The following is a 122,156-nucleotide window of genomic DNA, read 5'->3' as shown; positions in this document are numbered from 1 at the left end:
TTGTCATTAGTGATGCCCACACTGACACTGTGCCCTCCATAAAGCTTTTCACTTCTCCTTTCCACCTCGCCAATGATCATTTCCACTTCACACTGAGTGAAGTTACATTTCTTCATTGTTCTCTCAGTGTTTGCCATGATTTCGCAATCGATGAATATTCATTTGTGGGCGTTCCACAGACCATATATGGGCAGCTATGGGCGTGACATGAAGCCGCGCTGCATTTAGAAGTGATTGTGATTTATTAAGGGAAAACTGCGTAGGACGTGCGTGCGCACGGTTTTATAACTGAATATTTCTGTGCGTACGCACGTCCTACGTTTCATCCGTACGCCACTTCTGGCGCAAATCCTACGCAAGGTTTTATAAATGAGGCCCCTGGTCTGACGCATGCGCCCACTCGCAGAGTGCGACCCCCCCGCGGGACTTTTTAGGAATAGCAGCTACTTTAATAGAAATCAAATTTACTTACAAGGTCATCCGGCCGTATGCTTGACACCCCTGCTTTAAACCACCAACCGTTTTTTGTTGAAGTTGCTAAACACTAGTTTGACATTTAACAATTAATTTATTTTCAATGGTAAGTTAAACCTCCCGTTAGCATGCTAACATGCTAATGGGGCACCTGCCAAAACAAAAGCGTGTTTTACCGAGAAAGCACATACCAGATTTATAAATCTAGAAAAAACAGTCACTACTTTCATTGGTCATTATTTATTCATAATTGTTGAAAATAAATACAAAACATTTCTCGTAAAGTGACAAAGACCTGCTTCAGTCAAGTTCTGCTCGTCAGAAGAAAAAAATGATTTCTCTACTCTCCAAAGTTTAACTGCGGGTGTGTTCGAGCAAATTTCAGTCTCCTCCGGTATAATCTTAACTCATAATTAAGAAGTACCTTCAGCTCTTAACCGGAGTGTAAAACTGCCCAGATCCGTCGGGCTGGAGGGGCAATTTGTGACATGAACAAATATAAAATCATGGCACAATGTTATACGGATGACTCATGGAACGCCGTAAAAGAAAGAAAAAAATACAATGTCTGGAATGCCTAATTGACCAGTTATAATTTCCTGTGGATATTCCAGTTCAATTTTAGCAATGAGTAGATTTGACACCAGATTAGCAGCATTAGCATCTGCTATGGCAACCACGGCCAGCTAGAAGCAGTCTACTTAACTACATCAGTACCACATTCTGGACCACATGGATGAACAGGAAGGGGGTTAATCGTGTCCTCTGATTACCTGCGCAGGTTAATTAGCTGGGAAACTGCACCTTTCTGGATCAATACAATAAAAACAGGTTTGTATGTCTGAGAAGTGAAGGCCTGTGTGTTTGGAGCGTGTCAGGTAGAAGGCACTGTTTCTAATGCAGTTAGTAAGAAAGACAATTTACTGCCAGGGAGCAGGGGGGGGCTTCAATGCTAACAAATGTTACATTATGATGGACATTAATTTGTGAGGAGAGAACATTTTAAAGAAGAGGACAGTAAAAAGAAGAGACTGAGGTGTGTGTTTAGTTTGTCATGAGCAGAGGGAGACAGGCAGCCGTCCTGTGAGGGCAAAGGTCTGTGTGTCTGCTTTCAATCTTATATGTTGATGGAGGGTTCTGATTTTTTTTTTTTTAAGTAAGATTATATGAGGTGTGTCGGTCGGTTTGGAGAGACACACCGTGGTCCCAGTACAGAATTAAAGCAATGCTCTGCTGTGGCCGGGGGCAAGAATCAGTCAGTTGGGGTGTACAATAGTCTCACCTCTTGACTCCTTCAGCATCTACGCTCTGTTCACCATAAGCATGGCCGTGGCTTTGAAGACCGCGTAGTTAGCGGCTTCAGTTTGGTCAGAAATTAATTTGGCGGTAAATGTGATCTGAATAGAGCGTAAACGTTTTGTATTCAAGCACATACATTTTAGGATCGTAGCATCCACTTTACTGCCCCCCTCACAGCAGTGCATCGCTTTCCTACTCACGTCTGTTGGAGTGCCACGTGCAACCTCACAAAAAAACTCTCCAATAAAATCTAAAGTAACCCTTTAAGCTGCACTCGGGCTTTGTGTTTATGTTCATCATACGAGCAGGACATGGATATATTTTCATTATGCGTGTGTAGCGATTTCAGTGTTAGACATTCACCTCTATGTTTGTAAAAGAAACATAAGGCAAATAGTGTTTGAGAGTGTGTGTCTGTGTCTGTGTGTGTGTGCGTGCGTGGCGCTCAGTCGTCCATGCCGATGTTGCGGAACAGGTAGGACATGGACTCTCCGTTGTGGATGCGGCGGATGGCCTCCGACAGGATCATGCTGATGTCCACCGTCTTGATCTTCGGACACTGGAGCTTCTGGAGCTCGTGAGGAATCGTGTTGGTCACCACCACCTGGAGGAAGGCGACGATGATGAGGATGAAGGCAGATATGTTAATTGAAGGGGGTGGGCGGGGGAATCGAGCAGTACGAGGGTCAGAGTTCACACTTACCTCGTCGATGGCCGACTCTTCTATGAACCTGGGGGCATCCAAGGAGAGGATGCCGTGCGTTGCCATGACGAAGATCTTGTAGGCGCCCCGTTCCTTCAGCGTCTCCGCTGCCGCCACAAAACTGTCAACGTCGTCGATGATGTCGTCCTGTGGGACAAACGGACCCGTCTCAAACACGCCCTTCAGTGAAAAACTCTAAAAACATCCTCAGACTGTTTTTAATGTCGTTGATACAAACTGAACAAGCCTCTGAGCCTTAATAGCCATCAATTAAATGAACAGAGAGACAAACGCTTAATGCTTTGATTGTAAGAAAGAAACTGGTGGATATTAAATCAACCAGCCGGCCATGAGGGCAATCCAGATGTTTTCACTGCAGTGCCTTTATCCCTGCAGGAACAGGCTTTAGGAAAAGAAAAAGGGGAATCCTGAATGATGCGACTGCAGGCCAGAGTAGAACGGCAACCCCTGAATATTTTAAGTGCTAACGCCTAAATGCATTGAATAGAGCTGAAGGAGAACTTTAATTGGATCTCATGTTCTACATCAGCGATTCCCAAAGTGTGGGCCCCGGCTCCCTGGTGGGCCGCGAGAGGTCATTTACAATAAATAAATAAAGTTTAAGTTTCAATTTTTAAAAGTTTGAAATTAATATAAAATTATTTATGATGCGGCACATTAGTTATGTGCAACATTAATTGATGAAGCACAAACAATTTAAACGAACAGATTAATAAAACAATAAGGCTCGCGCTCAAAACGGCTGCTCTTGTCCGCCTGTCGTTCAACAACGGGGCGCCGTCTTGTAGTATTTAAGTAAATATACCGCATTTTCCGCACTCCAAGGCACACTTAAAAGGCTTTAACTTCCTCAAAAAACGACAGTGCCTTATAATCCGGAGCGCCTTATATATATGGATCAATTGGTTAATCCATACTGGTTGTACACGGCGCTCAAGGCGCTCTGCCAAACATGCCAAAGCTCGGTCTACGACGGCGAGATGCTGAGCGGAGCTCAAGCGCGTGAGATATGAGCTTGTTTCAGGGCGCGTCGGAGAAACAAAGCTGTCGTTCTTGCCGAGCACTTCATGAGATTAAAGAGCGAGAGACGGCGCCCTTTTCTCTACAGTAGCTGAACCGTCTTAACGGGGAAAATAAGTTATTCTAAAAGCAGCCGAAGATTTAAGGCGTGGATGGCGAGGGGGGGCGGTTCACGTTTCGCAAGCGAGCAAATACCTCGCGAGACGGACTTTTACTCGCGGATGTTTGATTTTGGTTAAATTCTAAAAGGTCATTTAATTATTATGTTTTGATCAGAGTTGTGATTAAAGGTTCGGGTGGGCCGCGAAAGATTTTCATATTTCAAATTGGGCCGCGGCATTCCTGAGTTTGGGAACTGCTGCTCTACATCAATAATGAAAAAACAAACTTAATGAATAACTTAATCTCTATCGTTTGGTCCAGCCGTGTGTAATGCAATAACAAATAGTGTAAAGATTTGTGCCCTCAGCTCCTCTTTCCCAGAGTTCACTGCGTCTCCTTCCGGAGAGTCTCGTATCCAAAGCAAAAGCGGGTGGCCTCACCACTATGATGGCGATGCGTCCTCCGACGTCTCCTACCACGGTGATGGGCGGCTTCTCTTTGGGGATCAACACTGGAAATGAAGCCCCACCCCCCCAAAAAAAGAGAATCAAAAGCCTGTTCCGTCACACGGCGGTTACAGGATTTGTGGTGGCGGCGGCGTGCGTTACGTGGGATCTCCATGCTGGGGTGAATGGCTCCGGTGGTCTTGACGGTGGGCGGCGAGTGACGCCCGTCCACCTGGTCCGACTCGGCGTCCTGGGCCTCGCCGTGGATCACCGCGAGGCCCAGACGCAGCCGCTCGGCAAACGACTGAGCCCTGATGCAGCCACACCGGGGAGGACAGTTCAGAAACCACGGCAACAGAAAACGAGACACATGCGTAGATACAAAGCACAGCGTCCCGCCACAAATGTGTAAACTTGCAGCTTTGCGTCCATGGTTCAAGCGCAAAGGAACATAACTTCCTCCGGGAAGGTTCATGAATAACTCAATAATGAAATGATTCAAAGCCGTAAAGGGAGTTTATAACCAGCGAGTGAGGGGGGGGGGGGGGGGGGGGTTGACTGTACCTTTTGGCAGAGGCTGGGGATTTGGCCACGATCACAGCATTTCTATAGTCGGGGATCTGGAGGGAAAGGACAATACGACGTTTAATGTCAGATTAGAATACGATGGACGGTGTCTCTCTGCATACGTCTTCCCCACAGGTGAGGATGCCGATTGTGATGGAAGATTTGACCAGACAATCGGGAATAAAGAATGCTGTCTCCGAAACAAAGTGGTCTTTCTCTGTTTATTTCTTGCACGGGAAAGAAGATAAATGATGTTTTACCACTATGATCACATGCCAGAGGGGAAGCCGGCTCGTCTAAAAGCCAGGACCTTTGGTTAAAACCATGTGATGGCCAATCTCCCACCGTTGTTCAGGGGGATGAGGATTTGCAGGCACAACAGGAAGTTAGCGTCTTTGCTACCACCTTTTTGAAAAGGTCAGATAAAGGCTTCAAATTTCACACGAGGTATTTACTGACTCACTATATGTCAATAACTAAACGCTTGGGTTAACCACAGGATTTATTTCAGCTCTAGTGATTATTGTCCTCTTGACCGATGCAGGGTTAAAAAAAGCCTTTCAAACCTGTGGTTATGAAAAATAAAGCCAATGCAAAAGGGACTTCAATTAGCATCCTCGCTAATGTCCATCCGCGGCGGTTTAGTTTGTTAGAAGTCTCTGAGAAAATGACAGATTCCAACTTGCTTCATTTCCTCAGAAACATGAGTTAATGTTCTCGATCTTTAGTTTCAAGTCCTCTTCAAAACAGCACGAGTTCCATTTAGTAAACTACAAACTGTAAACAGACCGCAGAGCAGAGTTTGCGTTACCTCTTCCTGTATGTACTGCAGCAGGAAGGGGGACGCTCTCAGATTGTCCACTGGGATGTTGAAGAAGCCTTGGATCTCTTTCTGATGGAGGTCCATGGTGATCAGGTGGGTGAGACCTACACAACACAGTCAGCTCCGCGCTGTCAATGCTAAAATTTTAACCACCTACGGTATTCGGAGTTCAAAATAGCGAAGATTGCCACGAAGCGTCATGCTTGCAGGTGTGTTTAACAACCACGTTTAGAAAAGATGGACGCAGGTCAGCAGCCTCGTGAGCAAGTTCTACTTCACCCTGGTTTCTCTTCCCCACCCCCTCACCCCCACCTACCAGCTTTACACATCATGGAGGCGATGAGTTTGGAGACGATGGAGCCCCTCTTCCTCATCTTGCACTGCTTGCTGTAGGGGAAGTAGGGGAGGACGCCTGTGATGCTCCTGGCGCAGGACGTCCTGCAGGCGTACACCAGGATCAGCATCTCCATGATGGTGGTGTTCACATCCCTGAGGGCGGAGGGGAGAGAAGGGGCAGGGGGGGGGGTCAGGGTGGGGGACACGGTAGTGTCAGGGACACGTTTCAGAGGTCCTCCCTTACTTGGACACCGTTTGGATCACGAAGACATCTTTGCCTCGCACCGACTCTTGGACCTGCACCCGCGTTTCTATGGAAACAACAAAAGACAAGGAGCGTGAGAACGGCGGGAGCAGCGAGAGCGAAACCCACCTCACATGAGAGCCCCCCCCCCCCCCCCCCCCCGGTGCCTCCCATGCGCCCCGGGCTGTAAATACAAGCATTCCAGAAATGTGCCTCCCAGGGAACGAGATTAGGAAACAATCCTAATAAAAATAAAAGCTTACGTCCAGTTTGTGAAGAAGAAAAAAGAAGTGAAAGTCTCTTAATGTCTCTTTTGACAGATAACATCTGGCACAATAACAGGCTCTCTTAATAGAATGAGAACAATAGTAATAATAATCACCTCTGTTAGACTCCTGGTACACCTGCACCTTGCCAAGCTCCACCCCCAACCGCCTGGAGTAAAGAGGAGGAGGAGTCAAGAGGACGCTTGTATGTTTACATTGTGCAGAGCGAAGGAATGCTGGGAGAAAGCAGGCGTCGATTATCTACGATGGAAAACACACGTTTGCTGCTACAGCCGGTTAGCTGCTCACACGGAATGTCAGTGTCCCCGTCAGTGCCCCCGACTGTTGGGGAATGTTCCGGTTACACATAAACGCCATGAAACACAGCCGCTGTTGCAACTCGCTACGAGACGCTGGGTGTCGTTTCCCGTTGAACAGAAGGAGAGAAAGCGCTGCTGTACTCGGGGTTTGGGTCATTTTTGGCTCGAGGACTTAATCGCTCTTCGGCATTTACAAATTAAAACCGCTTGGGGTTCTTCTGGAACTGCTCATGTAGAGTTACTTGACCCCTGAACTCCATTAGTAAATTAGCTAGTTTCATGTCTGGTTAGAGTACTATATAGTATTTAATATCTAAGTACTTTCTTATAGCATTGTTATTGTTATTTAAAGCATTTAACGTGTTATTTATTTAACACACACACACACACACACACACACACACGACTTTAACTTCTACTATTGAGTCGATACAATCCCAAATAGAATTTAAATAAAAACTACTAATAGCATGGTGGGAATTTGCTAAATTAAATCAAACTGCTGACAGATGCTGACGGTGGAAATAGCGTCGCTTTGGTAGATTACTTGTAGCAGAAACAATGAAATTCCCTCTGACTCACTCGGAGATCCTCTTGCCCATCTCGCGGCTGGAGGGGTGCGAGTTGGCGGTGAAGATGACCAGGCCGCCCTTGGTGTGGTTCATGTCGACGGGGTCTTGGATGCTGATCTCCCCGCACTCAGGCAGTGGATCCCTGGGCACCCACGCTGCGCTGAGCTCGTCCTGCAGCCGAGGAACGGGACCTTTAGTTAGTCCCCGAAGCACTTTCTTATACATAAAAGCAGGGTTTTTTTCCAGATGAAAGCATAATTACTACTTAAATACCTCCGTATTCTCACACCGCATCTTGGGATCTTTGGCTGTGTTGGAGTTACAAACAAACACAAACTGAGGCACAACGTTCTTGTTCACGTAAAATACATCAGAATGTGATTAATGGGACTTTCTTCATGAACTTCCGGTTCACGGCCAGGCGGCATCCTCCAGCTGGATAGAGTCACAGCATCGTCTCCACAAACATTGCTGCAGCTGTATCTTCTCGTTTTGAATGAAACAGAGCGGGATAACATCCCAATCTTTGAAGAAGCTTTTCAAAATCAAGAGTTATGGAGTTCAACATTTCCCTCCCTAACAGAGCGCGTGCCTTGTCCTAATCCTGTAGAGGACCAGATAAAATACTCTACAGTCACTCAATAGTCTTTCAAAACGCGTTATTAGTTTATTACATTGATTCAATATCAGACAAAAAAAATAATTTATTAAGGATTGTTCTCCCACGACTATTGAGGCAGTCCATCCATCCTATCCACCTTCCTACCTTCCCTCCTACCTGCGCGCACGCTGCCGGTGCGCTCATTGCGCGTCCCCGCGGTCTGCGTGGAGCCGGGAGCGAGCGGTCACTGTGCACGTTGCCGCTACATTTGGCGACTCTCTCCGCTACAGCAGAAGAACTTAACCTTCTGAGGTAGCTTCTCTCGTTGGAATTGCTTCAAGCGGCTCTAACTAGAGTTCTAAATCTAGTCTCTTCATTTTAAAAGCGTTCACAAACTTTTTAGAGCACTCCATTTTAAAAACGTCTTATTCATTACTTAAGATGTTAATATACAGGCTACTTTAGAAGGGCAACAGGTTTTAGTGCTGTACACTTAATAATAAGAGGGTTAGTGGAACAAACAAAAGGCAGATGTCATGCAGCAATGTGCAACCACAATATATAGGCGATAACTGGACGGGTAATCAATAAATTAGCCTTACTATACTGTATTAAACATGTCTCGTAGAAGTGTGAGGTGTCATTCAGGGGTCAATGGCATTTAATGGGCTCACTCGTGATCTGAACAGGAGGAACGCATCGTTCCTTCCTACTATCAACAGTCGCCACATTAGCTTCCTCGTGTTGCTAAGCTAGCTGAATAACCTCGGGTTTGACCCGTTACCGTTGCTAAGGGCCGTTCCGCAACCACCGCGTCAGCGTTGTATCCGAGCAGACTACTTTTGGGGATAAAGTAACGTCAGCTAATGTCCCACGTTGGGTTGTAACACCACGAGATAACGTTAGCTAACGGTAACACGCAAGTACTAACGCGATAGCTCGCGGGGAATAATCTTGCCGTGCAAAGCTCTTGAATGCGCGCATTGATTTGTCATGCATCAGAAAGCAAGGCGGTCATATTACAAAAATCTAATAACGACTATTTACAAAAACAAAACGCGGTAATACTCACCAGTTTGCGTGTTATGTCGGGTTACAATCTGCAACCGATAGTATTTGAATATACGAGGCTCCTGCCCTTTTCAACCCCTCAGTCCGACTGCGTGCGACCCCGTGATGGATGTGCGGCTCGGCCAATCAGAGACGGGGACGCGGAGAAGGGGCGACTCTGTGGTGCATTTACGTGCTCTGTAGAAACCCGTAAATACATGATGGACCGTGGTCCGTGTACGTTTTGATAGTCCCTTTTACCGTAAAAACGAGAAAACGAAAACACTCGTTTTAAATCCAAAACGGTAAAACGGAAGTGGACAGTCGTTTTCTCGTTTTTCGTTCAGAACCAAAAAACGACACAAAGTCACAACTTTTTACTCCGTTAATCCCTTTTGCGGTTTTGCCCATAAAACGAAAATACGAACCGGAGCCACTAAACCGGAAGTACGTCGATTTTCACAGTAAGAGTCAACGCAATGGAACCTGTGTATGCTAGAAATCCGTCTGCGATGCCAGCGGTTAAAAGTTAATCAATGGATATAAATAAATAGTCCTGGACCGACGGGATGTGTTAGCACCAGTAGTTGACAACACGCACACTCGTTGCTCTTGGATCAGATATTTATCTTCCTCGCATTGTGTCAGTGAAGGCAGCGCAGAGACAGTTCAAGGAGACGCACAGTAAACGTGCGAACATGTATTTAAACCATAGATTTACTTATATTTAACTGTGTTTGCGTTATTTATGAAGGTTATTACAGATGTATTTAATGTTGGACTTTTGGTTTCTTTAAATATCATCATTATTTGTCACACTTCAATACTGAATGTAACCCGTAGAGGTCAAAGGATGAGAATATCTAATGTTGGTCTGTGTCACAATTACAATTACTTCAGTTTTATTGCCGTCAGATTTGCCTTAAGTTATCACTGATTGTGTCCATGTTAGTTCCACCTCAAAGCCAGATTTTAGGGCAGCTTCTCGATTGCACAGAGACATTTTATTTCCAAGAGAAAATTATTGTTAAACATTCAATTCTTATTTATGTGGCATCAGTCTGGCCGCCTGATGGGACATTCTTGTGGTTCTCAGCAGCGTCTGAGGTTCCTGGAGACTCGTCATCTGTCCCACTCAGGTCAGACACCAGCCTGTCTCTGAAAGTGGTTCTCTGATGAATTTCCGATTCATCTTTACTGTAAAACTTTTGATCATTTTTGCGGCATGATTAATCATTTGGTTGAGTCTTGTGGGTGGAGCAATGTAAACGAAAAACGAGAAAACGAGTGTTTTCGTTTACTGTTTTTTTACGGTAAAAGGGACTATCAAAACGTACACGGACCGAACAAGCCACTTGGTGGCAGTGTGTAGCTCTGGATGCCTCAAGCTGCATCATCTCAGCTCATCATCAGCTCATCTCAACTCTTGTTAGAAAGAGGGACTCTCAAGTTTGAAATGAACGTGGTTTCAGGTGTATTGTTACTACTATTTCCTTTCACTGCACACACTAATTATTAAAACTCCTTATCAATTACATACCAACATGCAATCAGGACCAATCACTCCAGAAAGAGTTGCTTTTGATGGGAAACGGAAAGAGGTGTTATTGATCAATCTTAATGAAGTATGACAATGTTACATACAATGTGTCTATTAAAGCATTTTCATAGTTGTGCATTTGCACTCGTCATTTAAAGCGTTGCAGGTTGGCTTTATCTCAAAAGATCTCAGCCTTGTTGCCTGTTTGTTTGATCAGGTGGAAATGTTGTATGTGTGCACGTGAACATGGCGTGCACCTTTTTCTCTCGAACCCTCAGAACGTACAATTTTGGTTGAGATTTTTACAGGCGAGTGAGCTTCTTTTGCTTTAACAGAGGGACATATTTATAAATACGCTCTCACTACCATATGAGCTACTCCTCAGTATTCTTACATAAGGCACTGGATATGTGGAGGAGGCAGAGAGCGGCATGCAAGCACTGCTCGCTGCCCACACGTACATGCACAAACACACGCACACAAACATACAAACACAATGGAGAGGAGAGCCGTGGTTTTACAGAGAAAGAAGACCGGCTGGATAAAAGTTGAGGTCAAAAACACTGTTTTGTGCTCTTCCTTCTCTACTTGTCTGGGATATGCAAACTATACACGTTTGTAGAGGGACTCGATTGTAAAAATAAAATAGACATTAAATATGAAATATAATCTGATATGTTATGTAGAAATCTAATCTTAAATTCTTTCATTCGCTCAGGTTGAGCAGATTGGTAGCAGATGTTGAAGTGTCACTTTAAATACAATAATTACATAATTACGACAGGTGACAAGCAACAGAACTAATCACCGAAAGACATTCAAATGTGTAAAGACTACCATTTTATTTTAGGACTACGGCGGAATCCTTTTTCAGCACAAAAGTTTAAAAGTAGCTTGATGTAGGCTCATGTAAGACATCCACCAATCAGGCTGCCAAACAATATCGGCTTTGTGTCATTTGTTGAGCACCTCTTTGTTGGCTGATGTTCTTTTCTTCCAAGTTTGAGACATGAAGGCCGAGGCTCAGTCTCTTCCAGGAGGTCCGTTGCCCGGTGGTGGGGGACCGCTGAAAAGACAAGGAAGCAGAGCATGCTTCAGGACCGCGATGCTGTGATTGACAGGTCTACCAAAGCCGCATCTAACGTCGGTCTCCTCTATTCCCAATATTGTAACTTCTGTCCATTGGTTGCAAAAAACAAAGACGGCAACGGCCCGTATAAGATGGCAAAGGCCAAAACTCTGAACTCAAGGCTTGAAAACAGCAGTCCACAAATCAATGGGTGACAACACGATGACTCCGTCCACGTCTTATACAGTCTATAATATGACGTTAGCATTCATTCTATAGCTGTAAACAAAGCATAGCACTTATAACCACTCAGACATGCAAATTTCAGTTCTTCGAAACCTTTTTATTCAAAAACCTGCACAGCCAATGACATTCCCACGAATCTCACTTTGTGTATTAATTGCTAATTATCAAATGCTAGCATGATTGACGTGCGTATGCAAGGGCGTAACCACGGTGTAGACATTGGGGGGTCCAAATGAATACCCTTCCTCATCATTTTTTTTGTTTAGTGCATTGCCTACAATTCTATATTTGTAAATGAAAATTCGCAAATTTAGAACATAGTTTTGAGGACTACATTGACCATCTGTATTCACATCTAAAGGAATAGTGTAGTTTCTCAGGGGCGGTGACTGCTCGTCCACTTTGTTTAGGTGAGTTCGGCGTGTCTGTCCCTCTCCTTGTCTCTGTAACCACATGTCATTTTATCAGAACGACTGACCTTCATGATCTATCATTTAATATTCTGCTTTTACGAGGCTACTATTTGCTTACACATTTATTTCGGTATCAAGTTACTTTCGGTTACTATCATTACTCTACCTCCTCTCCAACAAGTTAACTAACGTTACTTTCTTTGCTCTCAACTGACTGACAAAAAAGTGATAGGTAACCATGACAACGCAGAACGACGCGAGTTGGTTTCAAACTAAATCACACAAGTGTACAATTAGGATTCACACTCTTGTGTTTTTCTTAACAAAGGAAGTAAATTGAAAATAAATAAGATATAACAATACACCGATCCATTGAGAGGGTTCATAAAAGGAGAACATATATTTTACATATTTTAGGCTGTATATTGGGGGGGGACAGAAAAGGGAGGCGAGAGAAAAGGAGGCGAAATAATGGGCCATAGGAACAATAACAAGGAGATGAGGAAAGGAGGCGAGAGAAAGGGCCATAGGAACAATAACAAGGAGATGAGGAAAGGAGGCGAGAGAAAGGGTAATAGGAACAATAACAAGGAGATGAGGAAAGGAGGCGAAATAATGGGCCATAGGAACAATAACAAGGAGATGAGGAAAGGAGGCGAGAGAAAGGGCCATAGGAACAAAAACAAGGAGATGAGGAAAGGAGGCAAAATAATGGGCCATAGGAACAATAACAAGGAGATGAGGAAAGGAGGTGAGAGAAAGGGCCATAGGAACAATAACAAGGAGATGAGGAAAGGAGGCGAGAGAAAGGGCCATAGGAACAATAATAAGGAGATGAGGAAAGGAGGCGAGAAAAAGGGCCACAGGAACAATAACAAGGAGATGAGGAAAGGAGGCGGGACAGCCCCGCGCTCCTGGTCCGCCCCCAAGTTGCAGCATGAGCCTTTTAGCGGTGTGAGCCGAGCCAGCTGTAGAGCGCGCGGGTGCGCGTACGAGCCCCCCTCCTCCCCTCTCTCACCCCCCTCCCGCCCGTCCCCCGCCCCACGCGGAGAAAACCAAATACAGAGCCCGAGTGCACGCGGAGGGATGGCAGCGGCCGTGGACTGTGTTTACGACGCAGAGCGCACGTGAGCGGCGTCACCTCGGAAGACGGACGCCGCGCGCACCCGTGTCCTAAACGCACGCGCACGATCCGCTATCATCTGCTCGCGAGCCCGCTCACATCTGTCCGCTTCTTTTTACGTTCGGCTGTTCGTTGTGTTTTTCCGGGGGGGGGAGCGGGGGGGATGGCGCAGATGCAAGGAAGACCGTTTAGCGGACGAGGAGCGCGAGCGGACCGTGGAACCGGGGAGCCTCTCATCCGTACCCTTTAAATTCGACGCACGCGACGCCTGCGCGCTGATACGGGGATCTCGAGCGGCCCGGTAGCCCCCGGTAGCCCCCCGGTAGCCCCCCCCCCGGTCCAGTCGCCAAACCGGCGGCGGTGCACTTGCCAGGGGCGGGAGAACCCGAGAGCATCCCTCCATTCCCGCCCAGTCTTTCCTCCCCTCGCTCTCTCGCCCCCGGCGCATGCCGGAGCTCTAGCGGGGTCTCGTCTGAAGTCAGGGACCAGGGGGGGGGGGGAGGGGGAGAGGGGGGAGGAGGACGGAGGCTGTCCGGCAGCGTGCGGAGGCAGTGTTTCGGAGGATGCTGCGGGAGTAGAGAGCGGCCTCCGAGCGGAAGATGGGGAAGGACCAGGAACTGCTGCAGGCGGTGAAGACCGAGGACCTGCTCACCGTGCAGAAGCTGCTGCAGAGGCCTCGGCCCGGGAAAGCAAGTAAGACATGGAATCCTCCTCATAGGAAAGAAATATATAAAAACCTGCCCCAGATGGTTCACAGGTAGTAACATGCTTCTTACATATCGTTGCCTCTTAGCTTGCAGTATTAGGCCTAATATGATGATGAAGTGTGTAACTGTGTGTGTGTGTGTGTGTGTGTGTGTGTGTGTGTGATAGAGTGAGAAGTAGAGAGGAGGGGTCGTATGCGACGGTGTGTATCAGGGAGGATTAGTGGTGTGATTGGGGGCTGACAGCCCATAGAGACCCCTGTCCGAGCACTGCAGCAGAGAAGAGAGTGGGAGGGATCCAGAGCCTGGTGGGGGTTTTTTGGGGGGGGGGGGGGGGGGGTTTAACGGTTCTCTCCAGTGAGAAACGATGCCAGTGGCCTCGCTTTCGGCAGGGTTCAACGTCACGTGCAATGGCGGGGCACAGATTACACCATCGCCTGCGCGTGTTTGCGTGCGGCAATCGTCCATCAGTGCTCCACTCTGCTGTGCTTCAGAGTGGGCAGCAGAGTGAGGGGGTGGGGGCTATCACCCCGACGCCCCCCCCCCACTCGCTGGTTGGTCATGAGCTAGGCGGCCATGTTGACATGAAGATGAAGGTAGAGCAGGTGATGCGAGCGCGATAGCGGTTCTGTCGGCGGTTCCAGGGGGTCCGGCTCCACAGCGGCGGAGCAGGCGGGACTCGTTTGAATGAAGCGATTTGAATGAGCTGTCCGGGGGTCGAGGAGGACGTCTGATGGCCCAGAATCGTGGTTTTGTTGCGTGCAGTGAAAGCGAAAAGAAGAACGCTGACAACGCTGCTCTTTGACCTTTAAAGGCCCGGCTTCCTCTCACTGAAATGTGTTGGATGATGTTTTGGATGGTCCTGGCTAATGAGACCCCTGACACACCTGTGAAGGACCTATAACTTCACGCATAATCTCTTCTCCTTTTTCTTCTCTTTGTATGTCAAAGACACATAAATTAGTGCGGTCGGTTCATATTGGTCATGAAATCATACACACACATGCACATCTTCTCAACGGCATCCACATAGGTGGACTATATTGTGCTGAGCTTGAAGGCCTGTGTGTAGGCGGGTGGGTGGGCGGGCAGGTTGGTAAAGAGAGAGAAAGCGTGCTTCTGTGCTCCATCGTGCAGCAGCAGCGCCCCTAGTGGACACCAGTGAAGTAGCACGTGTAGAATGACAAACCCGAGGACTCGATGTGGTGGAAAACAGATACACGTACAATTGTGAAGGCACGGCTCCCACTTGATTCATGTGCATGTCGTATTGTTGTTGCTGTTTCGTTTATGTATTCGTTTTGGTGTTTGAGACTGCCGGTGTGTAGAAGTTCGGTATTCTTTTTGAGGGTAACACAGAGGGTGTAACCCACCTAAGCTGAATGATCATCATTGTCTTTGCTGCATCGCTGTGGTTTCAAATGTCCCTGAGCTGTTTATTTGAGCTGCCATTATCCCCCCAATGAGCGCTCTCTCTTCAGCGAGCGTCCTCACCGCCGACGGCCGTCCCATAACTGAAGGTGTTCAAACACAAGACCAAAGGTCTCCCCTCGCTTCGCTCTGTTTGCAGCGCCTCCCTCCCTCTCTCTCCCTATCAGTTCCTGTCAGTCAACTACAAAGACCCGCCTTCATCACCGATGAAGAGCCGCGTGCCGTACAAAACTGTTTAACGTGCTCTGTGAAATTTCATTAGTGGACGTGAAATGCAAATGAAGCCATGTGGTCCTTAAAAGCTAACGTGTTGTGTGTGAGGTGGGTGAGGGGGGGAGGGGGAGGGTTACGTCTACAGGACACTTCTTTTAATACGTGAGGCGGATTGAGGGTCGTTCTATTCAGCAAGAAACAACAAAAAAGCAAGCGGGGGGCGATCGAAGAAGCCAGCGAGGCGGCAATGACGGGGGAGGAGAGGAGAGAGGGTTACTCACACCTGTTTGTCATCTAGCACTCGGCGCTATGTACCTAACGGAGAAGGTACAATAGGGGGGGGAGGGGGGGGGGCCTCCCTGCTGCAACTCCTCTTCTCCTCATCACGCCAGACATACAGTTTACTCTGCACACATTCCCCACACAGACACATCTGGCACCATCTGGAGAGTCAACGTCGCTTTGCTGTCGCTCGGCGCCCCCCCCCCCCCGCACATGGCACCGGTGTGTGTGTGTGTGTGTGTGTGTGAGAGCACGGAGCAGACCACGAGTGTGACCTGAGGTCGGTGTTTGTTGACGGGGCCCTTTCTCGGTGTGTGCGTGTAATCTCTACCTAGTTAGTTTATTGTGTGCTGTTTGTGTGCTGTTTGTGTGTGTTTGTTTGTGTGTGTGTGTGTGTGTGTGTGTGTTACATCAACAAAACGACTTGGGATCCGACCTCCGGCGCGACATTTGCGACGCCGCCAGAGAGCGGGACTCTCCTCCTTCCCTTTCTCTCTTGTTTTTTGATCCCCCCCAGAGAGAAGCAGAGCTACTGACGTCCACAGAGCATTCTGCATTCCCTCCCCCTCCCTCCCTCACCCTCACCCTCCCCCTCCCCCCTGCGCGGATGCGCGAGGCTGGCACAGGAGTGGAGCAGATGATTGCATCCGAGCCAGTGCACATTCACAAAGGAGCAGGGAGGAAGTCTTCGTGTTGGCTAACTGGGCCGTCCCAACCGCACGGAGACGCGCCGCGTCTCTTAGTGGCCGGGTGCCTGTACTATTTAGTGCACGCACTATTGCATTGTGGGAGATAACGTCTGCGCGATTCGTTGTGGTTTTGATGGAATTGCCTTCAAATCTACTCGTGTAATGTGTTTTTATTTCGGAATAACAGATAATCCATAATCCGACCCATGATAGTTCTATTATGTTGATTGGACCCACTGTGATGCTTCATTGGTAGATATGTGAGAGAAAGAGAGAGAGGGAGAGAGAGGGAGAGAGAGGATGTGGCATAATTGTCTTAACTCTTCCCCCAGTTCACTGATGTAATTCACTATTTTCCTTACACCCTCCCCCCTTTAGACACATTACTGAGAATTTTCATTTAAACCAATCATATTTCTTAATATTCCGTGAAAGCACCGACATGGGGGTGTATTCGATTCTCTCCATCTCGCCCAGCCTGAGGCCGGGTGGTGCAGGTGGAGGAGGGGCGGCAGAAAGAAGGAGGCGATGGAACAAGGCAATCGAGTCGTTTCCACCTCTGCTTTATTCCACGCTGCGCTCACATCAAGACCCCCCTCCTCCCTCCCCGCACAATGCACTGCACCAAAAACAAAAACCACACAGTTCAACGGGTCAGTGGCAAGTTCAGAATGAGGGAGAGGAGAGCAAAGAAAAGATGAAGGAAGGGAAAAGGACGGCAAAGAGGGAAAGGGACAGAAAAGGAAGGATACAGAGGAAAGGATTAGATGGGAACGCGTTGATATGAAAGGAAAAGAAATAAGACACAATTTGAAGAAAGGACACAACTAGACAGAAACAAAAAACATCTTCCGGTCATATTAATATAGAATGAAGTACAGTTGACGTATTGACTAGTACTGGTAGTGGTACTGGCATCAGCACAGGGGAAGCAGCAGTGGAGCATAAACGGTACGACGTGTCGTATGAGGCGAAAGCCGCACATCTGTTCCATTCTTTTCTACTGCAGCTGGAGAGCAGATTAAGAGGATGAGAGGGGAGGTGCTTTAGTCTGGATATGAAGACCACCCGCAAAATGAGAAGGGCAGCGGGGCGGGACCCCCGGCGCTCCATCAGCACCGATTCTAGAGGTGCCATTAACCACCTACTGTACCGGCTTATGCACACGCACACACACACACACACAAGCAACTCCTCCACAACTGAAGACCGGCACAGAGAGGTACAGACTGTGTTGGAATTCCTGTTATCCGTGTGTGTGTGTGTGTGTGTGTGTGTGTGTGTGTGTGTGTGTGTGTGGGTGTGTGTGGGTGTGTGGGTGTGTGCGTATGAAGGTTGAAATTAAGCATTGTAGACATGGCACAAAAGTTGTCATGCAACCCACAGACACACACAGACACACACACACACACACACACACACACACATGCACACACCAACAACATCCTCTTCTGACACAAGCTCTGATTCTCAAAGATGTGAGAAAAGAAACAGACAGCTGAGTTTTGTCACACGAGTTTCTTTACGTAACGCACGTAGCTGGAGGCGTGTGTAGGTGTGTGTTAGCTTGCAGAGGTGTGTGTGTGTGTGCGTGTGTGTGTCCTCAGCAGCTGCTGCAGAGTGCCACTGTGCCTGGCGGGATCTTTCCACTCACGCCCTGAATTCATAACCTCCAGCGTATTCGTACCGCCTCAAATGAAAGTTTGGAGCAGCTAATAAAGGCAGGAAATGATACTTTTTTCCCCTTTAGATTTGTTTAACTTACTCCTAAACGTACGCTAACAGGGTCGGGACAAGGTGGCACTGTGCTCGGCATTAGAAATGCTCCGCCCTGCTCCCACAGTGAATACATTCAGCACCGCCCGGGGACTTTGTGAATGAATGTCGGTGCTTCGCCAGGGGCCACTAAAAAAAAAAGAAAAAAGCAGACCAAACATTGGTGTGGATGCCAATTGTTGAACCACGACGGAGGCCGAAATGTGTCCTGCACTTGGTAAGGATTATTTTTAGCTGCAGCCGGTCGCTGGAAAATGCTCTTTTTGCTACCGAAGCAGCTGTTGATCACTTGCAGCTGGTTAGAGCGAGCGAGTCACATGACCCGTCAGTGTGCAAGATTATGTGTGGACAGACGCACACATGAAGAACGCACGATGGCCCGGCACAGCTCATGTTGTTCAATTACTTGTGTTTGTCCAGAGAAAATGTCTCCTACATTACCAGCAAAAAACGTCCTCACTGACCGCTGTATTTGGCTAACGCCATCGTGGGCGACATTCCTGGCGGCTAGAGAGTGTAAGCCCCTCCCACTCTGATAGCGGGCTGCTGCTACTGACGGAGGCACGGAACGACGGGCGTGATGCTCGTGTGGATGCGGGGCAGCAAGCTAGGTTTACACGCCAATGATGAGCAGCTGACTTCTGTGTGTGTGTGTGTGTGTGTGTGTGTGTGTGTGTGTGACCCCAATCCCGCTCTTACCAGACCACTTATGAAAGGCCATTAAGCCCAATTCTTCCCCAGATATGATTTTTGGGTTCACTGTTTTGAAGATTTTCCAGTAATAATGACTTTCTAGTCTCTGGCTCGAACCGTCTTGCCTTCAGCGTGCAGCATCGTTGCAGCGGGTGTGTTTGTAGCGACAGCTGTTCCTGCTACTGATCCTTCTAAACGGACCCTGCAAGGAATTTCAGTTAATTCTCTATTAAGCATTTTTTCATTATCCACAATCAGCCCTCATCTAGAGAAACATTTTGTTCCCCAGGAAAAAAAACCCAAGTCTGGCAGACAGCTTTTGCTGCTGTTTTTTGTTGCTTGGCTGCGGTTATAAATAAATGAAAAGGGGGGAAGCCGGTGGGGGGTCGTGTCCTTGTTGCTTCACCGCGGGCTCCAACAGGTTTGCTGTGAGTCCATAAAGGTGTGAAGGAAAGGCTGATTCAATCCAATAGTGGATAGACAAATAGTTTATTCAAGGAAATGATGCAAAATGAAAACCATTTCATTTTTACTTGATTATGACCGTAAATGTATTTAAGCATTGGACTATTGGTTTGATAAAACATGTGATAAAGATTCTTAATTTCATTATTGTTCATGACAGTAGTCATCGTTAAGGCCGTGGGCATGAAGGGATGCTTTACAACTAGCTCATAAATATTTCACACTTTCCTCCTGTACTCTTTTCGGCGCCTCCCCTGCCGCTTTGGAGGCAGATATCTGGGTCAGATTTATTTTCCAGGAAGCTTAAAGTCTTCCAAAATATGTGAGGACCGACGGTTGAAGATGATCAGTCAACTTTTGACCGGAGGACTTTCAGACCGCCTGAAAACCGATCCTCCTCGGAGCAGCCGGGAAAGCTTGAGTGAGAGTGAAGCCTCCGTCCTCCCAAAGGAAAAGAAGGAACTAAACGATGGAGAGAAAAGGGAACCTTTTATTCAGAGCGAATCCGGCCCCTGGTGTTTCTTAGCGGGTCCGTTTCTGTGTCTTTAAACTGAAACATCTCTGTTTGTCACCACAAACCTCATGCTGAGCCACGTGATCCATCACACACACACACACTAGCAAATGTTAGCATAGCAACACGCTAAGATTGTTACGCGTAAGCATCAGCGTTTTTTGGTTTTGTCCTGAATAAGGAAGTTTACTTTGAAAAGACAACATTAGAAATCATCCTTGTTGCTGGACTTTTGAACTGGACTTTCAAATGATGAGCGACTTTTTTATAGTATATAATAGTTCATACAAACATATCCTCATATGAAAAGGTCTTTATATGAGGATATGTTGCCTCCCTCCATTGCCCCCAGTGCCCCAATGCCCCATTAAAACCCCATGCTTTTGTTCTAGTGAGTTCTTGTGAGATTCTGATTAAATAATGACAAACAATAGCGGGTCAAAAGGACAAGCTTGAAAAAGACATTTGGTGTCCCGTATGTGGCAGATGAGCAGAAATCCCTCAAGGGTCTATCATTTTCCATCTTCTTCTCTCTGTACGTCTCTGTTTCATCCTCTCTCCAGCTCACACCCCCCCAAACCCCCCGGCCCCCGTTTGTCTGTCCCCGCCTAATGAATCAGTCTGGAGCCGGTGAGACTGATTAGTTACGTCGAACTGGGCGAAGACCCTCACGGCCCCAAGCTGACAACAGGAAAAGAGATTCTGGATGCTTCCACTTAAGCTTCAGCTGCCTCCTTCACTTTAAAACAGCGGAAATAAAGCATAAGGGAGAGAGGTCGAACACGGAAAAAGTGTAACTTGATTCCATTAGAGGACACCAGCCATCCAGATGAGCCACCACGATGGTCCAACATCTGTCCTTCAATCACGGTCCATACTGTGTTGACTGTAAGTCCAAATGGTCTACCGGGTCTTTGCATGATGTCTGACCTCCTCCCATCATTTCTACGGCCAAGCTGCCTGATTAGACGTAGGACGAAGTGGACATAGTCATGGCGACGTCTCTGCCATGTGATGTCTCGACTTCGACGCCATTTTGGGGGGTTTTCTTCAACCAGAAGTGACACGAGAGGGAGGATCTGGGTACAAATGAATGGCGACTCACAAATGTTAACATGTAAGAACACTAAGTTGGTGAAAGCATGAATCCGGGGTCTGAGCAAAGTCAACAACGCGGCCTGCAGGGGGAGGAGAGTTACGACCTTTCTCACAAACAAGTCCCTCAAGGGGCACGAGGGGCACGTATGTGGTTATGCACACACCAACCTCCACGTTTGACTTACCCTTTGATGTGTTACTTCAGGCCGGGCGGAGAAACAGCGCCCCCCACCCCCCCCACGCCTCACCCCCACCTCCCTCCCACGAGCCAATTAGCATCTTTGTTTTTGTGTGCTTGCTAATTGTCCGGTCGTATGCAGCTGTTCAACACATGTGGAACATGTGTTTTCCATATGATTGTGTGTGTCTGTTTGGCTGGTTCCTGGTTCCACGGTTCTAGTCTTTAGTGTTTTATCCCTCCTTCCATCTTTCCTGCTCTCTCTCTCTCTCTCTCTCTCCCTTCTTTTTCCCATTGCCATAGCAACAAGCACACACTACCAGGAAATTTCTGGATCCGCGATTCATATTTTGATTCAGCCCCGCTGGGTCCAGTCCGAGGCCTAAAACCCGCTCTGTGTGTGTGTGTGTGTGTGTGTGTGTGATCATGGGATTACACTGTAATCAGGATACAGATTGTCCGCTGGCCGTCATACATCTCTTTGATAAAAACTGTCATCTTCATCATCACCATCTTTCTCCTCGTGCTTTTTTTTCATCTTCTTCACCAGCGTCTTTCATCCCGCTTTTGGTCTCCGTCTCGTCCCATCCTTTCCTCCCTTCCTCCTCTCATCTTTTGTTCATCCAGATCTCTCGCTTCTCCCTCAAGGCGATCGGAAAGGAGACGTTCCTTTTTTTTACACCCTTTTATTTCCCCTCCCTTTTCTTGTCTCAATCACTTTTGATCTCAATGCTTTGGTCGTCTGTCAGCATCATCTCTTCTCCATCTCTTTCTTCTCCCCCCCCCCCCGGTCATCCCGCAGTGGGGGGGCCCCAGGCCTCCCTGCTGCACGCTGCTACGGTTGCAGGGCTGGATGCCAACATGTTGTTCATCTCTTTTGGGGACAGTTCACAGCAGTGGTTCATTCTGTCATTCTTCGGCTCCTTTGGCAGCGCAGCAGCTTCGCAGATGAATGGAATCATTACGCACAGGAATTCGTTAATTAACACTAGAGAGGATTGCCAAGATAATCAGTCCATTCATTTAAGTTATTAACCAAATGAATAATATGAATCTATTTAGGTAACTGATCGATTAATAGTTTGGATCCTCAGATGTAAGGATCTGCATTTTTAAAGCATTATTCATGTTTGGGAAGTTGAAGTGGTCCAATCGAGTTATAGACTGATTAGGCAACTTAAAATAATTGAACCATGAATCCACAGTGAAAACGTTACCTCTGATATGCTGTAGGAAGTGTCATTTTCAACCCTCTTATAGAGGCTTCGGCTTCTGATCTTCACTGTATGAAGCTATTTAAACGTAGGTGGAAACTAATAAACTAAAGAACAATGGACGGTGGCTGTGTTGGGCCGCGGAGCCGGTCGAGGCGAAGCTGGGTCAGACTCACACTGCCACCTCCCGCTGCAGGTGTTAACTCTTTTTTAGGTGAGGTGGGAGACGGTGTCCAGGGTGGAGGGGGGGGCTTTATGGGTGCCCTGCAGGAAGACCATGTCTACGTCGGTACTTGGATGAATGGATAGACCAAACACATAGACATAAATGCCCTCAATAGAGTGCAGGTGTCTCCCTCTACCCCTCCGAAACTCAATTACAGTCAACGTGGGGGGCAAAGACAATGAACACAGCGATTTGTTCTTCTCACATCCTGACTGAACCTTAACTTATCATCCACAGCGAATGCCCAAATGTATCGTTTTAGGTCATTATCTTTTGCTGAAGCGATGTCGATCACTGTGAATGACGAGTCAGCAGTCAGCGACGGAATAAATCCGCCAATAATAAAACAGCTTTTAGAATAATCGTGAATCACCCCGACCACGAAAGTCTCTGAGCATGCAGAACTAAATGAGTATCAGGCTAATGGGTCCAGCAGTATGTGGGATAAGTGGAGGACAGACGGACAGATGCTCCCATACACACACAGAACGCATGATCTCCCCCCTCAGGTGGAGAAGGATACAACTCATGGTTGTTCGTGAAAACCCACCAAAGGAAGAAAATATCTCGTCTCAAATGTTGAAAACGATGTGTGCTGGAGAGAATGGGGCAGACTGCAGAAACAGGTACAATGCGCCCATTGTTCTCTGTGCAGCTCCACCACATGCACACGGCTGCAATCCTCAAAGCCTCTCTTCATGTCTCACTCACACACACACACACACACACACACACAGGCAGACCAATCTGATTTGCCAAACTATTAAAATCACGTACTGCACTCTCACACTCACACTGACTTCCTTTACTCTCCACAAGCCAACATTCTAACGAGAAAGCCAACGATTTGTCTTCTGTAATAGCTGTTTCTGTGAAACCTCTATTTAAAAAGGCATGATGATATTTTATTTATGGCTTATTTGCTGCAACCGGAATGTTTCTTATCGCAAAGACACCGAGAGAGAGCTCTGCAAATGTGAGTCACTCTGAGAGGGTTAAACTACAGTAGTAAATTCGGGGGCCGTGCTGACTCTGCATGGCCGTTGCATGAGCGAGAGGGAGAGAGGGGGAGAGAGAGGGGGAGAGGGGCTCAGGCCAGGGCGGTTCGGTGTCTGTGGGATTGGCTTCCTGTGATTGTAAATCTATCCCTTTGCTCGGTGGTTGATGTGTGCGGGGAGAGAGAGGGAGAGAGAGGGAGAGAGAGGGAGAGAGAGGGAGAACTGAGGGTGTGTCGTTAAAACATTTCAGAGAAGCACATCAAACTCTTGACCTGTTTGTCTTCTCTCTCATGTCTTATTACCTCCCGCTCCCCGCTTTGTTTTATCAGCTTTTTAAATTATTTTCCTTGAAGACGTCTTCCTGCGTTCTCATCTGCTTCCCTTTGAATTTGCAGATGCTGTTATTGCAGATTCAACAGTAAATCCCTATATGTGTACCTGCTGTACATACAGACACGAGTCCTCGTCACTTTGGTTTCATCCGTCTAGTGGAGGCGTATTGATACTGATATCCGATACAATGTGGGCTTTCATCAACGGCAATGAAAAGTACAGCTGAGAAGCAACTAAAGCTTTAAACAATATTACATGACTGTTTTGATGTAGTGATTAATGCAGAGTACTCGCACTTTATGCTAAGCCAGGGGGGCTGGCTTAGCATAACCCCCCCCCCCCCCCACCCGCTTGCACAGTTCGCCCCAATTAATAATAATTAAATAATTATGTAACCAAACGGAACAACAGCACAAACACAACGAGCCTCTCGCGTGGTGACCTGGCGTGACTCTTTTCTTCAATGGCAGGTGATGTGGAGTCTGACGCACGCGTACACTCAGAGTGCAACCCCCCCCCCCCCCCCCCCCCCCACCCCCAGTGGACTCTTTGGGAACAGCAGCTACTTTTATAGAAATGCAATTTATGTCTTTCTGTAATTCTCACAATAGCAAAGTCATCCTTGGGCCTTGAGTTTGACACCTGTGTGCCAAGCGAACGCCGTTTCAACTGCATCGGTGAATTAAATGAAAATGGCTGCTTGCGCCTTAATAACATGCTGTTCATTGGCACCTCTTTCTTAATGGATTGTCTCATGAAATTGGCCGTACACACGATCAACTTCTAGTCTTGGACAGCCGCAAAAAAAGATCCATGTTTTGCATCGTCACTGCTGGTGTTGCTAACAAAGGCTAACCGTGCCGGAGTAAACGCCATTACGTCTTCCTGCTTTCAGAAGCCGTGTGTCATTGGTCTCCAAACACAAACAGAGCTGCCGGCATGAAAGCAGACGCCTTTTCTCCTGAGAAGTCCCAGTATGTCCCCAATTAAACCTCCCTGATGTCCTCAACTCTCCTGCTCTCTCTTCCTCCCCCCATCACTCTTCATGTCCCGCCCTAAACGTCTGCCCATCCCTCCCTTCGAAACCAGCTCCTTCTCTTTGAGACTTTGGCCAAATTTGGGCTTTCTGTTTTTAGGTCTTCATGTTTTGAGAGGGAGACGTCATATCGGGACAGAGCGGCTTTTAAACATCGCCGCCAGACGCAATGCCCGAGTTAGTCATTTATATTTGCTGTGATTAAAATAGTCCCAAAGACGTCAACTTACTGAGTGCAGCAAGAAGCTTCAGTAGCGTCAAAATCGAGCCAACTCTCATCAGGAACATTTACTGCCAAAGTATGTTAGATATACATTTGACATGGTGGGTGGTGCATCGCATTGGATAATAAGACAATGAGACATTGGACAACAAGACAAATAACACAGCTTTTCTTCTCATTTACTGTCCTTTCTTGCCTTGATTCTTCCGTGTCCTCCTCCATCCCGTCTTCCCTCCTCCTTTTTTCCCAACAGTTGGACAGAAATAGACCTCCTGAGTGTGTGTGTGTGTGTGTGAGTGTGTGTGTGCGTGTGTGAGTGTGTGTGTGTTCTCCGTTAGGATCCGTGACCTTTACACATCAAAGCTCTCCTAAGTTCACCTCCTGCTGCTCTCTCCTTCTCTCTCCGGCTCGCCGTCGTTTTCTGCTCATTCTAACGTGCAAACATATTGTATCTATTTTCAGGCCTTTTTTCCAGCCTAAAAGGTTATTTTCGTATTCAAATATCTGGGTCGACTGTTGTTCTTTGATTCCTTGGTGTTATTTTGCTGTTACATAATCGCCTCTTGTCTCCTCACAGCGGTTAATGAGAAAAGAAAACAAACCTGAGGGGTCGGACGGGTTCACTGGGCAGCAATGAAATGTTTGTATTTATCTATAACAAAGATGATTCCATTAGGTGATAACAACAACTCTTCTCAAAGAATATATCCCCCAATCCATGTGAGCCAATGGGAACTTGTCATAGTTCTCACCTCGATTCAATCACATCGATTGTCCGACCGCAGCTCAGCGACTGTCGACATTCGCATTTTGTAGCGAGCTGAAACAGAACCGGTCATGAAGGAGACTTTCACACGTGTTGGAGAGAGAAAACCCAAAACACAAGATCCGTTTCTCTGCTTAAACAAATGCAACAGTCAGCATTTCCAGAGTGGTACCCTGTCTCTGTAAGACAATGTACTGCCTGTATTAGTGTTAGTCTCCATCCTGAAAGCCCTTTCTCTTGTTGTCAAGTCAAACTTCATTCATTAGGTAGAGCAACACTTTAAACAGGATTAACTAGAATGAAATACACAAACATGATGAAACGGACGGTCATCTGCGAATTGGTAGCTCGTATGTGACACGGTTACGTAGCGCTACATCGGAAAGCGTAGCATCAGTAGCTAAGAGGGATGGCCTTTGCACAAGTCCCCACATTTTTGTAAACATCAGTCAGTGCTTGTTTGAATTGTTTTGTGTGTGTGTGTGTGTGTGTGCGTGTGTGTGTGTGTGTGTGTGTGTGCCAACGTTCGGCCTGAAAGTGTGAGATAACACAGCACTGCTCGGAAGGGGAGTAAGAGGATGACAAAGAGGGGGAGGCGATAATGCAACCGAGAGATGGGAGTTTACAGGCCAACAGGGATGGCGGGTAAGATTCTGTTTGAGAGGGGGGGTCAGGAGAAGCAGGGAGGGGGGTGATGTAGGAAAGATAGCGGTAGAGAAGAAGAGGGTGTGATAAAAGAGCTGCATGTAGGACAGGAGGAGGCGGAGGGGGGGGGGGTCATTATGAGTCATGCCCAGGGAGGGCGAGTGCCGCTGGGGAAACAGCTCACTGACGGTCCCAGGCTTCTAGAGGCCTTCTGGAGCTCCTCATCATGTGTGTGGTGTCATCGGGGAGCCGAGGGACGGGTAGAGGTCAAAGTAAAACTGGGACACAACCGTTCTCCCCCCCCATCCCTCCCCTTTTATTGCGAAGGGGCAGTTTTACTGCAGCCATACGAAGCCAGAGAAATCACTGCACGCACACACACACACACACACACACACCTTGTTCCGCTTCATTAACGGCCCGAGGCCAACTGAGCTCTACGTTAAAGGTCCTACATCTTCTTCTTGTCTTTCTTTTGCTCTCTCAGTGCGTCTGCATCTTCCTCTCTGCGCCGCCTCCCCGTGTCTCTCCGTTTCACCTCCCCCTCTCCTCCTCGCAACAGTCTAAATGCGGCGAGCGGATTGCAGTATTCCGCAATAGGCCGAGCCCACGCTGTCGAAATGCAACGCAGGGCCGGGGAGCGTAAGGGAGGAGAAAGAGGATCGGGGTAGAAGCGGTGTATTGAAATGATATATATATATATACTGATGGATATACGGAAGGAAATGGATGATGTGGGGGTGAGAGGTGGGGGGGGGGGTCGAGTGAGGGTGAGTTGTGTTGTTGTTGTTGTTGTCGTCGTGCAAACACCCTCGGAGCTGGCTCATTCCTGGCCCATCATCACTGCCACATGTGTGATGAATTTGTCACCCCCCCCCCCCCCTCACCCCGCTTTCTTATTTTCACGCCACTCCGCAGCTTTTCTTTTCCATCTCATCATCTTCGCTCTTTTGGTCGCTCTCTACTCGTCGCACCGACTGCTTTTCTGCGCTGTTGACGTTTGTTCTCTTTTCCTTTTCATCTTCTTCCACCCTGAGACTCCCTCACTGGAACGATGACGCCATTGATTCACAAACACGCCGTTCAGCGTTTTTAAACAACAAAATCACAGAAACAGAAAAGTGCATGAAGATTTTGTGAAATACGCTGATGGTAAAACGAGTGGAATAGCGTCCTGCTGGCTTAGCTCAGCTTAGCTTAGCTTAGCTGGAAACAACAAGCGTGGCTGACTTGAAAGGCAATAACATTATTCGACCAGCTTCTTTAAAGCTTGATGATTAAACACGCACATTTTTCTAGTTATCGCCCGGCGTGCTTGTTTCAGGGTCCAGGCGTTGATTCGAGACGTCGTTGTTCAGCTTGTAGGTCTTGTTTTCCTTCATTCGACTGCGTGTACTTTACCTCTCCTCTTCCTCCTCTTCCTCCTCTTCACCCCAATGACAAACATATGGCTCCTGAGATGAAGGAGGCCAGCGAGGGGCACACACAATGTGCAGTGATTTAAATGTGTGTGTGTGTGTTTACTACCTCATTTGTAGAGTACATTTATGGAGATGTTAATGTGTGTGTGTGTGTGTGATCAGCCTGTTAATTACAGTTATTTGGATGCTTTTGGGGGATCAAAGTGGAAACTGAACTCTGATGGTGGGTTAGCCTCATGTCTGAATCATGTGTGTGTGTGTGTGTGTGTGTGTGTGTGTGATGACATCGTCGTCTGTTCGGTGTAGTCGCGGGGTAATTGACACATGGAGCTAAATGACCCGGCTGTGTTTCTTCTGGCCTGACCACACCCTCCTCCCGTCTAAAATGAACACTTTAAAGGCTCTTTATCAGATTCTTTACGAGATGCAACTCTTCACATCTCCACCAACCAGAGCCTTATTAAAAAAGAAAACATGGCCCTTCTGAAGCTGGTGGGCCTGTTGCTCGCATGGATCCGTCTGCCTTAGCTTGGTAAGAACACGAGGGGGAAAAGGGTTTTCATCCATCCATCCATCTGCAAACCGCTCATCCTGCTCACAAGGTCGCCAGCCAATCGCAGGGCTACACAGAGACAACCATCCACACACCTACGGGCAATTTAGTCACCAGTCAACCTGATCCCCAGAGCACGTCTTTGGACTGTGGGAGGAAGCCGGAGAACCCGGAGAGAACCCACGCAGACACGGGGAGAACATGCAGACTCCAAAAGACTTTCCACTCAAACTAAATTATGAATCCTGCGTTAAATGGATGCCAAATGAATCAGAGCACCCGGAGCCTAACTACCGATAAGGGACCATATGACCGATTAGCAATGTAGGATTTAGAAAGCCATTTTTTTTCTGGTGCGGTGCTCACTGCGCATAAAACAAAGCAGATTACATGCAGCATTGGCAATCTGTTTAAACCACATATTCTCCCGTTCAGCTCAGCCATAAAAAAACCCCCCAAAACCCAGAATCGGTCACCTTCAACTCCTTATGAGCCTCCTCTGCACCGTTTGTTTGAATATCAAAAAGAGGCTCTGTGGAATATGAGAGCAGAGCACGGTCATGATCTACGGAGTACTGAGGACACCTGAGACATTCAGCCAGGTTGGTCCTCTATCTTTCCTTACTCCTCGCCGTATTAACGGGACCGTCTTCAATGTGCCTGAAATGAGCAGAGGGAGATTTTCAAATTTTGGTCAAAAGCGTTTTCTCCTTTTTAAGTTCCACTAATTCATATCTTCAAACGTCTGTGCGTGCACGAAGCTTTGCGTCACACGTATGCATCTGCATATGACTTTTTGTGGCCCTTGACGCTGCGAATATTATTAAGATCAACACCACGTAACCCTCTGCTCACATACACAGCAGGAGGTTCATCGCTCTGCTCTTCCCTCTGCGGGGAGAAACCAGGGGCAGCATTTGACCCCTTGTTGGTTCGGGTTAAGAACACGTCCCTGGTAGTTTTATGGCCGCTGATGTTAAACAGCGCAGGCAGTAAAGAGAAAAGAGGGAATCACATGTTTCCTCCGCCGGCAACTTTCCAGTTTACATTCAAACACAGAGAAATTCGGAGAATCCCTGCAATTAGATACCACCATATTTGTTAGTGTTTGACACCCGTCTCCTAACGTCCTCGGTGAGTTTAGTTTTGTGTTATTTCACGCTCAGAAATGCTAAACAACAACATCACTTCCTGACTCATTATGTTCCACTAAAACATGAATTTGATCTTGGAAGAGATATTCCTCTGTGTGCCCCTCTAAACCGCATCAAACTCCAAAGGCAACTGATTTAATTCTGCATTAAGCTATTTTCATCCACGCTACTTTGGTCCGTACTAAAATATCTAATTTTGCCATCAAATTTGGAATACAGGTCCATGTCCCGCTGGGGCTGAATGGCAGTGACTGTTGCCTTCAGGACCATCGTCTGCTGACCGGCGCTGCCGCTAGCGGGGCTTCAGCATCGCACTCCACCCGTTAGATAACGCGACTATTTGCTAACGAGCATTGCCAGCAGTGATTTCGGTTAGCCTTGAATTTATCCCGTTTGCTGATACGTGAGCCCTTGCAAGGCAGCGTTTGTGTTTTCAACCACCAGCTTACGCCTGTGATGGCTTTTACCCGAGCAGCAGACGAGTGTTGCGGGTCAGGCATCACGCTCCGTGAGCGCCGTGGGTGACAATAGCTGTGTTGCACAGCGGCCCCAAAGGCCTTTCTATTCTTAGAGCTGGACGCCGTGGCTTTCTTAGGGTGTCGATACATTCCACTCTCACGCGGGTCTTTTCCTTTTGTTCGTCAGAACCAGATGCAGAAGTCATTGAACACATCATGGCGGACCAATGAAAAAGCAGCCGAAACAAAGCTTAGAAGTATTTTATTGTCTCAGTTCCAACAAACGCAGATAGGACAGGAGAGGCTGTATGTCGAGCTTGTAGAAATATTTTATTAAAGCACCGAGGTACGAGAGGCTGTTTATCCTCCAATAATGTAACAGGTCGGGCGTTGTAAGGCCCGACATGCGGAAACCCTCCAACTGTTACATTATTGAAGCTAAAGTACTGCCTCAAGTACCTTATTGCTTTTATAATACGGTAACAGCGAAATTATAAATAGTAAGTAAATAGCTGCCTTTCAGCCCAAAATAGTTGGAGCGACCAAACGTTGTGTATCTCATTTCAGTGGTCCAGAGAAAAAACAGCCCCTGTACGAGCACGTAAACAGCGTCCAGTCCCGCAGCATCTCATTCATTCACATCGCTCATGACGTCCACCTTAATTGTCCGGTTGTGAAAGCTCGCACTGCCTGAAGTCGATCATTTGTGGGATTTCCGTTTTTTTTCGGCGATCGCCACCGAGCTAAGAGCTAAAATGTCGCGCAACATCTAACTTGTTACTATGAGTGCAGAGTGATATGGAACGCTCGGGTTAATGTGAACAGGTACTGGACATTATCGCCCAATAATGTACCCTCGTGACTCACTCTCAACCAATCAGAACGCTGGATTTCATCGACCCGTATTATAATATTCCTTACAGGTGAGCACGAAAAGTCTTGGATATATACATTAAATTGTTTTCCATTTTGATTTATCAAAAAAATTAAACTTTTGTTTTATCTTTGTGTATGATTTATGTTGTTATCGCATTTTGACTTCTAGCCGTGTCTGTGTTTCCACAGAGAGGCAGGACATCTACATTACAGCTAATATCTAGGACGGCGAGCGTAAAATGCTACAGGAGCAAAAAGAACAACGAGTACACTAGTACTGATCACCTGATCAGTACCTACGGTAGTACTCCATTGTGTCGGTGTCGCTTTAAGTCTGGTATTGTTAGTAACATCAGTACTTTTTCAATCCAGCTGTAAAAATATAGAAAACCTTTCTAAAAGGAACATTCAAATACTTTGCCGTTCCATGGAGATTAAGAAATAGAGGCTTCACAGGCTCGTAGACCCGAGATATGGACCACGATATATCAGGTGTCTGAGAACAGGAGTCCTGTCTTAGCAGAAAGACTCTCATCTCATGAATGAATTCAAGAATGCAGGATCAGCAATCCTTTTCTGGCCGGGTTGGAACCCACTGGCCCAGATCTACTCTCAATTATGCAACTATCTTACACACAAAGTTTGGATTTGGGGTTAGAGAAACCCTCCCCCATCCCTACCTCTGCTAATGCCCAGAATTAAGAGGCTGGCATACATTTGGTTCTCATTTCAAGTATCATCCAACACTAGTTGTGATTCTAATGCTGAGATGATTCGGTTGAATCGAGGTCAGTGTTCGTGTACATATCAGATTAGTAATTAAGTGTTTTATGTTTTGTAAAATCACACCGGGGGGCCAAAGATTGTTCATGGACGTTCGGATTTGCCCAACGAAAAGTTGGCAAGTAGGAGCCATTCAAAGACAACCAAGTTGGGTTGAAAAGATAATGAGACAAAATAATGAAGACAGCGAGACTGTTGGAGGATCGGGGAGCGCTGGAAACGCTGAGGGATCCTTTTACAGCAGACACATGGCCTCTATTGATTACCCACCCATGTGACTCTCCAGGGTCTATCACGGTCTTCTGGAAGTCTCTTTTTTTCCCGCCTGTCTGCGCGGTCGCCGCCTCGATGTCACCGCACGTTACGCGAACGGGGATTGGAAGTGGCGTCCGCGTCTTGGACGTCGTTGTGTTAAGCGTTGCTCCGGGCGAACAAGCTCAGATGTCAAAAGGCAATGAGACTGGAATGTTGGGGGGGGGGGCAAGGGGGCGGAAAAAGACTAAACTAAGCCCTTGTTTTTGTCTTCCGTTTCCCAGGTGGAAAGTGTAATACGTTTTTGACGCTTTAACACGGCGCCGGGGTTGGGCGCCATCAAGGCTTTTTGCAACCAAACATTGCCACAGTAAAAATGACGTCCAGCTGTACCAATGCTCATATAAATGTTTAACGTGAGGGAAAATAATAATCTTTGACGTAGTGATGCCGCACGGCTCCAGAAGAAGCTGCTGTCAATCACAGTAGGCCCGCCTCCAAGCATCCCCTGATTGATGGTCTGTTTGACTCTAAAGCGTGTCAAACAGACCATGTCAAACTCATTTTACGTAGTTATACTGTCCACTTTGATGTCACGCGGGCCGGACCAGTAAAAACATCGGTGATGTTCTGGTCGACGGGGTTGTGCATCATTTTTTCGAGTGGGCGCTGCTGCCTGGAGGAACGATCCCGATGTTCTCACTCACAGAATGCGACCCCCAGTGGACCTTTTAGGAATAGCAGCTACTTTTATAGAAAGGCTATTGATGTCTTTCTGTAATTTTTACACTTAGCAAAGTCATCCAGCGGGCCGCACTGGACCCCCCCTGGCGGGCCGGATTCGGCCCGCGGGCCATCTGTTTGACACCCCTGCTCTCAAGGGACCATCATTTGCTAAATGAAAATCACGTTGTATTCAAGAAGACTTGAAACTAGCGATTGAGACCATAAAAACATGGTTACTGAGGGAATAAATCCAGTGAGAAGTAGAGTGAATCTTCTCATAGACTTCTACAGAGGTGACCCCTGATGGTTGGTAGGGACAATGTAAGCAAAAGTGCACAGAAGCAAAAAATAAAACTAGATGGCACCAGTTCTGGACCAACAACTTGAGTCTGGTGTCATGTAAATGAGAGGAAACACTATTTGTAAATCAAGTCATTTAATGTAAATTTGTATTCACATTAGATTATTGTCTCTTGTAACCTGTGTCTAGATATTGTATTTAGGTCGATCGCATATATTTTATGCTCATAATAAGGATTGGTAACGAGAAGCAGAACAGATGCTCGAACGTGCATCACATTCAAACCTGCGTGTGTGTGTGTCTGTGTGCGTCTCTGACAAACGTGTGAGCCATCAGGGAGATAACCTTGATAGCGAATGAGGAGGCTGTTGCTAGGCAACCATAGAGTGCCTGTGTACCTCTGACTGTGGCAGTCGTAATGCTCCCGGTGCCCCCCCCTTATGACCAGTGATGATCAATACATACAACACATTTCTTTGTATATTCTTCCATATAGTTTGGTGCTCGCTTGAGGAGACTGTCCCTCAATCATGTGCTGTAGACAAGTCAACCTGCCCTGTGGAAGAGCTTGATACAGATTGTGTTGATGAAGCAGTATAATATCAGCCGGGAACAGATGGGAGTCTTAAGGGCTTTAGATGTGCTTGATGCTCAGCTCCACTAATAGAAATCCTGATGAGAGGGACATGGCCCCGGTGTCCTTTTGTGCGTGCGGGACATCTCATCACGCTGATTGTTCCGGTGACGGCAACACGGTTGTTTAGAAAAACGCCGAATGCTGTGTGATCGAGAAAACGTGAAATCACAGAGATAACATTAGCACATCATAGCTTTTGCACGGAACGCTAGTTTAGGAAGATACAGTGAATGGATCCAAACTCTACTCCCCACCAGCTTTACAGGAACAGGGTTTTTCTACTTTTCGCCATCTTCTGTCTGGATCGCAGGGTGACTCGGTGGTTCACCTTAAAGCTGTAGCCTCAGCTGCTGTCTTTATCTTTTTAACCTGTTTTCACTGCGGAATCCGTTTGACATGGTTTGACCGGGCAGCTGAGTACTGCGGTACGCCAGCCTGTGTGCTTTGAATGCCAGGAGACTCTTAGCTTTCGTTACAGAATAAACAAGGAGTTGATGTTTGTTACACTCCATGGAAGCTCTGAGAGCTCGACGTGGCAGCAAAGGGTCAATTATAAGTTACATAAGAAAGTAAAAAAGCGACCAGAATGTACACAATCAGAGGCGTGAATATACTGAGGACAACACAATCCTTTAGAAGATCTTCAATGGACAAAATCTATCAATAATGTTTGTTCCCAGTAGCTGTGGCTTAGTCCCAACACAGCGAGGTCAACGAGAGGCCAGGTTTGACCTCTCAGGCAGCTGGTCTCTGCTGGTCTCTGTGTCCCGGAGGGAGAGACCGGGGGGGCGTTGCCCACCCTGATCGCACGGGGGCCGTCCTTTTTCAGAAAAAAAACAATGTTGGTTAGATAACGAGCGTTGTTTCAGCGGAAGTTCAATCATGGACCACTCTTGTATCCATGGAGACAGCCTCCTTTGGTAAACGGAGTGTGTGTGAGTGAGTGTGCGCTCAAAGCAGGGGTTAGAGTTTCACCGTGTGTATAAATAGCGGCGTATAATGGAAATAAACTGAGAGTCCTGGTAAGAGCCCAAAGTGTTGCACTACACACCGCTCCTCATACCACATGCTTCACCGGCTGACATCGGAGAGCGCAAGAACACGCAATATAAACGAATGTCTAAACAAAGTGCGATGAAATACTGTGTGGTATAATGTTCCTGACCGGGACCATGCGAGTTAAGTACACACGCGATACGTATTGCGATACGAGGCCAAACTAGGACGTGTTCTTGTAATTCTCAAATAAGAAGTGAAATGAAATAATAACATGGTTTAAATACTAGATGGGAAGGTATATTAAATGAGATTAGAACACATAAACAATTATAGATTTAAAAATGTAACTGTGTTGAACCTTCTGTAAAAAGATTATATCTTGTTTATTATAGTTATAGTTATTATTAAGTGATTTTCAAACCTATGACATAAAATAACATTATACTTCACTGTAAAACTTGTCATTAAATCAGCTCGACGGTGCACAACATGTGTTTGTTTTACCTTCCAGTGGAGATTATCCGATGCTTTGGCAGCGTAACGATGTCTGAGCACTGTACACTTCAGAGATCCGAGGCTTAACAGACCCGCGGTGCCTCATTACAGCTGCTAAACTACGATTAGACAATCACTGGTCGGGCGAGAGGTTTAGCAAACCGCCAATTAGCAATCATAGATTAAAAGCCCCGCCCCCTCAAAGTCTCCCTTTTGGTTTATTACATTTAGGTTTATTGGCACATCGTCATTTACCAGCGTACGGACACAATGTCTGATAGGGCGCTACGATATACCGATGAATGCATTAAGAAAAGACTAATGACATCTTTTGCATTGTGTATTCATCATAAGTGGGCTCATAATATTGTTAAAGAGGGATGGTACTGATGGCCGCTCGCATCGATCACGTCCTGTATCTGCACTTCCTGTCCCCATCTTGTTTTTTCACTTTGCCTCTCTCTCAGTCTCTGTCCTCTCTCACGTGGACATGCATCCGTTTGGACCGTCTCTCCTCACTAATTCAATCACCCCACTTCCTGTTTACCTGCCAGCGCCGTGTGTGTGTGTGTGTGTGTGTGTGTGCAGCTGAGCAAATATGGATCGGAACTAATCATCACTTGTCATCCGGTCCTGTGCACTTTGCCAACCCTTGTACACACAAACAGAAACACACTTGTGCACATTCATACTGATCCTGCAGACTGTCTCACCAGAAAACGGAGCAGAAAAGTTCTGCTGTGACTTGAAAGCAACAGACTGCAGCACAAACGTGACCAGGCTCACTGGAAAAATTGTCAAACATCTCCGCTCATCGTGTGTGATGATGATCCGCACCGGGTCAAATGGGTCATGGGTCAAACACAGTTTTTTATCTAAAGAGAGTGAAAGAGAGTGAAAGCTCTGCCGAACACAAGCTGTATGTTTCCTGTAAACTCCCAAACTGAGGCTAACGGGACACATGTGGCAATACAAGTAGTTCAATGCCTCTTCCTCAGCTTTTGAAGGCCAATGAGGGGAGAAAGAGGGGAAAGGTCTGCAGGGAGCAGAGGATGAGGAGGGAAATCCAAGCGAAAAGATGGTCCATGTTGAAGGGGAAGCCAGTTGTTGAGGTAAAAGGAACGTTTGGGCAGCTGTTTGTTTCATGGGGGAGTCTGTCACACACACACACACACACGCACACACACACACACACACACACACACACACACACACACACACACACACACTCCTCTTCCCTCCTCGGGCAAAGGCTCCAGAAACAGATGCTCCAGTATCACAAGTATGTGCTTAAGGGTGAAGTGTGTGTGTGTGTGTGTGTGTGTTTGGAGAGTTAGCACGGATATGACGTGTATGTGTGTATTTATAGTAAATGAATTCAGCAGCGCCGGGTAACGTGTGTGTGTTAATGCACGTTGTTCCAAGCATTCAGGGCTGCATCAGGCGTCTCTGTGTGCGTGCGCCGCGTGACGCCGTCCGGTGTGCGACCGTTGGCTGTTGCTCGCTCCTGTAGTGCAGCTGTCAACGAATCAATGAAAGCGTCTCGCGGCGATGGTCCAGGGGGTCAATTAGGCAGCGAGGGAGAGAGAGAGAGATTATGCATCAGTCTGATCTATTTTAGTCTAATCGAGTTCTAATATCTGTCGTTCAATCGTTAAGAAAGAGCTGCACTGAAACGTGTACTTCAGGGGTCTACGTGGAGGAAGGACTGATCTTTGTCCCCCGCAAAGGCCACAGTCCATTTGAACTGTATCACATGAATTACTTCAAACGTGTGATGCTTTGTTTCATATAGTAGTGTACGCAGGGCTGCGTTATTAGCTCATCACTGGGGGTCTTCGGTGCTGCGTCACTTAACGACAACTAGTCCTCAAAGAGGTAGAACCCAAACCTCAATCAAGGACCACTTGTTCCCCACATCCTGCTCCACGCCGCTGGCATCGTACCTCGGCCGCTTCCAACGTGGAAGCTGCTGTTTATCCGCAGCGTGGGAGGCTTTTTTCTGACCGCGCTTCTAGCTGCACTGCGCCCCTTCTGTTTTAATGGCTCCCTTTTGGCTTTGCTTTGATTCACACAATTAGTGCGTTTGCCACCCGCATCCCACACGAGGCGACGGCGAGGAGTGACAGAGCGAGCCTGTACTTACAGTAATTAATGAGTTAACTGTGGTAATGAGCCGTAGCTACTTTGCTGCATGGGGCTGAATGTCTGAGCAGAGGAGTCTCCGTCTCACTCCGTCTGGAAATACACTCACGCTGTCACCGCGCTCATTACGCCAACGAGAACGTCTGTGTGTGTGTGTGTGTGTGTGTGTGTGTGTGTGTGTGTGCGTGATTCTGAATCATGTGAAGAACACGTCTTCATGTATGGACGGAGCCAGAGGATGCTTGTTGCCTGGCAACCGCCTCTGTGCAGCCCAGTGCTCCGTAGCCGCGTGTAGGCGGGGAATCGGTTCGGCTGCAGGCTGAGGGGTTGCAGCAACATGATGAAATCAGTATTTTCCCAGAGTCCTGCTGCGGCATCCATCGGTGTGTGATTCTGTGTGTGTGTGTGTGTGTGTGTATGTGTGTGGCATCTGCAGGCAGAGCACATAAGACACTATTACTGTATATAGACCATAATATCATTATCATTTTACTGTATCTCATGCCGATGTTGCACACACAGCCATCGTGGACCCACGCAGCAGATATCTTCACACGGCTGCGTGGGCGTGTAAATGCTGGGCCTGACGAGGGCGGGACAAATGACCCCATAATCAATCTTATTGACGAGTTCAAGCTATAAGTTCAATATACACAATATAAACTCACAAAATGTCTGTGCGAGTGATTACACTTCTCCTTACGTTTAAAACTAAGACGGTTCCAGCAGGTGTAGTTTGGCCAAATAAATAAACCCTTAGTTTCAGATGTGAGATTCCGCTTTGTTTTAGCCAGATGCTCCTACTCATTCTGCTGAGGCAGACGAGTGAAGCCCAGTGGGTTCCAGCGACACCAGTGGCGTGTTTTCACTAAAGCATGAAGTCAGTCCTATCATACCTCCATGTTATGCTGAGAACATACGTGTGCTGAGCATAATGACCCGTTTCAATCTGAGCATCCATTTCTGGATGGAAAAACAGCAGCAGATGTGGAACAAACACGCAAACTCAGCACCGATCAGCTCCTGTGGCTGCGTGTGTGTGTGTGTGTGTGTGTGTGTGTGCGCTTGTGTGTGTGAGCGAATTCCGTGTGTGTGTGTGAACGGTGAGCGAATGGTGTGTGTGTGCGCGTGTGCGTGTGTGTGTGCGTGTGAGTGTGTGCGCGTGTGTGTGTGTGAGCGAATTCCGTGTGTGTGTGTGAACGGTGAGCGAATGGTGTGCATGTGTGTGTGCGTGTGTGTGTGTGTGTGTGTGTGAGTGTGTGTGTGAGCGGTGAGCGAATGGCGTGTGTGTGTGTGCGTGTGTGTGTGTGTGTGTGTGTGTGTCTGTGTGTGTGAGCGGTGAGCGAATGGCGTGTGTGTGTGCGTGTGTGTGTGTGTGTCTGTGTGTGTGAGCGGTGAGCGAATGGCGTGTGCGTGTGCGTGTGTGTGTGTGCGTGTGTGTGTGTGAGCGGTGAGCGAATGGCGTGTGTGTGTGCGTGTGTGTGTGTGCGTGTGCGTGTGTGTGTGTGTGTGTGCGTGTGTGTGTGAGCGGTGAGCCAATGGCGTGTGTGTGTGTGTGTGTGTGTGTGTGTGCGGTGTTCTACCTGCTGGAAAAAGGAAGCAGGGAGGGTCAACGAGGATCAAAGAGCTCCACGGTTACCATGCCGACACACTCACACACACACACACACACACACACACACACACACACACACACACACACACACACACCAATCAGCAGTGATTATTTATACTGGGACATCAGAGTTATGTGCTTCACAAATAACAGCAGTGCTTGTGTATTTGCTTTGGCTGTCACGTGTGTGTCCATGTCCATGATACAGCACCTTGTGTGAACGTGTGTGTAGTTGCGTTACTGTGTGCGCGTACATCTTGCAGGCAGCGGACGATGTTGGCCTCTCTCCCGCTCTCTCCCACTCTGCCCATATATGACGACAGCACCAAGCCTCTCTCCTCATTCCATGACGAGGGGGCTTTTTTCTGATGTCACAGAATGAGGGAGAAAGGGGGAGGTCACCAAGTCCAAAGCGGAACAAGGATCAACCCACTCAGGGAGCAAGGCCACCTCCACTCCGGCCCGCCCCATGTGACCTTTGCGGTCCTCACACTTCCAGGTTTTTCTTTTGCTTCCGTGGGACGTCTGTTTGTAGGGCTGAATGTTTTACCCATCAGCCTCAGTCGTTCGTACCTTTGGCTGCTGCACAGGAAGAGTTCGCCGCGTTTGGCTACAACCGCGCGCCCCGCTGAGAGGGAACCAAAAGAGGAAAGCGGTTAGAAGCTAAAGGTCTTTTCACACATTTTCCAAATGTCCACCATCAGTCCAACAAGCAGCTTTTTCCAATATATTTGTGCATGTGGAGCAGTTAGGAAAAGTTAAAGCCGTCCCCAGACTGTAGTTTTACAACTTTCTTGATTTGATTCTGCAGGATATTAGTCAACCTGATATTGCAGCATAGTCGCATGAATCCCTGCAATTGCACAGAGAGACTTTACTGACGTGGGGACCTGGAGGGGAGTGACGGCAGGAGAGGAACGGAGAAAGTGAGGGGAGAAGAGGAGTAATGGGGACAGATCAATCAGGGCCCAGACGACAAGTCTACTTTCAGCGAGCACTTTTTTCCATCCACTCTGCCAGGGAGGAAGGAAAAGAAGTGCTGATAGAAAGGAGAACAGGCTGCGAGCTAACGTTTCCTTTCCCTCGGTTTCCCTCCTTAAACTAAATGCTAAAGAGGAGCAGGGACACGGTTCTCTTGTCCTCTCCATGGCGATAGAGGACGGAAGAAAGAGAATCAGCAGACTGCAAAGTCTCTTTACCTTGAATGCCGCCGTCTCATAACAGGAATATGAATATTTATAACCTTTCCTGGTTTGCGTGTGTGTGTACACTACAGTAAAACGCTCCACTCTCTCGCTGACCTTTGACCTTTAATGGCACACGTCCAACGTCAGCGATATTTACCTCATGAAGGCGGAGGGTGGCGTTTACTCACATTATAAATATCAAGTTATTCAACGAGGTAAAGCAACTGCACCAGAAACACATGCAGCTTCCTGTCAGTAAATTAGAGGTAAGAGATAGTGGAACAATAATAACCAATGAAATAACTAATCCTCAAATGGATGAAGACACTTTAAAGCTACCTTAACTTTATTTAACTTCATTAAGCTTGGGTTATTTTAATATATTTACTCATTGCTTGTAACTACCTGTAATTTACGTTTGTCATATCTTCATCATATCAAATAATATTCAACAAACTTTTAAAAACTATATATGGAACATTTCAGCGCACAGTTGGTGTTATTCTGTTAAACCCTGAAGCAACATTTAACAATGTAAATATGTATCAAATTCTGATAATTTGCAGAATTTGATACATATTTTCTCTCTCGCGCATTTAACCCACTTGATTAGGTTACATTTTTAATTTTTATTTTTTTTAGCTCATCTTAGTACCAAAGGTCTTTGTCCAACGCCACGACTTGCACACAACGAGATTAGAGAACATTTCCATATAGTCTCAGTTTTCTAACGCGTCCCTTTGGCCGCAGACAGCGTCCGGGCTGCAGGGGGCTGTGGACACATATGGGGGCTGTCAGATGCTTTGATAGCGAGTCCAACAGCCTGATGTCCGTCCAACATTACACAAGCTTTTGTGATTAATGTCCTTTACACCGGTGTTATTTAAGTTGGGACATTAAAATATATATATATATATATATATATACACACACACACACACACACACACACAGGAGGTATTTATTAGCCGGTGTGCCGTGTGTTGGGCCTGATGGGTCTACTGAGAGCGATCAACACCACGCTGTTCGCCGCCACTGCTCAGACACGCCCACATATCGCCCGCTGCACTTTTCCCTCCCGCGTCGTGGCCGTAGCGCGGCGGCAGAAGCAGGATGAGGTCAGGTGGAGAAAACGTTTTAACCAGAATTTCTCCTGAGATCAAACTCCCGTTTACAAGGGAAACCATGAGTCATCGCCTGGTGACGCTGCTGCGGCCGCGCAGCTTTAGCATCCGTCTCTCAGCACGACATCGCGGATGTAGCCGTCAAATTCATCAATCAGAACTCTTTTACGTAAAGGTTTTGAGTCAGCCATCAACTCAATGAGCTAATGTTGGATATGTCGTCAAATTCTAGAACATTTGCTTGAAAGTCTGCATTTTGGCAAACGTAAAGGACCCAGACGGGCCTGATGACGCCATGGAGTCTACAGGACAGTCCCAGGCTGCTGGACACGTGGAATACTGCGACCAAAGACGAATGTGTTTCTACCCACACACACATAAAAACCCTTTCTCCCTCTTTTCCGTCCTCATCTCCTTTCCTAACCCCCTTGGAAGCGTTTTGTGCTTCTCTCCTCGGACGCAACTTGGCCTCACCTTTGTGTTCATCCATTAGGTTCCCTGCTGTTACGCCCCTCTCGTAGCAGGTAGATTAGGCCTTTGAATGCTCTTTGTCCGTAGTATGTGTGAGAGAGTGTGTGTGTGTGTGTAAGTGTGTGTGTGCATTTAGTAGCCAGAAATAGCCTGTTAGGAAATCAATGTTCCTCGCCCAGTGGCGCTGGGAGCTCTCTCTCCACAATGGAGGGACTGTCCTGTTTCCTGCACCCTGGAGAGGGTGGGTGTGTGTGTGTGCGTGTGTGTGCGTGTGTGTGTGTGTGCGTGTGTGTGCGTGTGTGTGTGTGTGTGTGTGTGTGTGTGTGTAGAAAGGGTAAGAGAGGGGGAAGAAAAAGAGAGCACAGACTCATCTTGGCTGCATGTTAACGGACATCAGGGAGGCAGAAGATGAAGAAAAGGGGGTGAAGGAGGTTGTGCTTGGACTCCCTCCCCCTGTAGATACGTTACTGTGGCGTAAGCGGCGTGCAGGTGCTGATTGGCTGAGTCGTTTGTCCGATGAGCAGCGTCGGATCGTGAGCGACGCCATCCCCGAAATCAGTGACGTCATCGCTGACCGTAGAGATTTCCTTGTATATTATAATATCGTATATTAATGTGATAACTTGTCCCGCACACACAACTTTTAAAAAAACATTGTTGCCAAAAAGACCATTTCATAAAAATCGTGATAAACATTAGGATTCATCTTTTGTCTTTTGAATGTGAATTCTAAAGAAGAATAAGTAAAAGTAAGAAAGTTTTTTGTTGTTACAAGGTTGAATAAAAATGGCATCAACAGCACAATTTCCTTTTTTTCAACACAAACATGAAATATAACAGTTGTGTCTGTGAGGCCTTTGCGATGACCCACATGCTACAAAATGAACTAATGTTCCACCTTCTCTGTGTCTCAGAGCTCCTCGGCTCGGCAAAGAAAGTGAATGTCAACTTCCAGGACACAGACGGGTGAGTGACCTCTCATTGTCCCTCACTCCCTTCCTCCCCCTCCTCCCCCTCCGCCTCCATTCGTCCTCACCCACTCATTCACAGTAAAAGCTGCATTATCACGACAGTTTTGCCGTAGCATGAAAATCCCGGCGTGTTTAATGTTCATGTGTGAGCATCGATGCCACAGAAGCTTTGCATGTGAGCAGCGTGTAGCTTCTAACCGCACGCGTTACTGCTTCAAACGGACAACTCACCCAACGGACGACCGCCGCCCCACATCCAATCTGGTTACGTAGGTCGGTTGATTGACAGACAGTGGAAGACGGGAGCGCGGCGTCCTGCTCCAGGTCTCCTCTGCATCACGTACGGCTCTTCTTCTTCGGGCCGAGATCAAGCGTCTGTTTTTCCATGTTTCCTCTGTGTCCTCTGTCCTGACACAGAGGATTCCTTCACCGGCCTCCACATTTTACACCAAAATCAGACAAACAAACAAACAAACACCTGTTTAGATCGGCCGTCTTTTTGGTTTCACTCTGCATACAAACGGCGCAAAATCCTAAAAAAGGTTGATACCCTTTCGCCTCTGAGTCACAGAGCAGCAAACTGAGCTCAAGTGGCTCCTGTAGATCAGAAGTAATCCTCTGAGCGCTGGAACTGTGAGATCTAATTAGCGTGTTGGCCGTTAGTGCCTCTCCGCCTCCGCTTCGTACCGGCTCACGCCAACGCCGCTGTGTTTGGCGAAGCCGTAAACAAAGAGCACGAGCGGGATACACGATGCATCGCGTTGAATTTAGTTTGGTAACGAGCGCTCATATCTAATGAGTCTTCACACGCAGTCACAAGGAGGCCGGAAGTGCCTCAAAGTCGCGTTCTCTCTTGTTTTTGACAGAACTCAGTTCATCAACGTTCAGAATCAGAAGCCGTTCTTTGCCACGTATGTTACACATACAGCAATGTGAAAAGAAAACTATAAAATAAGATACCAATACACAAGCAAAAATGAACAATATTAAACAGATAAGAGAAGTACCACTGTGCAGATGTCCTGTGTCCTGTGTCCTGTGTCTGGGTCGGCGGGGACTCGGACTTCATTTTTTTGTTTGTGCAGGCGTTAATGGTACGAGAGCGCACAGAAGAGAGAGAAGAAGAAGAGAGGGAGGACGCCTCGTCCCAAAGACGGCACATGTGTTTTGTGGACCAGGAAGTGACTTTTACAGTGTGTTTACGCTCTGTGGGGGAAATGAACATGCATGTGGCATCAAAGCACCTCCAGGACGCCACTGAACATCAGACATCGGTCGCTTCTCCCCACCTATCAGACAACGTATATCTGTACATGCTGCTTTTTAATGTAATTTAAATGAATATAATCTTCTTTTATACTCTAACACATTGTCCACTTAGAACTTGATGTATATGCACAACTAATATAAACTTATATCTTCAAGTCTTTGACCAGAAATGGTAGAAGAGTAGAGAGTTTAAAACAGAGAACATTCCAAGTTTTTTAACCAACAAAAATGTATACAACTGCTACTGATGAAGGAAAATATGAGAAAATAAATAATACAAATATTTTCAAAGATCAGAGACCCAAGACAACATTGTATTTGAGGCGGGAGAACGTGGACACACACTTACGATGGGTTTGGTGAACTGATGGTTCAGCAGTAAATATTGTGATCAAGCTGTCACAGTGTATAAACATCTGTACACAGACAGAGTGAGAGAGCAGAAAGATTAGCAGACTTTGAGACAGACGGAGACGAGGGACGGAGACAAACGGCCAACGGCAGCCGGTGAGAGGAGGCGAAGGAGCAAAGACGTTGAATGCATGAGATGTGAGTTCAGAGGCAGCGGCGAGGTGACGTCATGAGAAGAGTCGGCTTCCGTCCTCTTGCACTCAAACGCCTGCTCACACACTTGACCCACAAACACGACTTGTTGTTATTGGAGGTCCTACTAAATAAGATTATTTGTTATTTATCATTTCATATATTTCACAAGGTTAGAAGTTAGAGGACCAGAGCTGTGGAAACGTATCTACAATCCATCTGTTAATCTGCTGTCGCTGTAATTCCTCTAATCAAGAGGAGCGATGGATTTAAGGAGAGTAAAGAAAAAGGAGAAGAGGTGGAAGGAGGCAGATGTGTGGAGAAGAGAAAGGGGAAGGAGGAGAAAAAGGGTGAGGCAGATGTGTGGAGGAGAGAAAAGGTGAGGCAGATGTGTGAAGGAGAGAAAGGGTGAGGCAGATGTGTGGAGGAGAGAAAGAGGAAGGAGGAGATAAAGGGGGAGTCAGATGTGTGCAGGAGAGAAAGGGGGAGTCAGATGTGTGCAGGAGAGAAAGGGGGAGGCAGATGTGTGCAGGAGAGAAAGGGGAGTCAGATGTGTGCAGGAGAGAAAGGGGGAGGCAGATGTGTGCAGGAGAGAAAGGGTGAGTCAGATGTGTGCAGGAGAGAGGGTGAGTCAGATGTGTGCAGGAGAGAAAGGGGGAGTCAGATGTGTGCAGGAGAGAAAGGGGGAGGCAGATGTGTGCAGGAGAGAAAGGGGGGGTCAGATGTGTGCAGGAGAGAAAGGGGGAGTCAGATGTGTGCAGGAGAGAAAGGGGGAGTCAGATGTGTGCAGGAGGGAAAGGGGGAGTCAGATATGTGCAGGAGAGAAAGGGGGAGGCAGATGTGTGCAGGAGAGAAAGGGGGAGTCAGATGTGTGCAGGAGGGAAAGGGGGAGGTAGATGTGTGCAGGAGGGAAAGGGGGAGGCAGATGTGTGCAGGAGAGAAAGGGTGAGGCAGATGTGTGGAGGAGAGAAGGGGGAAGGAGGAGAAAAAGGGTGAGGCAGATGTGTGGAGGAGAGAAAGGGGAAGGAGGAGAAAAAGGGTGAGGCAGATGTGTGGAGGATAGAAAGGGTGAGGCAGATGTGTGAAGGAGAGAAAGGGTGAGGCAGATGTGTGGAGGAGAGAAAGAGGAAGGAGGAGATAAAGGGGGAGTCAGATGTGTGCAGGAGAGAAAGGGGGAGTCAGATGTGTGCAGGAGAGAAAGGGGGAGGCAGATGTGTGCAGGAGAGAAAGGGGAGTCAGATGTGTGCAGGAGAGAAAGGGGGAGGCAGATGTGTGCAGGAGAGAAAGGGTGAGTCAGATGTGTGCAGGAGAGAGGGTGAGTCAGATGTGTGCAGGAGAGAAAGGGGGCGGCAGATGTGTGCAGGAGAGAAAGGGGGAGGCAGATGTGTGCAGGAGAGAAAGGGGGAGGCAGATGTGTGCAGGAGAGAAAGGGGGAGTCAGATGTGTGGAGGAGAGAAAGGGTAAGGCAGATGTGTGCAGGAGAGAAAGGGGGAGGCAGATGTGTGCAGGAGAGAAAGGGTGAGGCAGATGTGTGCAGGAGATAAAGCGGGAGGCAGATGTGTGAAGGAGAGAAAGGAGGAGGCAGATGTGTGCAGGAGAGAAAGGGGGAGGCAGATGTGTGGAGGAGAGAAAGGGTGTGGCAGATGTGTGGAAGAGATAAAGCGGGAGGCAGATGTGTGAAGGAGAGAAAGGAGGAGGCAGATGTGTGCAGGAGAGAAAGGGGGAGGCAGATGTTTGGAGGGGAGAAAGGGTGTGGCAGATGTGTGGAGGAGAGAAAGGGTGAGGCAGATGTGTGCAGGAGAGAAAGGGGGAGGCAGATGTGTGCAGGAGAGAAAGGGAGAGGCAGAAGTGAGCAGGAGAGAAAGGGGGAGTCAGATGTGTGCAGGAGAGAAAGGGGGAGGCAGATGTGTGCAGGAGAGAAAGGGGGAGGCAGATGTGTGCAGGAGAGAAAGGGGGAGGCAGATGTGTGCAGGAGAGAAAGGGTGAGGCAGATGTGTGCAGGAGAGAAAGAGGAAGGAGGAGATAAAGGGGGAGTCAGATGTGTGCAGGAGAGAAAGGGGGAGGCAGATGTGTGCAGGAGAGAAAGGGGGAGTCAGATGTATGCAGGAGAGAAAGGGGGAGTCAGATGTGTGCAGGAGAGAAAGGGGGAGGCAGATGTGTGCAGGAGAGAAAGGGGGAGGCAGATGTGTGCAGGAGAGAAAGGGGGAGGCAGATGTGTGGGGGGGGATCATGAATATTGCACAGCAGGTTTACTACTTGGAGGAGGCGAGGGCTTCCCTTCCCTGTTTATTCCCCGCCGACACACTCAGCCCTGTGCTGCATTGTGTAACGCTATCCCTGTTTAACCCTGAGGTGGGGGAGACGAGGGGGACGGGGGGGACGGGGGGGTGGAGGTTGAGTGGTTCTAGTCGTCTCTGAGAAGTCAGTATTGCGGCATGCACAGTGAGAAAGCTCTTCTCGTCTCTGTTTTTACGACGACTCAATGATGCTGACATCGTCACTCCTTGTTTTATTTAAAGGTTTTATAAGGTATGGATTCATGTTATTTTAGTAACAGGTTGTCGTCATAGTGACATTAGAAAGCGAGGAGTACAAAGAGAATGAATCAGGGAGAGGAGGCGGTGGAGGTGGACGTGGTCATCGTCACGTCACCCACTGTGCTTTAGAAGCCTCCAGTCCGTCCAGCCGCCCGTCGCCATCTTGGATTACAGGTGCAACCGATGAACAGAAGTGACCATGTTTGGGATAAGGAGGGGTGTTAGCGGCAGAGACCTGTCAATCACAGTAAGCCCGCCCTAAAGCATACTCTGGACCATGATTCACTAATGAACGTCATGCTGATTTTTTTATTCAGGATGAGTTGAAACTAGAGATTCAGACCATTAACCCGTGTTTGCAATGTTCACTGTGGGAATAAATCAAGACGGGGGTGTATTGATTTACGCATTGACTTCTTTACAATAACCAGAGGAGTCGCCCCCTGGAGGCCAGTGGAGAGAACACAAGTTAAGTCACTTGACCGAAACTCTCAAGGTCTGTCAAGGCCCCCTTTGAGCGTATAGCGACAGTGTAAGAACTCCCAACCCCCCCAAACAAAAGAAATACGGTTCTTCCTTCTTTGTTTTGAATTAATTGCAATATATATACAATATAATATAATATATAAACTCTATAAAACAAGTGTTTTTATTCATACAATAAGTGCATCTACCTCCCTCTCTCTCTCTCTCTCCCTCTCTCCCTCCCTCTCCCTCCCTCTCTCTCTGCTGCACTTGTCTGTTTGCACCCTGAGCCGCTGTGGGGGTCGTGCTTCCAACACATATACGTATGTCCAGTCTCCATGTTGTGTTTATTTTTTACCCGTGGCTGTGTGTGTGGTTTGGTGATGAAACTAAGGAAAGGAGAAGAGAGGAAGTAGTGCAGGCAGAGGGAAGGAGGCGAGGAGGGAAGGAGGCGAGGAGGGACGGGGCGATGGGGGGATTTGGATGAACTAGACCGGGTCACTCCTCCTCAGTATGCGGCTCCACACTCACAGGCACACTCGAAGAGTGACGCCCACATTCAGCCCTATTTCAGACTAAATAATCCACACTCTCTGTCCAGCTTGCAAGCATTGACACTCACTCTTAAATCGTCTCCATGGTTACTGAAACAGTCAGCAATTCACTGTCCAATCGTAAAAGACGGCAAATCAGAAACTAACACAACCCACCAACAATAATATACATCAACGATAACGTTATTATTCTTAGTAATTCTTTTGAAACCAAAGTGTAGCAAGCTAATTAGTTAATGAGGGAAAAGGCAACTTGCTCGGTTTGCAAATGGATAGAAGGACGTAGCTGCTTACCTTAGAAACAGCTAGTTAGCCTAGCTTAACCTCCCGGAGGTGTCGATGAATACTGAATTGGACGCAGGAATAGAAAACTACAAAATTAAGCAAAAGTGTTAATAATAAGTAGCGTAGCTAACGAGCTATTCAAGGTCAATCCTTAGCTTTAGCCTCCAATGGTCAAGACCAGAGCCCGGCGTTAACCATTCAAGGCCAATGCCGAACCACGACTATTCAAGATCGCTGCCTAAACCAGCTCTTGAGAGATTGGTACATCTAGAAAGCGCTTTCTCCATCAAACAATCATGGTTTCACCACTGGCCTTCGGCCCAGAGAATCACACATTTGACTGACTAGTTTCTCGGGTCATCAGCTGCCTGTGGTTTCACTGCAAATGAGCAAATCTCGAGAGAGGAGGAGAAAGAGACGGGGGGACGGAGACAGATGTCACTGTGGATATGAGTCAGACAGGAGGCGTGTGTTAGAAGACCCCGAAAGCAGTTTGCTGTGTGTGTTTGTGTGTGTTTATGGGCATTTGTTGGCTGTCGGAATCCTCGGGTTATTTGATGCTTTGGGCTCCTTCTACTCTTTCTCATGCTTAACCATCAAGGCTGACATGTCAATCTTATCTACTCGGCATCCTGCCTGTGGCCTCTCACACACACACACACACACACACACACACGGTATCTCTTACACAATATAATACCCTTCCTTTTGTGTATTTCTTTCACCTCCCACCATCCCATCAGTGCTAATCCTCTGATATTAAACGTTTTTGTCATGCTCTGCTTTGCCATTATCACTGACCTGTGTAAGTGACTGTGCGTGTGTGCGTGTGTGTGTGTGTGTGTGTGTGTGTGTGTGTGTGTGTGTGTGTGTGTGTGTGTGTGTGTGTGTGTGTGTGTGTGTGAGACAGACAGAGAGTATGCATGTGTGTGTACTATTTTTAACAGGGTTGTTTGGTCCGAAACAAAAGCAATAACTACATTTTCTGTCATGAAGGAAAAATAAATATAATGCCGACCTAACGCTAGAAAATAAGTGTAATTCACAGTTACTATGATGTGTGTGTGTGTATCATAGGTTTTCTCCGCTGCATCATGCGTCTCTCAATGGGAACCTGGAGCTCATCACTCTGCTGCTGGAGTCACAGGCAGCTGTCGACATCAGAGACCAAAAAGGTCAGGGGATAATGTGCACACACACACACACACACACACACACACACACAGATAAACATTTATAATAATAAAAAGGGAGAGATCTGAGTTTTGCACACACATAAAACGCAGCTTGTGTGTGTGTGTGTGCGTGCAGGTATGCGGCCGCTGCACTACGCAGCATGGCAGGGGAAGGCGGAGCCCATGAAGATGCTGCTGAAGTCCGGCTCGTCCGTCAACGGCCAATCAGATGAGGGGCAGATTCCTCTCCACCTGGCGGCGCAGCACGGCCACTACGACGTGGTGAGTGACGGCGCTTCATGTCGAACACAGCTGAGAGTGGAGGACCGTCACGACTCAACAAGGGTCTGTCCTCTGGTCTGAGGACACCAGAGACACAAGACAAAGCCATCGATCATAATCCATACGGCATCCTTTAGTAGAACAGCCTGCCCCAGATGCTATGAGGATTTCTGTTTTTATTATCTTTAAAATACCAATTTTGTTTCCATAACTCCCATTAAATCAAATTCATATTCTGTTCGAAACTAAATACTTAGGGGACATTTGATTTAAAAGTCTGAGAAATGACGTTGTTATCAACAACAATATTGGTTTTGAGGATTTGAATAAGAATTTATCTGGTGGAGAACTGTCAAATCTAGGATTTAGCAGCCGGGAGCCTGGATTGAATATGTAATGAATGTAATTGAAGGTAATTGTCGATGATACGCAGAAGATCCATCGTTTTAACGCCTGATGTGTCTTTTTTTGATGCACAGTTTACACATGGTAGCAAAATCAATAACTTGCATCCGGCCCCAAAAATTATGCAAAATCCTTTAGCACACGCTGTGGACTATGACATATCAGCACGCTTTAATAACCCCGTACACATGTCAGGGACATTTTTGGCATATTGTGTTTCATGTTTGGATCATTTTAGGATCCAAATATGAAACACAATATGCCCAAAATGTCCCTGACATGTGTACGGGGTTATTAAAGCGTGCTGATATGTCATAGTCCACAGCGTGTTTGCGCTGACCCCAAATGGCCAAATGATGGTTGCTAGGTAGACGTGTAATGTAGCGACGTAGCTGCAGAGCTAAAAAGTCAACGTGTCAGAACTGCTGCCAGATGTTCGATGTGAGTCATCTGCAATCATGTCTCCTTCAACATGCACCACTTGTGTCTTGTTGTTATCGATGCTGCACTGTTGTTTCCTCTGTCAGAAATGAAACGAATGCAACAAAGCCGGGTTAAGAAATGACCCGTTAAAGAAAATCCCGCCCTGGAGGGTTTTCCGGGCAAGAAAAAAAAAAAAAAGAGAAGAATCTCCGTGAAGCACTGCAGTGCCGAAGCATGAAAGATAGCGCACACTCTCTCCAGCTGCTAACACAGCCAGAAGGGGAGCTGCGCTCAGCATCCGCAGGCCCCAAAGCTGCAGAACCGTCCCTCCTATTTGATGAAATAACTGTGAGTTACACAGCGTAACAAACAGCTGCTCCAAGTGTGCAAGTGCAGGAATAAAAAACACTGAACCGGACCACAGATTAAAGCAGAGTTATTCAACATCCGGGGCGGCACACGGACCATTGGACATTTGCTTTAACACCAAGTATGCAGAGACAGTGTTTTTGTCAGAAGCTACAGAGTCTAATTTGACGGGCTCTACGGATTTGTTCAACTTAAGGTTTATTAGAAAGCACAATGAACTAATTCCATATTGGGGGGATTTATCCTTCTAAGTCCGTTATCCACTTTAACCGAGCTTTTCCTTTGACTTGATGTCACAGGCCTCCTCTAAGGACCATTGTACAGGGAGGGATTCTCTTTTACTGTGTGTGTGTGTGTGTGTGTGTGTGTGTCCAGTCGGAGATGCTGCTGCAGCACCAGTCCAACCCGTGCATTGTGGACAACGCGGGTAAAACACCTCTGGACCTGGCCTGCGAGTTCGGCAGAGTCGGGGTAAGAACCAAGCTGTTAGTCGTCCGTCAAGAAACCGCCTCAAGACAGTCTGAAGACGTGTTCAAATGTGTGTGTGTGTGTGTGTGTGTGTGTAGGTGGTGCAGTTGTTGCTGTCCAGCAATATGTGTGCTGCCTTGCTGGAGCCCAAAAAAGGAGACACCAACGACCCCAACGGGACGTCTCCGCTCCACCTGGCCGCCAAGAATGGACACATAGACATTATCAGGTATCAGGTCAACACACGCAGAGGTTCATCCCTCTCACACACACACACACACACACACACACACACACACCTCAGTCACTGGGTTTAAATGTCCTCCTGAGCTTGTTAAGAAAACCGATACACAACACAGCAGCGGAACCCTGAGATCCAATTAGGCGTATGAACAACGAGCGATGACGCATCAGTCACATACTCATAAATACACTCAACCCGCTGCACATTTACAGATGGAACTCTGTCGTACGGAAAGTGCAGAGTCTGCTTCTCTAGAAGTGATGCTGATTGATGATGCTCATTAGGCACGGCTGGCAGGCTGCGGAACACTCACACACACACACACACAGACACACACACACATACTGACTACAAGTCAGTGGAAGCTGGAGGATGACGAAAAGCGGCAGCTTCTCTTTGACAGCTGCCACATGTCATTCTGATCTTTTCAGCCTTCCTCACCGTGTCATTGAAAGTATGGTTCTGGTTCTGGATTGATCCACACGTGTGTTTTAAGGCCTGAATGTGCAGGCGATGCACTTCCTGACTTCTTCCTCACACAAACACACACACAGAAAAGTTAGTGTGAGCGAGAGAAAGAAGCCCTGACCTTTTACTGAGGAGAACGCTCATTACCAAGTTAATTAATGACACAAGCCAGTGAAGTTAATTTAATCCATGTTTTGTTTCAATCTGTAACCCAATAATTCCAATTCACTGAAGCTGCGGGACGAGTGTTAATCCGCAGCTTGTCCCTCAACAAACACACTATTTTTACATTGTTTGCTAAAAACTACAATGCCCGGCTGTTTAAACCACCAAGGATATTTTCATTCTTTTTCATTTTAAATGTAAGACTTAACAAATGGGTTTTGAGCAGAGACGTTTTGAGAAATGGTCTACTTTAGTCATTTGCCAGCTGTATCCTTTAGATCAGGCGCAGTGTACCACGACTTCACTTTCCTCCTTCTCCACTCCACCTCATTCAACTCCTCTCCCCTCCACATCCCTGTGTGACCTTTGACCCCCCCCCCCCCCTCCCTCCACCATCCCCTTCGTCCTCTCTTCTGCCCTCTGCTGTCAGACTCTTGATCCAGGCGGGAATCGACATCAACCGACAGACCAAAGCGGGCACTGCCCTGCACGAAGCCGCCCTGTGTGGAAAGACTGAGGCCGTGAGACTCCTGCTGGAGGTGAGCGGAACTTCACTGACCGCCCGGGTTCTGCTTTATGGGCCGTTATGATCTAAGACGGGCCCCATCAAGGCCGAAACCTCCCCCGAATGTAACTGCTGTCTCCACTACGTAAAAAAATATAATAAGTGTAATATTTTATAAATGTGATTTTTGCGTCAGAGAAAGATTTTTACTCTTATTGTGTAAACAGACAAAATATTCCTATACAGGGTTCCTTAGGAAGTATTACATGTGTTGAGTGTCTGATTCCTGTTATTATTTTACTATTAGTGCTACACAACATCCCCTCGGTGTCTAATTAGTATGAAGACACATTTACTGGACACCGTGTGATGTGGAACACAAAGGAAAACGTCCTCTATGTTTTCACTCTCAGATCTTTTACTTGAGGTCCACATGAAACCAACTTACTTTTGAAGTCATTTGAAAGTCGACAAACTGTCCCACATCTATTCTTTTCTCTTCAACAGAGTGGCATCAATGCCACGGTGAGAAACACCTACAGCCAGACTGCACTCGACATCGTATACCAGTTCTCTGCAACACAGGCCAGCAGAGAGATCAAACAACTGCTGAGGGGTACGACGCATGGATGGATGGAATAATGGATTATTAGTCCATAGATGGATGGCTGGATGGAAACACAAACGGATGGATGGATTGAATGGTGGATTTATGGATGGACGCATAGATGGATGGATTGATGCATGCATGGGTGAATGGAAGGGGGAGTGATTCCCCAATCTTTTTTCTTTTTATTACATACACAGATATATACAGAACAAAATATGTACATAATTCCATTTGGTAAGAGACGATGATGAGGTTAGTATGTAATATTGAAAGGTATTGCTTTGAAGTCATAGTTTTGATGTAAAGAGGAAGTTGTTTCCTTTCATAACAACAAAATCAGAGCCTGACGCAGCTGTCAATCACCGCTCATTGATCGTGCTGCTTCTGTTCTGCAGTGTTTGGTTATCTTATCATCGCCCTGACAACCAAATTGCAGGTAGTTTGAAAACTCTGTTACAGTGTTTAATGTGATTAGACCATCATACTCCTGTGCGGGGATTCAGGGACGCCGTTACCAACTATGAGAGACACTTATTTTTACCCGTAGTGATTGATTTAATGTGGTGGGTATTTGCTGTCTCCCGCTGCGCTGCAGATGCATCAGCGGCCCTCCAGGTTCGGGCTCTGAAGGATTACTGCAACAACTACGACCTGACCAGCCTCAACATCAAAGCAGGAGACGTCATTACGGTAACACACACGCACAAACACACACAATGGCCAGTTTCAGTGTTTTTCAGTGTGATTTTTTTGTATTTTTCTTCTCAGTTTTATTTTTTTAATGAAGACCTCCCTAATGACTGCTCAGAAGGCATAGATGTGCAACCAGAGCTGATTATTCAGTTCATGTTATACCTGAACCTACACGCGTAGAAACTCCCAAAAAGCGATTCAATCTAGTTTCACGAATGTAACTATTGGTTACATTTTTTTCCCTCTGTAGGTCTGATGTAAAGCTGTGATGGACATTTCATCCGCTGTGACATTTTACACACCATTTGATTTTCTCATGGAATAATGTGCTGCTAATTAATGGCCGATTCTCCTTCCGGTCCCCGGACCCCGCATGGTGTCATGTGTCAGCTACAGATTGTGCTCAACTGTGGCAAATTAACCTGAAGAGATGAGACAGTATGTGGACCTGGTGACAATATTCCTGCAGGCAGCATTCTGCATATGGAAGCCCTGAGGGAAAAGTGATCCACTTTCAGAGTTGGTGTATAAAATAAGAGTTTTCTCCAATGTAATGGAAACATTTTGGCAGGATAAGCATCCGTGAGTTTGAATCGCCTACACACGGAATATGTAGCTTGTGTTTTTAGTCCATAAAGAATTTTGAACTAGCCTGCTTTAAGTCCTATTTAACACATCGGGTTGACACTGATAATAAAACATATAAATCTGCACTGTTAGAAATAGAGATTGTAGAATATAGCACGTTTTCTCCCTTGTATTGTAGGGCTTCTGTTCTACAGTTTTTGAGTGTTTGGATAAAGGAATCACAAAAAAGTGTGGTGGTTGTTTTATCATCGCCCTGACAACCAAATTGCAGGTATTTTTAATGTGCTGTCACTGTGTTCGATGCGATTACTAATGAATACGCAAGATTGAGGGGTTTCAGCTTCCCTCATTTACCATGCATATATTTTACAAAGACATTTTTATAAATTAGGGTGTTGAATTCCTTTGCACCCACCGCTTGTGAATATTTATGAGCGTCCATACAGTCTTTAGGTACTTCTTACTGTAATTAGGAAGCCAAGCGGTGCCTGTGCTTTCTCCCGTGAGGTCTGAGTGAATAATTTGGCTTCGCTGCGGTCTGACAGAACATTTTAGACAGCTCCAAAAAACAGTTTTGTCTTTGTGTCTGACAAGTTAAATCATTTCAAACTCTGGAAAAAATGGTTCAATTATAGTTGTCTTTCAGTAACTTTTGCAATGCTAAGAATAGATGAAACTTAATATTATAGTGGTGAACCTGCCTACCTGACAGGTTCTGGAGCAGCACCCCGACGGTCGCTGGAAAGGCTGTATCCATGACAACCGAACAGGAAATGACCGCGTGGGCTACTTCCCTTCCACCATGGTGGAGGTCATCAGCAAGCGCACAGGTGTGTGTACTCTTATGTGTGTGTGTGTGTGTCAGAGTGAGTGCGTTGGAGTAAATTAAAACCGGACCAAACTGACTGTCCCGATAAAGTATCAAGCAAAGCACCAAATAACACATATTTGGACGACACCCAGATGAAGAAATGTGACGCTAAGTGAATTCATGTTTGAGCCTCTCCCATAGACCCGTGAGGATTAACCTTACATCTCATTCATCTCTGCTCAGCGGGGCCAAACACTCAGCATCATCTTTTCACTGCGGAAGATGTAATCCCACATGAATGTGTGCAAGCCAGTTGGCCTCATTGGGATCTAGAACTGTAACACAAATACAGCTGATTGATTCACCTGGAAAGTACCTGTTCAGCAGTGAGAATGCAGACACCAACATCCTCCGCTTGTCCCTGGCGGATGACGTACACTTTTCCTGCCGAATGATAGACATTTGTTAAGGGAGAAATGCGCTCGTTAGTTTTCTTGCACAGAAATTGTGGAGAGTTTATGACACACATTTCTATGAAACTACACCGTCAGCAGCCTGTTGGCTTTGCTTAGCTACGCATGAAGACCAGAAACAGCTGACTAGTTCAAAACCTGTTATCTTAAGATGAATATCAAACCACGAATCCAATTAAAACGTACTTAAAATTGGGGTAAAACATTTTTCTACACTTATCATTCATAGCGTTAGCCTATAGTATATACTCTAAATACTATATACTGTGCTTTGTATTGCTAAAGGCCTCAATAAAGCCATGTAACATTCATGCTATTCACACGCAGATGTAGTTATATGTAGAGCATTGGTTGTTTCACCTTTCTGTAGCCCACTGTGGCATTCTCTAGTTCTCCACGCAGAGCTAAACAGTTAGCTCAGTCAGCGCCGTTAGCGTCGTTAGCTGCTGGCTAGCTCACGTTGAAAGCCTTGCGAAGGTCTGCCAGGGCCACGCCTGGGATTTTGCTGTCATCTGTGTTTTTGTTACTTAACAGGTGTCCAATCTCCCCCAAAAGATATTTTAACCCCATTTCTCCATTTTATATCACCGTGTTGAGCTTCTTTAGCCTCTTTGGTGGGATCCACAGTGCACATTCACACCCATCACATCACACCAAAGTGTCACTGCGCAGCCACACAGAGGCTCACATGTTTTTAACTGTGTATATTGGTGTCTGTCTGGAGGTCTGGTATCTCTGTTTGTCCATCCGTCCGTCTGTCGCTCTGAAATTATCCTATTGAGTCCTAGTTCTCTGTATGTCCGTCTCCCTATTGCTGTCGGCCTCATCCCCCGACATCACAAAGGTCTCACTTTCACACCATCTCTCCTCCCTCATGTAAGTCGATCTTGGATCACTCAGTATTTACTGCATAGTCCTTTTTTACCGCGACAGAAACCCGTCGAAGTAACTGCTGCATTCAGCGCATAGGACAGCTGTGGTAACGGTACAGCTGGAGCCTCCAACTGAGATTGTACAGCCATACTGACAAATCGCTGTCAGGGCACACACACACACACACACACACACACACACACACACACACACACACACACTGGGATAAAGTAGCTTTTTTCATTTACTCAGCGGTTTTTCATACATTTTTTATTATTCCTGTTTTAAGCATCTTCACCTCTTATTCACTTTTTTTTCAACAAACATAAACTAGCTTTGCGGCGATTATCACGACCACTTTAACTTAACTTAAGCACATAAGTCACAACATTTGCTTTTTGTTGTCAGGGACCAGTCAAGACTGATGATGGCTGGAATACAGGAAGCTATCAAGATTATGTCCTCTGATCGCAAAAAAATATTTAGTTTTTAAATATTTATAGCTAATGACTTAATGACTGAACGACAATGTTCGGCGGGACCCTCCATGGTTTTCTCTTTCACCTCTCCATTCATTTCATCCCAACATCTGTTTGTCATCCTTCTCTTCGTCCGCCTTTAACATCAGCCGTTTGATTGATTTTGTAACTTCGGCATTTCTTTTTAATTTTTCTTTTCTCCCACTTCCTTCTTTCTTACATGTAATTCTCTGTTCTCTGTCGTTTGTGTGTCACGTGGCGGTGGATCACTGTTGGCTGGTTGTGTGTGTGTGTGTGTGTGTGTGTGTGTGTGTGTGTGTGCGTGTGTGTGTGTCCGTGTGACGTCACGGTGGCTGTTATCTAGGTTTGGCCAGCACAGTCATTTGCACCCAACAGTTTCAAAAGATACCGCTGGTTCCTCCGACAACGATTGCCCCTGCCAACGCGGTAGTCAACGGCAACGACACCACGTTCCATCAGATCCATATCCTGCCTCCACCGCCTCCTCCTCCACCACATTCCCATCAGCCACTGCTTCCACTTTTCACTTCCTTTGGCTATAGCAAGTCGCCCGTGACAACCCCACTGGGAGACACACCCACTGCCCCAGGTACACGGCCCCTTTTTCATTATTTATATTATTATTAATAAAGCTTCAAGAGATGCTTTCCTCCGATACCATGTCTGATTGGTCATGTAAGATTCTTGATGATTTTTTATGATGTTGTTTTAAGAAGGCATCCATTGAAGTTTTCTGTTATGTATCATTATTTATGTAATTTTATGTGTTGCTCATATTATATAACTTTCTTTTTTCTGTTGTTACTGTTGTCATCTCCATTAATGTCAGCTGTTAGCCAGAAGTCTAGTGTGTTTAAGCTAATGTGTGCTATGTGTTGCTATTTTAGCAATAAGAGCTTCACCCAGTGGACGTACGCAATGATGAAAAGATAAATATTTCTTGCACATGGCTTAGAATAAGTTGGTTAAGCACAGCTGTCTGATGGGCTATTTCAGTTTAAAATAGTTTTTAAGGGCTTCATAAAATCAACCCACATTTCTGATACTAATTATGGTCTGTAATTACTGCGCTAAGTAGGCTGAACCACACGTTTGGCTTTTGTTGCCCCTTGAGAGCAAAGATCCCAGCAGCTGCTTCATGTCAGGCCTGTGAAGGAACGCTGCGAGCTGATGTAAGCCCTGTAACATGACATCTCTCATGTGAAGTGGGTTTGATCACTGCCGTAGCATTTCGGCCCTTTTAAAAGAAAAGAGTTGTCAAAGTGCTGATACACGGGTGTGGATTTTTTAAGGTTGTGGTTGTAATACTGCTGACATTGCGACCCGCCCCACACATTTACATCTGGTCAATGCCAGAGAAGAAGAATATAGTTCAGGTGGGAGGAGAGATGCCCGTTTTACCTCAGTCCTCTGTTCAGTTTGTGCTTCACTTGGCTTTTTTTGCAGTTATATTTTTTCCCCCCTTCCTTCCTTTCTCCCTCTTGGTTGTTTGCCCGTACATCCCCACAGTCCCACTAAGACAACTTCACCACACACAACCCTCAACCCAACAGACAAGTGTGATGATTTGTTTTCTGGTTCTGTCCTGCCTCGTCCCGCGTGTCCCTGTGTCACGTCTGAACATTTTAACTCCGCCTTTCCCAGCTTGCACCTCAATATGTCCATGTGAGAGTGTGTGTGCGGCATTGAAGACTTTGGACGAGGGAGCATGTCCACATTATATTAATTAATCGCAAATTATTGATTAACAATTGGAAACAATACCAATTAATATTGTTGTTATGACTTTGGAAAAAAATATACCTTTACTTTCTGTTGTCGCTTTATTGACAGTTGAGTCGGCAGATGTTTAGTTGCTGCTTCAGAAAAGCTTTGTCAGGCAGTAACGGGTGACATTTTCAAAGATCCAGTAAGATATCGTAGCTGAAATAAATCTAATTGTTGGACTCTTGAATGTAATGTATTAGAAAAAAATGCTGATAGTACATGCAAATACTTGCAAAATGTCAAGTGTTAGAGTGTCAGAGACCCGGAAGCACGGTGAGAAAATGTCACCAGGATGTTCTGCAGGTCAGCTGCTCAGTGGCCGTAACGTACAAAACAATCGCAGAATAATCAGAGTCCCTGAAGACGCACTTGAGTCCTTCGTTTTGCTCCGTCCACTTGGAGGGAGGCGAGACGGCCACAAGAAGGAGCTGCGACATTACACGAGAGCAAGCGGAACAGAAATGTTTTCTATGTGTGTGTTTCTTGGGAGCAATGTTGGTCACATATTTAAACTATTCATAAACCATTAGTATGATGGTAGTAATGGTTTATCTCCAAATGCACTACAGCAGCCCCATTCTGACAAGGCTTACATATATAATCACACACATATGGCTGTATTATATATGTATATGTATGTACATTATGGCATATATGTGTATCTTCACAGATATTCATGTTATGGATCTATTTATGTACATCAGGTATATAAATGTTCCATAAATCTATTTATGGCTAATACATATGGCTGTATTATATATGTATATGTATGTACATTATGGCATATATGTGTATCTTCACAGATATTCATGTTATGGATCTATTTATGTACATCAGGTATATAAATGTTCCATAAATCTATCTATATATATATATATATGCTGTATTTCTTTCTGTGTGTGCGTGTGCGTGTGCGAGCACGTATGTGAGGGTGTAAGTGTGGCGTGTAAGTGAAACTTAAATAGCCCTTTAAAACAATCGTAATAACAAATATAAGAAATAAGTGTTCTTTCTGCGAGTAATTTATTAAATTCCCCAGTTTCAAATTTTTCCGTCTAAAATGATCCCGACATCGGCTGTGATCTGTCGTCAGTGGAGAGAGACTCAGTATATTTTTAAATTTTACAGTTTCAATGCTCAATATCGTTTTACTACCACTATGTGACAAAGCCTAATTCTAAATACTAAATAACTGTCATTGTTCTGAACTACACCGGTTTTGTTATCGTGTTACATGTTTTTAAGCTATAAATAAACGCTAGTTTCAGCCTCACTTTAAAGCTACAATATATTTATCTGAACAATGGATGTGTAATGTAAGATTGGTCAAGTTTCCATTCTACTCAGTTCTACCAAATCCGAAGAGCAAAAAAACAGTGAACAAAGCGGAGCAATTATCAGCTAAAGAGTTGAACATTTTCTAATGAATTGCCGGTGACCAAAACAGAGCTAAAAGGCAACATTTGACTTCAATTCACCACCTTGGCAGATACACATCGTCAAACTAGTGCTGACGTTGCCAAAGGTTTGCTAATACGTTAGCCGCATCAGCTAATCATTTACCAACGTTGTATATTCAGCTGCCCCAAAGTTCGACAAAAAAATAAATGATGAAAGAAACATGAGTTTTCGCTGGTGTAAGTAGTCGGATTGGACAGCAACAGGGCAGCGATGCTACTAGCGGCCAGCTTAGGGTCGGTTAGCGGCTAACAGTGGTGTTCTGTGTTGAAGGTTGTCGCGGCTCAGAGGCCAGTCCTCACAGCCCCCCCGCCGCGTGCTGCGGGCCCCACGGAGGCTCCAACGAAGAGATCTGGGTTCTGCGCAAGTCAGTGGCAGGTAACTAAGCCGCACTGCGCTGAGCCCCCGACCCCCCGACCCCTGTAGGCTCTGACCGGGGGGGTCAAACAGTATCTGACATCCTTTCAAAAAAAGACGTCTCTGCCCGGCACTGCCTCGCTGGTGTCCACGCTCCACACTGCAAATGTCCCCAAGAGCAGAACTTAGTCATCCATCTACAAGCGATAAAAAAGAGATGATGTCTGAAGGCTTTCAGATACTCTTTGACCTGCTCCTGACAGCCCCCCCATGTCCTGCTTAACCCTCCATCCAAACTCAGCCGAGCCCACAGGCCCTTTGTGTAGGACATCGGTCTACAGTCTGTGTGTCTTTCCAACTGGATGTACGGAGACATATTCGTGTGAGAGAGAGGGACAAAAAACATAGGAAAGAAAGCGAGAAGAAGTGAGAGGAAAGAGGCGTGTCTGTGTGTGAAAGTGAAAGGTGTGTCTCGTTTACTCCACCTCCTTGTTTGTCGTCCGTCCGTCCGTCCGTCCGTCCCATCCACATGCTGCCCAGTGCATTTCAATGGAGAGTCAAACCTGTTACCGCGTTGCTTTGGATATCAGCTAAACCACTCAATGTGTGTATGTGCGTGTGTGTATGTGTTTGCGTGTATGTGTGTGTGTGTGTATGTTCGCTGCTTTGTGTGTGTGTGTGTTTGTGTGTTGGCCACTGTGTGCATCCATCTGTTTGTTACATGCGTGCGTCTGTATGCACAAAATCTATACATGTCGTTTGGGCGGTTGCATGTACGTGTGGTGTGAATGCATGTGTGTGTTTTTGTGTGTGCGCGCGTGTGTGTGTGTGTGTGTGTTACAGGTGGAGACCGCAGCAGTCTGGGTAGCTCTGGCAGTGTGACCAGCGTGAGGTCGTCGGGCAGCGGCCAGAGCGCCGGCAGTACCGGGCACGTCCTTCATGCGCAGGCTGAGGGGGTCAAGGTACGTAAAAAAACATACGCACACACTAACACACACAACTAACACACACATATACTGTGATATTCCAGGTGGGGCGTATGAGCACCACGAAAGAACCCCCCCAAAAACAGCATTAAAAACAGTGAAAAAATGAACGACAAGTTTAGTGTTTACTAAACACTTTCCAGGGAAACGTCCTGGTGCGTCGTAGTGTTCATTACTAGTTTTCTTTTGGGGGGAGTTTTTTCTTTTCTGATGTGAGGATGTTAAATGATAATTAGCAATGCAAATGATTTGAATTGAATTATTCATTGAAGTGATTTACTAGTGTAACACACGGAGAGAGTTGGCCTCGGGTCATTTATCCACCCTGAGCCAACCGACTGAGGAACAGATTTTTCTCCTGCCCTCTCCTGATTTTAGTCCAAATTGTTTCTTACGACTGGGCTCCTTATCAGGCTCAATGGAAGGAAACGAGGGCCTGACTCGGATGCACAATGAAGACGTTAGGAGTCACTTCACTTCACGTCTAGATTTGCCACAAAGGTCCTTCTTGGTTGCATTTAGCTCCGCCTCTTTCTCTTGCTTGGTTCCAAAAAGCCAAAATGGAAACGGCAAAAATGCAGAAATTAAAGCCGCAGTCAGCAAACCCACGGCTTACATCACCACAGCGTCCACGTCCACTTCCTGTACGAGCTGCTGGGTGCGTGTTCACGTGGATGCGTCCTTGTTCTTGTCCTCCTGCAGCTGCTCGCCACCGTCTTGTCCCAGTCTGCCAAAGCCAAGGAGCATCTGCTGGAGCAGTCCAAGTCGGTGGACCAGCCTGCAGGTAGGACACGCGTCAGCTTAGGAGGGTGGTCCTTCACCAGCACAGTCACGGTTTGACTAGTTCACTGAGAGAAAGAAGTGAGATGTAACTCTTCATCACGCTGATTCACAGTATCCTCACATGAAGTGTGATGCAGCCGGGGAGAACGTGGAGGTGTTTTAAGTAGAGCGAGGGAGAAATGTACAAGTCATAAACCACCGATCTATTGGAAAGAATTCTCTATATCACTTCTACGCTCACACACACACACACACACACAGATCTTGGCTGGTTTAGCAGACAGATGGCCAAGGCAGGGGATGTAGGAGGAATTTAGCAGGGTGCCATTGGTTAGGGAGGTTTCTTATGTGCTGGAGAGAAAGGATGTGATTGGCTGCTTCTCAAAGCAGCGAGGGAGATGGAGCGGCGATGCACGGGTGGAGGAGGTCGAGGTCAGGCAGCCTGGCCAATCATCTGTTGATCAGCTTTTTTTTTTAACCAGCCAATGGTGTTTCTCCCCACAGGCTCCGCCAGCTCCTCGAGGACATCGAGCCAATCGGGCTGTCCACTCCACGAGGCGCCGCCTTACGACGCCGCGGTGACCAGGAAGGGGGAGGGGCAAGCCGAGGGGAAGGTAGGACAGTCCCAGAGTCTCCGCAGACTCCGTCCTCTCTCCCTCCTTCATTCAAAGACGCATACAGACACCGTCAACATCTAACTGCGGTCTGATGAGAATGTAGCTCCTCGGTCACCTCAACCACACCCCTCTCTCCTCCACACACACACACACACACACACACACACACACACACACACACACACACACACTGACTATATATATTTACACACACCAAGATGTCACAACGGTTCCTCTCGCAACTGGCCTCGTCCGTGCTGCGAGCGTTCGGATGCAGCCATGACACGGTGAGTGTGTGAGTGGAAGATCTCCGGTTAAACCTCGTTTGGGTCCTGAAGCGAGGAGTTCTGTGTGTGTGTGTGTGTGTGTGTGTGTGTGTGTGAGAGAGAATCCTATCTTTCTCTTGTTTATCTGCTACCTGCTGTCCATCGTTATTCACTCCTTTTAGTTGCAGCTTTTGCCTCTTCCATTGCGGCATTTTTCTTCTTCCATTGCAGAGATAAATGTCTCTCAAATGATGCTTGGTAGGTTTGCCTCAGGCACATTATGTGTGTGTGTGTGTGTGTGTGTGTGTGTGTGTGTGCTGGCAGGTGCCCAGCAGCGTGCATGTTGTGGGATGGACTAGCTCAGCACAAGAAGTGTGAAATCTAAACTTACACCATGTACAGTGAACTATTATTTACTGTAATGTGTGTGTGTGTGTGTGTGTGTTTCTATATGTTTGTGAATGTGTGTTGGCCAATATTGAAGTTCAGGTTTTCATTTTTGGGTAATTCAAAGCGTGAAAAATCGACTATAAGCGTATTTAAATAGCAGGTGGTCCTGATGGTTGTGTGTGCATCTCTTGCCTACAGTGTGTGTGTGTGTGTGTGTGTGTGTGTGTGTGTGCGTCAGTGTGAATGCGTGCTGCCATGTAAGTCATGTTCTCATGGCCATCTGTTAGCTAGAGTCCCGATTCCTCAGCACCCACATTTGGATAAAAGGCGACGGCGGGACGGGGGAAAGCCAATCGGCTTTGAGGCTCAGTGTGGAGGACGAGGAGGGTCGTTGGGAAAGATGAGAAAGATGAGGAAGAGGAGATGAAGAAAGGCAGAAGGGCTGTACAGCGAGAACCAGTCATGCAGTGGTTTTAACTGGTACATCCGCTCCTGTAGCTCCGCCCCCGGCTGTCGCCCATCAGCAGTAAGAGCAGCACGTCAAAGCAAACTTTATCAAACGTGACATGAATGTTAAACAACAACCAAGCTTTGTAAATACAGCAGATATATGAATACACAAATATAAAGAGGCTGTAGTTGTTTGGGGTTTTTTTGTCCGGTCCAGATGGTCCGGTGGTTTGGGACTGACCTCCATCACACCGACTCCTTCAGCCCGTCAGTCTCCTGCTTCTCTCTCATCCGAGTGGGCGGAGCTTCCACCTCTACTGAATCTTCTCATGACTTGGATGATACAGCGTTACAATAGCGTCATGAGGGACACTATATGACATGTAGTTAGAAAGAATAGAGAGATGGGGAAAGTTATTTCTTATTTTCGTTCGTATTTTGAACTTGAAGAACTTGAACTTGAAGACAGTATTTAACAAAATAGCTGTCTTGCTAGCTTAGTGTTAACATAGCCCACTACAAGATCATCTTTCATTTTCCTCAGGTAAACCTAAATGTAAACTACTACAGACACATTCTGTAAACTACCTGTACTTACAATTTGACTCCGTACGTAACCCAAGCTCTTTGTCGGCGAAATTAAATTAACTGTGGCTTTCAGTGACGAGCCTCCCCAAGGTCCTAGTGCCCGGGGCCCATATTGTTATAGTTGAATGACATCACCAATATCAGGTATCAAGTTAATGCTATGAGATTATTGTGGCCGAGATGAATGCGCTACAATATTTTAACGTAGTTAGGGCAACTTTGTTTACTTGTGTTGACCCCCGTTAGATCCAAGACTGAGACGATGGTCGAGCTTTTTCCATTAGCAGGAGGTAATCACAAACGTATGGAAAGGTTGTGGCGGTTCCCCCGCTCCTGACAGATGAGAGGCTCGTTGTTGTTATTTTAAAGATATTTATTTGTTTTGCGCTGGCGGTGTGGAGCATTATTGTTCCGTTATATTACCGCTTTTAATAGTGATTAATCTAGATGAATGAATTTCAAAATCTGAGATTGATTCATTAATTTGTTTTAATCTACGGACAGTCCAGACATTTATTTATATATTTATATACATACATTTACAGCCAATAATGCCAAATTATTTGGGGAGGCTGAAGAACGTTTTAGGGAGGCTGGTGAGGATGCGTGTGTGAGGAGAATGAGTGTGTGTGCAGAAGTGATGTGTATATATATTTGTCAACACGCTGCTGCAATGCAGCGTTCTCTGGCCTCTTGTAATAGAAACATCCATTCTATGTTGTCTTTACTTTCCAGTTATAGTGTCGAATGCAGATTAGCCTGCTGCTAATCTGTAGCTCTTGATGTAGCCTAAAGGCTGGGCCTGTCTCCCTCCTAATCTTAGCCTGGTTTTCTCTGCAGGGGCCAAGTAGGGCAAACCAAGGCTAAACATCATCAAACCATCGTAATCATCCCTAAATTCAAACAAATGTTCCTTTTTGACATTAGTAAAACGGTATTGACAGACAAAGTAGGAAAGTAAACTTCCTTAGCATGGTGGCTCCTTGTTTGGCCCTACTTGGCCCCCTGCTGAGAGAAAGGTGAGGCGGACACGGAGCCAGTGACAGCATGCCCCCTGTCTTCTCTCCGTAGAGCTCAGAGGCCGTTGTCCAATGGCTGAGCGACTTTCAGCTGCAGGTCTACGCACCAAACTTCCTGGGCGCTGGGTATGACTTGCCCACCATTAGCCGAATGACCCCGGAGGTAAGGCACCCGAATCCCCCCCCGTTCTCCCCCCGAACCCCAGAGGTCACATGCCCCTCCCCAGGACCACGATGGAAACCAGTCTGCACGACTTTGATTGGTGCCGTCCTTGATGTTTCCCAGATGCATGTATGCTATTTCCTATAAGAACCCTCGAATGAGCAGCATTTACCCCCCCGACCCCCGACCCTCCCTTCCTTCCTCCCCGTCCGTATGAGTAAATTCAACATGTGAGTGTACTCCGACTCTCTATTCTGTTTGGTCGATTTCAAGCAACATTCGCAGCCTGTTAGCTTAGCTTAGCAAAAATATCAGTTTGTTCTCCCAATTTGCAAGTTGTAAATTGGCGCAGTGCTCGCTTAATATTTACCATCCAGGCGTGAGAGTGGAATCGAACGCGGTGTCTTTTTTTTTTTTTTTTTGAACACTTGCGTTATGCACATATAACGGAAAAAACGCAATTAGGAACACGAAAGCAGCTTCTCTGTCATCGAAGACCATCACGAAACGGCTGCTGAAATGCTCTCTGGCTGACCAAGGCCGCGTGCTGCGATCACAGGGGGGTCAGCGGGGTCGTCCTGGTTACATCTACATCATTCTACGAATTTGGGGTTTGGAGTTAGAAAGATGTGGACAAGCAGGGCCCAATGAATGAGGCTATTGAGTTGCATTGTGGGAAAGCTAGGATCCATCGTGTTTGTGGCCTGACCCATACTGGGGAATAAAAGCAGTGCTACGATCACTGAAGATGATATTCAGAACACACTGTCACAGTGAATGGCACCAGGCGTGACTCTCAGACATGCATTCATGACCCCCCATCACCTTCCACGCTGTGCCACTCTCACCTACATACAAATCATTTATAGCACACATACATTGTTTGTAGATGTACACACACTGCAGCTGTGCATGCGGCTTCAGAGCTGAGGTTAAAAGGGTTTTGCTGTCAGAGATGTTTCGTATTATAGTGTGGAGGGGGATCGTTAAAGTGCGTTTTCGTTTGTCCACCTCGACTACCGCTGAGATTCACACAACAGAAGTCAACGATGACAGGATGATGCCGTGTGTCTATTACCTGATCAAGATATCAAATAAATACACTTTAGCTTTAGTATTTAAACATGAGCTTGTTTACGGACCACAGAGAAACAAGTGGATTCTTTGCATCCTTTTCACTGCAGACATTTCTTTTCCTTTGCTTATCTTATAATTTACATTTCTGCTCTACTCTCAACTGGCAAAGGCTTTTGTCCGATGTCATGCTGTCACTTGCTTCTTTGTGTTGCAAGTTTTTCTCCGTTTGTGTGGGCGAGAGAGAGAGAGAGAGAGAGAGAGAGACACAGATGGAGAGAGAGAGAGACTCGGGGAGATTTGAATTCACTTTCTGGAGAAAAAGTCTGAATTTGCCACAACGTTATCTTACTGTGTGTGTATGTGTGTGTGTGTGTGTGTGTGTGTGTGTGTGTGTGTGTGTGTGTGTGTGTGTGTGTGTGTGTGTGTGTGTGTGTGTGTGTGTAGGATCTGACGGCGATCGGAATCACCAAACCAGGTCACAGAAAGAAGATGACGTCTGAGATTAACAAACTAAGTGTCAGCGAGTGGCTGCCTGAGCACAAACCGGTGAGTACGGCTCACCGCGCACACAGTGAGCGAGGTACCGGCCCGCTGAGCCGCCGTGTTCTCCATCTTCCTGCAGGCCAATCTGGCAGAGTGGCTGTCTGCCGTGGGTTTGAGCCAGTACCACCAGGTGTTGGTGCAGAACGGTTATGAGAACATCGAGTTCATCACGGACATCACTTGGGAGGACCTACAGGAAATAGGCATCATCAAACTAGGTAAGACGCACAGATATAACAGATATGTAGCGTATACAGGAGGCCTGGGCCACGTTAACATGTAGCTGATGAATCGGAGCAAAAGCAAGTTAAACACTTTCACTTGTACAGGTGAGAGTTACACAATGACACATTGTGGCACCATGAAATCAGTGTGGAGTTAATTGATGACTACGTAAACCAGCCATAATATAACGTATGACCACCAATCAGTGCACGGGAATTCGCTGCGAGCTTAATTAAACATGAAATGTGATTGTTCAATCCTGCTGTTGATGCTTTAGGCCACCAGAAGAAGCTGATGCTGGCGGTGAAGCGGCTGGCCGAAATGCAGCGCGGCTCCCTGAGAAAGAAGCCGCCGCCAATCACACAGCAGCAGGACGTCATGTCGGCGGACGGTCCGCCTCTAGACGGTGAGCCGAACAGACTGAAGATGACGGGGAAGATGTTCTGTGATGACCTCTAACGATACGTCCTAGTCCCTTATTTTATTATTGATCTTGATCTTTTCAAGCGTTTCTTTCTGTTTTCCTCAGAGGTCACGTCTCCAAAGTTGAGCACTTTCCAGGACAGCGAGTTGAGCACCGAGCTGCAGAGCGCCATGACCCAGCCGGGTCAGGAGGTCAAAGCTCAGCGAACGCGCAGCAGAGACCAGGAGGAGGTGACGGCAGGCGGAGGGGGTGGAGGCACTGCGCCACCTAAGAAGGAGGCGCGGACTATGAGGCAGCAGAGCAGCCAGGGGAGTAACTCCTCCCACAGAGGGAGTGTCTCCTCTCAAGGCAAACACCGTCACCCCCACTCGCAGCCTGCCCCGCCCTACACGCCCCCTCACACTCCGACCAAGACCCGAACCTCATCTTCCTCGTCCTCCACCTCCTCCGTCCAGAGCACAGCGTCCCCGCAGGCCAAACACAAGCCGTGCCCCCAGTTCATCCAGGGGGAGAGGCCTCAGTCGCCGCGCTCCCAACCCCCTCAGTCCCCGACCCAACGCGGCCCGCCGGGTCCCCAGCAACAGCAGCCCGCCCCCCCCGAGGTGATGGAGGAGCCGCCCCCGCGGGTCCCCCTCCTCTGCCTCCCACCGGAGGCGGAGCTGGCCGAGGGGGAAGGGGGGGAGTCTTCGGCGCTCCAGAACAAGCGCGGACACCCCCCGAACCGATACGCCGCCTCGGACGGTGAGTGTGACGAGAGGGCGGGGGGAGGAGAGGGGCGCGAGGGAGGGGGGGAGGCCGAGGTGGCGGGAGGTCCGGCCTGTGGCGCCGTGAGAGGGGACGGAGTCAAATACGCGACGGTGACCCACCGCGTCAGCCGCAGCCACTCGGTGCGCAACCAGGACAAGACCCTCAACCGCTACCACACGCAGCCCTTTGCCCTGCGCCAGAAGAAGAAAGGGCCGCCCCCGCCGCCGCCCAAGCGCTCCAGCTCCGCCATCTCCACCTCCAACTCCAACCTGACGGAGGCCAACGCGCAGCCGCACGAGCTCGCCACCACAGGGGGGATGCTGGACGTTCCTTACCTCCAACAGCGGCGGGCCAGCGACCTGGGGATGTCCGTGGGGGCGGTTCCCGTCGAGACGAGCAGCGTGGGTAGTGTGAGGAGCATCGCCGCCATGTTGGAGATGTCTTCTATTGGAGGCGGAGCCAAAGGCATGGCGCTGCAAAAGAATCTCCTGCAGGTACTCTAGTTTCAGGACTTTATGCGCTCCAATATGTCCAATGTACCAGCATGCAGTTAGTGACCGCCGCGCTGCGCGGCGTGTGTTCACCAGGTGGGGAAGACGCGCGACGCCATCGGCCTGGACGGCGAAGTGGTGAACCGGCGGCGGACCATTAGTGGCCCGGTCAGCGAGCTGGTGGCGGCTGCCAGGCGCGAACAGCCGACTCCCGCTCCCTTCCCGTCTCCCGCCGTCCAGCCCGAAGACGCCCCTCTCCCGGAAAATTGCTCCGCCCCCAACCCCCCGTCCTCGCCCCACCCCGGCTCGGCGGGCAGTTCGTCGGAGAACCTGCCGTTCGCGGACGAGGGAAGCCTGACCATCCGGCGCCAGGGTCGAGGAGAAGGAGAAGGACAGGTAGCTGTCTATATTTACATGTTGGTCTATCGGATGCGACGTGCTAAAGCTAAATGTGCTTCCATGTATTATAAATCCACAGTGACGCTTCTGTGTTCTGTGAGCTCTATTTGTCTTATTCATTCATCTCTGTCGATGTTTTTTGACTGTTTGTGCAAAAACTGCCTCTTGTCACGAATGTATGAATTTTTCCGTTAGTGTGTATTTTGTGTTTGTCTGCAGGGGGACGCCGAGGGTCCCCAGGGAGACGGAGGCGCCGCGCAGGAGGACATCTCCAGGGTCGAGGCCACGGCGACCTTCAAGCGACGGGCCCGCAGCTCCAAGCCCCACCCCAACGGCTCGGACTTCACCCTGCAGGAGTCGTCCACCGTCAAGCGGCGGCCCAAGAGCCGCGACAAGGAGCCCGAGGGCTACGCCGACCTGGCCGCCAACGGAGAGCCCCCGGGGGGCGGGCCGCCCAACACCACGCAACCCGCGCCCTACCAGAACGGCACGACCACGGTGAAGCGCCGCCCGCCGTCCGACACCGGAGTGACCGAGCAGCCGCAGCCGCAGGCGAGCGCAGCGCCGCGGCGGGACAGCGTGGACCAAGCAGCTCCGGTCGGGAATGAAGGAGGTCCCGCGAGGAAACCGAAGCCCCCCGTCTCCCCCAAGCCTGTGGTGGCACAGATAAAGAGACAGGCCGGCCCGCTGACTCCCCCGCACCCTGTCTCCAACAAGAGAGTCCCCCTGCCCGGCCCCGGGACGCCTGGGAGCCCAGGTACCCGCCGCTATGATTGTGTGTTTTTATTCCTGCCTAAACCCAGAAATCAATCTGGAACCAGGAAGTGAATTTAAGAAAAGAAATGGCGAGTCTTTACTGATGTATCGTTAGAAGCTCCCTGCAGGGGATCATCCAATCAATGAGCACGTGCTTTCTAGTAAAAATCGACCCGTGTGTTCGCTGCTTCTCTAACTACACAAAATGTAAGTTATGGAAAGCTGCACAAGCCTCTCAATTCCAACGTGGGAAAGGTTCATTACAAACATCTGAAAGGGTTCAAGCAATAGAGACGCTCTTCGACAACGCGGCCTGTAAAGACCTTATTTGTGTGTTACTTTGTCCCACCGCAAAGACAAACAGCTACAGTTGAGGGCAGAGAGAAAAGACCTCAAAGGTGTTGACGTGTTGCACCTGCTTGTCCACACAGTGTCAGAAAGGGACGGAGGAAACGCACGGACCTCTGGGGGCGACTAAACGACCCCTAATCGGAGCGGGTTACAGACGGGATACTTCCGGGTCCAGAAGCCACTGATCCGTTCTGATATTTCTTTTGCAGTGGAAGGAAAGAAGATTCCTCCACCTGTCTCGCCCAAGCCGGCGCCCCCGCCCACCGCACCCAAACCGGCCAAGCTCATCCACTCCATGACCAGCCCGTCCTCCCCGGGCCCGGCCCCGGTCCAACAGCACCCGGCCGTGGCCCGACAGACCAGCTCGCCGCCCTGCTTCCCTCCCTCCCACATCCCCGGGCCGCCCAACGCCAAGCCGCTGAGCCCGTCCCCCCCGAGCCCCCGCACGCCGCAGACCCCCACCACACCACAGACGCCCGCCACCCCCAGCCCGACCCCGCCGCCTGTCAAGCCCCCCCGCTCCTCCATTGGCGGGGTGTCGGTCGACAGCGGGATGGCGGGAGGCGGAGTCACGGCGCCTGCTGCTACGACGCCGGATCTCGATGCGGATTCGTTGGTGCATCAGAAGCTGGAGGAGACGAGCGCGTCGCTGGCCGCGGCGCTGCAGGCTGTGGAGGATAAGATACTGCTGCACGAGGAGTAAGCGCACACACACACACACACACACACACTAATAATCACGCCGTTAACGTTCTGATACGGTTTAAGTTTTTTTTTTTAAGCACATTTCCGAGCATCTGCAGCTATTTGATCTCTACATGACGCTGATGTCTAGTTCACATTCGACGACTTGGTCCCGCCCCCCCAGATCGGAGGCGGCTGCCAATCGAAGCTTGAGGGATTTATTTTTGGTACAGACAGGATGTATCTTCATGCATCTTTTTGTTGTTTTGCTTTAGTATTCGTCATTTTTGTGAGATACCTTTTCACAACTTTTGAACTTGTACGTTTTTTATTTGCTGTTAGTGAATCAAAGGGAAGTTGATACACTTATTTAGCGCTGGCAGTAGATGAGCGCCATAGGTGTTAGCTTTGGTTAGGTCTGTTGGTATAATATTCTGCTTGTGTGTGTGTGTGTGTGTGTGCGTTCAGCTCCGTGGATGAGCAGAAGACCACCGTTAGCATCCTCGACGACATCGGCAGCATGTTCGATGACCTGGCCGACCAGCTGGACGCCATGTTGGAGTAGCCACCCTAAACCAGTCAGCGTGTCTCCATGGCAACGCTGCACCTGACGACACAAGAGGCGACGCCTCCCCGCGTCTCTCTCTCTCCGTGTCTTCGCCTCTCTCTCTCTGCCAGGCTCATTCCCCTTCACACTCCTCGCCCGTCCTCCTCTTGCTCCCCCGTCGCCGACCATCCGGATTCCGATGGAGCGGCGGCGGCTCCGGCCTGGACAGACACGTGGCAGAGAGAGCGCCAGAACGAAGAAGTAATAACGAGAGAGACATTAAAAGAGAGAAGGTTAAAAACACGTATGATGAGGAGAGAAAAATATAAAAGTGATGAAGAAATGCAACAAAACGGACTGCCGAACTCTGAAGCTACGACGGTGAACAAATAAAGTAAACTAGTACTGATTGAAAAGCCAACTGTGTGACGAATCATAGTGTGGTACGTGTACATTCTACGCATGGAGAGTTTATATCTACTGAAAACAGTCCTGCATTAGCACAGTAATATATATATATAATATGAATCGCTTTGGTTTGGTGTTCTGTGTGGAATGGTGACCTCTGGTGTTGTGACGATGTAAAGGACTTGGTGCAAAGATTTTTAATTCGTGACCAAAACGAGAATACTCAGCTCTGAGTGTGTGTGTGTGTGTGTGTGTGTGTGTGTGAGAGTATGAGTGTGTGTGTGTGTGACAGACGTGTGTGCACGTGAGCTTGTCGGAATCACATTTCCAGTTCTGACAGCGTTCATACACTCTGCTGCATCCTCATGCCCCCCCCCCCTCCTCCCCCATGGACGCAGACCTACAGGAGAAGCACAATGACCCACACAGCCGGCTCGCACACACACACACACACACACACACACACACACACAGTGGGGAGCCCGCACAATGTCAATGTCAGAAGAAGCTGCAGCAGGTTGTACAGGAGGACTTTTAGGATGTTTGGGGGGGGGGGGCTTTCAGCGAGGCGGGTGGGTGTTACAGTACGTTTTTTTCATGAAGACAGGTCAAAGGTCGGCCTGGACGCAGGCAGTGTGTCCGCTGCACTGAGCTCGACCCCTCGACCCGGACCCTTCCTGATCACTGCTGTGGTCTCAGAAAAGTACTAAAGCAACAAGCTCCAGGCCCCCACTCAGAAAGACGACTCCACCTTCGGGTGTAGTTCAATGGGCGCAGAAGGGGAATTAGTTTTTAAAGCAGGGATTCGTGGACTCTGATGCAGATTACTGATCCCGTATCAGTGCAGACACACTACAACACACAACACTCGGATGTCTTCCTCTTATAGAATACTAGAGGTCAGATTGTGTTTGAACGAGTGAGTGAATCGAAGTGACCGTGGAAACACTCGGGTCTGATCGAGTGAATCCTTTTGTTGTGGATTCTACTTCTGACTGTTACCAGTAAGCTGATAAAGTCCAGTACAGCTGCATTCCTACTTTAAATACGCTGCATTCACATGAGCCGCATCTCTCCCAACGCTCTCCCAACCACCCCGCGTTGCCATGACAATCTACATATTTACCCTCATCCTTCTCTATTGGCGTCGCCATGGTGACTGAGCAGTGCGTTGCCGTGACAAAAATGGAAAAATGTTAAAGGGTGCGGATGGAGGAAATCGGAGTTCTGCAGAGCTGGAGGCTTTGTGTTGGTGCAACATTTAAAGGGGCACTCCAGGGTTTGTTTTATCACACCTTAAGGGGCACGGTGGGGGTCAGGCTCCAGGAGAACATACTACACTTCCCATCATGCAGTGATGGAGGGCGGGCTCTCAGTTACAAAATAACAACCCTGATGACGTCACTATAACGTTAGTATTTGTTTCAGGTTTGACAGAACTAATTAAAGGACATTGTTAAAACCTTTTGCCCAGCTGAGTACTAACTAAGATAAGTAAACCTATGCTCATGTGTAAAATGAGCGGAGTGACCCTTTAAAACCAACAAAAATTGGTGATTTACACTCGGCCTACGAAGACTGAATCCAGGTTCTCCTCGTATACATGACCAAGAATTCAGAGAACAGTTGTGGTATTTAAACTATGATCACATAGAGATTATATATATGGATATTTGCAACAAAAAAAAAGAAATGTATTTATGATGTGTGTGTCATCCTGAAGGCTATTTTCAAAAGTAAACAGGTGTAACCTGAGTGTCGGTTTGCTTCTCCATGCTACTGTGGTCCGAGCTGATGAATCATTGTAGGATACCATGTCGGGATGTTTCCAGGATCCTTTTTTTGTTCTGCCTACATGTGTCAGGTGTGGCTATGTGTATAATACAAGCAATTCCTGTTGTTGCGTTTTGTTCTTTTTTGTATGATTTCAGATGCAATGTTCTGTTTTTGTTTTGTTTTCTTTGAAACATGTGCCTTGCTTTGTGATTTTGGTCTGACTACAATACAGTAGGTGGCGTATATAGAATATATGATGATCTCTCTCTTTCTGTTTTGCTCCCTCAGTTTGTGCCCCCCCCCACCTCCCCTCCCATGGGTGGGTTGTAATATTTAGATCATCACCACTCAACTCAGTTCCCATCTTTGCACCGCTCCATGTCTAGTTATTCACAACCAGTAACATCGGACATCTGTTTTAATTTGGAATTTTTTTTAAACGGTCCACTTGACTGATTGGACAGTCTGATTTTTCCAATTTTGGCAACATCTCAGTTTGGTCAGAACATTAGTTAATAACGGCTACATGTTATAAAAATGAGCTATTTTGCTGTCCAGTTTGGAGTAAGATGAGAAGATTGACACTGTACACGTCTGTACAGAATGTATGAAGCTAAAAATATAGAAGTCTGTAAATGGGGGAAAAGCTCTCTCTAAAAATGCGTAGTGTTTGTTTAATTCATACAGTTGCTGAGGTAAAAACGCCGCTGTGGTGTTGCAGCATCTTTAGCCAGAGCCAGGCAAGAAGTATGCGTTTCCAGCTTTGTGCTAAGCTATGCTACGTAGCGGCTAGCAGTAGCTTCACATCAAACTCCAGTTAAATGTACATCGATCTCCTCATCTAACTCTCTGCAAAAAAATAAATGTTTAAATCTAAAAACATGCCCGTGATGAACACCAACCAGTAGAACCTCCGTCACCGTAGTTGGTGAAGCGGTCACCAGATGTGTAATAAATGTAGGGGAATATTTAAATTGTTTCACATCTGGTGCCATCTGGGATCTGACTGACTTTTTACAGCCTGATGTATAATTTCCAAGCAGAAAGCATTTCAAATCTATTTTGTAGCACATGAATGAATCACAGCAAATTCCCCCGATCAGAGGCTGCACCGGGGTCAAAGGTCAACTCAAACCCACTGCTCAGAGACCTCGGCCCGCAGGTCTCATTTTGGTCATCCCTCACGTAGGAGACATTATTTGTGTGTTTGGGCGTGTGGGGATTGTGGTCAGGATACAAAGGTTAAAAAAAACACAACACAGATGGTCAAACATGTTGTGGAACAAAAGTACATCTTTTCTTTTTCTTTTTTTTTCAAAGAAAAAACAAGCTGTTTTTATTTGTGCTTCTCTGAACCGAAACCAGACTGGTCTCCTCCGCTCTGCAGTGACTGTATGTGAACGCTTGAGAGAGGCCGTGTGTGCGTTTTGTGTTGCTCTGCTATTGACTGTATGAAACCTGTGAGCGTGTGAGTGTGTGTGTGTGTGTGTGTGTGTGTAGTGACTGCATCGTATGGCCATCTGCACTGAATAAATAAATGTTCTATACAAACTTCTCTGTCCTCTTTGTATTGTGACTTGAACTTGGGTGTCTGCCTGCTGGAAAAAGCTGTGACTTAACAAAATAAATATTATATTCCCTCCGAGTGACGGAGTTCCTCCAATCGGCTGAGCTGCACCTGAAGGTGATAAAACAGTGGCAGCAGCGCTGACTGTGCACCTTATGGCGACATCGGCCCATAAATACACATGAATACATCTCTCTCCCAATCAAAAGTATCTGTCACCAGATTTGAAAGAGTGAAACCATTTCTGTTGTACATTACAAATGTTAAATTAATAAGGAAGTTGGCGAAAAGAATGTATAAAAACATTAAGACAAGACATAAAATAATTATAAAACAGATGAAAAGCTCTTCCTCCGTCTGTTAATATATTTTACAGCAGCTTGTCATTGACTTACATTATATATTATGCATGATCGGAAGCTGCGACTGGTTTCATGACGTATAACTTTTTCATGAGACACTATACTGCAGGGCGCCTGTTGAAATGAAACACAAGAGCTCTGAAAGTGTACGACAGTTTTATTGATCAATGATCAACTCAGGCTTACATGATTACAAGTATACACGGCATCACTGGAACTGTGAGCGCAGCGACGCTTCACCGAGGCTACATTCTGCATCTAAATAAAGGCAACATCATTGAGAACATCTGTAAAAACCGCATTTAGCCCACCAGTCAAAATGGATGTACATGGTCTTAAAATTAGTCTATTTTACTATTTTTAACCCAATATGGGTTTGGAACCATAATCCAGGAAAGCGGGACTTTAGCTCAACAGCGCTTTCTTTTAATTTGCCATTTGTGACTTTTGAGGGTCGAGTATTACAGTTATAAAACATGAATCTGTGGTTATGTTCATTTGGGGCAGAAAGAGGGGACAAAAAGACAATACCTTTCCTTCCTTCCATCTGGACATTTGGCACTCATTGAAATACACTCACATATAAACAACAACCTCCACGGGCCGTCAGAGCCCCCGTGACGGAGGTCGGTGTGAGTCATCGTCGTGGGCGGGTCCAACATCTCACTTTATACACCTGTACAACCCTAAATGGCTCTGGATACAGCTCTGTCATGGCACGCTTATAAAAGTCGGTAAATCTATACATCCATCATTCTCTTCTTAAAAGGTAGTTTCATTCAGGCCGGTTCCACCACAAAGGGGACACGTTGGTCTGCTCTGCTTTGAGAAGCGTGACCTCAGACCGACTGTAAATAAGAACCTCGTACAAGCTCTGCCCCCCGAGCTGACGCGTGGGTCGGGTCTCACCGGTAGTCGGCACCTCATCTTCGCGTTTTCTTTTTTACGCGTCTGTGCCGTCCGTGCGTTTGAAGCATGACATTCATTCCTGGAGGTGTGGCGTCGCTCCCCGTGTGTGAAACCAGCCCGGAGACTTTTCTGGGCGGCGTGTACGAGGCATCGCGTAACACGCCGCGTCCTTCCGCAGGAAGCAGGTCCGGAGTTCATAAGCTGGGTTTAACATGAGCGCAGCAGCTTTTTTCAATGTGGGTTTTGGGAAACTTTCAGCCTGCTCCTCCTGTTTGTGACCCATAATGCACTGGGGCTGAGGTCCCGTCAGGAGCGTGACCTTGAGTTGACCCTCGAGGCCGATGATCCAGTCGACGGCGCCGGTCGGCTCGTTTGAAGTTTTAAAAGCATCACTTCCTGAAGCGCTTCCCGGCGCGGCGCCACAGAAGCGGCGGTTGTTGTTGTTGTTGTTGTTGGTCTGTGGGGTTTGAATCTCAATCAAAGAAACAGGTGTGGGGGAGGAGATCATGTGGAGAGGGAACCATTGATAAAAGAGTTGACTGGACTCCTGAAGAACAAGCGGGTTGTTCAGCACGTCCACACCTGAAAGAGGGAGCGGAGTTACAAGAGCGAACAAAGCAGAAGATGGAAATACTGTTAAACGTGAAGATCGTGGATCACAGATAGAGAGATGTAGTCAACAGCTATGAAAAAAGCACATTTGGGGTTATGAACAAATGGAACAATGACTCCGAAGGACAGATGGAGGGACGCAGGAGCAGCAGGTGGAGGTACCTTGACGGTGCTGTCCACGGCTCCAGAGAAGAGGCGTCCCCTGGAGACGGCCAGAGCCGTCACACTGCCCTGGTGTCTGAGCAGAGTCTGGGTGCAGATCATGTTGTCCATGCTCCACACCTGGTGACACACACACACACACACACACACGATCACAACGATGGAAAGAGAAACGTGAACGCAGTGTCCTGTGTGTGTCTGTGAGGGACGCGCTGTCCGTCCTCACCCTGAGTGAGCGGTCGTAGGACGCGCTGAACACTTTGGTCTGGTCCGGAGTGGAGATGACGGCGAGGGCGTAGACGGTCCCCACGTGGCCCGTCAGGGTCCGCACCTGCTCTTTGGACTCTATGTCCCACACCTGGACAGAAGACGGACCGCATCACACAAACACGCACCAGAGCGCCTTTCCTCTCGTTTGTTAGGGAGACAAAGCAAGCGGTCACATGTTGGCTGGCCGTTAATGGGGACATTAACGTCCTGTGGACATTTACACTGTATTCACGTTATTTATAATATAATGTGAGGCGGGGACAGAACACAACAGCGGAGGATAATTGGACCCAGAATGCAGCAGTGCTTCATCTTACGTGGATGAGGTTCTCGTAGGTGCCGCAGACGATGTGGTGGTTTGTGACGGCGATGGAGTAGACGCTGCCCCCGCTGGTCTGCAGGACGTGAACGCACTCCAGAGAGCGGATGTCCCAAATCTGACAGGGGCGAGAGACAGAGGGGTTATGGGTAAAAGTGAGCTGCTCAACAGCTGCAAGTTGTCGATTGTGTTGCCATGGAGATGACAGCGGGGCTTCCTGTCTAAATCACAATGCAGCAATAAAACAGCCCACGAAACGCGGGAGAGAGACGACACATGTCTCATGTCACAGCTGAGCTTTCATTTACCAACATGCGACAGCAGCTGATGGGCCGAGCAGCAGTGCAGAGCGAGCGATTCATTACAGGAGAAACTCAAAGTATTAACTCAGTTAATTCAGACAAAGAAATTTGAACTAAAAAAAAAAAGTCAATTGCTTGCAAAAAGGCTTTTATGATCAAACACTGCTCTACTGCTTTTGTCTCATTGACAGCAGGTTAAAAAGCCTTTTTAACTGCATAGTAGGCAGCCTGAGTCACAATAATTCCCTCAGCAAAACATCCTGTGAACGGCGTTCCGCTTAATGGTGAGTTAGTTTAAAGTCAAACTAGGGAGCGAAGCAGCGCGTGGAGGACAGCAGCTGCTTCGCTGTGATTGGACCGTCAGGAGGAATTTGCACTGTGTGCCTGTAGAACATTAAGAATACTGATCACGGTGATGCCTCCTCCTACCTTGATGGTCTGGTATGAGCCGCTGTACAGGTGGTTCTGGGAGGCCACCAGTGCTCTAACCCAGTGGTTCAGACCAGTCAGCTCCTTCTTCAGCTTCAGCTCCGTGACGACAATGTCCCACACCTAAAACACGCCAAGCACGAGGAGGAAGGGTCAAGCTCCAAAGTACACTAGAGAGAAGATCAGCATGAAGAAATAACAGCCGATGAGTACGATGGGACATGAGCGTGCTTAGTACATTACATTACATTACATGTCATTTAGCGGACGCTTTTATCCAAAGCGACGTACAATAAGTGCATTCAACCATAGGGTACAAACTCAGGAGAACAAGAAACAAGAAAGTGCAATTCCATCAAATAAGCCAATTTACAATTTGCTATAGATGAGTGACGTTACAAGTACAATTTAAGTGCTACAATTTGTTAGTCTTTAGTGGAGGTAGAGTCTGAAGAGGTGTGTCTTTAGTTTGCGGTGGAAGATGTGAAGGCTCTCTGCGGTCCTGGTGTCTTCAGAGAGCTCGTTCCACCATTTCGGAGCAAGGACAGCGAGAGTGGAGATCTAGTCGAGTGTTTTGCTCTCAGTGAGGGAGGGACGAGTAGTTTTGCAGATGCAGAGCGGAGAGCGCGGGTCGGGACATATCAAGTGCTAATAATAAGAACTTTACATCTAATAATGTCAGTTACCGGCTTGTTTTTTGGTCAATTTTTAATACAGCTTTAAATTAGTTAGAGTGAATAAAGTTAAGTGATGATGTCACTGGGTGAGGGGTGGGCGGGGGGGGGGTTCTAGTTGGGTAAGAAAGGAACTTCACCATCTCACAAAGCACCAGTCATCCTATTCTCACTCGCTTGTAACCATGACGACGGGCGCAGGCCTCGCAGCTCTCTGAGCCACACTTGTTATATCAAAGTGTGTAGACATAATAGAGACAATTTCCTGGTCATTATTTAATCCGAGAAGTCAGATTTACTTACACGACGTCTCATCTGTGCCCGGCTTTAATTCCCAAATGCATCCACATCGGTGCACTAAATGATTTTGTATCCCTCATGTTGGACCTGTGCTTGACGTCAGGTCTACTCAGAAGATGACTCCCCAGCTTTAATACGATCACCTTATTTTGACTAAACTACCTTGATGGCCTTGAGGGAGCCGCTGAACAACATGTTGTGGGAGGAGACCAGCGTGCATACAGGGTTGTCATGGGCACGGATGGTATTGACTTTCTGCAGGGTCTGGATGTCCCACACCTACGCAAAACGCACACAGACGAGACAAAAAAACACAACTTCTATCACATCTGAAAACGTTTGTGCAAGTTCGCCTTCCAAGAAAGAGGAAGCAGGGAGGCGACTTACGATGATGGTGCAATCCGCGGAGCCACTGTACAGCCGGTTTCTATGGAAACAAATACCATTGAGTCATGCTCGTTCCCAGTTGGCATGCAGCTTATGCGTTTGTGTGCGTTGCGTTACCCTTGGATGCACAGCGCCAGAACGATGCCATCGTGTCCCTCCAGGGTTTTCTGACACTTGTAGGTGGTGCAGGTGTCCCACACCTGAGGGCCAGAGTGGACACGGAGAGAAATAAGTCAACGTACCGGCCGTGTGTGTGTGTGTGTGTGTGTGTGTGTGTGTGTGTGTGCGTGCGCATCTCTGGGCCTCTTGAAGGCCGAGGTCGGAGTGGAGTGTAACCCGTTGGACAGACGTGTGTGATCTCAAAGGTCACTCACACACACTAATACATGACGCTTCAGTTCCCCTTCTGAATGACGGTAAAGTGGTGGAAGTATTGTGAATAAAGTTCATGCTGCAACTGATATATGTTTACTACAAACCCTCCGCTCACTCTACTAAAGGTGTTTTCTGGTTCTTAACTAAGAGTAATAATAATAATAATAATAATAATAATAATACGCTCTCCAGGTCGTCATTACAATACAAGGTTGTGGGGCAGGTCATCACAATGTCTCTGGAAGTGGAAAAAGGCGACGATGCGGTGTGAGTGTTTTCCTACATGGGGAGTTTGAGTGTTCCATGAGTTTGAAGGCACTCTGCGGCGCCATTAAAGGAACACAACGCCTCTTTTTCACACATCGCTAATGTTGCGTTATGCTACCTTGATCGTCTTATCTGAGGACCCCGAGAAGAGCAGGTCTCCGGTGGAGTAGACACACAGACACCAAACGGGACCCTGGTGGCCAACGAAGGTCCCTTTACACTTGAAGATCTGCTGGGGGTCGTACGCTACACACAGGCACAGAGAAGGGAAACACTGCTATGTGGTTTTCATCGGAAGCAAAACAAGGGAGGAATCGAATGGGAGCGGAGGGGGACAGAGAAAGGGACAGATGGAGGCCGGTGGGGGACGGTGAGTGGGAGCAAGGAGAGGAGGAAAGAACAACCACAGAAGATTTTATCACGAGGTTTTCCCCGCTGAGAGATGTGAGTAATAATGAAGAGACAAACAAAGGGTTTTAAAAAGGACGAGGACGGTACGTACATCCCAGGATTCCCATGTTGAGCCGGGCGTTGATGTGGGACAACTCATCCTGCAGAGAGACGACACTTTGAGCTACAGCCACTCAATCTCTCAGGTGCTCTTTCTAACCTCTTTGCAAGGTGCACACACACTTACGTTGAGCATGGACGCATCTCTACGAAACTCCATCAGGTCCTCGCTGAGTTTACTCTGGTTCTCATCCAACACATCTGAATGAGACACACACACACACCCAAGTTATCACTTGGTATTCGTCCACCAGCCGGTTCCAGGAGCCTCCTCTTGTGGAGCAGCGCAGGAGAGACCAGACAAGAGGGGACGCACAAACCCAGCTTCGTCTGCACTGACGCAGATCACAAACAATCCTTTTTTCATTCTGAAAGTGAGATTTTATTATTTTAACTTATGTTATCTTCTCATTTGAAAAGGAGACCTTCTCCTGCAATGAGGTTTTTCGCCTCGAGCCCACGATCTCAATCTTCCCATATTTGTGTCGCATGCTGAAAGCTTGATGTTCACACGGTGTCACGTCTCTCTTTTAGAAGCGGCTTCGTGTAATTTGTCATAAAATGTATCCGGTCTATGAAGAGATTCTATCATTTAGAATCTGCCATGTGCCAAAAACGTCTCCATTTCCAGTTAGAGTAACTTGAATGGAAGATAAGCGCTAACACATCTGCTAAAGGGAAAGTACATGCAGGAAGTGCAGTAACTTTACACGTTACTTTGTGTACCGAGCTCCTTTTGGCTGAATAGGAAAACAGAAGAACAACCTTCTTACTGCCGCTCACCAAATTTGAGCTCCAGGTTCTTCTCTAGCTGATCCAACTTCTCAGACAGTTTGCCCAGCATAGAGCGCAGGAAAGCAATGTCCTGGTCCTTCTGGGCCAGAGTCAGCTGCATCTCATGGAACCTGAACCGGGTCAAAGGTCAGACAGGTCAGACACAGAAACAACGTTGAATAATGCTGAGCACTCAATCCAATCTTCTCACCTGTCATCAGTCTGCTGCAGAAACTCCTTCAGGCCCTCAAATTTACACACCTCCAGGTGGGTTTCATAAGTGTCCTGGTTACCGATGAACGTACAGCTGGGGAGGGGGGGGGGGGGGGGGAGACACGAGAGGCCGATGAGCGGACGGTAGGAGAGTGTGTGATGCAACATTCCCAGAGCGGCAGCACGTGCAGTAACACAAAGCGCGGCACTCACCCATACTTAGAGTGTGGACACTTGATGTGCTCGCACTCTTTGAGGTGAGCCTCCAGGTTCATGGTGAGCAGCGGGGGGCAGGACGGGTTGTTGGGGCAGCGGACCGGCCTGTAGTCACAGCTGGCCTCGTGCTCTCTGCGGAGGCGGGACACCGTCAGCGACAGCTCTCTGTGCAACGTGCTCAGTGCTTTTCAAACCCTCGGGCCCTTACTTGCGCGTGGACAGCTTGATGGTGAACGGGCAGCCGAGGGGGTCCACCTCGTAACCCCCGGGCTTTCCAGCCACCGCGGAGGGGGAGGCCGCCGCCCCTCCCGCCGCGCTGGCCGCAGCCCTGCAGCCGTGTTTACAGTGAATGAAGAGCTCTCCGATCTGCTCGGCGACCGCGATGTTGTTGACCACGACCGTCAGCTTGGCGGCGTCCACGGGACACTTGTCTGCGAGGAGGAAGCACACCAACGAGAGGTTGGGATCAACGCGGGCGGCGGCTCCGGGAGTCAGACTAAAAGAAGAGGTTTTAGGCCCCACCTGAAGTCAAGGCACATCGTCGGCAGAAGGTGTGCTGAGGAGGAAACAAAAGCTGGATGAAATGATTTCGCTCCTTAGAAAACATTGTAACAAAACCATCTTGGAGCACTCGAACTCCCTTCATCTCAACTGTGGTCATTTGAAACGTGAAGGGTGTGCGGATTCTAGTGGATGGGTGGATTAAATCAGTACCGAGTACTGTTCGTCTGACAGGCTGCTAAGCTCTGGTACTGATTCTCCACGACACCCCTTGCCTCTAAACAGGAGGAAAGGGGGAGGCGGGGGGGGGGTGGATCTCCTGACCGGCATTAGTTCATCTGATTTGCCCAATAAAAAGTCATGTAGAGGCATCGGCCTTAATGTGACACCAGTTAAATGAGAGGAAAGGCTGGACGGGGGCGGCCATGAACTCACCCCACACGTGGTGATGACGGGGTCCTTGAAGACGTTACAGCACAGCTGGCAGCACAGCTTTACGGAGGGCTGCTCAGCAAACACCTGGGGCTCCTGCACACAGACACATTGATCGTTTAACACATTAAGTGCTGGTGGTGACGTACGTTAGTGCTGGGGGGGTCATACCGTGTCCTCCTCCTCTTCGTGAAGAGAGAAGGTGGAGCGCAGGGACATGTTGGATTCCGAGTGGAGGGATCGGATTGAGATGGCTGAATCGGACCTCCGAGGAGTAATGGGAGGCTAGGAGGAGGAGGACAGGCAGTGGAGAGAGGAGGTCAGATCCCATTCAAACCGCCACCAATTCAGTCAGGACCACTGGAAACCTCCCTTTTTACTCATAAATTTAACCCTGCCAAACCATCAGCTTGGCAAAACTTCTCAGTTAATGTTGACGTCGTTGAGCTCAGTCCCATTAACCTGGGTTGAAATGAAGCATAAAAGGTTGTGTGTGAGTGTACCATTCCGTCGTCGTCATCCCGGGGAGAGTAGTTCAGAGTGCTTGAGGAGGAGGGAGTTCTTCTGTGCTGCTTGTAGCTGCTGGACCCTTCTGCTGAAAACACAAATAAAATCCCAACAAAAAAAATTTAAGCAGATGCAGATGCAAAAAGAAAAGGACACAACATTTCTTGAAGGGAATATTATTTGTATTACGACCTTTTGCTCCAGGTGCCACAGCTGAGAAGGTAGAGCCGAATGAAGCCTCCATCCTGCTGCGCTACAAAGAAAGGAGGGTGGTGATGATAACATGAAATGTTATACTATAGAATTAAAGGTAAAGGGTAATCACCACAGTAATACATCTCACAACATGAGTGTATTCTGGGCATTTCATCACACTATATCTCTTAAGTCACACTATTGTCGCCCACCCTGTGGCCAGACTCAGGTGGGGGGGTCTGGCTGTGGAGGCTGCTGCTCAGAAGTATCGGGTGCAGCGAGGAGTCTCAGCAAGAAGAAGAACACACGGATGAACAGGAAACAGTTAGCTGGACCGCTAGGCCTGGGTGGAGGAAAGGGGACAAGGAAGGAAGGTGAAGAAGTGGTAGTGAGGAGGAAACTGAAGGATCAGGTGACATCCTCCAGGTTCTGACAGTGAAGTGGGCGTTTCCCCTCGGAACGAACCGGCTGACGGCGGCGACTCCGATTGCCCCCCCCTCTTGATTTATTCCCTCAGTAAACATTGTAAACGTGAGTTTATGCTCTCCAACTAGTTCCAAGTCTTCTTCTTTACAAAGTGAAGATCATTTAGTAAATGATGGTCCATAAAGAGGAGTATGCCGATTGACAGGTCGTTGCCACGACCAGAGCCTTGTGAGGCGTCTCTGGCCTCCGCAGTCCGGATACGGTCATTTTCCTTCACTCGTTGCAACGAGCCAGAACGGCGACAGACAACTCAAGGCCTCAAAACCGAAACCCACAAACCAACGTTTGCTATTGGGACACAATATTGTGAGTACCAGTGAAACCAGGATGGAAACTTAATGCTGACCATGAGTCTGCTTTGTGTTTTAACAGAGCGACAGAAATAACACACAACACTTGGTCCCAGAAATGTGAGCGGCGGCCAGTTGCTACAGAACAGCTGAACGCTACTTAAGATGAGTCTGACCTTCTCGATTGGCCCCCAACACAACACAATCCGACATCGGGACATACAGTATCCTCTGTTCAACTAGATTGTCTGTCGATTTGTTTATAAGTATTGATGAAAATTAGATGCAATGCACACGTTTGGTCTGAAAAGAGGAAGTTCAGTCGGTAGTCAGGAACTTGACATAATGATCGAATATCAATGTTGTGATGAGAATAGTTTGGTCGTCCGTGGAAATGTTATCAATATTCTACCTGCGTTCTGAGAGCTGCATTCATTATTTACAAAACACTTCCAGGTTTGCTTTACCTGATGGTTTATTATAGTTAATAGTGATATCATAATAATGTGTATGACATATTCAAATGCTTCAACATCAAAACTAAACGCACAAACTCAGCAGCAAAAGATGGACGACAATAACATTTGAACTGAAAAGTCCTCCTAACTAGCTTTCTACTGAGACTGCACGTTGTAAATAAATGAGCCCTTTCTGGTGACCCCTCATTGAAGTTCGTGACCCTCCTCGCGAGACCGACACAAAGCCATCACAGCTGTAGAATAACACCAAACAGCTGTCTCACTGATCCAGCGTGCTACCAACACTTTAATGAGGGGAAAATACTAAGTGACGAGCATCTGCAACCCCTCACGCACACGCGCGCCCGGCCGGGAGGCAGAGAGGGAGGGAGCCGCGCGGACGCGAAGTGGGGGAGGAAAAAAAGTGACAGCGAGAAGAACCAGCGAGCCGGGCCACCGGGTTCTGATGTAAACACAAAAGTATGCGGGGGGTCTAACGTCAGGGCCACGTAACGTAACCACCGCGACGTTAATCCGCTTCCATCAGCGTCACTGACGCTTTTCACCGTGCAGGAGATTCCCGTAAAGGGGCGCGTGCACACAGAGAGGGGGCGGAACACGCGCACGCACACACACACTGAACGGAACTAAGTTGAATACTGACAGCTAGCTTAATGTTCCAACAATAAAGAAGTGTGGTATAACAGCGCTTAGCCAGGCAGCTGCTGTACACGACGGCACACGGTGCGCGTTCTTATCCACAGACATCTTGTCAACGGCCGTTTATCTGCGATAGTTAGCTAGCTGAAGTGCCCCCTTTGCTAGCTTAAGTTAGCTAGCTGTTGGTACATTTTCTGCTAGCAATCAGTGCTGCTAACGGCCTTTGGCGAACTCTGCTAACCACCAACGGTGTGCCCGCGTTGTTTGATGGCTAATGAGTCAATTGTTCATCAAAACGGCCGGGTTTTAGTTTGTATACTTACCATTTTTCCGTAACACTGCAGCACCAAGTTTGCAGACGAATTCCTAAATCTAAACCTCTCTCACTCACTCTCGCTCTCTCAGCCTCACACACACACTGCTGAAATGCCGCGGTGTGTTCTGGGACGTGTAGTAGGAGGGCTGACGGCTCTCAGCTCGATTCGTAGTCTTTCCCCCGCTGTCTGACTACGTCCCCCACAATCCACTTCGCTCAGCTGCCATTGGACTCGGCGCTGTCACTAAATACCGCAAAGCAACTGCAAAACGCACTGCTCCCCGTACGTGTCCACATTCCGCCGGTTCGGCGCTGTTATTGGTTCTCGCGGACACCGAACCATCACGCGACCGCCGCCATCACATCTCCACAGGAAAGACACGTGCACCGCAAAGGCAGTCTGGTGTGGAGAGCTACTGATCCAACGATCACAGGTTTAAAATAAACACAGAACCATTCAGTGGCATGCCAGATATCATGTCTTTTTAATACAACCAATAGTGATTAAACACACAAGCGTGCTTTCATAAAGGCGCTTTATAATATGTGTAAAGTATTGTAATAAAATGATGCGTACAATATATGGAAGGAAAAATGTAACAACATGTAATACTTCCTTGTAGATGTCTATGGAAATCTATAGAGCGAATGAGTGGACAATGATGAGGGGAGAAGAGAATAATCGTGGGGGGGGGGGGGGGGGGGGGGGTTAAGTGTCGATGGACCGTTTGAGGCCTCACTGTGTCCACACTGTGAGCATGTCATGTGACATCTCCCTCCATCACAGCCGTTCCCGAGTGCAGAAACAAACAGCATGTTTCAGGGTGTCCTCTCAGTGTCATTGCACTGGGTGATCTGTCTCTCTTTTTGTGACATCCCAAATAGATTAAACATGATTCTGTTACATCAGAGAGGCCCAATGCAATAGTAAGTAAAGCGGCCCGATCAATGACTGACAGGTGGACTATAAACTCACTAATGACAACCATAAACAGGTCACATAGAAATACCGTGTATTACTATCAACATGTTCCACATTTTGTGGACGTCCTGCACCATTTGGTATTCGCTCCATTCTCTCTATGCTTATTTAGAACATTGTGTTATTATTGATGTCTCTGCCCATGCAGTCTAGACACAGTACATTCATGCACTGATTGCACATGCGCGTAAGTTATTCTTTGACTCCGATTGAATCAGATTCTTTCCATTCTGTGGACTTTCTGTGGGGAAGGTGGCTGTCAGTACACGTACGACTATTTTTAATTCGGAGGTGCTTTTAGCCAAAAGCTTTGATGCAAACACCTCACTGACAAGTAACACCACAAAGCATATTACTTATTACGCCTTGAAATAACAACATCACAAGGTGTGTGTGTGTGTGTGTGTGTGTGTGTGTGTGTGTGTGTGTGTGTGTGTGAGCTGATATTGCTGCTCCATTGTTTCCTGCTGCCTTCCTTTCACCACAAGGGGACACTGGTTGTCTAGATGTAGCCGAGCTTTGGACCAGATTACCTTCTTTATAGTTGTCTGTGTCTCGCTGGAGAATGTAGAAGCTCCGAGATGTTAGAAGTGATGCAAACAAAACTAAATCAAGACTTTCATCCACATGCATCAGGGAGCCCATTTCAAAACAGTAGAACGAACAAAGGTGTGGAGATGATAAAAGATTGCATCAAATCATTGTTATTATTATCATCAATCACACACGTTTTTAGATGTAACCTTCGTTGCACAAATTGAGACTATCTAGCATTACCTTTACAAATACACAGGAATCAGTATTTTCCACAATCGGCTCTCTCATCTTGTGGCAGTGAGATGTTTCCCATCATGCCCTGGGTCATACCATCGCTGCAGAGCTACTGCGCCTCTCCACTCTGAAAACTAAAAGCGAGTTCAACATCTCCCTGACCGGGAAGGTCCTCTCCGCTCACATTGCACTTCTTTGGGCCCTGCACATGAAACATGGAGAACAACCTGCACAGCGCCGCCCACCCTCATCCGGGCCGCAACGCTAAAAAAACCCTGTGTGGGTGTGAATATGTGTAAATATAATATATGAAGACCTTCAAGTACAAGAAAAGGTCCAGTATTTTTTCATTTAAGTAACAATTATTATCAGCAAATTTAATTAATGCAGGAAAAATGGCTCTTGTTAGTCTTATATATTAGTTACCTAGCATGCTAGTAAATCGGATTATATATTTATATATATAAAATAAATACTACATTAAAATATACAGTATACTCAAGAGCTGCGCACGTCAGAATGGTTCCTGTAGAACTTGTGTAAAGATATCGACTGTGTGTCAAACAGTCCACTATCGTGGACGCAGGTTTCACCACCTCGGCAACATTCCAACATTTCTGCTCTCGGAAAAACACCGATAAAAACCAGCAGAACCTCTGATCACTTCCGCCGCAGTGTGTTACGATGCGATGCGTGTGGGAAGGAGAAGATGCTGGAGAAGATGCTGGAGCACCGATGGGCCTGGGAACCACAGCAGGGGCCTGAGAAGAGAGAGGGAGGGAGAGAGAGGGAGGGGAGCCGTAAATAGAAAGCGAGAGAAGAAAGGCCTGGATGCCGTAATGCAGCCATGAATAAGAGATGCTCTAAATGCAGCTTTGTGGGCGCACGGCTCAGCGTTGCATTTAGAGGGAAACCCGGGCCATTAATGGTTTTATCTCCTTTATTTGGGACACCGCTGACTAGCCTCGGCTCTCTACCCCCTAAGGCCTCCTGTCCCTCACCCGCCCGGAGCACGCAGCCCCCCCTCTGTGATGCAGATGTTTGGGATGGGTTCCTGCTCTCAGTTTTAATGGTGGTCATAAGCCTTTATGCAGGGGACCGATTCGGCTCCGCTTTTGGATCTCTCCTTTCATGCTGATAAGATGCCTCCAACAGCTGACAGTGCGTACGAAATGCACTTCACCAGCAGTCACCCCCCCTCCCCCCGGTGTGCACATGCAAAATGTCTCACATCGGCTCCTCGCCATTCACGAAACACTCGTCTCCTTCTGTGCGGCTGACACGGCGAGCATAAAGCTCTCCCGTCCTCCCGTCCTCCCGCCTTTATTCGCATGTGACATGCACATCAGAATCAGAACCGCTCAGACGTATACGTGCGCATACAGGAGGTTTGACTTGGTGGTTGGTGCCTAACAACTATCCGGATGTAATGCAACATATTCAACTGTAACATGAACTACTGTAGAAAAACAAACCCCAACAGATACGTTATGATTATGGAACCACAAGGTTGGCGGTTCGACCCCCGGCTGCTCCGTGTCTCATGACGAAGTGTCCCTGAGCAAGACAACTAACCCCTAATTGCTCCGTGGGCAGAAATGTAAAAAGCCATGGGTCGTAAATGTAATGTAAGTCGCTTTGGATAAAAGCGTCAGCTAAATGACCTGTAATGTAATGTAATGATTTAGTTATACAAGTGGCAAGTTTGGGACTCGTTGATAAAATGTTATAATAATAAAGAACCAGGTGACCATTATGAGCCCATGTTATTCACATTCTTTCCTACTGTGCACATTTTCATCCTGAAAAAGGAGCAGGAGCATATTTTAAAAGGATTGCTGCTTTGTTTCAGCCTTGTTGTATATTAAAGCAATAAGGTACGAGAGGCTGTACTTTATCGTCCAACAATGTGAAAGTGTTGTTAGACCCGACGCGCAGCCAAAGGAAGCCTGATTGTATAGAAATTAATGAGAAAAGGAATCTACTTCTCACCAGATTTATTCCCTCAGTAAACACCGTAAACATGGGTTTACGGTCTTAATCTCTAGTTTCAAGTTTCTTCATAACAACATGATGTTCATTTATTAAATGATGATGCATTCAAAGTTAAATAAAACCCTAAAGCAGGGTATGCTTTAGGGCGGGCTTACTCTGATTGACAGGTTGCTGCTGCTCACAGCGTTTTATGGCGTCTCAACGTCACTTCTCCGCATTGTAAATATTCTGTTTATTAGTTGTGAAGAAATCGCCACGGCAACGGCGTATTCCAAGAGGGTGACGGCCAGGCTTAAAAACCTCAAACTCGAGCTCTAAACCACTGGGTGACGTCACGTTGAGTAGTCCACCAGCCTACGGTGGAGTTTAGTTTCTTTTAAATAACAGAGACTCCAATATATAAAAAATACGTGCAGAAGACATGAGGACACTGCCAACAAGCCCACAAACAAAGAATACACCAAATCTACAAGGCCGCCAAACGCACAGACACACACACGCTTTCATGCACACACTTGACCTTGATAGAGACAACAGGGTGGCATCCTCCCCATTGACGGGCTCCATTAGGGCCCAAAGTGCAGCTGAGCCACAAGCTGTACTGCCACAAAGAGAGACACGGGATTACAAGGGAGGCAGCCGGGCACACAAAAGAGGAGGGAGGTGGGGGGGCGGATGATGGGAGCAGCAGGAGGGAGGATGAGATGTGGGAGAAGGACAGAGTAGGATTTAGTCTATTTCTATAAAGGTTTCCATTGTCAACATATCAACAGCTGGCTGATCTGTGAAACTGCCAAGTCGACCGATTGTCTTTTCACAAGCTATTCATAGAAATCTGACAAAGAGCAGCAAACAAATGGTGCAAAAACACACAACCTCCCTCCCGCTCTTCAAAGTAGGGCACTTTTTTTGTGGATTTGATGAGATTTTTCGGGCCAACACAAGGTCAGGGGAGCTCAATAATGTTTTTAGTGCAGAGAGGGGAAGGTGAGGAAAGGCTTACAGCTGGAATGGAACGGACCCTTTTACGGGATGTGATGTGGAAGAGTGGATGTTTTTAGAAACAGAGGAAACACGCAGGCGCTGCTCTTTTAGAACGGGTCTTGATTTTCCAACCCTGATACGTACCTTCTCCGTTTCTTAATTTCTATCTGTCTCTGTTTCAAGTCCATTCCCACAAACACGGACTCCCTCTGCATTGCTTTAAGGTCACATGACCTTTCTCAACATGTATCCACGCTGAATATCCTCTCTGATCTGTTCCATCCGAGATGAACATCATGAATTAATGATCAGCTGAGATAGACCCTGTCCCTAAGTACTGCCGGTGCTCACATCACCACTGCTGCCCCATCTGTGTGTGCGTGTGTGTGTGTGTGTGTGTGTGCCAGTTTTAGTGCTCCATCCCTCTCTGCACTGAGGTGGTTAACCCTTCACACACAACTTGGTGAAGCTGTGATGCTAAACAAATAGAAAACATTCCCTGTGTATGATTCAAGATGATTAAAGGTGCATATTTATTGTGAATATTCTGTGAACAAAGATAAAGATTTGATCTTTAATTAAAACAAGTAGTTTTTCATTTGAAGAGAAATGAATCGCTTTAGCTTAGCTTAGCACAAAGACTGGAAACATTAAGCCTCCCTAGGTCATTGTTAATTTATCAAGTGTTTTTGTCACATTTTGTACAGAACCAGGCTGGTAGTTAAACATTAAGCACAGTCCCGACTAAATGTTATACATGCTGAAATAGAATTTATTCCATTATTCCATTAAACAGCAGCTCCAACAGATTCACAGTATTTTACATTACAGGTAATTTAGCTGACAAAGCGGCTTTTTATATTTTTGCCTGGGGAGCAATTAGGGGTTAGGTGTCTTGCTCAGGGACACTTCGACATGGGGCAGCCGGGGCTCGAACCACCAACCTCGCGGTTCCTAACGCACCCTCTCTACCCCTGTGCCACGTCGCCCGCTTACTAGTATTTCTCTCAGATCAACCTATATTACACAAAACAATACAATATAAAATAACCTAAATGTCAGTGACAGCTGGGAAAATATTGCTAATTGTGTCAACGTCCCGACCAGTGCGTTGACCAACTGGTCTTACTGTCTCTAATGGAGCAGCGGTAATCTGTCGAAGGACTCGTAATCCCAACACACGCACACAAACATACAGGCACATGGTATGCGACCTCACAGCTGTGTGCACATTCACACTAAAAGCCGTGATCTAATCTGATCCACACCCTCTCCAGTGGCTCTGACCGCTCATCACATGTGTCACAGATATCGCGTCGGATTAATGGCTGAAAGCGTAAAACACTTGCTTGGATTAGAAACAGCTCTTCTGAAGCCAGAGGGGGGGTTTCCAGAGGCTTCTCTGCGTAAACCGCAGGGGGTCCGGGGGTGTTTCACATGCCGCATTGAGTGGAGTCATCGGGACACTTTGTATATGCAACGTGTTCTCGTACCTAAACGATGGAAAATGTTGACTCCCAAAATGACGTATTTATATCGCTGTTCAGGCGTTCCGCTATCAGATATTAAAGATTGTTTTTTCAAGTCAAGCTGTGGTTTTCATGGATTGGTCGTAGCACCGTTTAGCTTTGTTCTGCGATTCTTGTCTTGCAAAATGTCCATCACCAACCCAGCCTGCGCTTGCCAGCTAGCTGGGTAACCTCGTTAAACGCCCAAACCGTCGTTTCATCACCGTCTCCTTTTAGCAGCCAACAAAAGGCTCGTCTGTATTGCTTTGACCCATCCAGGTTGGTCAGTATATCTAAACTAGTTCTATACGTTCATTTTTCTTCTGACTTCCCTTTTGCTTTTTATTCACAGTGCCTTAAAACTGACATTTACCTGACATCCCATAGGTAAGGTCCAAAGTAGCAACATGCGTGTTGAAATAGCATCTGCCGTGCTGTACCAGACAGGACAGACTCTGCAAATGAAACCTAAACCTTGATTCTCTCAAGCCGAAACAAAAGTACATCTTCCTCCTCTCGGCTTTCTGCTGACATGGCATGAGCGCAGTGTGAGTACCTCTGAAGCGGAGCAGCGCAGCGCTCTTCCTCCCGCCCATGGGAATCTATAGTGTCAAGGAAGAAAAAAAAAGAAAAGATTGTTCACTAGGACAAAAGCCAATTTCCCAATCATTTCACACACGGTGCACCTTTTGACTCCTGCAGCACACAGACAGGAAATCATCCGCCGTCCAATGGAAATGAGTTTCTTTTTTTGTTTTTAACTGGGCGACTTTGAAGAGGTGAAGGGTACTAATTTGATCTCGCAGCATCCCGGTATCTTTACTCCCTGAGACGGCCACGGCTCTTAATGGGGCCTGTGAAGTCTTCCATCTCTTTCAAAAGAATCCACCTACATTTCTTCCTCTTTAACTCTCTGTCCTGTTTTACTGTGTTAAAAGTCAAGGTCAGCTTTGAGACAATAGACAACGGGAAGCGTGTGAGGGAATCCTGGAATCATTACTGGGGTAAAAGACAGCTGGGTTCAAACCAGATCATTATTTTGGGACGACTGGGTGTGAATGTGACTCGCAAAAGGTCGCAAAAAGAGGTCCTCCATTTGCCGAGTTTGTGCTGATTCCGCACAGTGCCAATTAGTGCGACGGCGGCCTGAAAGTGTGATGTTATCACAGCAGGAGTGAAGCGCTGCTATCTGGGGAGCGCTGTTGTGATCGCCGGGAGGACAACGGGACGGCAGACCAGGACGGACCGCTGAAAGAAAAGGGACGCCTGCTCCCCTGCTCACTGTTTGCCAGTAGAAGACAATTTGTCCGTTGAATTCAAACTGTTCCTTTTCCATTCTTTATTTAAAAGGTACCCCCCCCCCCCCCCCTCATGTTTGAGTTTCTGTAAGTGCACCTTTATCTTTGTTTAACCGTGGCGGCTGTCCAGCAGCTTTCTTCTGTTGGGTACAAGCGGCCGGCCCTGGAAACGCGCGCTCGGTGGTCACACTCCAGCCGACGCTTTGACAGACGCTTCTCTGCGGTTGTGCACTTGAAAGGACTTTATGGTCGTCCAACTGGACATTTTTCAGCACTTCCACATTCAACACACGCTTCCAGCTCAATTCCCATTGCCCACGCTTTGACTGGCATGTCAACACCGTGGAAGCTCCAGCTCTTTCCAGCACATTTCGCTTCAACTGATAAACACACCTGCAAATTCAGTTACTGTTTTGTCTTCCGTCAACCACCTTTTACTAAGATTTAAAATGTTCATGTATCAATCCAACGGTTCAAACGTGGATTTTAAGCTGCAGGCGCAATCATTTTACAAAAGGTTGCCTGCAAGTTTGAGGTTAAATTTGCCTTTGCTTTGAGTTCTCTATTGATATGTAAAGTCCAACAAACCACACCTAGCGACCATTCTTCCCTGTGTGTGTGCTGTCGCTGAGGCCGGCCGCTTCCCTCTGAATGGGACACCTGAGCACATGACAATTAATGAACCGTGTGCTGCCCGGCTGATGAATTGTGCACGTGTATGTGTTTGTATTGAGATGTCCATTGAAAATGTAAATCAGTACGCAGGCCGGGGGAGTAAAAAAAAAAAATTCTGTTAACCCCTTCGTTGACTGAGTACTGGTCCAATTTACAGTAAAAGTACATGTTCAACAATGTGCATCCGTTTCTTCATTAAAAGCAACATGTTCGATGTTCAATAGACCACGTTGTTGTACATCGGTCTCAATTGACAGGATGAATATATTAAATGTACAAAAACCTCCCCTTGTTCTTCTGGAGCCAATAACATCTTTGCAGTACTTCTGAATGCTGCTGCAGCGTTTAGGGACCATTGTGTGGATCCACAGAGCTCAGGGATCAGGAAGAATCCACCATCAGCCTCCTCGTCGTGGTGTTTTCACTGCAAACATCTGTAACAACATATTTAGTGTCCACCATGGCAGTATTAAGTCGCGGTGGTGGCAGTTTTCCTGCTCCTGACTTCCTATAAGGAAGCCACCTGTTTTCATACTGAAAACTGCAGTGCACCCTGGGTATTTTTTTTTTGGGGGGGGGGGGTGGTCCTGAAATGAGTGATGGAGATGATTCACACGTGTTAAGCACTGGTGGCTGAGAATGTGTTCTGAACATGAAGCCCAACAAAGCCCTTCTTCTGTGGACTCAAATGCAGTATGTCTCACAGCCCAAATCAGCCCCCCCCTTCAACTCCACCACCCCCACCCCCCATGCAGCCAGAACCTAAATCTGTCTTTTGCAGATGGAGCTATGAGTGGCCATATTAGGGCAAAAATCCAGTCTGGCAACGGAGGGGGGCAACTAGGGGCCACACGCACATGCACACGCACAGGAGTGTAAAGCCTTCCTCCCATGACTGTGTACCTGGCTGCTTAAACTCCTCCCCCTCCTCTCCTCCTCCTCCCCCTCCTCTCCTCCTCCTCCCCCTCCTCTCCTCCTCCTCCACCTCGTCAACTCTCTAAACGTATCCTCGGGGAACTCTCTCTCTCTCTCTCCCCCCCCCCCTCTCTCTCTCTCTCTCTCTCCCCCCCTCTCTCTCTCTCTCCCCCCCCCCCCTCTCTCTCTCTCCCCCCCCCTCTCCCCCCCCCCCCTCTCTCTCTCTCTCTCTCCCCCCCTCTCTCTCTCTCTCTCTCTAACGGAGGAGCGCGCACGCAACGGACCGGCTCGTTAACTTGTCCGCCTCCCCCCCTCCCCCCCCGCCTCCCCCCCCCTACACCCACACGCAGGTCTTAAGCGGCTCCGGCAGCAGCGCGGATCGGACTACCGGAGCAGCGGGCTGACAGGCGGACCGACTCCCCGTTAACAGAGCGACTCCTCCGGATCTCCAGACTGGTCGTCATCGCCAGACTGCGGATTTTATCCCCCCCCCCCCTCCACCACCCGGTCTCTCTTTGTGTGCGGGCGTTAAGTCTGCGGTTCTTTGGGCTCTTCCTACAACGGGGGAGTGAAGATCGTCTGTGCCCCACCACGCACTCCTCCGGCTGAACCGCGCCGGCCGGACTCCATCAGTGAGGTAAGAGAGGTGGAGATGCTCTCCTGTCAGGTGCTCGTCATCAGAGGCGCTTCTGCAGCAGAACACTGCGGAACTTGTGATGAGTGTTATTCATGGGAACAACAGAAAAGGAGTCACTTAGGAGTTCACAAGGTACCTTCATCTTTATTTTAAGTGCACTTTGTCCTGCAGCCTCCCGACACACGCGCAAACACACACACACACACACACACACACCTCAATACAGGGCCCTAAAGAACCCAGGAATATTACATAAAAGTTACACCACCACCCCTCCCCACCCGCTCTTTCACACCTAAGTGTGACGTTCTTCACATGCTGATATGGAAAGATAAGGAAATCACGGCTATGTGTAACCCCAAATAGCTCAGGCAGATTGTGAGACAACTGCTCCTGGATAAAGCTTGTAAAAGGCCCCCCTGCCCACAAGCTCTCCCTCATCGCAGTAGGACACCCTTCAGTTGTTTCAGTTGTTTTCTGTGGCGGTTTCGCATTTTTCTGTGTCTTTTTATTGAGGTTCGTAAGTCTGTGTGGTTTTATGACTGGTAGTGGTTTTGCGTGTCTTCGTAGTTGTTATTTGACTCCATTCAGTTTCCCTTTGAGTTCCTCTGTTGTTGTTTGGCATGTCCTTGTTGTCATTTACTGACTATTTGTAGTCTTGTGCATCTCATTGTAGTTGTTTTCTGTCTGTTTGTGTGTCTTGGTCCTTTGAATGACTCCCCACGCGCCCCGTTAGCATCACTGCACACACAGGCTCAACCCAGGGGGCCTTGTGCCTGTGTTACGTTAATCCATCCGTGATTGACTGATGGCGTGGACACCTGGGGGGGAACAAACAGATACCAGGCAGGGCGCGTACCACCCATCTTGCCCCGCCCCCTGAGTCCTCGTCTCTTTTTAACCCTGTGTGGGGCCACACACTGACAAAAAATGTCCCGTTTCCACCCAGCAGTCCGACTAGCTAAGCCGGCTGCACATTACAGCGGTTATGTTGTGTTGTGCAACCACTCCAATTATATATTTCAGAGTGACAGGGTTTCATTTGAGGTTTTTATTGATCCTATCGACTGGACGTGTCCCCGCGTTGGCGGGGCCCGGCTGGTGTGATAGCAGCCAGATGCCTCCGGGCTCATTGCAGGCCCAATAGACCGGCTGGTTGTTAAAAAAGAGAAGAAGAAAAGCTCAAATCCTGTCTGTCAGCATCTGCCATTTATTTCCCTAAGCATCATCTCAGCAAGGAGCCGCTTCCTTCTCTCTCAGCTGGTCAGGGGAGCTCTGCCTGTTCCTTTCTATTTTTAGTCTCTATTTACCATGCGGTAGCCATAGTGGCACTGTCTCACTGTTTCCTTCTTCTTCTGTCTCCCTGCCTTGCCCCTCCCGCTCTGTCTCACCCCCCGTCTGTACCACTTTCACGCTTAGACTTTAGACATGACTTTGTGAGGCTGGGGTGACTGGGTTTAGGTTAGGGTTAGGGTTAGGGTTAGGGTTAGGGGTTAGGGGTTAGGGTTAGGGTTAGAGGATCTGTTGGGGAGCTGGGGGGGTTAGAGGTTAATCTCTGGATGCTTTTGACCCAAATCATCATGTAACCTACACGTCTCCCCCTCTAAAGACAACCATAAGTTCTTAATGGTAAGTTCTTAATTATCTCTGAGAAAACACGCCAGAGATACAAACAAAAAAAGTTTGATTAGAAGATCTAAAAGAGTACATACATTTAGTAACAATAATAATATTAAGTGGAGATGATGTGGAAACAGACCAGAGGTCCTTCTGTGCAGGACCTGCACGGTTTGTCGGTTTGTCAATTAAATATTCTTCTTGGTGGGGCGTCGATAACGTCGTCACTGGTTTCTTCTTAATGACGACGTCCTGAGTTGGTTTTCGGCCCGCGTCGCCATCAATGTCCAAACGTCGGTTGATGACCGAATACACGCAGAAAATATCAAATTCCAGAGATCCTTGTCTGTAAAAGTCTGTTTAAGGTGGTCTGAGACGTCTAAAAGTAATAATAATACTAAACTTGATTAACCCCAAATCCCAAAACTAGGGAGCCCAAATCTGGGACGTCATCAGGTATTGCATTATTACATTAGAGTGCATAGCTGCTCCGTAGACAAAGGATAGGTAAATATGTTGTGGATGGCACATGAGCATCCGAGAGGACTTTCTGAGGATACAGGATTTAGGGCGGGGCTACTGTGATTGCCTCTACGTGATTCCTCCGCAGTCCAAATACGGTTACTGTCCACCGCTTGGAAAAAGTAAAGATGTGACGGGCGAATCGCCAAAATATAGGCTTCATAACGGCAGTCCACAGCTATGCTTTTCCCTCATGGCAGAAGAAGGAATAACCTTGAAAAAAGGAAAAGAAAAGCCCCCCGACATGTTTATTCTGTTCAGTTTGAACCTTTAAAAATGAGTGCTGGTTCCTAATGGAACGTGTTATTTTTTTAGCGTTGTATCGATAACGTCCGTGACAGCTTCTGGCCACAGAGGGAGAGAGAGATTGATATGGTGTGGGACATCGGACTAACTGAAATGTGTGCAACTGGACAGGAAGCACTTAGCGTGGAGACATCTGTGGAAGAACAGCAGGGGACGGATGGAAAAACAGATTTCAGAGAACGTTGGAAGGAAGAGCAGGAGAACGCTGGGGGGGGGGGGGGGGGGGGGACCTGCCTCGACGATCGTCTCCGCTTCAAACCTCACGGCGCACGCCAACGCTCGGTCCACCATTCCCATTCCCTCAGCTGTCTAAAGGTCAACCTCTGCTCAGCTCTTAATTGGCCAGGAGGATGCAGAAGGTGAAGACGGAAGTACGCGAGGAGTAATTTGGGAGGAAGAGCGAGAGGGGACAGTGGAAGAGTTCAAGGATGAGAGGGAGAGAGAGAGAGAGAAGAGAACAATGCAATGGATGAAGACAGGTAGATTGATGAGGAGAAAAGCTGTGTTCAAAGTCACAGACTAAGACGTACAACAACGTACGATGGAAAACGGAGACGTATTTCGGATTTATTTTTGTACGTGAGAAATATAAATACCGTGGCAAGAATTTCTGCATACGAGACATAAATTTACTGGACTCAACCCCGCCAACAAAATGCATTGTCCCCTATCCAATGCAAGGCAGACAGTTTAGTGAAGTGAAGGTCGGAAACGGGACATGGAGCAGTCACAATCAACCCCATTGTCCTGCGCTCACAAAGTAAACATAGTTGAACAAAAAGTTTCAGTTGTTATTCGCGAGTGAGAAAACGAGACGGGCCAATGAGATAGGGTGGAGAAAAGATGGATGGAGCAGACGGGTGGAGGGGAAGGAAGGGGAGAGGGGCAATCAGAGAGGAAGAGAGAGGCGGAGCATTCAATCCTCCTGTCATCTCTGGAGGATGCTGCTGAAGCAATCTCTCCTTCGCTCCTTCACTCTAACTCACTTCTTCTTGTAATAACGCACCTGGTGTTTTCCTCAAACATCTGCACACACACACACACACACACTACACTAACTCATGATGTCCGTCTCCCCTTTATGAGCCCCAACCTTTTCTTGTCCCTCCTATTAGTGATGATTTTCACCGTCCCATTTTTCAAAAGTTGGGTTAAAAATAGACAGATTTTCAGAGCTGTTTGAATATAAATAAAACAAATTTCTATTGTGGTGCAGCCTGACCAAGCCTTGAAGTAGGTGTTGAATTCAGAGCATCTATTTCCTTCCTGGCAATGCTCCCTCACTCACTAAACTGTTATAATGTTATAATAACAATTGCATGATATCAAGAATTATTCAATGTCCCTTATAAAATTTCTGTGCTGGAGCACCGCAGTGGGATCGATTCTGAATGCAGACCAGACAAGCGCTCGGCTCATCCGAATCCTCACATGACTCACACACACGCACACACCATAGGATACACAAACACTTGCGTGCACACGAAAGAGGGAAAGAGTATTGTTGAGAGGTTATAGTGGACGTAGAGCGTGGGTGGTGAGTGAGAGGGAGGGAGGAACAGGCAAAGAAAAAGACGCAGCATGTGAAAAATGGAGACAATATTGAAATAGAAGAGTTGAGCACCGGCATGTCTGGCTTTCCTGCTTGCTGTTGTTCATTACTACCTAATATATGATAATGTCTTTTGCTTTCAACAATGCATTTCATGTGAATCCACCAAAATGTGTATTGGAAGTCCTGAATATATGTGTTTAAAAGCACGTTTATTTTCTCTGTATCGGGCACTCATCTCGTGGAGTGAAGTTTTGTGTTGGAATAAATAAATATCAACCACTCTACTCTGACTTGCATTCACTGAGAGTGGCATTATAAAATAAATGAACGAGTTTCTATACAGTTGGTGTGGTAGCACTCCAGCCATGTCGGCTGCTGACATAGTTAAATTCTTGCCCCTGTCCGCTGTGCACAGGTAGTAAAGAACCCGCATTGAGCCGCAGCCATGGATGAGTGGGACGTGCCCCAGATGAAGAAGGAGGTGGACAGCCTCAAGTACCAACTGGCCTTCAAACGGGAGAAGTCTTCCAAAACGGTGACTGAGTGAGTACTTGGACCGTAATAGTTCTGCACCGAGTCCCGGCACCGAGTTCAATGCCCCCAAAACCACTTAGATGAAAAGCTCAGAAATGAGATGTGTTGTTGCAAGTGTGTAGCATTCAGGGGGGTTGATGGAGCTGCACATCTGCCAAAGACGGCTGTGTGAGTTTTTTAACCAGCTTTTTCCGAGCTAGTTTGAAAGAGATATTGGCGGTTGTTCAATGTGAAGTACAATGATTACATAAACACAGTGACTTTGAGTGTGACGGCATTAGTCATTCCACAACAGTGATAAAGAAGTGATATGGCTTCAGTAACTAATGCTGCCTCAAAGGCTGTTGTCACAGTGGGGGCACATGTGGAATCATTAAACGAAGCTGCAGCCATCATTAGCTTCCGTTCAGCGCTCTCTTTGTTCGTCTCATGCTCTCACCAAAGCAGCAACTGATTAAGGGCCAATGGAGAGGGCTCAGAAGAAGCACTTCAGAGGCTGTTTTTCATGTAGAATACAGAAGTATTCAGGGTCTGTGTTTTGAAACTAGTGTGAATAAAATGTATTCTTTTGAAAGTACCGTTACAGGTATTTTTCTATTTAGAAATCAGAAGTTAAATTTAAAAGGCCTCTGCTAAGATAATTCGCTAGAGTTATTACGCATATTACATTACGCTGACCACATTACGCTGACTGCATTACGCTGACTGCATTACGCTAACAACATTACCCTAACGACATTACACCAACAACATTACGCTAACAGCATTACGCTAACAACGTCACGCTAACAACATTACGCTGACTGCATTACGCTAACAACGTTACGCTAACGACATTACACTAACAACATTACGCTGACTGCATTACGCTAACAACATTACCCTAACGACATTAACACCAACAACATTACGCTAACAACGTTACGCTAACACTGTTACGCTAACACTGTTACGCTAACAACATTACACTAACAACATTACGCTAACGACGTTACGCTACTGACGTTACGCTAACGACTTTACGCTAACGACGTTGCGCTAACGACGTTGCGCTAATGACGTTACGCTAACGACGTTACCCTAACGACGTTGCGCTAACAACGTTACCCTAACAACATTACCCTAACAACATTACCCTCCTCCAACATTGCGCAAACAAAATAAGAGCACGCACAGCGTGTAGTGTAGTAAAAGTTTTGCAGCATGCCATTGGCCCTGGTCCTTTACTACAGTGACAGTGATCCAGTCAATAAAAAATACATATACTTTACGAAAAAAATTTACCAAAATCTCTCCATTATTTTTGACCTTTTGCCCTGGATGACAAAAATGCCCCTTCTGCTTTCTTCATTCATTAATATTTAATAATAAAAGTGACTCTCTCTCATCAATTCCCCCCAAATGTGTTTTAATATCTGACCGGCATTTATTTGAGTTCTTGAGAGAATTTCTCACAAGCCCCGCCCCTCCCTCCTCCTCCTCGTACTCGTGCAGCGCTAAGCGCCAAACGGCTGATGACGGTGTTCGTGCAAATCCCCGACGTTTGGTGATAAATTAACCACGCCATTAGCGCCGCTGAAAACATTACGCCGCAACTGGTGCGACGTTTCCTAAAAAACGAACAAACAATAAACTCGCGGAATCCAGGATTCCCCATTTCAGAGCCTTGTCCAGCTGTTTACTGACGTTTGTGATGTTTAATGAAGAGAGAGAGGGAGAGAAATACAGGCAGAGAATTTAAAGGCAGTTTTACTGTTCTACAAATTAGACAAGTTCACTAGTTTAATTTAATCAATTGTTGAAATGAAAGGTAGGTCTTAAGTTGAGCTCCATGACAGTCTGGTGAGGTATATTGTGGTATATTATTAGTGTAATGCTGCTTAGGGGGTAATTAAGTCACTCTTGATTATTATGCACAACATTGATCTTATTTACAAAATTTGCAGCATAATGCCAAGAAAAGAGACTCCATAAGCAGAAGGACAGGGAATATATACTAATGTGTTTTTGTATTTATTTATTTTTTAATTCATATTTTTAATTTCCTGAATAACTTTGGCGCTGGATGCCCTTTTGTTGTGGTTTGAGCACCTGTGCCTGTTGTAGGGACTACGCTGTTCTTGTTGGAGTTACCAATAATAACAATAGGACTTGGACAGAAGGGATATTATTCCCAATAGATGGAGTGAAATGTCTCTCTCATCCTTTCTTGCCTTGTATGGAAAAAGAGATGAAGTAGATGGATTGTGGTAACAAAGTTATTCTGGAATTTGAAAAATCTCTCTCTCTCTCTCTCTCTCTCTCTCTCTCTCTCTCTCTCTCTCTCGCTCTCTCTCTCTCTCTCTCTCTCTCTCTCTCTCTCTCTCTCTCCACAAAGTTTGGTGAAGTGGATAGAGGACGGCGTCCCGGAGGATCCCTTCCTGAACCAGGAGCTCATGAAGAACAACCCGTGGGTGGAGAAAGGAAAGTGCATCCTTCTCTAGAAGAAGCCATCCAGCACCGCCACGACCTTTCACCTTTAACCACTCTGACCAACACGCACCTACAGATGACCCCCGCCCCCTGGACCTGACCCCCCTGTGGGCCAGCGCCTCCTACGCTCTCACCTTGAATGTACAACAGCTGATGTCCCTCCCTCTCCCTAATTTCCCAACACACGCACTCCAGCAAGGGCACAAAGACACACACACACATAAAACTCCCGCCTCACACCCACTGCAAGTTTATTCCTGCATATGATATATGATGATCAATACTCTTATTACATGTCTCTGTATGATATATGATATTTATGCCAGTCAACACGCTTTCTACAACTCTGCATTGTGTGCATAGCAGCTTTGTATTTATTTTTGTCTTCCATTTTTGATATGTTGTTATTTAGCGTCACCGTCTGACTGCCAATCATCACCACTGCAGGTCTGCTGGGGGAATTTGAGATATTTATACCACTTACAAACCAAAACAAGGTTTTGATACTTTGAGAGGTAATTTGAGAGTTGAGCGATTTCCCAAGTTTGTGGTTGACAAATGTAACGAGAACCTATGATGATTCCTAATATAAAATATACAGTATACTAATACACTAACTACTTGCTTGTATAGGTAGACAATAGTTTTACTTCCCCAAAGACATCTGTCTGATAGACCCCACATGTAAAGGAGATTAAGTAGAGTATTAGAGTATCACTCCACACTACAGGGTGGGGGATGCGTATCCTGGAAAGGTTATATTTACAAATGATTAACCAATTGCACAACCGTGTTAGTGTGTTAGCCACAAATCTAACTACCGAATTAAGGCACCGTTGCAGATGCGATTTTGGAAAGACAAAAAAGACAAATTGCACACACACACACACACACACACCAGCTCTCTCCACTGTACAGACTGACCCCTCTAACTTATTGACCTTTATTTATTTGTTTATTTATTTAGGAGCCCTTTCTTGTCATCTGGGATTTTGTGGCCTCTTGACACCACAAGAAAGAAAAAGAATAAAAAAAGACAACACCTTGCCGATCACCATGTACTACTGCCTTGTGCACAGTTTACTTAAAACAAGAATGTAATTACGTGGCATGATAACCACTGACCTCACAATCGGCCTCTGTGTGCGTCCACGTGACCGTAACTGTGTTCGTGTGTGTTCCTTCGTTTTGTGTGCATAAATTAAACGTTAGGTTCTTGTGGATTGCTGCCACAGGCCGGCCGAAGGCAGAGAAGATACAACATCTCACACACACACACACACACACACACACACACTGCTTATCGAGAATGTGTATCAGGGAGGAGTGGGAGGGATGTGGAATTGTGCAGAAGACTTGGGACAGGAAGCCTCACATCATCTCACTACTGTAGAGAGTCTCATGAGACACACTTTCCTCCAGATGACCCGTTTCCCCGCAGGCTACTCAGCGTTTAACAGAACTTCAGCTATTTAATTTCCCCTCTAAAAAGAAATCCTCCAATTCAACAAGTATTCAATCCGCGCAAACCGCCCCTACAACTCTTTAGGGTTTTTATCAAACATGCTATCCTCCATCTTAGACCTGCACTTCATAGGGGCTGTTTATATGTAAAAAAAAACAACATCCCTGCTGTTACTACATGTTGTTACTACATGTTGTTACTACATGTTGTACACGTCCGACGAGCACAGATTCCATCCAATCATACTGACAGGTTTTAGATTTATAGAAATATTCTTTGTGAACAAAACAAAGGAAAATGTAAAAGTTGTGTGATGGTAGCTGAAGAGACGCCAGAGAATTACGATAATTAACAATAAGCACATATGCAACACGACGACTCCGGATGGAGCCGTTTCTGGGGCTCCATGTTTCACTGGCATGTACGGTATGCAGCGTTCTCAATTTGGTTTCATTTTATTTGAACTTGTATTTACTAGTTGACAGAGTGATACTTAAGATATGTGTAACTCCTTGAGTAATGCATGCAGGAGGGGCCTCTGTGGTATAAGGATGTCCGGGGCTTCAGGTTTGTAGCTTTTCCAGCGTTAGGCTTAACTTTATTCCCTCCGCCGACATCATCAGGTCTTTTCTCGCTGGAAAAGCAACAAATGCTGCGCCAAAAGAACGGGAGAGGATTTCTGAGGCCGCCTGTCCCTTCTCTGTTTTTCTGTTTAGCAACTTTGTTTGATTTGTTTTGATATAACCCGAAACATACGTATGTACGTTATTACTATTATAGTGACAGCATAAGATTTTATCAAGCAACATATTCCTTGTAACAGTGCTTTGGAAAACAACCTAAATTATGCATCAGATCAAGCCTAGTGTAAAGATGACAATGAGCAATAAATTGATCATTTTTTATTGGATGTTTTACAAAAAACATTTATCTTACTGAATAAAGTAGAACATTTTTAGACTACTCTGCTGGTTTCTGCGTGTTTTGTATGAACTTCTTTGCAAGAGGAGCCGGGGTCCAGACCTTTGGATCGCTGCCTAGTGATCGATTTAGGTGCTGATTAAAGTGTATTTAATTGTGGGAACAAACCCCAGGTTTCCAGTGTTGACTGAAAATGACCGTTCCCCTTTATATGTTAGTACGAAATAACAACTTTGAGCCAGAAATTGGCAAAGTGACATGTATGTTTAGCATGGTGCAATATGAGCGACAGGAGAGGGACGCGCACACATGGCGATACGTTTTATAATGCTGTAGTCATGAAGGTATCAAACAAACAGCTCAAAAAGGCAGCTGGCTAAATACGCACGTCTTCGCAAGTCATGCAAATACGCAAGTCATGTCATCAGTGTAATAACAGAAAACTGGAGGTATTGGAGGCCTCTCACTGTCTTCAACCCGCCGCTGCTCCTCGTCACCGCCTCTGTTCTCTCACTGGCTTTCGTCCCTCTCACTTCTCTCCCAATATCAATCCTAAATTTGCTGGGGGGAAAATGTATGTAGCAAAAAGAACTGGCGAGCTTAACCAGAAGGATGTATTGCCTAAAGCAGAGGTCCCCGAGCTTTTTTGCCTCACGGACCGTTTTCATATGTTAGACAGTATTTTGCGGTCTAGAAGGCAAAATAACCGGGGACGGGGAGTTTGTAGTCGTCGTGGACTGACCGGCCAACCGATGGTTGGGGGGGACGGAGGGACGGGACGGAGGGACGGCACGTTTGTTGCGCACTCTCCGTCTGCTGGTGGGCGGATTTGCGACACGAAGCGAGGAGTAGACAATTGTGAAGGTGAAAAAAAGCGCTTGACGAGCGCGCGTATTTGGAGAGAATCCAGTCAACCGTCAAAAACAACATTTTTCAGAAAAGATATTCAAATGACAAAAAAAGAGAAAAAGGTTCTTTCTGTGGTGCGCCCCGGTACCAAATGGCCCACAGAGCGGTACCAGTCCTGACACGGCGGTTGGGGACCTCCGGCCTAAAGGGGTGGAGATACAGCAGATGATCTCAAGCCCGTGTAAGAAAGAAAGAAACATCCTCATACAAATAAAAGGTGGAATTTTAAAGCAATAAATTGCTCAGTTCAGTGTAATCTGGGATTTGGCTGCTTTGGACGTTCTTGGTCTGGTATGACCATTAGCTCATGTGGCTAATGTTAGCTAACCCAACATGGACTTCTGTTGTGCTTTTCATGAGCTACCACATAACCATTAGACTGACTGGTGTTGAATCACCTTTGAACAAATAAATAATGAATCATTAGAGCGGGCAAATTTCATTCTATTAAGACAGATAAATCAGTTGATTGACGTAGTTAAGTGAATCTAAAACTAACACCACCAAATATACTACTGCTAGGTTTGGCAAAAACATGTCAGTTTGTCTTCGAATAAGTATGTTTGTTAATGTTATTCAAATGTTGGGTGCAAATTAAAATGAGTCAGTGAGGATCCTTCATAAACGTGTTCATCAAACACTGCTGATAAATTCAGTCATCTCAACTTTTGATAATTGCAGCGTTTTCAACAGCGGTTCAAAATGTTTTGAACAAGAGGAGGAAGAGACAGTTGACTCTGGCTCAGGGCGAGTGTCTCTGCCTTTTGTTTAATGGGTCAGCTCCCCTCAATCCCTCCAACACACACACACACGCACACACACACACACACACACACACACACACACTAATGTACTCAATCCCCACTCACCCTTGCTGCTTAATCCTCACCCCCATTGTCCCTTTCCCGCTGAAATCCTCGAACCGTCAGCTCTCCTCCACACACACACACACGCACACACACACACACACACACACACACACACACACACACACACACACACACACACACCGCCGTCTCCTCACCCTTCCCCGGCCTGTCTGCAGACAGGGCTAATGCACTTGGTAATGGCCCTCTAACCCCCCCACTCTCTCTCAAATTGCACTCTGGCGTACCCAGGAATGCACAAACTGCGTATCAGTACGTCTCACATGCTCATTCACGCACAGCGAAACAAGAATGTATTCATATACTTGCACACACACACACACACACACACACACACAAAACGAGAACTAATGGCCTGCTGGTCCTGAGCGTGTACATTCACGAGTGGATTAGGATTAACAATCCTCCCCAACACCACTACTTACACACACACACACACAGACACACACACACACACACGATAAGGTGATAATCTTGCTGTGCTTCTCTCACACACTCAACTCATGCAGCAAAGCAGCAGAGGTCACCACATGCCATCGCATCTAAGAGCTTTAATCCACTCTTTTCGTGGACCCTCTCTCTAGACCCCCCCCCCCCAACACTCCTCCCCCCACTCTCCCAGTAATGCACTGCTCTGTGTTTGAATGGGGGAGAGCGCTGTGGGCAGAAGCTGCTTATTGTTGTTCCATTTGGTGTCAGAAAACACCCATGGCCTTATTTCGGATAGCAGACAAGTTCAAGTTCAAATTCAAGTTCAATTTTATTTATATAGCACATTTAAAAACAACCTCAGTTGACCAAAGTGCTTAACAAGCTCGAAAAGCAGCGATACAATAAAACACAGACAGAGCACAATGTACAATACAAAATAACTGACAGTAGAGAAGAACAAAGTCAAAATATCAAAGCTCAACTAGAATTAAAAGCCAATGAATAATAGTGGGTTTTAAGGAGGGACTTGAACGTTGCAATGGTCCGAGCTGTTCTTACATCGATAGGTAAACTATTCCAGAGGTTTGGAGCAGCCACTGAAAAGGCTCGGTCACCTCTGGATTTTAACCGGGATCCAGGCACATCGAGGAGCATCTGATTAGACGACCTCAGTGCTTTGATAGGTGTGTGGACATGTAAGAGCTCCGACAAGTAGGAAGGCGACAACCCATTTAAAATTTTAAAAACAATTAATACAATTTTAAATTCAATCCTGAAACAAACAGGAAGCCAGTGGAGGGTGGCCAAAGCCGGTGTAATGTGGTCGCGTTTTTTTGTCCTGGTCAAAAGTCGAGCTGCTGCGTTCTGGACTAACTGCAAGCGACGAAGGGATGACTGATCCAACCCAACATACAGTGAATTGCAGTAGTCTAAGCGGGACGTAATGAATGCATGTATGACTCTCTCAAAGTCTTTGCGTAGCAAGTAGGGCTTGACTTTAGCCAGAAGTCTCAGCTGGAAGAAGCTGGTTTTGACAACAGAACTAATCTGTTTGTCAAGTTTAAAAGCACTGTCAAAAATCACTCCCAGATTTCTGGTAAAAGGACGAATTTGGGAGCATAAAATACTGAGAGAGTCTACACAGGCACTGAGATGTTCAGCACGTCCAAACACAACAACCTCGGTCTTACTGTCATTAAGACAGAGAAAATTCTGATCCATCCATACTTTGAGATCACTCAAGCAGTTTATCAGCGGCTTGATAGTGTCCTTCTTATTGTTTTTTACAGGCAAGTAAATTTGCACATCATCAGCAAAACAATGGAAAGAGATGTTGTGTTTTTTAAAAATGGACCCTAAGGGCAGCATATACAGAGAAAATAGCATTGGTCCCAAAATGGAACCTTGGGGGACCCCACAGGACAGAGGGGCAACAGATGAAGAGCAGTTACCAATGTGGACAGAAAAACTCCTATCTGTCAAGTAGGATTCAAACCATTTTAAGGCTATACCTGTAATGCCAACACTTTGCTTGAGTCGGGATAAAAGGATAGAGTGGTTGACAGTGTCAAAGGCAGCAGTCAAATCTAAGAGCACTAAAACAGCAGAATTTCCTGAATCTACAGCTAAGAGGAGGTCGTTATAGACTCTTAGAAGGGCAGTTTCAGTGCTGTGGCGGGGCTTAAAGCCAGACTGAAACTTTTCATGAATACTAAAATCATCTAAAAATGATTGAAGTTGATTAAAAACCACCTTCTCCAAGACCTTGGATAAAAAAGGTAATTTAGAAATAGGTCTAAAGTTAGACAAAACTAACGGATCCAGATTTTTCTTTTTTAAGAGTGGTTGCACAATAGCATGTTTAAAAGCGGCTGGAACACACCCTGAGCTGAGAGATGAGTTAACCAAGGATAAAATACTGGACCCAACAGTGTTAAAAACATCTTTAAGTAAGCGTGCAGGGATACAATCCAGTAGGCAGTTAGTTGGACGAAGCTGTTTGACTATGTCAGAAAGAAGGTTTAGTGAAACTGGCTCAAACTGCTGAAAGACAGCTGGGCATGAAAAAGTAACAGAGTGGCCATCGGAAGAAACAGGGGATGAAAAGCTCAGGCCAGCAATTTTATCTATGAAATGTTTCAGGAAGTTTTCACATAACAATGTGGATGGCACAGCACAGTCATTTTCACAAGGATTAATAAGTGAGTTAAACACTTTAAAAAGAACCTGAGGCCTCTGGGTGTTACTAGCAACCAGGTGAGATAAATAATGAGTTTTAGCAGATTTAACTGCTCCCTGGTATTTATGTAATAAATCTTTTAAGATTTGAAGTGACACTTGGAGTTTGTCCTTCTTCCACTTTCTCTCAGCTGTTCTGCAAGCCCGTCTGAGAGAGCGGGTATTTACATTCAGCCAAGGTTCTTTTTGAGGTTTTATGCGTTTCTCCCTCAGTGGGGCAACAGAGTTAAGTATCTCAGTACAAGTAGCGTCAAAGATGCTGACGAGTTCCTCCACATTAAGAAAATCACCAAGATTGTAAAGCACTGAGTTTTTAAAAGCAGCAGAAAACTGTGAAGCGGTTTGAGGGTTAATTGCACGGACACAGCACGCAGGGGAAACAGACAAAGTGTCCGAGCAGGGGACAACCATAGTAAATACAACGGGTAGGTGATCTGAAATGCATGTGTCGCATATTTCACTAATGGCAACATCTAAGCCATATGACAGTACAAGGTCCAACGTATGTCCTTTTTCGTGAGTCGGGCCAGTAACAGACTGCGTGAGACTGAAAGAGTCAATAAGATCGAGAAAATCCTTAGACATTGGCCTGGATTCGCAGCAAACATGTATATTGAAATCACCAACGATCAAAAAGCGATCATATTTCAAGCATTTAGACAAACTAAATGCTGGATTGTCACATTTAAGGCTTCAAAGAACAAGTGGAGTCGGTACCAGGCGTAATCCCAACATGTGAAGGCAGTTCAACGGGGTTTATACCTATTTCAAACGGCTACATTCAAAAAACCTGGACAGTGTATTCACAAATGGGTATATGAAGAGTACCACTGATATGCGGCTTATTTTGTAACGTCTTGTTAACTTTGACATCCCTTAAAAAGCCAAAATGACATTTACAATGTGGCAGGTAGGCCCACGCTCAGAGCCACTCAGCACGCCTGCTAGCTGATAATGTGCACATACCACACCCACAATGCAATGCTGCAAAGCCAGTGGAGGCTTCCCATCAAATGTTATTATGGTTTAATGCTGTGTTCTGTTCATTTTCCTGCACAAACAACGCATTTAATTAGTCATTTTAAGCGTGCTGTCCCTGATGGGCAAATAAAGTAACCCACACACCGTGATCACACAGGCATATTCCCATTAGCAGGGTTTACTCTTTACAAACGGCTACATGAGAGATGACAAAAATAAAATAGAATGATCAGAAAAGGGCAATGAGGCGCTGGGTGCTTTTTAACATTCAAATAAATAAAATCAATGCGTGTCTATGTTTAAATCCGGACCATTTAACCCTCCTTACGCGGCCAAACCCGACACAGCCAACGCCACGGAAACGTGGAGCATCCATCACTTACAGCGAGGCCAAATAGAAGCACCAAACTGCAGGGTGGATACATTACATAATGTTGTTGTGTAAAAAGGATAATGAAATGCTAGAATCAACCTTGATCTTTACATTTACAGTCAAAACTACAAGGGAGAACGTAGCGGAGTGAGACGGCAGACACAGTGCCGGCAGGGGTACTAAAAAGTATATATCCTAATGAGTTTTTTGCATCGCACAAACAGCCTTGTGCACTAACTTCAAACACGTTCCGTCTGTCCTTCGGCCCATCACTCACTCAGCTCTACTGTCTCTTTCTAGGAAGAAATGACCCCAGTGGGCCTCATGCCGTCTCCCTGCGTGGGCCTGCAGATTAGCGAGCAGATCCGCTGATTGGGGGCGCCCCCCCTCCCCCGCGACCACCGACGCCCATTAGCTCGGCGAGGGTTAATCCAGCAGAGCTGCTGGTCACTCCCTCAAATAACACTGTGCTGTGTTCCAGATGGAGCTGTCAAGAAAATCAACCGCCTTTCACACAAGTCGGCGCCAGCTCCTCTCAGCTTCCCAGCGGCACTACTGCTGAAAAACATTTTGCTCTGGCTCGGATCAAGTATTTGACTTTTGCTCTTCTTTCAGCTGTTGCAAGTTGGGGGATGGAGGGCGTTTGGTGGTACAAAAGGTGATTATAGTGTCCAGGTTAGAGACGATGGCCATCCTCTGATACCAGCAGAAAACCAATTCATTTAATGTCCCACATCTCCGAGGACCTCTCTTGGACTCCCAACACCTCAACCCTGGTCAAGAAGGCTCACCAGTGCCTCTTCTCCCTGACTAGACTGAAGAATGCTGCCCCCTCAGATTCTGGTGAACCGCTGCACCATCGAGAGCATCCTCACCAACGGCATCACGCTGTGGTACGGCTGCTGCTCTGCTGCAGACCAGAAATCTCTCCAGAGGGTGAAAACTGCCCAGCGCATCGCTGCTTCCTCACTCCCTCCATCGAGTCTGTCCAGCACGAAAGACGTCTGTGGAGGGCGCGGAGCATCGTGAAGGACGACTCTCACCCCAGCCATAGACGGTTTCCCCTCATCCCCTCTGGGAGGAACCTGCTGCCGGACCAGCAGGTTCAGGAACTGCTTTTTCCCTGCCGCTGTCACCCTGCTGAACTCTGCACCACGGTGACAGACCCCCCTACACCTCTCCAATGACACATGAGCTTCCAGCCGCAGAACATTCTGCGCTTCAATTATGCCACATCTGCACTACCAGGTCATTCATATTTACAATATATATACTGCTCTTATTAATAGGGGTCGTCGTGGCGCAGGGGTTAGAGAAGGTGTGCTGGGAAGCACAAGGTTGATGGTTCGATTCCAGGCTGCCCCATGTTCCATGTCGAAGTGTCCCTGAGCAAGACACCTAACCCCTAATTGCTCCCCCGGCAAAAATGTGAAAAAAAAGCCATGGGTTTAAATTTTAATGTAAGTTGCTTTGGATAAACGCGTCTGCTAAATGACCTGTAATGTAATTAATATATGTCACATAGATATACTCTGCACTTTATCTGTTTTCTTGCATTTCTGTCTGGACCCCTGGTCCTGACTCCTGGCTGGTCACGCGGACACCTACCGCTTCTAACACCATTGATATTCCCATTTCTACAACTGTAAATATCAATGCGCATCACTTTGTATTTGTGCTTTCTTGCCTCCCATCACATCTGATGGTGGTTCTAACTGGTGGTGCTTCTAACTGGTGGTGCTTCTAACTGGTGGTGCTTCTATCTGATGGTGGTTCTAACTGATGGTGGTTCTATCTGATGGTGCTTCTATCTGATGGTGGTTCTAACTGGTGGTGGTTCTATCTGATGGTGGTTCTAACTGATGGTGGTTCTATCTGATGGTGCTTCTATCTGATGGTGGTTCTAACTGGTGGTGGTTCTATCTGGTGGTGGTTCTAACTGATGATGGTCCTACCTGATGGTGGTTCTATCTGATGGTGGTTGTCCCTGCAGTGGTCCTGCCGTACACCTTGCTTACTACTCACAATATTTGAATCATTTCTGTCTATGAATTAAAGGTGTAACGGATCCCGCATATAAAGAGACATGGCACTTACTGCTGGTGAAATTACTCCTTTATTTTCTTCCTTTCCATGCAATACCATCCTTGAACGTCAGCGTAAAAAACACCACCGTAAGAGCTTTTTGCCATTATTGTTACGGGTCCATTAAACGAATAGTTTTGAATAAAATTCACATTTGTCAGTAACAAGTTCCGTTAAGCTCACATTCAAAACGCAGAAACATCCTCTTTTTACCCTTTCAAAATAAAGGTACAATTCCCTTTTACCAGAAGATCTGCAGAGTTACTTACACTCCCACCAAATTAGTGTTTTTACAAAATAGAAACCTTAAAACACTCAATTTCAAATTACAGAATAACCTTTCAAAGGTATGGGCTAAAACTACACAGAAAACAATATAGCATTTCTTAACTGCAATAGTGCTTAAACAGCCTCTAACAATAGAACTAATTTCTGGACAGGGCGCTCCAAAACAGGCCTGTTGGTGCGCTCTCCTTTGTGATTCAGCTCCTTCTCTCCAAACAAGATTTTGGCCCGTCTCACAAGTCCATCTTTGCCTTTAATGACGTCTGAGACTGTCCCGAGTTTCCATTTGCTTCGTGGTAAAGTGTCCTCAGCATCCAGTACAATGTCACCAACCTGCAGGTTCCTTTCAGTGCTATGCCAGCATTGTCTTGTTGTGATATTGTGTAGATATTCCCTTTTCCATCTACTCCAAAACTGCTCTGTCAGGTACTGCACCTGACGCCATCTCTTTCGTCCATAGAGATCCTCTCTTTCAAACTTGCCAGGTGGAGGCAAGGCTGTGGTGGATTTCATCGTGATCAAGTGGTTAGGAGTGAGTGGCTCCAAACTGTTGTGGCTGTCCAAGGTATCAGCTGTGAGCGGACGACTGTTCACTATAGCCATGGTTTCATAAAAGAAGGTGCGCAATGATGCATCATTTAGCCTACCAGAGGCAAGTAACAGAGTGGCATTAAGAACACTTCTGACAGTTCTGATTTGCCTTTCCCACACACCACCTGCATGGCTGGCATGAGGTGCATTCATTACAAAGTCACACTGCTTTTCTGTGAGGAATACGTTCAATCTATTCGTGTCCAACTCCTTTAATGTAGCACTCAGCTCATTTTTTGCACCCATGAAGTTGGTGCCTTGATCACATTGAATTTGTCGTACAGCACCTCTTAAAGCAATAAAGCATCTCAATCCATTAATGAATGTGTCTGTGGACAAGTCCTCCAACATTTCAATATGAATGGCTCTAGAGCAGAAGCAGATAAGGAGCAATCCATACCTTTTTTCTTGTTTTCTCCCTTGTTTTGTCCAAAAGGGGCCGAAACAGTCCATCCCACAATAAGTGAAGGGTGGGGTGGGTTCTGTTCTTTCAACAGGCAGGTCACTCATCCTTTGGCTTTCAGCTGGTCTTCTCAACCTTCGACATGTCACACAGTGGCGGATGTGTGTTGCGACTGCTCTGCTGAGTCCACAGATCCAATAGCCATTGGACCTAATTTCATTCATGGTGAAGCCTTTGCCCTGATGTTTTACTGTTTCATGATGGTGGGCGATGATCAGATTAGTCATGTGATGTCCTGGAGGAATGACTGTTGGATGTTTAAAAGAGTTAGGAAAAGGTGAGCGACTGAGCCTACCTCCCACCTTGAGCACACCCTCTGCATCCAGGAAAGCATCGAGGTGATACAGCTTGCTGTGTCTTGGAAGCTGATGTCTCTTTTTTAATAGTTTAATCTCTTCTCCGTACGCTTGGCTTTGTATGTCCTTGATGATAAGTCGTTCTGCACTTTGTCTTTCGCTGACTGTTGAAAGGTCACACGATTTGACCTTTCTAGCACGCCGCAAGAGACGCGCCACTGCCCCGACGGCCCGAGACCAGCATGAAAACTTCTTTAATCTTCCTACAAGATCAACTTGCTCTGAGGTCTTTGTCTGGAATGTCTGAGCCCTTTTAACTTCTGGGTCACCAACAGGTAGCTCCAAAAGCACCTCTGTTGGCACTTCTATTTCTCCTTTCCACAGAAAGCTAGGGCCGGTGAACCAATCAGAAGAGAGCAACTCATCTACTGTTTTCCCTCTTGATGCATAGTCTGCTGGGTTTTCATCAGTTGGTACATAGAACCATTGCTTCGGGTCTGAGCCACGACGGATTTTCTGCACTCGATTTGCTACAAAGGTGTGGAAACGGCGAGCATCATTATTAATGTAGCCTAATACAACCTTTGAGTCTGTCCAAAAGAACTCTTCTACATTACAGTAGCCTAATTCTTCTTTGAGCATATTGCTCACTGTGACTGAGACAACTGCTGCGGCAAGTTCTAACCTTGGAATAGTTGTGACCTTTAGCGGCGAGACTCGCGCTTTTCCCATTAGAAGAACACAGTGAATGTCTCCTCTTTCATTCTTCAGTCTCAGGTATGTGCATTGGCCGTAGCCCGTGGTGCTGGCATCTGAAAAGTGATGTAATTCAGTTTTCATCACCTTTCCAAAGCCAGGAGGCTGATAGCAGCGAGCTACCTGTATTCCTTCCATCTTAACAAGATCATCTTCCCATTTCTCCCACCGTGGCTTCAACCGCTCTGGAATTGGATCATCCCATCCTGTTCCTTGATGACACATTTCTTGGAGAATTTTCTTTCCCTTGAGGAGGAAGGGAGCTACGAAGCCCAGCGGGTCGTATATGGAGGCGACAGATGACAGGATGCCGCGACGTGTTGCGGGCTGGTTCTTTGGAGAGACTTTGAAAGTGAAACAATCGCTCTCGATGTTCCAATATATCCCCAATGCTCTCTCTAAAGCTGGATCATTGAATCTGAGATCTTTTGTTTTGATGTCCATGGCGTGTTCTGTTGCGGGGATGCTTTGCAAAACGGCAATGTTGTTGGACACAAATTTGTGAAGGCGTAAACCTCTATTTGCACACATTTCGCGTGCCTCCTTTGCTATTTGAATGGCTTTTTCAGCAGACTCTACACTAATGATGCCGTCGTCCACATAAAAGTCTCTGGCAATGAACTGTGACCCTAATGGGTGTGTGTGACTGTGTTCTTTGGCGAGCTGCTTCAATCCATAATTTGCACACCCCGGTGAAGATACAGCTCCAAAAAGATGGACCTTCATCCTGAATTCCTGGGGAGGTGTGCTTAGGTCTCTGTTTTTCCACCATAAGAAGCGTAGATAATCACGGTCATTTTCTGAGACATGGAACTGATGAAACATCTTTTCTATGTCACACATCAGAGCAATGCGATGCTGTCGGAAGCGAATGAGAACACCTGTCAGACTGTTTATCATATCTGGGCCAGGGAGAAGATGTTCATTGAGGCTACTTCCCTTGTACTTTGCAGAACAGTCAAAAACCACTCTCAGCTTTTCAGGTTTTTTGGGGTGATAAACACCATGGTGAGGTATGTACCATTTTTCTCCATAAGTGCCCACATCGCATACCTCCTCGACATCACCTCTCTCAATGATGTCCTTCATGTAGTTCATGTAGTCATTCTTGTAGCTTTCATTTAAAATGAACTTCCTTTTCAGGTGGCTTAATCTTACAGCAGCAAGTTGCTTGTTATCAGGAAGGAAGGGCCTCTCTCTGAAAGGGAGGGGCATTTCGTAATGTCCCTGCTTGTTTGTTTTTATGCTTTCCTTTAATTTGTCAAGAAAAATCAAATCTTCTTGACTGACTGTTTTGTCATCTCCTTGAGTGTCTCTGAAATCAGTCTCGAGCATTCTTATTGCATCCAATGGAGTCACTGCGGGCAGCTCCTTCACAGTTACTCTGTGACAGTGACCGTTTGACAATTGTGCATCAGAGTGAGTTGCTGAACAGCCGACAATACTCCACCCTAAGTCTGTGAGAATAGCAAAGGGTTCGTTATCCTTTCCTGTTATGACACGCCTGGGTATGAGAGCTCCTGGACAATTGTATCCTATGAGTAACCCCACTTCACAGTTAAGAAGAGGCGGCATTTGATCTGCAATTGCTTGGAGATGCTGCCATCCTTTTGCCGTTTCGTGCGTTGGTATGTGTTGTCTGTTTACAGGAATGCAGTCCTTGGTGTATGCAGGAGGCAGTTTGATGTGCACAGTAGAATTGAAACCTCTCACACGCAGACCAGATGTCCGTTCACTTTTAAAGACCATATTTTCACCCATCATCGTAGTGAGTTTCAGTTTAACAGGGAAAGTAGTCAGCTGAAGTTCATTACTTACATCATTTTCAATGAATGTTGTGTCACTTTGTGTATCCAGCAGGGCATACACAAGTTTTTCTCTGGATGGATTATTGTCGCTTGACACCCACACTGGCACTATCATTGAGGTGTTTTCTGACTGACCTTGACTGGTGACATTGAGAGAAACGGCAGACGTTGGTTCCGTTTCCCTGTGTTGCGCTGACATTTCCCTATTTGTCCATTCTTTGATTTCAACTTTTCCGTAGCCATCATCGTGGAGACATGTAGGATGCCGTCCTCTGCATGAGTCACATGTGTGCCGATGTCGGCATTCCTTCGCGCTGTGACCGTGTTTTAGACATCCATAACACAGTCTGTTATCTTTGACATATGCCCTTCTGTATTCCAGTTTTCTTTGCATGAAGTCTGGACATTTGCAAAGCTGATGACTGATATCCTTACAAAGCATACAAGGGGCCTTGACCTTTTCCTTTGTTGTGGTCTGCTTACTGTTTTCAACCACAATTTGTGTGTTAAAGGTGCTGGCTTTGTTTCTTTTGCTTACCCTTGTGCTCCACTTTTCTTGACCAGAACCATCAGGTGGATGGAGAGCGAGGAAAGAGGTGACTGGATTGCAGGCGGTTTCGGCCTCCACAGACATAAACTTGGCAAAGTCCTTGAAGCTAGGGAAATCCTTTCCCTCCGTGAGACGCAATGTTACTTGCCGGTTCCATCGTGAGGCTAGCCACTCTGGCAGTTTCCGCACCAACTTCTGATTTTCCTCACAATCGTTTAGGATGTTTAAACCTTTTACATGGGGCATGGCCTGCAGACAGGCATTTAAGAAATCTGAGAAGTCTCTCAATCCTTCAGCATCCTTTGACTGTATTTTTGACCAGTTGGATAACTTTTCTCTAAAAGCCTTTTGAATGATAAATGGCTGGCCGTACCTCTGATTGAGCTTTTTCCAAGCGTCGCTGTAAGCTTCATTGTCACTACGATAGAATGTCCCTTCTAGGCATTTGTGAGCTGAGCCACCTACATATCTCCTTAGGTAGTGCAGCTTGTCGGTAGTGGGAATGTTCATTCTATCTATAAGTGAAATAAAAGAAGCCTTCCACTCAACAAAGTCAATGGGATTGCCATTAAACACTGGGGGCTCTGGCATTGGAAGTCTGTTAATAGCGATGCTGTCCTGAACAGCTTGTGCTAGGCCGGATACATCAATGGGAGCAGAAGGAGTGACAATTGTAGGAGGAGGACAATTTATTGCGACAGGCAGAATGTTCCGAATAGGGTTCTGAAATGACTGAAAGGACTGAGCATCAGATTCCTCTTTCACTTCTCTGTCATATACTTCAAGTCTGGCTTGGGCAGCCTTTAAGTCTTTTTCAGCTTGTAACCGTTCTAATTCTGCTTTGTGTTTTTCTAATTCCCTCCTGTGCTCTTCCTCTAAAACTCGGATCTTTTCCCGTTGACTCTCTTCCTCCGTTAGCATTTTATATTCAGCCTCCTTAGCAGCTAATTCCGCCGCTGCTTCTGCTCGCTTGGCTGCTACACTTGAACGTGTGGAGCGATGACTGCCAGTTAGCGCTGAGGCAGAGGAGCCGTAAATGGACCGGGCATAGTCAGGCTCGAGTAGCTCGTGCAAGCGCTGTCCTTCATATTCTGCATCATATTCTCCATTTACGCCAGTTAGCCTCTCGTTCAGGATTTTAATAATGTCACCTGTTACTGCAGCACAAGCATCAACTTTGCGCCTTAGCTCAGTGTCGGGCGGGCCGCACCCTCTCAATTCTTCATACACTTTCATGATTTCGATTTTCCTTATTTCCAGATTGTCTGCGAGACATGCCAAACGACTTTCTGTTAGTTCAGATTTTAGTTCTTGCCGTGTTTGTCGAGCTTGGGCTTTCCACTGTTCATAAAGGCTATCAAGTCTTTTAGCACGTTTGCTCTGCTCTTGTTTACGATAAGCTAGCATCTTTTCCGTGGGAGCTCGCGCGCGTTCCGAACGTCTAACGTTAGCTAAATCTGTAGCATTTTCATCGTCATCGTTCAACAGTTCAGCAAGCATTTCCTTTTTGTTAAGCAAAGACTCTTTTAGTTCTTGTCTAACAGCACCTTGTTCGGTTTCCTTTTCTATCATTTCCTTGTATTCCTGAATTACCTTTTGAAGGATTTCGATCTGTTGCTCTTTATCCTTGCTGCGCCGAGTAGTCTCGTTTCCCTCCATTTTGCTAGCCTTACTCCTCTTCTTGCTCTTTCCTACCACGTCGCCGTCTTCTTTTCACCGCTGCCCTTCTCCATTCTTCCGTACGAGCGTTCTTTTATATCCGTGAAAAATGTCCTTAAAGTCCGTTATAGTCCGTTGATGCAGCAGGTTAGCTGGCGAGGTAAAGCTCTTACTGTAACGGATCCCGCATATAAAGAGACATGGCACTTACTGCTGGTGAAATTACTCCTTTATTTTCTTCCTTTCCATGCAATACCATCCTTGAACGTCAGCGTAAAAAACACCACCGTAAGAGCTTTTTGCCATTATTGTTACGGGTCCATTAAACGAATAGTTTTGAATAAAATTCACATTTGTCAGTAACAAGTTCCGTTAAGCTCACATTCAAAACGCAGAAACATCCTCTTTTTACCCTTTCAAAATAAAGGTACAATTCCCTTTTACCAGAAGATCTGCAGAGTTACTTACAAAAGGTATTGTACATATTCACGTGCTTCATTCTGTAGACATGAGATCTGCCCGTCGCAGGGGGGAGAACTCTCCTCTCATGATCTCCCCGAGGTTTCTTCCCTTTTTTCCCCATCGAAGGGTTTTCATCTTGGGGTTTTCATGTGATTGTATCGAGGCAGAGGACGTTGCATATGTACAGACAAAAAGCATGTTGTGCTATATAAAATAAAATGAAATGAATTGAATTGAATCAATAACCACCCAGCAAACAACTCGCACAACCAAGCCTGAGCAAATATGAGGTCAGGCCCTGGAGGGCAGCCAGAATGGTCCTTGGGCATTGAGGGCGCTGCATTATTGAACAGCCCGAGTATCAAAATTGAAAGTAGCAGCAGCCATATGGCCCCCGTGAGCATTATATGATGTAATTATTGGCATGATGGTGACTATTGCTGTCATTATTTCCTGCTTTATCATTTCTCATTCCCAGTGTGAAGGGTTGAATTTTGGGCCGTCATTATCTAGACTTTTTGCAGGAAGGGGAGTCGACCATCCTGGAATGCAGGTCTACTTTAACATGAATGGACATTTACCAAATGAACATCATGCAGTCATTAAGAAGACCTCAGACTTCTGCATTGGCTTCTTTTTCCCTAAAAAATCTTTTTTTTATTTTGCTGTTGTTGCTTATTAATTAACTGTAGCTGTCGGATGAATGACACCAGTGTCGTACAACTTCATACAAAAAATGTAAATAAAGATCATCAGGCTCATCTGCCCCCCCTCAGTCAGATCATGTTTGAGGTTTGTACTTTTCTGTCACGAGGTTAGGGTTCAGAGTAGTCTATGCATCTTACACAACACTAGGTATTGCGTAGTC

At 46.9% G+C, this 122,156-nt stretch overlaps 4 protein-coding genes across 19 annotated transcripts; 2 read left to right on the top strand and 2 right to left on the bottom strand.

Annotated features, from left to right (window-relative positions):
• Positions 1-698: 698 nt before the first annotated feature.
• On the bottom strand, positions 699-9,018 carry prpsap2 (phosphoribosyl pyrophosphate synthetase-associated protein 2). Of its 3 annotated transcripts, XM_040190343.2 has the most exons (12): positions 8,867-9,018; positions 7,467-7,501; positions 7,204-7,364; positions 6,418-6,470; positions 6,036-6,102; positions 5,772-5,944; positions 5,444-5,559; positions 4,630-4,685; positions 4,228-4,376; positions 4,060-4,130; positions 2,477-2,623; positions 699-2,377 (listed from the first exon to the last, which is right to left on the bottom strand). In XM_040190343.2, the coding sequence occupies exons 2-12, from the start codon at positions 7,485-7,487 to the stop codon at positions 2,219-2,221; spliced, it is 1,173 nt and encodes a 390-aa protein (XP_040046277.1). In that variant the 5' UTR covers positions 7,488-7,501; positions 8,867-9,018; the 3' UTR covers positions 699-2,218. The 3 variants fall into 3 exon arrangements, with proteins under 3 accessions (XP_040046277.1, XP_040046278.1, XP_077940616.1); XM_040190344.2 differs by lacking the exon at positions 7,467-7,501 and having other exon boundaries at positions 8,867-8,974; XM_078084490.1 differs by lacking the exon at positions 8,867-9,018 and having other exon boundaries at positions 7,467-7,625.
• A 4,042-nt stretch (positions 9,019-13,060) lies between these two features.
• On the top strand, positions 13,061-75,132 carry caskin1 (CASK interacting protein 1). Of its 11 annotated transcripts, none has more exons than XM_078084479.1 (24): positions 13,061-13,928; positions 42,830-42,881; positions 49,617-49,714; positions 49,851-49,996; positions 51,569-51,664; positions 51,760-51,890; positions 52,969-53,077; positions 53,551-53,659; positions 54,249-54,343; positions 55,647-55,764; positions 57,935-58,180; positions 61,090-61,194; positions 62,017-62,135; positions 62,862-62,943; positions 63,447-63,556; positions 66,325-66,435; positions 67,957-68,058; positions 68,135-68,273; positions 68,558-68,686; positions 68,810-69,945; positions 70,039-70,338; positions 70,561-71,098; positions 71,658-72,147; positions 72,601-75,132. In XM_078084479.1, exons 1-24 carry the CDS (start codon positions 13,835-13,837, stop codon positions 72,695-72,697), a joined length of 4,752 nt encoding a protein of 1,583 aa, XP_077940605.1. In that variant the 5' UTR covers positions 13,061-13,834; the 3' UTR covers positions 72,698-75,132. The 11 variants fall into 11 exon arrangements, with proteins under 11 accessions (XP_077940605.1, XP_077940604.1, XP_077940610.1 ...); XM_078084478.1 differs by having other exon boundaries at positions 70,537-71,098; XM_078084484.1 differs by lacking the exon at positions 57,935-58,180 and having other exon boundaries at positions 70,537-71,098.
• Positions 75,133-76,931: 1,799 nt separating this feature from the next.
• Positions 76,932-87,755, bottom strand: traf7 (TNF receptor-associated factor 7). 4 transcript variants are annotated; one of them, XM_040190340.2, is made up of 22 exons: positions 87,364-87,755; positions 85,359-85,489; positions 85,144-85,204; positions 84,948-85,036; positions 84,616-84,729; positions 84,448-84,540; positions 84,034-84,067; positions 83,720-83,942; positions 83,509-83,643; positions 83,294-83,389; positions 83,092-83,213; positions 82,436-82,509; positions 82,301-82,349; positions 81,917-82,044; positions 81,274-81,356; positions 81,157-81,196; positions 80,932-81,048; positions 79,796-79,918; positions 79,063-79,182; positions 78,702-78,833; positions 78,476-78,595; positions 76,932-78,283 (listed from the first exon to the last, which is right to left on the bottom strand). In XM_040190340.2, exons 3-22 carry the CDS (start codon positions 85,193-85,195, stop codon positions 78,269-78,271), a joined length of 1,959 nt encoding a protein of 652 aa, XP_040046274.1. In that variant the 5' UTR covers positions 85,196-85,204; positions 85,359-85,489; positions 87,364-87,755; the 3' UTR covers positions 76,932-78,268. The 4 variants fall into 4 exon arrangements, with proteins under 4 accessions (XP_040046274.1, XP_040046271.1, XP_040046273.1 ...); XM_040190337.2 differs by having other exon boundaries at positions 84,948-85,039; positions 85,144-85,199; XM_040190339.2 differs by having other exon boundaries at positions 85,144-85,199.
• Positions 87,756-96,724: 8,969 nt separating this feature from the next.
• On the top strand, positions 96,725-106,555 carry gng13b (guanine nucleotide binding protein (G protein), gamma 13b). The gene is made up of 3 exons (XM_040191316.2): positions 96,725-97,121; positions 101,537-101,664; positions 104,033-106,555. Exons 2-3 carry the CDS (start codon positions 101,567-101,569, stop codon positions 104,136-104,138), a joined length of 204 nt encoding a protein of 67 aa, XP_040047250.1. The 5' UTR covers positions 96,725-97,121; positions 101,537-101,566; the 3' UTR covers positions 104,139-106,555.
• Positions 106,556-122,156: the final 15,601 nt, after the last annotated feature.

The sequence above is a fragment of the Gasterosteus aculeatus genome, chromosome 11 (genome assembly GCF_964276395.1).
Source record: "Gasterosteus aculeatus chromosome 11, fGasAcu3.hap1.1, whole genome shotgun sequence".
In the NCBI taxonomy this organism is placed as follows: Eukaryota; Metazoa; Chordata; class Actinopteri; order Perciformes; family Gasterosteidae; genus Gasterosteus; species Gasterosteus aculeatus.
This window is presented reverse-complemented; position numbering and strand designations above follow the sequence as displayed.

Excerpts from the sequence above, each read along its gene's own strand:
- prpsap2 (XM_040190343.2), bottom strand. The coding sequence starts at position 7,487 with ATGCGGTGTGAGAATACGGAG. Across the intron at positions 5,945-6,035 it reads GTGATCCAAACGGTGTCCAA|GGATGTGAACACCACCATCA; the intron begins GTAAGGGAGGAC and ends CTCCGCCCTCAG. Across the intron at positions 5,560-5,771 it reads CTCCATGATGTGTAAAGCTG|GTCTCACCCACCTGATCACC; the intron begins GTAGGTGGGGGT and ends TGTGTTGTGTAG.
- caskin1 (XM_078084478.1), top strand. The coding sequence starts at position 13,835 with ATGGGGAAGGACCAGGAACTGCTGCAGGCGGTGAAGACCGAGGACCTG. Across the intron at positions 51,891-52,968 it reads GGACACATAGACATTATCAG|ACTCTTGATCCAGGCGGGAA; the intron begins GTATCAGGTCAA and ends CTCTGCTGTCAG. Across the intron at positions 62,944-63,446 it reads GTCGGTGGACCAGCCTGCAG|GCTCCGCCAGCTCCTCGAGG; the intron begins GTAGGACACGCG and ends TTCTCCCCACAG.
- traf7 (XM_040190337.2), bottom strand. The coding sequence starts at position 85,195 with ATGGAGGCTTCATTCGGCTCTACCTTCTCAGCTGTGGCACCTGGAGCA. Across the intron at positions 83,644-83,719 it reads ATCAAGCTGTCCACGCGCAA|AGAGCACGAGGCCAGCTGTG; the intron begins GTAAGGGCCCGA and ends CCGCCTCCGCAG. Across the intron at positions 79,919-80,931 it reads GCTCCCTCAAGGCCATCAAG|GTGTGGGACATTGTCGTCAC; the intron begins GTAGTTTAGTCA and ends GGCGTGTTTTAG.
- gng13b (XM_040191316.2), top strand. The coding sequence starts at position 101,567 with ATGGATGAGTGGGACGTGCCCCAGATGAAGAAGGAGGTGGACAGCCTC. Across the intron at positions 101,665-104,032 it reads TCTTCCAAAACGGTGACTGA|TTTGGTGAAGTGGATAGAGG; the intron begins GTGAGTACTTGG and ends CTCTCCACAAAG.